Here is a 144,179-nt window from a genome sequence, read left to right as displayed (position 1 = left end):
AGAATAAAGCCTTAGCATATATTACGTAGTGTAAATTGTGTAATTCTTCAAATTGTACATAAATGTTTAAATTGTGTAATTCTTCAGATTGTACATAAATGTTAATATTATTGATGCATTTGTTTTATTTTATGCGGAGTACATTATTTTTCTCAATAAGTAATCAATATAAAGTGTACCCACAAAATAGTCTTTTTTCCCTAAATAATTGTAAATATTATATTTAAGTTTTTTTTGTTGGATAGCTTATTTGCACGCCTTCTCTATATGCGTTAGATTTGATTGACTATATAAACTTGTCCATCGTACAAAATCTCACGGATTAGGAAATTGAGGATTAAGGCGGTTTAACTTATTATACGGAGTAATTAAAAAGCTTGTCAATGCCTCAATGGTGATCTCTTGAATCATTGAAGAGTTGAGATTATGAGGCGAATATCTTATTATTTATATTGTAAATTGGGCTAACATGTATAAGATCGGGTGATTATGCACGGCACAACTTTTATTGTGTCACTCGCACATTAGTGTATGTGCCCGTGCCTAGCAGAATCCCAACGCCCCACCGGGGGTGTCTAAGTGTGTGCGCCTCTCAAGTTATGTTGCGTCTTGAGTTGGGTCTTGGTAGTCCTTGTGCTGATCCTGCCCATGCCCACCCAGCCTCCCAGGCCTTTAACGAATGGTAAATTGGCTGTTTAGATATACAACTGCCAATCCGCCTTAATCAATTCACCAAAAATGCATGAACACCATTTTTTATTTTTTGAGCATTATTTTACAACATTGAAAGAAAAACCCAAATCTCATCTTCACAATTTCTTCCTCATTACCCCTAAAAATTATCTGCAATTCCGAAGCTTACAACAATGGCTTCCAAGACTCTAAGCAACCAATTTCTCTCCAGAAATTCCTCTTCTTCTTCATTGGTGACCGCCATAACCAAAACCCTTCAATCCTTAAAACCCAATTTCGTCTGTTTTTATCCTAAAAACGGTCCTCTTAACATCCCAGATCTTTCCCAATTTTCCCCCTATTTAAACCCTAATTTAGTCATCCAAGTAATCAACAATCAATCAAACCCTTATCATGCTTTCGTCTTCTTCGATTGGGCGACTCGCCCAAATCCAAACCCCACAAATTACCGTCACAAATTCTATTGTTATGTCGCAATGTTCGATCTTCTTCTCTCTCATCGTCTCTTTCCTGGTGCTACCCAGTTTCTGGAATCCCATAAAAAGCTCTGCGACTTCATGATTGCGAAGATGATCAGAGCTTATGGTGTTGAGGGCAATCTTCGAGGCGCCATTGATTGGTTTTATCGAGCTAAAATGGTGGAAAAGGATGGTAATTGTGTAAAATCATGTAATAATTTGTTGGGTGTTTTGGTTAAAGCTAATCGGATTAAAATGGCTGCCGCCATTTTTGATCAGGTTATTGCTGAGGGTGTGATTCAGGTTGATGTTATTACTTACACGACGATGATTCGAGGTTATTGTAGAATTGGAAGAATTGAGGATGCACGTAAGGTGTTCGATGAAATGCCTTGTAGACCGAATAATGTTGCTTTTGGGACTATGTTAAGTGGGTTTTGTAAGAAGGGTATGATGGTTGAGGCGAGACAAATTGTTGATAAGATGCTTATGAGTCAGGATTGTTTGCCGAATTTGGTTTCTTATACTACATTGATTGATGGGTATTGTAAGAAGGGTGAGATGGAGCGGGCGATTTCGTGTTTAGATGAGATGGTTAGGCAAGGTATCGAGCCAAATTTGATCACTTATAACGCGATTGTTAATGGGTTTTGTTTGCTTGGTAAGGTTGATGAGGCTAAGAAAATGATGACTAAGATGAGGTTGGATGGTGTAAAGGATGATGTTGTCACGCATACGAGTTTGCTTAAGGGGTTTTGTGTTGCTGGGAGAATAGATGAGGCTGTTAAACATTTGAAGGATATGAGTTCCTTAGGTGTAAAACCTGATGTTGTAGCATATGGGGTACTTGTGAATGAGTATTGTAAGCTGGGAAAAGCAAATGACGCGATTGCTCTATTGAGGGAGATGGTAGCAAGAGGTACTCGTCCAAGTGTTAGTAGTTTCAATGCTGTGTTACAAGTTCTTGTAAACAGAGGAGAACTCAAGGAAGCTGTACTTTTCTTGAAATGGATGCCTGAAATCGGTCTTGTTCCTAACTTCCTGTCGTATTATACTGTTATATCTAGTCTAAGTAAAACGGGGAGAAGTGTACAACTAGTTGGGGAACTTGTAGATTGTATGCTTCGAGATGGTCATCAGCTTGATCATAAGACATACAGTTGCTTAATAACTATGTACTGTAAGAATGGTGAATTGGAGAAAGCAGCTCAAATTCTTAGTGATGCTATGAGGGATGGAAATGTGATTAATCTTGACACTTTTGCTGTGTTTGTGGAGGGATACCTTTTAAAGGGAAATAGCTCTGAAGCTGAGCAAGTTGCCCTAGAGTTGATCAAAAGATCTCCGGCCAATGTGGCAGACGATTATCAAACAGTCCTAAACGAGCTGAAATGTAAATACTTAGATGCACCCAGTCTGTAGCATTGTTTTGGTCTCAAATTGACTCATGATCACTTTGCGCATGACTACATAGGCAAGGAGAGTAAGGAAGGTTCTGTCTGTTATTGTTCGACTATGCTATAACTGGATGGTTGAGAGATACTGATGCCCTTAGCAGATTTAGCTTGAATGGAATGCAGGGGGAGAGTAAATTTCTGTTCAAGACTACAGAGCGTACTAAAGGAAAGGCTGGGAGAAGAAAGTAGCAGTTGCGCGGATTAAGAATGTCTTTGTTGTTTCACTAATTCTCAATCATAATTTAACTAACATTATGCTCTGAAGCAGTAGAGTTGAGGATCTTGCTATCTAACATTTCATCATTTGTTCAGACTTCCTAATAGTTTTATACAGAGTATGTGTTACCAGTTACCCCTGCCAATTATTGTGAAATCGAGGTAGTACGCACTGATTATTAAATACGAAGTAATCTGTATTTGCAAATTTGCACCAGATACACTTACTGCTAAAAGTGTGCAGCAGACACTGGATAGAGTGGCATAATATGACTACGAACTGCATTTTTGTTTCGCCTATTGGCAATGAACGTTTTAGGAATTGTATTAACCAAAAATCTATTGGTAATAGACTAATGTGACAGATGCTGTAAAATTAGGAAGTTTATATAGGATTTCAGTGCATGTGATGGGCCATAAAGGATGTGAGTCAATTTATATGTTTCCTTCTGTTAGAAAGCATTTCTACTGCAATAAGCTGCAGTTTGGAAGCTCTCTCTTATGATCTTTCCTGTGTATTTGGCTATGGCAAACAGTCCATACGTCTTATGCTACTTTATCTGCTATTTAATATCAACTTCCTTGTAGTCTCCAAAAGAAGAAGGAAATTCCCATCTCTGTGTTTAATGCTTTCTAATTTACTAGTATATTGGAGGTAATTTTTCTAAACGTTCCAAATTAGTAAACTTTGGTACAAGAGATAGGAATAAGAGGGATACGAAGTTGGGCAAACATTTTTGCCCTATATTGACATTATTCATAAAGGCTCTACATCCTAGGTCCAAACTAGGGATGGCAATTTTATCCGAGTTCGATGCGAATCCGATCCGATCCGAAGGAAAGAGTCCGATCCAAATCCGTTTAAAATTAGTCCGAATCCGAATCCGATAAAATAGATCCGAATCCGAATAGGAGGCGGATCGGACTTGGACCCTACGCAAAGTCCGATGGAGTCCGATCCAAGTCCGAATCCGAGAGTATGAGCATATGCTTTATAACTTGGGACAATTGTTTGCTTGTGTTTGTATCAAAATTTTGTTATGTAACTAAGTACATAATTTAAATATGTTATGCTTATACTTTACTTGGTATGACAATACAAACAATTATAGGTATATGACATTACAAAAAAAAAATAAAAAAATAAAATATTCGGATCATTTCGGAGGTCTGTATAGACGGAGCGGATTCGGATCCGAAAAATACGAGTCGGATCGGATTCGGACTCGGATTTTTCGGATTCGGACTCGGATCCGAGTTCAAGGTCCGTTTACTAAACGGATCGGATTCGGATTTAGCTACATCCGACCCGAATCCGATCCGTTGCCATTCCTAATCCAAACCCTATATCTATTGAGCTATCTTACCCAATATTCTATTTTAAGTGCATATTTGGAGATGACATTGATATAAACATGTACTTAGAGATAAAACCTATAAGTAGCATATTCTTGAAGAGTGTCTTTTGGATCCATATCATTCTTAATTCCTTCCATCAAGCTCTATATACTCCAATAAAATGTACTACCTCCATTTCATATTAATTGTAAAATAAAGAAGGATAATTTTACTATTGTGAAACAAATCTATTAACTATTACTAAAACAAAAGATGTTAATGTCAACATTGCACACGTGTCGCTCTCTTAACTATGATTAGATGACATTGACGGATACTATATTATAATTTTGATGAAAATAAAAAATTTTAAAAATTACAAAATGTACGTAATTCTTATTTATATTCATGTATAATAGCCATTTATTTTTAAAAATCTAAAAATTAATAATAAGTTTTATATAAGCTGTGTATCGCACCCAACTACAATAGTTGGGTAGCCATTATATTTCAAAGCCATAAGCGGTGTATCGCATGGGTTCTAACCTAGTGTAGTAATATATTTTTCATATCACTCTTATTTCCTTCTATCCAGGTAAGCCAAAATAATCAGTTTTCTCTGATTTTATCCTCACTAATCACTGTAGGTATTACAAGTTTTCACCTAATATCTTTATTTTGCTTGTTATCATCTATCGCTGTTAACTCATTTGTCTAATTGTCTTGACTCTATTCTTGGTACAGAACAAGTGGTTTTGGCTCATTTGGGGAAGGGCTATTCTTGTGGACACATCCTGAAACCACTTCTTGTATAAGTGTAATTATAGGTTGTTTATATTGTAATTATTAATCAAATATTCGTTGATCTAGATATGGGACAATGCATTTAGCACAAAGTACATAAAAATCTTGTACTATAAATAATAAATTTACAGAATGATCAACTTTTTTTTTTAGTGTTAAACTTCCTAATCTTAGAGAAAACATTATCACATGATACATATTATATTTGTCTAATTATATATTTCATTTATTTTAATTAACTTTTCAAAAAAATTAAAATATTAATGGTAAAAAAAAAAAAAAAAAAAAGTAAATTAGCATCTAGCTCAATTGTATTGATTTTTTTTTCTTCCCACCTACAAAAAATCTCATAATTATCTAAAATTTAAAATTAAATACTTCGTATATTGCATTACACTTTTTAAAGGACTAAGGAATGGGTTGGGCCCATGGTTGTTCAATTGTACAGCATACTTTGTTTTTTCCGTCGACCACTTTGTAAATTGTAAATTGCAACTTGCATAATTATGGGATGTAAAACTATGGTAGATGTCATTCTTTAAAAATGACACCATAAAGTGTTGACATGACAAAATCTAATTGGCTTATATTTAGTATTTTTATTTTTATTTTGAATTATTTTCTATGTTCATAATGTATTAAAATTGTATTTATATCATGTATTTTTTTTAATACATGTATTATTTTATATCACATTTATTTTTAAAAAAAAAATCCCAATTTTTCAAAAAAAAAAAAAAAAAAAAAAAAAAAAAAAATTGAAATTGTTCATCATCAATGTTCGTTCTTCATTCATCTTCATTTATCCACCCATTCCCGAACATTCACTGTTAATGTATTCTCATCATTTTTCTTCATTCATCCACCCATTCCCAAACATTATTGTTAATGTATTCTCAATTCTTGCACCAAACACATACGAAATAGCTGGGCAGCGAACAACCAGATGATAATCACGGATTTTCTACCGGAGAAGAAGAACAATTGCCGGAAACCTTGAGCTGCTGCCGTGAATGCCGAAAAGCCGCCGGGTTGCTGATCGGAATATTGGAAAACCCAATAAAAATATGAATTAAGAATAAGATTTGAAAACCCAATAAAAATTCGATCTTTGGAGGATTTGTTCGTTGGTCGGAATTTCGGTTTGAGTTCCGTCAATTAAGATCACAAATGAAGAATTATGATGAACAATTAAGAACGATGATGAATATTTGATTATCTAAATTTTGATTGTATAATTTAATTTTCTGGATGATTTTAAAAATTAAAAATAAATTTTCAAATACTTGATTATGTATTCTTTACAAAAATACATGTATTTTCAATTATATATATATGTATAGTACATTTTGATTTATAAAAATAAAGGAAAAATTGACCAACCATAACATGCCACATCAGCATGTTATGGTGTCCTTCTTTGAAGAATGACACAGTAGAATAATCCATCGGTAGAAGTATAATATACAAGTATAAAAGTATTGTACTTTGTATCATACTTCGTACTCCGTACAATTAACAGTACCAATAATCATCAATTCAGTGTACTCCCTCATTTCAAATAGTTCATATTTCTTGATCATGTCATTGACCATTAATTTACAAATTACTACAAATAAAATCATTGGTTGGTAAATGTGGGAGTAAAAGTTATTTAGACGACGTGTTTCTTTCTTCATCAAACTAATTAGTTATTATAGAATTTGTTATATACATCCGGGTGTACCGTATATCCAACTAATCTAAGGTTAGTTTTTGTTCTTCATATAATGATAAAATGAAAAACAATCATCAAAATAAGAACAAATATTCATGGGTGTACGGCACAACCGGGTAAATATAACTACCTCTCTAGTTATTTGGTTTAACTGAAATGCAAATTCAAGATCATTAAGATGGAAAAATGTCATATCATCATGTTTATCGTTAATTGGTAGAAGTTATACCCAATTGTAGGTATATTTACATACCACCGGGTAAACAAACAACCTATACTGCTTTTATTTGTTTTCGATAATTGTTGTTTATGTGTTTCTAACTTTCTATCTATTATCAATGTGCGTGCTTTTATATAACTATGTTTTTGCTTTAATTATAATGTCATCTTCTTTTATTCTACTTCGTATAAACATGTGCTTTTATTGCAAGAAAGTGTATGCGTGAGATTGATAAATCAATCAAGTTGCATCTAGAACTACATGCAATTGGGTGTATATTTCCGTATAATTGTTTTTTATTTTTTTGGAGGGAATAGTTTGTATGATTGTTACGTGTGTGAGATTGATCGATATCGAATGTTAATACTGTATATAACAAAAGATTATTTTAGGAGTACAAGTACAATTGAGTGTCAATAATAATACATAAAAGAGATCAAATGGATAAGCTACAATCAATGACATTTTGTAATTCCTCTATACATTTATTTAAATCTAAACATTGTAAAGATTGTTAAGTTTTTAATTTTCTCATTATGATAAATTAGGGAGAAGAGAGAATAGAATGGCTTTTTATTGCTTGTTTATTATTCATCAATAGGTTGAGTATTTATACAAAACCTAACCTCATAAGATAGGAACAATCTTCCTAAAAGATATACTAGCCTAATCATAAACCCTAAAGATATATTCTCAAAATAATATCTTAACATAAGATAATACTAAATATTATTCTCATAACAATATCTATACGGAAAATATATCACATATATTTTTCGATATATCATATCTCTAACACCCTCCCGCAATCGTAACGACATTAACACGAACGTTGCGATTGGAAATTCTTCAATTTGTTGAAGTCGAGATGCACACTCTTGTGATGTCACCTTCAAAAATTTTCTTCTTTTTTAACGATGAGAACGTTCATCTTTTCGAACTCATCAGTCATCAATCAATTCGCAGGAACGTCATTCTTTTCGAACTTGCAAATATAACAATTTTTGGTTTTTCCAGAGCAAAACCGAGCTCCAATCAAATTTCTTATTAGTTTTTCAGAGTAAACCACACTCAAATTTCTTATTGGTTTTTCAGAGTAAACCACACTCAAATTTCTTATTGGTTTTTCAGAGTAAACCACACTCAAAACTCTTTTTGATCTTTTAGAGTAAACCACACTCAAAACATTTAAAACCCTTGTCTCACGGCACAAGGAGAACCAACACATGTACCTTGTCTCACGGCACAAGGAAAACCAATATATCTTATCTCACGACACACGATAGCCTTTTTTTTTTTGGTGAAAACCTCATGTATGCCGCCCCCAATATTCGTCCTGGAGGATCCACACCATGACACACCCCAACAACTTAATCTCAATCTTTAAATTATTAACCACGCATGATGTAATGTATACATCAAGTCATCAACTAAAAGTCTAAAACGCACCAACACTAACTTGCAAAGCGGAATAAACTATGTGAAAAAAAAAATGGTAATTTTTGCTAAAGGTTCATCCCACCGGTGGGTTTAATTTCTAACCCACCCGTAGGGGGATTTTTTTTATTAATGGTCCCAAGATTTAACCTGCTTTATATATTTTCCGATATATCATATCTCTAACACATTAATTTGCACAGCAATAATATTGAATAAATTAATTATACAATCAATACAAAAAAAGAGATATAGGCTCAAATTGACTAAAGTAAATAAAGATCACTATCAATTATCAAACCATATATGTCAGTTTATTGGTATCAACATATATGTTGTATATATTGCGTGCATATAGAACTAGCCAGCTAGCTTAGTATTCATCATTTTTAAAATTTGTCACTAGGCACTCAAGGTACAAGTAGTCGTAACAATAAATGGTCACTTTTATACTCCCTCCGTCCCAAAAAGAACGACCCATTTGGTCAAAACTTTGTCCCAAAAAGAATGACCTATTTGCATTAAAACACCCACCAATTTGCTATAATATTTGTGCAAAATTAGCTTCCCTATATAAAAATTTGATTTTCCATGTTATTTTATTACTTTCTCTCTCTATTTTTTTACAAATCCCATGTAAATTTATCTTTCCAATATATATTACTTCTTTTTACTTAACTTCCTTAATACCCGCGTAATCAACCCAAATGGGTCGTTCTTTTTGGGACGGAGGGAGTAGCTACTTAAGATTCTAACCCAATATTAATTTACTAATTCTAATACAAAAAAAAATAAATCCTTCCTGATTAAATTTGATTTATTGGGATTAAATTGATTTTCACTAAAATTCACGGGTTAAGAATGACTTTTTTGAATATTATTTGTTGAGTGGATAAGGGTTTAGCAAATGATTCTTTGCACCTGAAAATGTAATCCATGTAGAACATGAATATAGCAAAAAAAAAAAAAAAACCCTCCTTTTCCGGTCATAAGTACATGATTTATATCAAATTGCAGAATGTGGGCAAAAGGTATTTTAATGTCTGCTATGGAGTACTTCCTAAGGATAAGGCAAATTTGTGAAATTTTCAGAAAATGCCCATTGTTTTTCTAGACAACGGATGATGTGCCAATGTATTTTATTTGGTGCCCCTAGATTTACACTTACTACATCTGCTCGATATAAAGTAAAATTTAATAATTTTTTTTAATGATAAGTTTAGATTAGATCAGATCAGATAAAATAAATAAAAATAAGTTGAATTAAACATAGACACACATCTAGATTATTAAAAACCGTTAATCTAATCAAAGATCGGTATGCTCTAAATCATACTTGTATGGTAATTATTTAAATATATTGACTGATTGCTTAACTTTAATTAATATTCATATCATACTTTAATATCTTCGCCTCAACAAAAGATAAACTAAAAAGTTTATTTAAAGCTAAGATTAATAGAGATCAGACAAGTAGGTTTAGATTAAGTTTATGATATTATGGTTACCAATTATCTCTATTAAAAGTCCTGTCATTTTTCATTAATATTTTGTACAGTACACTAGCTGCTGGCTAGCTGCCATGGTGTCCCTCCAAATTGTCAAGAGTTGGAATAAAGAGTTCGTGTCTCTTTTACATGACCCAAGAAATCCAACCATGTACACTTGACTCCTCGCTCATTCTCTCCAACCTTTTAGGCTTTAGAAAGTTCTGTATTTTCCTTCACAGAAATTTGAGAAAATAAGACAAAATTATTAGATTATGTAAATAATCTTGTATTTACGAAGTTCACACCTCTTCACCTCTTGTAGTTTCCTAGGTTCACTCCCCTTTTACATATTGTATTTATTATTAACCTAGCTTAGTGTTTTGTAATCTATGTATTTAAACACTTTCCAATAAGGAAAAACTCAAGGGATTATTTCCTATATGGTATCAGGCTAGGTCTCTCTCTCTCTAGCTTCTCTCCTCCTTCTTTCTTTCTACCCAAGCCGCATCCTGTTCACCATGGGAGACTCACCTAAAGCTCCAAAATCTTCCGCTTTCCATCCCGCTTTCACCGTCAATAACATCAAGAGTGTTATTCCTATTGTCCTTCAAATGGACCGTGCACAGTATATATCTTGGGTCGAGCTCTTTAAAATCAATGCTCGTGCACATCAAGTGTTAGAACACATTCTTCCTTCCCCTGATCAAGATGCTTCTTCTTCTCTCTCGACCACCGACCCTGACCTTTGGAGCCGCGTCGATGCTATTGTGCTCCAATGGATTTATAGCACCATATCGAACGACTTGCTTAATACAATCCTTGAACCCGATTCTACCGCCGCGGCTGCGTGGGCGAGATTAAAGGATGTATTTCAGGATAATCAAACAAACAGGGCTGTCCAACTTGAAACAGAATTCTCACAAGTCGATTTGAACAATTTCTCTAATATCTCTGCCTATTGTCAACACATCAAGATGATTGCGGATCAATTAGCTAATGTTGGGGCTAAGGTTTCCGATCATCGTATTGTCATAACCCTCATTCGTGGCCTGCCGAAAGCTTATGACAACGTGGCTGCCCTGCTTCAACAGTCCGACCCTCCGGTGTCTTTTCAAAAAGCTCGTTCTATGCTCCTCCTCGAAGAATCTCGTCAAGCAAATCAAGCCTCGAATGAGGCAAATGCTGTTGGTTCGGCTTTAATGGCTGCGGGAAACTCTTCTCATGTGGACGATGTTCATTCTTCTCACTCTCAAAATCAGCGCATCAATCACAAGAACAATGGCCGTGGTGGTGGCCGCGGTGGGAATTCCAAGAGCCGTGGCAACGGTGGCCGGAATGGAAAAGGTCGCGGTGGTGGCCGCGGGTTCCAACAGCAACAGCAGCAGCCGCATCCTGCGTGGCAATGGGGCAACTCCCCTGCTTGGCAGTACCCTCCTTGGCACGGTTGGGCTTCTCCACCGTGGGCCATGCCCCCCTGCCCTTACCCAACCACACCTTGGGCTCGTCCTGCTGCCGGTTCAAGGCCCACACAAAATGGCATCCTCGGTCCACGACCACAACAACAGCAGCCACAAGCTTTCAACGCTCAAGCTCCCTCCTCGGTTGGCTATGCTCCAACGGATATAGAAGCTGCTCTTCACACTCTCTCTCTTGCTCCTCCCGACGAAAATTGGTACATGGATACCGGGGCTACCTCACACATGACATCGAATCACGGTAACCTCTCGTCTTATTTTAATTTGAGCAAAAATCATCAAAATATTATTGTTGGCAATGGTAGTGGCATTCCAATTCGTGGCTATGGGCATGTTTCCCTTCCTCCCTTCACCTTAAATAATGTTATTCATGCCCCTAATCTCATAAAAAATCTGATTTCTGTCCGAAAATTCACTAGTGATAATAATGTTTCCATAGAATTTGATCCGTTTGGTTTTACTGTGAAGGACCTTCGGACGGGGACCACTCGTATGAGATGTGACAGCTCGGGGGAGCTTTACCCTCTCTACAACACCGCCAACCTCCTTTCCTCTCCTACTGCCCTTGCTGCCCTCTCCTCTTCTTTGTGGCATGATCGTCTTGGCCATCCCGGGTCACAAGTTTTGAGTTCCCTCAGGAAGAAACATTTTATTCAATGTAACAGGATTTCACAATCTAATGTGTGTTCTTCTTGTATTTTTGGAAAACATGTCAAACTTCCCTTTTATCCCTCTACTACATGTACTACTTTGCCATTTGACATTTTGCATAGTGACATTTGGACCTCCCCTAAGCTTAGTAGTGCCGGACATCATTATTATGTGCTATTCTTGGATGATTTCACTAATTTTCTATGGACATTCCCAATTGCTCGAAAATCTCAAGTTCATGATCTATTTTTGCAATTAAATGCCTTTGCTCATACTCAATTTGAACGTAATGTGAAATGCTTTCAATGTGATAATGGTGGTGAATATGATAATGATGCTTTCCGTAATTTTTGTATCACTAATGGGATGGTGTTCCGTTTCTCATGCCCTCACACTTCCCCCCAAAATGGGAAGGCCGAAAGAAAAATCCGTACTCTCAATAATATGATACGTACCCTCCTTGCTCATTCTTCCGTTCCTCCCTCCTTTTGGCACCATGCACTCCAAATGGCCACATATCTCCATAACATTCTACCCACCAAACTCCTAGCTTATGACTCACCGACAAAAATACTCTACCAACAAAACCCCTCATATTCTCATCTTCGGGTTTTTGGGTGTCTTTGCTACCCTCTTCTTCCCTCCACCACCATCAACAAACTTCAACCACGGTCCACACCTTGTGTTTTCTTAGGATATCCTCCTAACCATCGTGGTTATAAGTGCTATGATATGTCTACCCGGAAAATCTTTATCTCCCGTCATGTGGTTTTTGATGAAACCCAATTTCCGTTTGCAAAAATCCATACTCCTACTCCCACTGATTATGATTTTCTAAATGATGCTTTTTCCCCAAATCTCTCTCATCACTTCTACAATCATCCCACATCACAAGCTACTGCAAATTTGCAAACTCCAATCTCAACTCCTACGGCCCAACCTACTGTGGCCCATCACTCCCCCATATTTGGATCACCAGAAAGGCCCACCCCTTCTCCTACTTCTCCCTTAACGGGCTCCCCTCAAATACGGCCCACACGCCTACACCAAACCCCAATTCAATTTGGGACTTTACCAGCCACATCACCAAACGGCCCACCCAGCCAGGCCCACTCCAACTCTCCTCCCTCTACTCACGGCTCCAATTCGGCCCAACAAATCAGCAGGCCCCCTCCTCCTCCTTTGAAGGTCCAAACTCGAAGCTCTCATGGTATATTTAAGCCAAAAATTATTTTTGATTTAAATTGCCAAACCACTCCATCACCTCTACCCCGTAATCCCATAGCTGCCCTTTCCGACCCGAATTGGAAAAATGCCATGATGGATGAATTTAACGCTCTTATTCAAACTAAGACGTGGGAGTTGGTGCCCCGTCCTCATAATGTCAATGTGATTCCTTGTATGTGGTTGTTTAAACATAAAAAGAATGCTAACGGTGCTTTTGAGAGGCACAAAGCCCGTCTTGTGGTTAATGGCAGGAATCAACAGGTTGGTGTCGATTGTGATGAGACTTTCAGCCCGGTGGTCAAACCGACGACTATTCGCACCGTTCTTAGCATTGCTCTCTCCAAGTCTTGGTCCATCCACCAAATGGACGTCAAAAATGCCTTTTTAAATGGTGACATTGCAGAAACTGTTTACATGCACCAACCACCCGGGCTTCGTGATAAAGATAATCCGGGTCATGTCTGCCTTCTCAAAAAGGCTCTTTATGGTCTCAAACAGGCTCCTCGGGCTTGGTATCATCGCTTTGCTTCTTTTGTGGCTACCATCGGATTTTCTCATAGCAAGTCCGACAACTCCTTATTCATCTACTCTCAGGGCAACGACTTGGCATACATTCTTCTCTATGTCGACGACATTGTGCTCACCACCTCATCCGACACTCTTCGGAAGTCCATCATGGCTCAGCTTTGTACCGAATTTGCCATGACCGACCTTGGTCCATTAAGTTCATTTCTTGGTATATCGGTCACTCGGCATTCTAATGGGCTCTTCCTCTCTCAGAAATCATATGCTGCAGATATTATTGCTCGTGCTAACATGTCCTCATGCAAATCCTCCGCCACTCCTGTTGATACTAAGGCAAAATTGAGCTCCACCTCCGGTCCCCCTGTTGATGATCCATCTTTATATCGGAGTCTTGCAGGAGCTCTCCAATATCTCACTTTCACCCGCCCGGATATCTCATACGCCGTACAACAAATTTGCTTATATATGCACGACCCAAGGCAAGAACACATGCATGCCCTACGCCGCATTTTGAGGTACCTCCAAGGTACTCTTTCTTTCGGTCTGCACCTATACGCCTCCCACATTTCCGGCCTCATTTCATACTCCGACGCCGACTGGGGTGGCTGCCCCGACACACGCCGCTCAACCTCGGGATATTGCATTTTCCTCGGTGACAACTTGATCTCATGGTCCGCCAAACGACAGCCCACTCTCTCCAAGTCAAGTGCGGAGGCCGAGTATCGGGGTGTTGCAAATGTCGTTGCCGAATCATGCTGGCTTCGAAACCTTCTTCTCGAACTCCACTGTCCCATCAAGAAAGCCACGGTTGTGTATTGTGATAATGTTAGTGCCGTTTACCTCTCCGGCAACCCGGTTCAACACCAACGGACCAAACACATAGAAATGGACATCCATTTTGTTCGTGAGAAGGTTGCTCTTGGTCAAGTCCGTGTGCTTCATGTTCCTTCTCGATATCAAATTGCGGACATCTTTACCAAAGGCCTTCCGCAACTCCTCTTTGATGACTTTAGAAACAGTCTTAGCGTTCACAAACCTCCCGCTTCGACTGAGGGGGTGTATTAGATTATGTAAATAATCTTGTATTTACGAAGTTCACACCTCTTCACCTCTTGTAGTTTCCTAGGTTCACTCCCCTTTTACATATTGTATTTATTATTAACCTAGCTTAGTGTTTTGTAATCTATGTATTTAAACACTTTCCAATAAGGAAAAACTCAAGGGATTATTTCCTATAAAAATAAATTAAGATTATGATATTTTTTTGTGCTCATTGTAACATAATAATACATAGGTGAGATTTGGGGTTGATTGTCCTACATTGAAGTGATGAATTACTTACAATTGTTAAAACATTAATTTTCAGGTCATTTCGTATACTGAAATAATTATAGGATGCTTGCTAGGCTTACACGAAGTACGTATATATTTAAACATGTATTTAACGAAAGTTGATCCCAAATCTTGAAAATTGCCTTTAAAACTTTTAACTTATTCACTTGACATCCAAATTTCTTGATTTCTTATACTATGTACAAGTATTATATATTACAAATTCTAACTTAATTTGTCGTCTCTCTCAAGTTTTAGTAACTTTCAAATTCTGATATTTTGAAAGTGTTGATATGACAAACAATAATACGAGTAGTAGTCTATATTATTATTGCTCCATAAATTTTGTACGGAGTATTAATTGTCTATTTGTCTTTGTGGATAATGCTAATTGATGCACTTATACTTTTAAAGTAATACGTCAAAGGATGATCATGATAAAATTAGGTGTAAATAGAAATTCAAATTACTCTTCAATGAGATTTGGATTATTTTTTGAAACAACAATACATACATTGATAATACTTTGAATGATGAAAAGTATGAAATGAAATTAGCTAGTTATTAAGTGGTGAGATAATTTAGGGCATGTTGACATTTACTGAACTAAGCTGAATTGAACTGATTGGAGCTGAACTGAACTAATTGGAGCTGAACTGAACTGAACTGAGCTGAAATGAATATTTTATGAGGGAGGGAAATTAGGTGCTGAACTGAACTGATTAGAGCTGAACTGAACTGAAATTAAGTAAATGTGAACATTCACTTAAAATAAAAGTAAACCTAATTCTTCGAGAAATGTTACTTACTCATATCCAAAGTGATTAATGTATAGCAAAAACAAAATATTCAAAGTATTAATTAAGTCAAAAGCTTCTATATAAAGCTTAAAATATCTGTTCTTGGATCTTCTTGATAAAGAAGTTGGAAACCAATACATGGTGATCATATGATACTTCCAAGTTCTCAGAAGTGCGCTGTTTAAGCTAATTATATATATTAAGAAAGCAACTAGAAAGATCATGTCTTATTAGTTTAACAATGTATCAATCTCAAAGCTCAAGTTGATGTTATTCATATTATTAATTAAGTATCCAATTAAGTAATTAAAGATCAAAACAATGACAACATTGTCTTCTCCAATGCAATGTAAATGACATTAGAAATATCAACTTGAATAACATATTAGTAGAAAACCTTATCCATATCTAATGTGCAAGAAAGTGCTAAGATAGTGAGGAATAAATTTAAACAACAAAGATTATTACTTCAATTAACCAAAAGATGGATCACCTAATATGTACATTACACTAGAATATATACAATATTCCAAGCTTTGAGGTACACTTTTATTCATTTCCTCTATTATAAGAAAAAGGAAAGCTTGGAAAATCCTAATCTAATCAAACTAAAGTTAATTAGCTTGGTGTTTTGTAGACAATCTCTTAAGCAACTCATAAGTAGTGACCATAGTAGCAGCAGACATAGACATTGAAGCCCATCTTGGACCCAACCCTCTATAACAAGCTGCAAACCCTCCTTCCTTGACCAAATCCCTAACCGTCTGCGCCACCGTAGGCGGCCGGCCTCGGGTGTTTCGGTCCGCCTCCAAGACTTGCAACCTAGTCTTGATGGTGTCAAGGGGCATGGTAAACAATGCTGAAAACCCACTAGCTAATGCAGCACTTACACCTTGAACACCAACCATACACAAAGGATTTGGGTTTAAAATCTTGCCATTTTCACAATTTTTCTCATCATTTTTCCACTTACATTTGTAACAACTAATTCCATCCCATATTAATCTGTAAGAAACAGAGTAAGAACCCCACCATACTGCACTAGAAGGTGCATATGTTAGAGTAGAAATACCAAATCCTCTGTATAACCCTCTAAATCCATCAACACTCAAAATCTTCCTAAATGCATCAAACCCATTTGTGTAATTTGAAGTAGGTGAACTTGAAAACCCATTTTTAGGAAAGTTTCCTTGAACCATGAGTCTTTGGCTCACAACATCAACTGGGGTCCAAACTAGTTGAGCAGCCATTGATGCACTTAAACCAGCTGCAGCATTAGCAATAGTAGCTGATGAAGTTTCAGAGAATCCAACTCTAATACTTGCTTTCCCAATATTACTCTTGGTCACTTCAAGGGCAGCCATGTATAAAGCTCGAGCCGGGATCGTACCCATTAGAGAGGTTCCAAACCCTCTATAGAATGATCGAGGGCCTTCCTGTCTAAACATCAGGAAGGCCATCTTTGAACATGGTATCGGAGCCAGATTGACCTGCTGTCGGGTTTTTAACACGACAGCAAGGTACAGAGCCGCCGATACCCCTGAAAAAAGGGCGGCTCCTAAAACGAAGAACCTAGATTTGTCAAGCATGTGCCAATCTACATCAGCTGGCAAGCGGATTTCCCTAGATTCCTCTTCAACTGCTCCTAAACTCATCTTTGAAAATACCCCACTTAGCTCACTTCAATCACACGAAGAATAAATCAAATCTCAATCTCACGATGATTTAATTGAATTTTTTTTGAATAAATCTAAACTGGGTATTGAAAAATTTTGTTTCTTTGAGGAAATTTATCAAACAATTGGTAGGCAATAAGATTAAACACTAAAAACACCCCAGAAAATCAAGAATTAAACGAAAAAAAGAAACTGGGTTCAAATTAATCTCATTTTTTTAGATGAATGATATGCTAATTTGGGGATCTGAGTATTGAATGTTGAATCTGAGGAGAGAGAAAGTGATGATTGAAGAAAGAAAGATGATAAGGAATTGGCGTCAGCTGAGACTAGAGCATGAAAGTGAGCAGAAAAAAGGTGCTTTCTAAAGAAGGATTTTATAGAAAGTGGATAAATACGTGTAGGTTGATGTTTGGAAATACTTCACTCTGTAATAAAAAATTTAAATTAAAATTAATTTTAAAATTAAAACTAAAATAAATCCAAAATTTGCCTGTGGAATGGGAAGACCTGTGGTACCAAGTTTTAGTGGTTTTTTTAGCCCTCAATTATGAACCATTGGGCAGAGCAATTGGGTTTTTTTTATTCATTAATGTTTTGGATTTTAACTATCACCATTATGCATTTTTTTTTAAAAAACAATACTCCGTAATAAATAGAGTGCTTCGTATAAGGAGTAAATTATACAGTACGTAAAATTCTCTGTCTTAATTTACTTGCAATTTTTTTTAGAGTTGGCACTCGCTAACACGACACGACAACACAATTAAATATCAGGACCATACGCACACGAAATTATTGAAAGAAAACATGAATTCGACACGATACAAAATCAACTTGAACAAGACCCATTTTGATAAATTATTCAAATTATGCAATTATCTTACTTTTTTTACAACGAAATTTTAGACTAAATTTGTTTAGGAGAAAAATCTATTTTTTTTTTGGATTTTTTTTCAATCCATTTAGTATAAATAAATATTTTTACAATGGTTTTTATTTATTTTTTATTTTTTTATACGCGCGCATCTAGACGATCACATACATGTCCAGATGTCCTCATTTCCTCCCTTATGTTCCTCTCATTTTAACAATGCTCATCTTTCATTTCACTCTGGTTAACAATGATAGTAGTTCCTGTTGACAAGCTGGTTAATAATAGAACACTTAATTTCTTAAGTCCTGTGAAACATTAAAAATGGACACATTAATAAGGGATGGAAGGTGAACCCATAATGAAATGGTGTCATATTGGGTTGTTGTGTTGAATTTGCCATATCAGAGTTTTGTTGGGCCAAAGGCATGCCTCAAGTTTTGCTTGTGCTTTCTTAATCTAATAAAAAATTGGAACAAGCACAACCTTTTAGCCTCAAGGCCCTCAACACATGCAATGTACTAGTGTCATGCCAAGCCAAATTCATATTCATCTTAATGCCTTGTTTCACTTTAAAAAAACTGTATAGAAGAAAATGAAGTTTGAAACTTGATTTTCTCTTACTCTGTAAATCATATCATGTTTGAAACAACAAACATTCTAAGCTTAATTTTTTTTAGCTTAAAATTAAGCTTAGAATGTTTTCACTTAAATCAAGTAGAAGCTTACATTTAATACGAAAACTTCACCATGTCCTTTAATATGACCAAAAAAAAAAAAAAAAAAAAATCCTTAAAATTGCAATCAAAATTGGAGGAAGTCCTAGTTTATCTTCTTGATAAACAAATTTGTTTATCTAGTGGTAAAAGCGTAAATAAATCAACAATTTTGTCTAGTAATCATGGTATTTTTGTAAATAAATAAAAAACAGTGGGACCCATATATGACCAAAGAATTGTTGAATTATTTACATTTTTTGCCATTTTTTCTAGTCATATTCATCATGACATTTTGGTAAATAAATCAAAAACTATAATTTTGCCATTTAATAAACATATTTTGTTTATCAAGGAGATAAACTTGTATTTTCTCTTAAAATTGAACCTTTATACAATTGTATTATATAGTTAGCAACCATGTGTTGGACATGTATTTATCATTTTTTTGCCATGAAGCATCGGGTATGACTCGTATGAGGGATGTAATTGACCCTCCAATTTGGCTGCTTAAAATGAAATCCAGCATCTTTTGGAGACAGTGATTGTTTAAATTTAAGCACCACACTTTTTTTTTTTTTTTTTTTTTTTTTTTTTTTTTTTTTTTTTTTTTTTTTTTTACAAAAATAAAATATAAAATAACCAAAAATTTGAATAAAAATAAGGAAAAGAAAGTAATTAACCAAATTGAAAAAAATAATCTAAGGGCCTGTTCTCTTCCGTTGAAATTCAGTTCAGTTCAGTTCAGTTCAGTTCAGCTCTTATCTCTAATGATATTGCTAAAGATATAAAGCCAAATTTCATTCTTTTAAGCTCTTATTACAACGACGACAACAACAACAAATAATAATAATAATAATAATAATAATAATAATAATAATAATTATTATTATTATTATTATTATTATCAATAAATAATAATAATAATAATCATGAATAAATAATAATAATAATAATAATAATAATAATAATAATAATAACAATAATACTAATAATAATAATCAATAATTAATTATAATAATAATAATAATCATGAATAAATAATAATAATAATAATAATAACAATAATACTAATAATAATAATCAATAATTAATTATAATAATAATAATATATATAATCAAAGAGCACTAATCCGTAGTTAAATATCACTAATTAATAAGTTCAGTTCAGTTCAGTCAATCAGAACAGACCCTAAATATATAGAAGCAAAGAGGGAATTTCCACCCCAAAGTATATGTACTTCCTCCGTTAATGGTTATTTGCAACAAAGGAATATTTTATATCTCACAAATAATACCCCTTTGTTGCAAATAACCATTAACGGAGGAAGTATAATATATTAAAATTTGATTCCACAAGTGCACAACCAGAATGAGATAACAAATCAATCTGCTAGACCACAAAGTGCTTGATAAATTAAATAGATTACTCGTACTTTCATATAAAGTACTCCCTTCGTCTTAGAGTGACACTGTCAAACTCGACACATAATTTAATGTTAAATATATAATTAAATATTACCAAAAAGTATATAGAAGTTGATATTATGAAATCTTTGTTTATTTTGAATATACCCTTGGTTTACTTTGGGACAAGGTAACAAACACATACACTTTCCTGCGTTCGGAATATATAATTTAGGTAGTAAGGAAGTACTTCCTCCGTTTTATTAGTTGCATAACTTTTGTTTTCATGGACTTTTAGACAATTTTTGGAGTAGATAGAAGTAGAAAGAAAAAATAAACAGGGCTCATGTGGTAGGAATTGGAGTAATTTAAGAAAGTAATGCAACAAAAAAAAGGAGGTATATAATTTGAAAAAAAAAATTAATATAAAAAAAAATAATTATAAATATGGTTGGAATATTTCTCGAGGTACTTTTTTCGATGGCCGGCGTACTATTTTGAACATGTAATACAAAAAGTGGTACTGTTGATGATAAAAACCGAGATCGTACGAAGTATTATTTACACACCAGTACATCATTAATAGTCGGATGATTTTAAACCAAATTTTCTATCTTAATTGTGATTTTTTTTCTTTCTTTTTTTGAAACCATCTTAATTGTGAATGTAATTGTTATTACATTGAATATAGGATTATTAATTGAAATTATTGTTAAGAATTTTGCGAACATCTTATTGTAATTGATACGAATAAATTGGTTTGAATAGCCCTTTGTGGCCTTTGATGTCATAAAGAATTCTACTCCACCATTCTATTTTAATTGCAAAATTGAATTAAAATATGTGAATACAGGCAATATAGGGGTTTTATTCAAATGAAAATTTTGAGACAAAAGTGTCAAAACAGTTAGTTCAAGTGAATTTATGTTTGGTACGGAGTACATTGAAATTGAACTAGCTTTCCATAATTCCATACCAAGTGATTTGAAAGTACAATACACTTTCAAGTTTCAAGTGTGTTTTTCAAAGTACAAGGAAAGTAAAATACTAAAACCCAATGCGGCAACTCTTGATTTTTGGAATATTTTTATTTCTGAGTAAAAAAAAAAGAAAATAGTAGTAGATATTTTAGGAAAATTCTCATTATTTTTTAGGAAAATTTGTAAATTAAAACCCCAAAAGGGGTCCTGTTTTGAAATTACCACCCATTGAAACTTTTATTTTAAATAACCACCCATTAAATTAAAAAACATTTCAGATTACCACCTTTTTTGGAATTCCGATGAAAAATCCGGTTGAGTTTGGGTATATGGTTAAAAAAGTTTATTAAGTTTGGGTATGTGGTGAATAATCTGAATATGGTAAAAAAAAAAACACTAACGGGGAGTTAACGTCAGTTAGGTTAAAGGGCATTTAATGATAATGTACTATTACTGTTTGGTATTTGGTGAATTTGAAAGTTTTCATGGGTATTTGGTGAATAAAAAAATAACTTAGGTACATTTGGTGAAATTTTCGTAGTTAATAAGATATGAAAAACTTATGATGTGAAATTATTTCTAAATTAACAAATTACGTGAAATTCGAATATATTATATTTCGCATACTATCTCCGTTAACCCTCATCTACAACTTTGGAGACTTTCACGGACTCCTAGGCATAATTTAGGATGACTTTTCTACTTATAAAAGTTGTTTTCTAATCACTTTTGGTTTAGATGAGAAAGAGTAGTCTTTTTTTTTTCTATTGTATGTGAACTTGACAATACTTGTATGCAGGATCACAATAAAACTGATGTAGGTTGAAAATATATATATATATATATATATATATATATATATATATATGCTTAATGGGTCTAAAGTATTAAATTTGCTTATTGCATGACCTTGTATATAACTTATTTTTTTTCTGATGCATTTGTGGCCCTCTGAATGATGTTATGGTTTATTATCAATGTGTACGTTACATGACAGCAAGTTAGTTTATGTATTCAATTTGTTAACTAATGTGTTAACCATTTTATGTCTAAAATTGTTGATTAGTAGTCTATTTATGTATTTAATATCTTATATTCGTATTGAAAATTTAGGATGAAGGTTGTAGACTATAGGCTTCCTTTTGTTTACGACATCTGCTTCAAGCCTTTGGAAAAACGTTATGATTTGAAGACTTATGTTCAGGGGTTTTTATTCTGATTGAAGACTTATGTTCAGGTTTTTCAGTATAATTTTAAATCGTAAAAATTGTACACCAGGTGGTATAGCCGATTCAATCTTTGATTTTGAGGCTGATTACCAGGTACGTGTCTCCCCTTATACTACATACTCTATTTACTCTATGGAATTTCAAAAACTGCATACATACAACCAAGACATTAGTATTAAACTATTAATGTAAAGCAGCGCAAATAAGTATTGACACCACCATTTAAAGTTAGTGTTAATCGATAATATTGAGTTTTTAGTCAAAACTAGTTATATGTGAAAAAAATTGATGAAGGTATCGAAAAAATCAAATGGAATGAACATAACTTCATTCATTCATTCTGCTCTTTATGGATTACATAGTACTGCAAAGATGGCATCTGCAGCTGTTATTGTGATAAAAAAAAAATACTATATCTGCAGGATGTTGTGACAGCATTCAGAAAGATGGCTTCAAAAGGTGGGGGTGTAAATAAACGCATACCATCACTATAGCAGCACATGATTGATATTGAGGCACAGAAAAGGGACATTCTGGAATTTAATTTGCATAAAGCAGCTGGAACTCATATGGTGGTTGCCGCTCTAATAGCAACAGTGTCATTTACAGCAGGTCTGACGGTACCTGGTGGATTTAATCCAGAGAATGATAAAGGGAAAGGAGGCACTGCAATGTTAAGCCACAACAATGCATTTAAAGTGTTCCTCATGGCAGACTGTTTAGCTTTAACATCTTTTCTTGCTGCCATTCTTTGCTACTTTTTTATTGCAGTTACGAAAGGGAAACGTTTAACACGAAAACTCTTCCTTTGGGCCGGTAAAGCTACTTATGTTTCTATGTTTATGCTGATGGCTGCATTTTTGGCAGGCATATATTCTTTTTATGACTCTGCTGACAAAAATTTAGCTTATTTCACCATTGCTATCTCGCCAATTATTATTGTTATTAGATTCATGTTTTTTTGAGGATGCCCCAGTTTCTGATGGTGAGAAATTGTTTCTCACATGGCATTTTCATAAATGAACCAACAACTTTATTCAACTGTGGAGCCCACAATAATGAAAAAGTTGTTGATTTATTCACAAAAATGCCTCCATGAGAAACAAATTTTTGTTCTCACCACGAGAAATAGGGAATTTCCCGTTTAATTCAAGCCAATGAATAGATCGAAGAATCAGACATTAAGAGGTGAGTGTTGCAAGGACTTGTATGTAAGAGGCCGAACTTACTTAATGTCACAATAACATTTCTACTTCAGGTTACTAGCATCCAAAAAGCATCTCTGTTTTTTCCCCTGGTGGGACCCCTCGTAAGGTTATTCTTTTCAGTCGTAAATTTACTCTGCGCTTTTACGAAATACCAGTACCAATCCCTAAGCGCGATGCGTGCGGTCCAATTTGTAAAACATAGTGTAAGATATATTTGCTTACAACAAGGATTGGGTTGCAAATTTGCAATGTTATTTTCTTTGGCATATCGAAATTGTTAAGACTATATAATTTTAATTTATGCAACAATAATTTGTGTGGTTATATGAAATTATAGATGATCTTGAGTATTGGCAAAAACTGTGTGCATAGGTTCATCATTTTAAGCGAGTCTGTTCTATAAACTCGGGTGTACGGTATGCCCGGATAATTTACTCATTCAATAAATGAGCAGGAGTTCGTCATTTTAAAAGAGCATGTTCTATAAACTCGAGTGTATAGTTTGCCTGGATAATTTACTCATTAATTTTTGCTCATTCAATAAATGAGCAGTATTATTTTTTCTCATTTAAAAATTAATGAGCAAATTACCCGAGTGTACCACACACTCGGGTGTGCCATACACCCGGGTGTATATATAACATAATCTATCATTTTAAAGATGCCTCGAATTGATGATGTTGATGAGTTTGTTACAGTGGCAGAGCCAGGATTTTCAACCAAGGGACGGACTACAAATGTCCCATAATTTAACAGTTAAAAAAAACTCAAACACCTGTTTATTATTTGAAATTTAACTTAAGAATTCAAAATGTGTAGTCATACAATCGAAGAAAGATGAAAAATAATTACATATTTTTTTTTATGAAATTTCATTCTTTTTAACATAAATTGTTAGAGAACGGGTTGATTTTTCATTGGTTAAACAAGTTCAAATCAGGTGAACTATTTTAGGCATAGAAATAATGCAATAATTCGGGGCATTCTCCGGCCTAACACTAGTTATATTCATTAAAAAGTAAGTCTAGATTGTCATGGGCATCCTATTTTTGTCATCCTTCTCTAACATATTATTTTCTTTTTCACACATTAACTGATTAATAAGAACTCTGTATTTTGTTATCAACAAGAAATAGGAAATTTTGATTTATACCAAAAAAAAACACAAAATTGTTTTTGACCACTATTTCTAAAAGTTTTATTTTACTACCAAATAGTATTACTTCACCACATGCCGTCAAAATGATCATTAAATCTAATAAGATTAATTAAATTTTTCGATTTTTGTATTAAAAACATGCTCTTTAAAGATATTTGGCTTATTTTAGCCTTTGAGTCCAGTTTCGAGGTCAGAATAAATACAAAATTATCACAAATGTTTTAAAACCCTAAATCAAAATTCGAAATCAATTTGTGAGCCAAGATTAAGTCCAAGTGGAGATCTAAATCATCTAATCATAATGGATATCAAATTGGATAATGTGGCCAGTATTTCCTTAAAATAAAATTGATGACCTGATATGTCAAGCCAGCCCAACAACACAGGTCGACGCTTAAGAGAAGGCCAGGGGAAGTGGTTTAAAGAAATCCATCTACTCCATAGCAAATGTAATAGATGTTAATAGGTGAATTCTCTACCTACTCCACCTTATTTGCTTGGTTAAGATACAAATTTTACATGCATTACTCAAATTGCAACATTTTTTTGTTGTAATATAATTTTTAGCTTAAACATCAAGTATTCGATCAATTTATGTGACATTTGATTATATTCTCCTTATAGTTTAAGAATACTATTTTACGGAAAGAATATCTTATTGGAAAAGTTGCCACCATTAATCCCAACTTTGCTCCATCCGCCATTATTAATCCCAACTTCAGTTTATTCACTATCACTTTCAACTTTGTATATTATTAATTTTTATCACCCCCAAGTGACTTGCAACCGATTAAACAAGTTAACATCTATGAGTAGGATTTTTTTTCCACACGTGTCACCACGTGACTAGTCAAATATATAAAAAAAATTAAAAGAACCAATTTTTTTGTTTTAAAGAAAGCAGCCACCCATAATGGCAGCCAACCGTAGCCGGAATCGGAGAGGGGAAGGGAAGGGAAGGGGTGGCCGGAATTCAACGGAGAATGCAGCACGGTGGTCGAAATTGAATGGGGAAAGGAAGGAATTCGTGTAACGCCCCGACTTTTAATTGGATTTACCGGACCGTACTTAATCAGTCATTCGCAGCGAAAATTAATTTGTCATAGCTAAACCATTCTTTACTCATCATACACAGTGGAATCAATCATATAGATAATCTCATAATCACCTGTGGGTTATGGCCCACAAATAAACATACTCCTTAATAAGAAAATTCAATAAATTATACAACTCCAGTCTTCCTTACAGTAATAAAATAACAGATCTGTCTCAGCTCTCGATGATTCATAATACATAAGCCTTGATTCCATAATCCCTCAACTATGTAAACTCCTTTAATCCTTTTGCCTTTGATATTAGCTTCGTCATTATTATCCCTGTAATTATCCATAAAAATAGAAAACATAGAAAACACAGGAAAAATCCAAAAAAAATGAGTGGAAAACTCAGTAACATTACTCTAGCTTGTAAAAACAGTTTTTCTTTCAAAATCATTTGAGTATATATCATACATACATAGTTGTTCAGAAATAATCTAACATCATTATTTTTAAAAGTTGTATCGGCAAGGATCATTCCCTTCACGTAAGATCATAGGTAAGTACAGGTTTTGAACATAACATAACTTTCATTCATGTGGGATTAATTCCCCATTTTATCAACATACTTTCCTCCACCTATAACTCACTTATTTTCTATGTTCAGTTCATTTTCCATTGTCGACAAATGTAACCTCGTATCATATTAAATAATTTCTGAACAACTTTATACCTCATATAAATTCATAGCACATTGGCACAATTCATAATCATTCATTCGTAACACTTAATTAAATAAAATATTCATTAGCGTTAAACATTTAACAGGGGCATAACATAACAGATCACGTCCACATATCTTATAGATTAATAAAATAACTAGAAATACCTGTTATTCATAGCATTCTTATCACCTTGTATGATGGTAAGACATCTTTATGAACGATCGTACATATCAGTATATCGTAAAACTCATTAATAGAGTATCCTGATGAGTTCTCATAAGTCCTTTAATAGAATTCAGGAATTCGTAATCTTTTTGGTGGACATGCTAGTCGCTGGACAGTATGACATGGCGGAACGTCTTCCGCGATGGGCCGGTGCCCATAACATAGAGCTGGTGCTCGACATAGTTGGGCAGGTGCCCCATGGGTACATGCATTGCATGACCGAAACATAACATATACTGCCAGACGGACTAGGTCTTTCACTTTCATTTATTAAGTTATGTATCTTTTAATAAGTTATTCGTAGTTTATTAACTTACTTTCGAGAGTTCCACAAATTGAGAAAACATTGTATACATGTAAAATCATTCATATAAATCATAAGACTGAAATACATCAATGAACATGTTGATCATCTCGCAAGTCATTTATACCAGAATATAAAAGATCATGTCATGTCATTTGCACATACCACGCTTTTAAATCATAACATGCCAAATATACCATACATGCATACGTGTGATACAATAACATGTCATTAAAATTACACACGTGCACTCATAATAACTACATATAATTGTCACACATACAGGCCTAAACACATGCAGTAGCTAAATATAATAGTTACAGATACGGAACTGAACACAATTGCTAAACATAATGGTGACACACATTGGGCTAGACATAATTGCTAGACATAATGATTACCTCATTTGATCATCTTTAATCATCTCACTTAGCTTATTCTCCCATAATTTTCATCCGAGCTCTTAACCTCCATCATTAGATTCTCATTGCTATGACACATTCGATCATACCCAGTAATAATAAATATTCATTAGTAACCTCTCAATTCAAAACCTTTGATAGAACAAGTATAAGCTTATTTTTAGAAACAAAACAAGTATTACCTCATTTTGAGTAAAATGAGCATTACTTTAAAAATAGATACTACCATTATTCATATTAGTAGAAAAAGAGTTTAAATCTACAAATACTTTAATTACTTAATATGAAAACAACACAAATAGTCAAAAATACTCGTTTTATTAGAAATGGGTATAAATTTTAGTAGTAAGTACATATATGATACTAAACAAGCAAATACTACTATTATTCATCATCATTAAGAAAATTAAATTAAAACAAAGCTAGTAATATATAATCATTAACTAAGACAAGCAAGAGTTGCTTTCCAAACATAGAAGTCAACTTATACCCATAATTAAGAGCAAATAAAAGATGTAATAAGCTCACTTTAGTTTCACGTGTACAGAGTAGCCTCAAAGACCATTTTTAGTTTCACCAAGCATACCATGATTGGAGGAAGAAGAAGAGTACGTGGCTGGGATGCGTGAACTTGGTGGCAAGGAAAGAGATGGCAGCAACCATTTCAAGCAAAGGAAGGAGCGGTGATAGCCGCGGTAGTGAAGGACGGTGATAATATATGGAGTATTATTGTTCCAAGAACTTGAAAGAAATGAAGGTTATGAATCATAAGATGAAGTTTGCTAAAGTGATAAGCTTGAGTATTAGACAACCAATTATAAGGAAGTAAAAAGTAACTTTTAATCATCAATTCTTAGCCGTGAAGGAGTGAGATAAGCTCAAGATTGAGATAAGCATAATCAATCAACTTTGATCGGTTAGGCCAAATTAAGCAACAAGTAAAAAGAACAAGCAAAAATTAACTTTGATCTTTATAACTTCACCGTGAAGAAAAATGGGTGAAGGGAAAAGGTGGGTTTTGTTTTCTTTGGATGCATAAGGGTATTTTGGTAATTTCACTCTCTCAATCTTTGACATTTTACAGAACATAAAAATATCATTTGACCCGAAATAAATTTTGAAATAAATAATTTTCGTTGTAAAATTAGCTTTTGAAATAATATAATCTTAAAATAAGATTAAAACTAAACACAGTCGTTCTTCGTAAAATAGAGATTAAAATTATATTAAGCTTATAATAAAGATTGGAGTACAATAAACCATGTTTAAAAATCCCGGGTATTACAATTCGAAGGGCGGAATCCGCCATGAAAGGGAATGGAAGGGGCGGAAATGGTGGGGGAAGGATTGGGGGATGTCGGAATCAGAAAGGGATGAAAGAGATTTGGTCGAAATTCGACGGGGAAGTTAGGGAGGGCGGAAACCGACTGGGAAGGCGATGGAAACGGATAGGGAAGTGAGATGGAGGGGGGGGTTGATGGATTGGATGTGGATAAGGTGTTGGCGGAAACAGAGGGGGAAAAGAGATCGAGGGTGGTACACGACTACATCAGCAGCAGCAATCGCAGCAACCATTGCAATAACACCATCACCGAAGGCAGTAGCATTAGTAGTCGCCGTAGCAACTGCGTCAACGAGACGTAGATCCAGCAGCAATGGCCACATCACCAATAAAGGTAGCAGCATGAGTGGGTTCGTTAGTGCCAGAGATGGACATGGGAAGGTAAGGTGGCCGAAGGAGGCAGGGGTTGCCACCTGCCGGTGGTGGCAGAGGCTGCCACCTGCTGGGATAAGGGTTAAGGTTTTAATTTTTGGGGTTTTTTTCTTTGTTCTTTTGTTTTTTTTTTAAATTTTTTTTATGCCAATCATATAGTGACACATGTCTTGTAACCTGTAATATTAGGTTGGATGATCGGTTCGGGGTAATAAAAATTAATAAGGTATAAAGTTGGGAGTGATAGTGAATAAACTGAAGTTGTGATTAATTTTGACGAATGAGACAAAGTTAAGATTAATAGTGCCAGCCAAAAAAAAGATTAATGGTGGCAATTTTTCATATCCTATAATGTTTCGTTTCAAGAGCACCTACATTTAGCACTGTCAAAACGGTTTGACAGTTCGGTTTCGGTTCGGTTTGAAATCGGTTCGGTAGTTAATCGGGTCGGTTTGGAATCGGTTTAATTGTCTCGCGGGTCGGTTTTGGTTCGGATTAAATAGTTATCGGTTCGATTCGGTTTCGGTTTATTCTTAAGCGGTTTTAATTCGGTTCGGGTTGTAAACAGTCCGGGTAGTAAACGGTTCGGTGCAGGCGGGTTACGGTTTGTTAACGGTGCGGTGTAAACGGTTTTTATCCCAGTTCAAACAGTTTCGGGTTGGAAACGGTTTCGGGTTAGAAACAGTTCGGTTCTTTTTTGGTTCGGTTTATAACTGGTTCGGATCTTTTTCGGTTCGGTTTTTTACTGGTTCGGTTCTTTTTCGGTTCAATTTATAATTGGTTCGGTTCTTCGATGGTTTAACCACTTTAACGTTATTCATATCGGTTCCATTTCAAGTTTACTAAATTACGGTTCGGGTCGGTTTTCGGTTTCAAAAAATAAATTGTTTATCGAGTTGTTTGGATTCGGGCAGTTAAATGGCTTTGGTTTGAAATTTGATAGTACTTGACTACTTGCTAATCTTTTGCGTTCACAAGTTTTAAATAAAGTCGGCAAGTCGCGAATCATTTCATATTTAGGCAACATATTATAAACAAATTCTCATTTATTTTATAAATACATATTATGTTCTGTTTCAAGTTTAGTTATACAGATTTTACTAGTTTATTACGAAGTAGATTATAAGAGTTAGTGTATTAATGTATTATTGTTATACAATTAGGTTATTATATGCTTCGTATTTAATCATTTATATACTACGCATACAATCATAATCATGACTTGATGAGTTCTTGACTTCTTGTGAAATGGAAATTTGCAATTTGGTAATTCGATACTTGATTAGTCAACAAGACTGATAATTATGACTCGTTTATCATTATATATTTTCATGAAATTATGAAGATATTACAAAGTGCTTTGATTTGTATAATGAAAGAAAACACTAATGACTAATTAACAAGGTCATACTGATTAGTTCAATCGATCATATGTACTACACATTATTAACACGTGGTATCTAACCATCTCAATATCTCATAGATAAATATTCGTATCATCGTTATTCGTATGAATTAGTACAAACTACAAAGTTATGCGAAGTAGCTCATTAGTGATCTTTTTAAATTAATCTATTTATACATTTTATTAATATAACGTTTTTATAATTTTTACGTGTATGAAAATAAAGATATACTAGTAGATGTTTTAATACGTGTCTTGGGCACTGATCCCTATCAAATAGGGCAAAAAAATACTAAAGAATTGAGGGAATAATATTTTTGTAGATGAATGTACAACACACAAACACACACGGATCACCACTCTCAACCATAGATTAAAAAATCAATGGTTAGATTCTTTCTCCCACAACACACATGGATCACCATTCTCAACCATAGATTAAAAAAATCAATGGTTAGATTCTTTCTCCCACAACACACATGGATCACCAATCTGAACCATAGATTAAAAAATCAATGGTTAGATTTACATGAAACCACTCTTACCCTTTTGAAACCCTTTCACTCTCACTCTCACTTTACCACTCTCACCTTACCACTCATCCTCACGGCGCCTCCCTTCTCACGGCTAAGCGCCTCTTCGTCTCATCGCCTCTCCGTCTCATCGCCTCTCCGTCTCACGGCGCCTCTCATTCACGGTGTTTGCTGTCCTTATTCTGAAGCTGTCCTGGCGCCTCTCATTCACGGAGTCATTGGTGTTTGCTGCCCTAATTGCTCCAAATTCAGGTAACCACTCTCTCTATCTCTAGATTTTAATTGATATGTTTTGTTGGTATCATGGTATGAATTGGTTTTTTTTTTTTTTTTTTTTTTTTTTTTATTATTTATATTTTGTATATGTATTTCTTGTAAATTACAAGTTGTAATGCATGGCAATTGAAAATGTAAATTTGGGGATGAATGGATGAATTGACTGAAAGTGTTGAAGAATGGGGTTTTGTTTATAAGGAATTAAGGATATATTGGTTTTGTACTCTCCTATTTTGGTTTTGTTTACACGAGCATATGTATTTATAGTGTTTGATGATGTAGTGGTTTGTTATATGGAAGTGTTTACAGTGTATTGATGTCTATTAGGAGACATATTGATGAAGCATGATGATATCTTCTGTTTATCTGTTAATTCACTTTAGAAGTATATGTAATTGTGAAGCTGTGGTATATCTTTGACAAACTTGAAGTATATTGTCTGTCTGCATCTGTATGTCCAAATATGCAATTGAAATTCAGAAAGCGCAAAGATTGAACAAAGATTTCACCTAATGCACGACTGTTATGGTTCGACATATACAAAATATATCATAATACTACATACTAACAAAGAATTCATGCAAGTACACAACACACATAATCCTACTATCTAAATGCAGCTCAAATTAAGCCAAAATGATACAAGGGGCTTAAGAGTTGTCAAGCAGCAGCCTTGATATGTGACTTCTTAGCAATATGAACATGCAGCACATAATTTATTGCATCAGTAAGCTCGAAAACACATACATCTCCTACCTCCAAGTTGTAACTGTAAGAATACCCTGCAATAAGAATAGCTTTGATATCTTTACTATGCAGAAACTGAGAAACCTGTTAAAATCAGTAATTTTTCTAGTAAATTACCAAAAGTAGTAATTGAACCAAAGGTTGTTTGGATGAAGATTGCTGAGTATATCCTGCATTTTAATCTTGCTATGTGCCTGCATTTTATTGTTGCTGAATATATGCTGCATTTTATTGTTGCGGAATATATGCTGCATTTTAACTCTAACATGTGCTTCATTTTCATCAAGATAGATTGCTGAATGTGTTGTAAATTTGTAATTTTTGTTAAGATTGCTGAATATGTGGCCTAGTATTGATTTTGTTTCAAATATGGTTTTGTTTCTATTTTTTTAGTAATGGAGCAAGAGTTTGGAAATTATGATGAGCACACTATAGATTCTCAAGACACTGTTGATAATTATTTGACTACTACTCGTGTACCATATATTGAAGGGGAGAATTATGATGTTCTCAAGTATTGGGAATCTCAAGTTAGGGTGTACCCTATATTAGCTGCTATGGCTAGGGATGTTTTGGCCATTCCTATAACATCAGTAGCCTTTGAGTCTTCTTTTAGCATGGGTGGTCGTATTTTAAACAAGTATAGGAGTGCGCTTTTGCCTAAGAATGTTGAGGCGTTGGTTACCACACAAAATTGGTTACGTGGTTATGATTGTGATATTGAAGAAGACGTCCTTGAAATTGGTAAAGAAGTGATAGATGAAAGTTTTGCATCTAATTCGGAAGGTATTGATGTCCTTTAATCTTTTTTTTTTTAAATAGCTTTTTTCTCTCCTGCCTCCCTCCTGAATTCTGCTCACATATAGCTTTTCTTTTTCCTCAAGCCTAGGTGATGCTACATTGGGGTGAATTCTGCCATGTTTGCTGCTCTTCTGTTCTGCTGCTGCTGTTCTGCTTATCTGCTGTTCTGCTGTGTCTGCTGTTCTGCCATGTCTGCTGCTGGCCCTGCTGCTGTGTCTCTGCTGTTCTGTTGTGTTCTGCTGTGTCTCTGCTGTTCTGCTGTTCTGCTTGTATGTTGTTCTGCTGTTCTGCTGCTGCCATGTCTACAGTTTTAGGACTTTGTTAGACTTCATATATGCTTGTAGCAAAATAGCACAGTGCAATTCAATGAGTTTCATGTGAGTAATTAACCATTATTTTCCACCTCCTCCCCTGGGAACAATATGTTATGAACTTGAGTAACTTGACTATCTTTGGTTAATTTTATCAAATCTGGTGTTATGGATGTGCCCTTAATATGTATTTTTTTATTTTTTTTTACCCCCTTCTGTTTGAAGCATTTGAAATTTGCTTAATGTGAATTTGTGTTTCTCAATATGGCATTTGCAATTGGTCTTTATGTAGTCCTTTTACCCTTTGGAAGTGTGTACCTGCTGAGTCTCCTTTTGCGGATGTGAAGGAAGTTTGGTCTGTAAATCTATGTTGGCAACTTCTCAGGTACTGTGTGGTGCTGAATTAGGTAATTTGTACTTGTTTTCTTATCCTTTCCTACTTAGGATTACTTTTATTATAAATATGGACGAGATAAAGGAAGATTAGAGGTTTAGACCAGTGTTTAATTTATGTGAAGGAGGGAGGGTAAATGTTAAAACTTTTATGTCAAACTTAACTGTGAACCAATGGAAACTATTCGAATGAGGGAGGTTTTGTGCTACTATTATACTTGAATACGGTTTGTAAGTGAAGTTTTGATTACTAACGGTTTGTAAACGGTTCGATTTAGAAGCGGTTTGGTTCATAAACGGTTCGGTTTATAACCAGTTCGGTTTACAATCAGTTCGGTTTTTAAATGGTTCGGTGCAAATGGGTAACAGTTTGCTAACGGTTCGGTGTAATCGGTTTTTTTGCCAGTTTAAACGGTTTCGGGTTGGAACCGGTTTCGGTTTAGATACGGTTCGGTTCTCTTTCGGTTCGGTTTTCATTCAGCTCGGTTTATATTCGGTTTGGTTTGTTAACGGGTTCGGTTCTTAAACGGTTTACCATTACTCGGGTCGATTCGGTTTCGGGTTTACTAAAATACGGTTCGGGTCGGTTTTCGGTTCCAAAAAATTCGGTTTTTAATCGGTTCGGTTCTCATTTGGGTCGGTCGGTTTCGGACAGTTAAACGATTTCGGTTTGAAATTTGACAGCACTACCTACATTTGTTATTTGCGGATTCCGTATAGTATCCAACGTGACTGAAATGAGAGATTTCACATATTATATTGGTGAGTGATAGGACAGACCAAAATTTGGGTTGGTGGGAAGTAAGAGGAAGACTGAAGAAGACCAATAAAGTATAATTTGTTACCCTTAAAAAAATCCAAAACCGTGTCATCCTCACTCCTGAAGCATAAACATGTTGTTAAGGAAGCTTTTAATAGTGAAAAAAATATATTTCATGTTGTATTATTTAACCTACTTATTTCTGAAATTGATTAGAAATGAAAGAGGATAGAGAGATGAAAGCCTTGTAAACATGAGAGAAAGGATGGGTGCATTGAGAGCAATGGGGAAAGTGGAGTAGCACACTAGCACATAATGTAAACACACTTTTCAGACGCTACCCTTAACCACACTTTTCTTTTTAGTACTAGATTGTTATTATTGTTATCATTAAAAATTTTACTATTACTATTAAATAATTTGAAAGAATTATTAGTATGATTAATTATTTTTAAATTTGAAGACCGTAGTAAACGCAGGCTTGTTTTTCAAACTTAGCTGGCCGGTGGACTCCTCGTATTAGTCTTATGATATTGCTAGACCGCAGTCACCTTTATCACGTTAAATCCGTATGTCTGCCCAATTTAAATTGTCATATAAATTCTTAAATGAACCTAGTTCATACTAATTTACCGTGGATCATTAATATTAGAGAAACTATGGTTGTTTTATTAATAAAAAAAAAGTTCATTATAATAAAATAAGGTCACTATGTTGAAATAAAAGTCATTTTGGTAATATATAGGCCATAAGAGGTCAATTTTTTTGATGAAATATTTTATATACTGTTGAATATGAATAATAAAGGTCACTATGTTACAATTAGGGTCATAATGTCGTATTCAAGTTCACAATAATATTAAACGTTATACAAGTTTTAATAAAGGTTACTAAGTTATAAATAAGGTTACCATACTAAAAATAAGGGTCACTATGTTTAATATAATGTCATCAGTTGCGTGTGTATAAATTTCAGGTCCACAATAATATTATTGTGGACCAGGTCCACAATAATATTATTGTGGACCAGGTCCACGTAAGTCTTTCGGTGCTTTTGGTTGTCAAGCTCACGATGACTTAGTTTTTTAAGACCAATTAATCTACTACAGTACGGCCCACATCATTATTGCATGGTAGTTGATCCTCATCTAACCTACGAAGTACGGAGTAGTATTTATTGGATTGCTTCAATCTCTCAAGTATGTTCACCATATCCCCTTTCTCAAATTCCTATACATCATTTATTAAACAAATCATAAAAGGCAGGCTAAGCTACTGGAATCAGCCAACCCAAAGTATGAATAATCCTGCTCTCATTGCTACTATTGCTAATACTGCTCCCACTGCTACTATTGCTAATACTGCCTATGTTGCTAATCCTGCCCATGTTGATAGTGCCAATCCTGTCCATGTTGATAATGCTAATAATGCTGATGCTCTTGCTCCTGCTAATCCTGCTCCTGATGAGAGGCACATCCCAGCAAAATTGTACAAGGCTGCATTGCAAGGAGAGTTAGACCGTGCAGCTGCTTGTATGAAAAAAGAGCTGCGGATGTACTACTTCAGATTAACAACTAACGTAATAACACCCAAAGGAAATTCTATACTCCATATCCATGTGGCTGTCCCAGTTCATGTGAGATCTGTTGATGTCAGCTTCTTGAATCATTTCCTTGAAAAGAATATTAGACTTCTGACATTCAAGAATGATAGGCAAGAGACTGCACTTCATCTTGCTGCTAGTTCCGGTCAGCTAAAAGCTGTCAAATTATTCCTCAAAAGAGATTCTTCTCTGTTGTCTTTAGTTAATGTGGATGGAGACACCGCCTTGCATATGGCGGCCCAGAACAAGCACACTAGCGTGGTGAGATACATGTTGACTCTAGAAGAGTGTTTGGGCATTATCAATTCTACTAACCATGCGGATGAAACTCCATTTTACCTTGGGGTGCAGAATGGATCCAAAGATCTGGTAGAAGCTATAGTTAATAAAATCGATATTCATAATGGAATTCCGGCGACAAAGTCAATATTGCATGCGGCAGTTATATGGGGAAATAAAGGTCAGTACTGTGCTTTAAACTTCAATCTCCTTTAGATTTTGACTTACTTGACTCCTACAGTCCTACCTTAAGATTTTACATGTTTATACTTCTTCCATTCTTTTTTACTTGATCCACTTTGACTTTACATTATTCATCATCCTTTATTTGACCGTCTTTTATGAATAATATCTAAGGAAAAAAGTACATATTCATGTTGGATTTTTTTGAATTCATCTCAATAAGTACTATCATAATATATAGTTTTTATAAGTTTTACTTTTATAAAATTAAAGTTATTGATCATTAAAGTTTTACATTGGCAAGCGTGATAAAAGAAATAGGTCAAATAAAAAAGAATAGAGGAAATATACGATAGACATTAAGCAACACAATAAATTGAAGTGTACGCCGCAAGTCATACTCTCTTTATTTTATTTTTCATTTTTAAAGATAGTGGGCCTCGCTAACATTTTTCCCTCTCTTTTCCATCGATTTTCACCTTTGTTCTTCCCTCTTCCCCCGCTCTCTTCTTCTTTAATTTGTCTAATCTAAGAATCATTTTGCAAATCAATTAGGCATTAATTAGGTTTTAAATTCGCCAATTTGTTCTTGAAACAAAATGACAATGCAAAACCAAAGGCAGAATCATATTACAGAAAGGTAAGTTAGATTAGGGTTTATAAAATTAATTTGAGGGTTTTCCAATTGAAATAAGGGTTTACAAAATAAATTTTGGGGATTTGATTCTATAATTAGTTAGTTGCAAAATTGGTTCTTATATTTATTTTGCAATTTATTGCTAATTAAAGCTGCAATTTGATTTATTTTTTTTCAAGGATTTGAGGAGATGGAGAATAGTGATGAATGTATCATTTGACATTCATTTGGGGTGGGTGATTAATCAGTGATGAGAGTTAGCAAAGAAAGAGGATGAAGAGGGATGAACAAAGGTGATAATTTAAGAAGAGAAAAAGGAAAATTGTTAAGAGGAGCCCGACATGACATCACTTTAGAGGGTTTGGAGAAAGATGCGGTGTTATTGATGTTTTGAAGAATTGATGGGGATTTTTTTTTTTAAAAAACATAATCTGTAGTTATTACTAAAACAAGTATGATAGTAGGTGGTATTTTTTAAATTTTTTATCTCGTTCCTCTACTAAAATATTGTGTATTATTTTGTTTAGTGGGATATTCTTTTTGAACTATTTTCGTAAAAGTTGCTTAATTATAAATTTATTCCCTATATCAATCGGTTTAAAAAACTTATTCCCACAATGTTGTACACGTAGGATTGGTTAGAGCTTAGTAATTTTTTTTTTTAAATTTCTAGTTCAACATAGATCCGCTAATGATGATAACGGTTCTATACATTAAAACCGTTAACACAATTAGCAGTTCTAATAATTAAATAACATCACACAACAATATTTTTTCCACTTCCTTCTGTCTATTAAATCCGCTAACACACTTAGCGATTTTAATTTATAGCACCACTATCACCGTTAGCGGTTCAATGTTGAAACCCAAAAAAAAATAAAAAAATTATGAAGCTCTATCCAATTTTACATGGACAACATCTTGGGAATAAGTTTTTAAATTGATGCATATAACTAGGGAATAAATTTACCTTTAAGCAGTTTGTAGGAAAATCACCCTATTTTTTTTCCCTAAAGTACAAATACCAATAATGGTCAACATCCATTGGTAAAAGTATAAAAACCATCAGTATTTCGTTTACCGATATCTGTCATTGGTATTTGGCCATCGGATAAAAATTCGTCGGAAAAATCAAAATGAACGATGGAAAAGCCATCGGTAAACTTGATACCAATGGTTAGACAAAGTGCAGTGGCGGGGTGGGGGCTTTGGTTTTTTTTTTTTTTTTTTTTTTTTTTTTTTTTTATAATTTTATTATTAGATTTGTTCTTTTAATTATTAAAAATTATACTAAACCTATTAAAATCCGACACGTGTCTTATAACCTAAGATAACAGTTACCAAAACAATCCAACCGGTCAGGGATTGTTAATGGAATATGGGGTCAAAGGTGGGGTTGTTTCTATAATTTCAAAGGTGGGATTGTTAATGGAAGATTAACTAAAGGTGGGTTTATTAAATTCCATTTTTCCTTTAAAAAAATAAAAAAGAACATTCATCAAAATATGAAGAACATCATCTTAACCTTAGAAAATAATACGAAAACTCAAAAATAGATATAAAAAAAAATGACAATGACTTCTCTCAACAACGAATTTATCATCACCGTTTTCAATTAAAAGATTTATTGAATGATGAAATCGACTCTGTAATAACATTAAATCACTTCAAAATCTAAAATTTATCATGGTTTCTCTTTATAAAATCTCAATTTCTCTCTCAACAAAAAAAAAAAAAATGAAATTTTGTTTACCAAAAGTAATATAAAAAGAAATTTTGTTTACCAATAGTAATTAAAATGTAAATAATAAATCAATTCCATAAATCAAGGAATATAAATAATGAAACAATCTCTTAAATAGATAGAGAATCATTTTTTTCTTCAAAAGAAATAATTAAAAAAAAAAAATTAATAAATCATTTCGATTTTTTTTCCCACTTGTGTACTTTGTATTTGCACACAATAATGTTCTTTCTATGTTTATATACTCTTGAATTTTAAGCGGGTGTACCATGCATGCGAGTATGATGAAAATTTTAGTAAGGAGCATTTGAAGAAGATTATTCGAGACTTAAAACAAAATGAGCTCTTAATTTAGTATGTAAATGTACAAACAAAGTAAAAGTCCGTACTAATTATGAGTTTAAGATAGAATTTGTAGTATTATGATTATTAACGAACTTTTTTTGTGCTGATTTGTGGGACATAATTTGAACGGGTTAGATATGGTTAAGAAGATAAACGACAAGTATCCTGAGCTCCTAAAGTTAAAAGATGAGCATGGACAAACTCCAATTCATTATGCAGCAGGCATGGACAACGCAATATTGGAGGCTCTTTTACAACCCGAGTCTTCTACTGCAGTATACATTCAAGACAAAGAAGGGCGAACGGCAGCTCATATAGCAGCGCAACAGAACAATGTGTATGGTTTGAAGCTTCTAATGAAACACTTTCCAGACATTTGCGAAATAACAGATCATCAAGGCCGGAACATTGTCCATTATTCGGCCTTTCTGGGCAAGATTGAAGCACTTGACTATTTTCTGGGTGATGATGAGATTCAATTTTCTCAACTCGTCAATAAAAAAGACAATGACAAAGATACGCCACTTCACCTGCTTGTCAAATCACTCGAGAATCTTACTATTTCTCTTCCTTCTTTAGAACGCTTAAAGAGCCTGAGTCCTATGTTATCTAACCTGCAAGTAATGAGTTATAATTGTGAAAATAATACACCAGGTGATATAGCCAGTTCAATCGATTTCTTCAATTTAAAGCCTGATGAAAACAAGGTACGTGACTCCCCTTATACTACGTACTGTGTACTCAAGCTAGCTAATTACTCTATGGAACTTCAAAAACTGCATACAACCAGTATTAATGTTAAGCAACTCAAATAACCTGTCAAAGTTACCGAGAAGTGTTAATTGATAATAATCCTTTATTTTTTAATTTTTTGAAACAGATAATAATCTGTTTTTGATCACGGTAAAACTAGTTTAAATTGAAAAAATATTGAAAAATACAGAAAAAAATATCGTGACATCATTCTGCTTTTTACGAATTACCATATGGATTACTTTATGGATTACATAGTAATGCAAAGATGTCAATTATTATTATAAGACCCTCTCCAATGATAAGACTTGAGTGAGTTTTTTTAGGAGAGAAAGAGTATATTTTGCAAAGGATACCAATAAGTTGGTATTTAAACTTAACAACTAGAAAGTTTAGATACTCAACTTTAAGTTTCATTTGATAAAAAGTGTAGACCCTTATCAATATTATAATATGTTTTGTAATTTATTTAAGTTTTAAATTTATTTTAATTTTTCTAAAAAAAACTTAAAATATGATTAGTTGAGCCATAAATTGAAAGTGACATTAGTATACTTTAGAAACTCTCACCACTGGGAAATTAGACTTTACGGAGTATATGATTTGCTAAATTGAGAAGTGGGTTGGGTATCACCATTGGAGATAAAAAAACAACTCATTTTGTATTTCAATACTCAAAGTTGAGTCTCACCATTGGAAATGGTCTAATGAAAAGAAAAAAAAAAAAATTTGTATCGCAGGATGCTGTGAGACATATCAGAAAGATGGCCCCAAAAGGTGGGCGTGTAAAGCAATGGATACCACCTCTACAAGAATACAAGAATGATATTGTGGCTCAGCAAGGGGGCTATGTTACGAATGATATGGATAAAGTAGCTGGAACTCATATGGTGGTTGCCACTCTTATAGCAACGGTATCATTTACAGCAGGTCTTACGGTACCTGGTGGATTTAATCCAGAGACTAAAAATGGGGAAGGAGGCACTGCCATGTTAAGCGCCAGCACAACATTTCAGGCGTTCCTCTTCACAGATTGTTTCGCTTTAGCCTCTTCTCTTACGGCCATTCTTTGCTACTTTTTGGTTGCTGTTTTTGGCAGTGGGAAAAGAATCACACATAAGCTCTTTATTTGGGCTTTCAGAGCTACTTTCATATCTATTATCATGCTGATGGCTGCATTTCTGTTTGGCACATATTCCTTTTTCCAGCCGTCCCAAAAAAATGGTGTTGTTTTCGCCGTTTTGGCCATGCCAGTGATTATCGCTATTTGCATCATGTTTGCCCCATGTACTGAAAATGAATCAAGCCCACGACATGGATCGCAAAATAACAAATTAAAGTGGCAAGTGTTGCATGGACATGTATGTGTTATTCTATTTTCTTTCCTGTTTATTATATTCACTATTTCATTCAGATCGATCACAATGTTTTCTTCACTTCTTTCAGGTTACTTCCACCCCATCAGTAATAAATACGGAGTCTACACTTATAATATGGTTATTGGATGCAGGGATAATTTTAGGTTTTTTATTCATCGGTTACTATATCAAAGTAATTTTCAATGGCGAGAACCCTTGAGTGATGTGATTCCAAGGAATCAATATTATCATTTTACTATTTTATTTTGATTTTGTTGAGTCATCTATTAATCATGTGGGTAGTTGGCGTTTATCCAAAAATTACGCGTGATTAATCGAATTATTATTATTATTATTATTATTTACAATAAGTAATCGAATTAGGGTTGTAATAGAATAAGAAGATTGATAAGAAATTTTCTAATACTAGTAGCATATTTATTTTAATATATTAGAAGCATATATTTTGTTATGTACAATTAGTTATTTACTTATATCTTATATATTTTATTTTATTTAATCATCTAGTTATCCTAATAACATGGAATGTTTGCTACTACATAATCTTTATTTTCATTAATGAAGGTAGAGAAATTGTGATTTACGTACATTTGATCAATTTGAATAGTTTTAGTAAGAGATCGAATTACATATGATATTTGCTGATAAAGCTACCAATTTAATTAGTCATTATTTAGTCTTAGTCGTTATAACTTTATATCCCCAAAATTCTTGAAATTCACTATTTCATTCAGATCGATCGCAATGATTTTTCACTTCATTCTAGTTACTGGCAGTTAGGAATTGCATCAGATCGAATTCCGGTTTGAATCATTCTAGCAACTGAACTGTAAAGGATATATCAGGCCTGGTAATGGTTAAGTAGATCAGTTTCCCTAACAATTGCTGATATCTAGCAGGATCTGGGAGAGGTGTTCCTTTATCAGCAGAGAGTTTTAAATGAGAATCAATGGGAAGCTTCAAAGGTTTCACATTCAACAACCCCTCTTCTCTTAGCAAGTCAGTTGTGTACTTCTTTTGGGATATAAAAATGCCCTGATTAGTATGATCAATTTCAAGGCCTAGAAAATACCTAAGAGATCCCAGATCTTTCATATGAAAATGAGAGGCCAGCATTTTCTTGATTCTAGCAATTTCTTCCTGGTTGTTGCCTGTAATCAGCAAGTCATCAACATACACCAACACCACAGTTACAGAATTTCCCTGCATTCTGGTGAACAAGCTGTAATCTGCCTTTGACTGAGTGTATCCAAAAGATACTAAAGAGGTAGACAACTTTTTGAACCATTGTCTGGGTGCTTGTTTGAGCCCATACAATGATTTTGTCAGCTTGCACACAAGAGTTATATTCTTGCTTGGATTATTTCCTTGAGAATCAACTGTTATTCTGCTGCCTATTCCAGAATATCCTGCAGGCATGGACATATACACATCTTCTTCGAGGTCACCATGCAAAAATGCATTTGTGACATCCATCTGAGCTGTGAACCACCCATTCATAGCTGCAACTGCTAACAAAGCTCTAACAGTTGTCATTTTTGCCACTGGGGCAAAAGTTTCACCATAATCTAGGCCATATTGTTGCCTGCAACCAAGAATTACTACCCTTGCCTTGTGTTTCTCTATCTCACCATTGGATTTATACTTAGTTTTATATATCCATTTGCAACCAATCACCTTCTTTCCTTTTGGCAGAGTTGTCACTATCCAGGTCCCATTTCTTTCACATTGATCTATTTCATGGTTCATTGCATCAACCCAATGTTGTTGGGTAACAGCATCTCTATACAGAACTAGATCACTATTTCCTTCAAGAGTGGACATAAAACAGTAAAACTCAGGTTTTACAATTGTGTCAGCCATATTTGCTATTGGCTATCTTGACCTTTTTCCCACCTGAACATAGTCTTTCATCCAGATTGGTTCTTTTGTTGGTCTTCCACTCTGTCTTATTTGAGGTTCTTGACCAATTTCTTCATTATTTTCTGCAGTTTCTGCATTTTCAGAATGCTGCTGAGAGATTGTGAACTGTTCTTCCTCAGCATCATTCTCTTCATTCTCACACATTTCAGTTTGTTCATCAACAACACAAGTTTCTGAATTTTTCAGTCTGATTCAGAACACCAGGGACAGGTTTCATATATTTGTCAAGAGAATCCTTTTGAAAAGGAAAGATTGTTTCCTCAAATTTCACATCCCTGTAAACAAATATTTTCTTTGTTTCCAATTCCATCAATCTATATCCTTTTTGTGTTGCAGGATATCCTAGGAACAAACAAGCTACTCCTCTAGGTTTGAACTTGTCAGCTACAATACTTGGATTTGCTGCAAATGCCAAGCAACCAAATACTCTGAGATGTGAATAGTTAGGGCACCTTTTGAACAGCATCTCATATGGAGTTTTGTTGTTTAAGACAGAAGAAGGAAGCCTGTTTATAAGATGAACAGCTGTCATAGCACAATCACCCCAATATTCCAAGAATAACCCAGCTTAAAACCTCAAAGCCCTAGCAATTTCAAGTATGTGTCTGTGTTTTCTCTCCACTCTAGCATTCTGCTGTGGTCTATCAACACAAGAGGTTTGGTGAATGATCCCCAACTTGTCAAAGAAAGCCTGACAATGTTGATCATGAAACTCAAGAGCATTATCAGATCTCAGAAACTTGATTTTGCAGTTGAAATGATTTTGGACATAGTTCTGAAAAATCTCAAGCTTAGACAAAGACTCAGATTTTTGTTGCAGCAAATAAATCCATGTGGTTCTAGAGTAATCATCCACAATAGTGAGAAAATATCTATATTTTCCTCTGGTGCACACTCTATATGGACCCCAGATGTCCATGTGAATTAGTTCAAAGGGAGCAGAAGCATGAGATTCACTCAATTCATATGGCAATTTTGTAAACTTAGCCATGGGACAAGTTACACACACTTGAGTATTGTCCTTGATTGTCTTTTTCACACACTCAATATGCTTGAGCTTCCCAGGGAAGCATGCCCTAGTCTATGGTGCCATATAGAAAATGGTACCAATTTTGTCTCAGATGTTGCAGACAGACTTGTGTGATGTGAGTGTTTCTCTGATTCAGAATCACTTGACAGCAGATTCATATCATTTTCAACAAGGTAATAGAGACCATTTCTAGCCTTCCCTATTCCTTTAATTTTCTTTGTGACCATATCTCTAATCACACAGTGTGATTTGTGAAATGTCACTTCACATTGAGAATCCTTCAGCAACTTCTGAACTGACAGAAGATTGTGTTTAAAATTTGGCACAATTAGAACATTTTTCAGAAACAAAGAATTGGAAAGCTCAACTGTCCCTAAGTGAGTTACTCTTGCTGTAACACCTGTAGGCAAATTGATCTCAAGGCATTCTTTGCACATTCTTGGATCAATAGCCATGTTCAAGTTAGCTGTCATGTGATCAGAGGCTCCTGAGTCTATTATCCACTCATCTGTGGAAGAGACAGCAGCATTGCAAGACACCATACCAGAGAAAGCATTATCCAACTTTTCATCAGTTTCACTGTCTTTAGATCCACTACCTCCTGGCAGAGCCTTAAGAAGCTGTTCAAATTGTTGCTGGGTGAGAGTTACAGTTCCTGAGTTGCTGTTTGAGGTTTGAACTGCAGCAGCAATCTTTGGTGCAACCCTGTTATTCCATTTCTGATCCTGAAATCTGGATCCAGGCTTCACATTTCCACTCTTATGTTTGTGATGCCATTTAGGATACCCAACAACAGTCCAACACTTGTAATGAGAATCACCTTTTCCACCACAAGCACCACACTCAATCACTCTTTCACCACCATTCATCTGACTGACTCTAGTATTCTCAAAATTGGTGTGCACTACAACACCACCACAACTGTACATAGCTGACAAAGTGGGTTCTGAGCTAGACAAGTTCAGCACTTCTCTTTGGCTCTCCTCTTGTTGCAGCATAGAGCATGCTGATTCAACAGTTGGTAGAGGTGTCAACATGAGAAGTTGTGTTCTCATAGCACTAAAAATATCATCCAAGCCATTCAAAAACTGAAATAGCCTATTTTCTTCTTGATATTTTGATATTGTGTTCAACAAAGATCTAATCTCAGCAGAAGTTTCAGTCACAGCAGGCAAGGCATTCATTGAGTCTATTTCTTCCCACAAACTAGTCATACTAGTATAATAGACATTTATAGGATTGTTATTTTGCCTTAAATTATAGAGATCTCTATTCAACTTATACTTCCTAGACCCATTTGACATAGAAAAACGTTTTTCAAGCTGCACCCAAGTTTCTCTAGCACTATTAACATACAAGGCAGATTTTTTGATAGTGTCAGATAAGCAAGCATGGATCCAGGTAATTACCATTGAGTTACAGATATCCCACTGATCTTCTTTCACAGTGTCTTGAGCATAAGTAGATCTCAGAACGGTTCCTAGAACAAAACCAATCTTGTTCTTTGCTGTGAGTGCTATCTCCATAGATCTTCTCCAAGATCTGTAGTCTGCTGCTCCAGTGAGTTTATCAACACTTATTGTGTATGACCCATCATTCGGATGCAGATAGAGAGGACTATTTGTATCAGCTGCCATAACAGATTATAGAAAAGAAAAGAAAAGAAGAGAAGAGAAAGAAGAAGCTGAAAAATTTTTGCAGCAAAGATACAGAGGATTCAAATGAGAATGCTATTCCAAGTCTGCTATTCTTAGTCCCGATTTTGCACAACCTGGCTCTGATACCATAAAGAGTAAAATATGACCAATTGTGCAAGAGGACAGAGAGAAAAATATGAGCAGAATATCAGCAGAGGGAATGTTCAGTCATTTCTCATTGATTAGCGGAAGAGCAGAGCAGTGAGCATATGTACAGCAAAAACAAAGAGGCAAGAATACCCTTGCACTAAAACAAAATAACAGCTACAAGGAACCTTCCTAGCAATTACATGACAACACAAAAAGACACAAATATCTAGCTAATCATTGCTGTAAAATAACGGCTTTGATACTCTAGAGAAAATGACTGTAATATCCTTTATTATATTACAAACAATTTATAGGAAATCTAAAATTCCAACATATGCCAGTACAAATCAGCTTAGAACTAGTTACACCGCAGATTCGTTCAACGATCGCCCATACCTGATAATGGTCTGAATCTACACATGAGACATGAGAAGTTCCTTGAACGTACTCCAACAAATCTAATAAAGTAAACATTTTGTGCATTGTAAGAATTTTAGGATAAATGTGAGTGGTGGCTGGTGGTAGCCTTCTCCTGGTTCCTTTTTAATATTAGCATGTAAATGATTTTAGCAAACTAATCATATCATAGAAATTACGGAGTATTTAAAGTCTTGACACAAAAGAAAACTTTGTTACAAAACTACTAAATCGGATATAATCTATACTATATATTAAAAGGCGTTCCTTTTAAAGGAACAGTGCCACGTGGCACTCTTCAACGTATATAACATCATGTCACTATGCCACATCACTATTCAAAGTACATGCGACACGTAAGCTTGCAACTTTATTTAACAAAATAAATAAATTATGTTTTGGTCTAGATCTAACCTGCAACCTCCAACAAATAAAATAGGTACACTTACCATCTCAACCGCCTTTTATTAATGTTTTAACTTTCACATAATTAACATTATATATTCCTTTCAAATTAGAGGTTATTTAATTTATTTATTTTTTCACAAGATTAGAAAATAAATACATATGTGATAAAAAAAAAGTCGTAACATCCAAGGCAACGCCAGAATCTCACACTAGCTATACCAACAGTTGAACATAATTATCAAATTAAAGAAGTATAAAGTACAAATTAGCAATTCGGGACATCGCCCGGGACACACACTAGTTATTAATTAAAAAGTAACCTTCATAAAATGTAAATGTAACCTTCAACCTTGATAAATCGGATATGATTATTGTGATATGGAGAAAACATGATAAATGTAACCTTCAACCTTCCTCCTTTATGGCCAAGCTTTATTTACCTATTCCCTGCGACGTGTTGAAATATGCAGTTATTGGTCTGAATCTACACATGAGACATGAGAAGTTCCTTGAACGTACTCCAACAAATCTAATAAAGTAAACATTTTGTGCATTGTAAGAATTTTAGGATAAATGTGAGTGGTGGCTGGTGGTAGCCTTCTCCTGGTTCCTTTTTAATATTAGCATGTAAATGATTTTAGCAAACTAATCATATCATAGAAATTACGGAGTATTTAAAGTCTTGACACAAAAGAAAACTTTGTTACAAAACTACTAAATCGGATATAATCTATACTATATATTAAAAGGCGTTCCTTTTAAAGGAACAGTGCCACGTGGCACTCTTCAACGTATATAACATCATGTCACTATGCCACATCACTATTCAAAGTACATGCGACACGTAAGCTTGCAACTTTATTTAACAAAATAAATAAATTATGTTTTGGTCTAGATCTAACCTGCAACCTCCAACAAATAAAATAGGTACACTTACCATCTCAACCGCCTTTTATTAATGTTTTAACTTTCACATAATTAACATTATATATTCCTTTCAAATTAGAGGTTATTTAATTTATTTATTTTTTCACAAGATTAGAAAATAAATACATATGTGATAAAAAAAAGTCGTAACATCCAAGGCAACGCCAGAATCTCACACTAGCTATACCAACAGTTGAACATAATTATCAAATTAAAGAAGTATAAAGTACAAATTAGCAATTCGGGACATCGCCCGGGACACACACTAGTTATTAATTAAAAAGTAACCTTCATAAAATGTAAATGTAACCTTCAACCTTGATAAATCGGATATGATTATTGTGATATGGAGAAAACATGATAAATGTAACCTTCAACCTTCCTCCTTTATGGCCAAGCTTTATTTACCTATTCCCTGCGACGTGTTGAAATATGCAGTTATTGGGATGGGAGAAATGTATATGGTAAATTGGTAATGTATGGTTGGTGCACCCAAGTGCACCATGCCGGTGCACCACCCGAAAAGAACATTAGGTATATTTAAAAGAACATATATTTATTAAGAATTTGAGCATTTAAGTTTGATTATTATATTCTTTGAGTTTAAACTATATGTTCTTTACATTATACAATATGTTCTTTAATGTATGTACATTAAAAAAAATAAAAAATAAAAATCAATCACCCGAATAACTAGGAAAAAGAACATGTTTTTTAATGTACTATCATGTTCTTTGGCTATAGGTGATCAAAGTTAGAGCGGCCCGGCCCGATCGATTTTGGACGGGTTTTGAGCAGAATTTTTTCACCTCCCAGCATGGCCGGACCATTTTGGGCAGGTTTGGGCACAAAAACTTCGGCCCAAAACTTGGCCCGACTCGAGAAGTGAGCTGATTTTTTACCTTGGCCCGGCCCGCCCAGTGATCACCTCTATATTTGTCAAACACAAACATATTATTTTTTGTAAAATATAATGTTATTTTTTGTAAAATATAATGTTTTTTTTTTCAAATACGTTTAATTACCCAAGTAACCATGAAAAATAACATGTTCTTTTTGTAAAAACTTTATGTTCTTGTCAAACGCAAACATGTTCTTTTGTCAAGCACATGTATGTTCTTTTTCAAACACTAGCATGTTCTTTTTTTCGCCTATATTCTTTAAAATATGTCTAATGTTACCCGGGTGCACCATACTATTTTCAGGTGTTTGATGGTCATTTGCACGTAGTCTGTCGAATGAAGAGAGGAAATGAGGATTATGGGCGTCCGGGCTACCATACTTGTGGTTTTCTAGTCCACAAACTTGACATTGATAAAAAAAAAAATGTGGGAGGAAGTTAAGGATTTGGGAGATTTTTCGTTATTTGTCGGTAAAAACACATCAATTGTTGTTAATATATCAAAGGCTACTAATTGTAAATGAAATGCTATCTACTTTACTGATGATGAAGAAGATTATTGGAATGCAAATGAATGTATCAAATTTCGTGGACATGATATGGGTGTACATGATATGGCATTTCCAAATAATAGTGGTGACCCATTATGTGATAGAAAGCCCTACAACGGTAACGGTGACCCATTAATATGATGGGCGTGGATATGAGAAGACGTTTTCACGATACAATAAATTTTATGAAGGTGATGATGCGCTTAGTGAGAATTCTTCTCCTACTTGGTTTATACCCAAGTTTTAGATATTTTATTTTTGTAAGAATTCATTATCATAATTATTTACTCTTTCTGAGTTTTCGTTTTTCTAAATACATCACTTTTTTTCAATAGATGTTTATATTTAATGCATTACTTTTATGTAGGTAATTTTATAGTATATTTTATCATTCTCTTTTTTACTTTAAACTTCATTTAAATTATTTTATTATTTCTCTCGTACAACCAAATAATGCATTAAAAAAAAAAAAAAAAAAAAAAAACAAAACCGGAGGGAGTAGTATTTTTTGTTGAGTGTTGATGACCATCCATAGTCCATCGCTAAATATGGGCCAACTCAATATACCTTGTGTCCATATCTTAAGGCTAGATGTTAGACAATGATACGAATATGAAGACCATAAAAGGCAATTGCAATTTAAACACCATGGACAGCGCTAATAGGCTTATTCCATGGCCTACCCATTGAGTAGTGTATGTATTCACTATCCCTTGAAAAAATACGACTACTTCACGAAATACTCTTTCCGTCTAAGATAAACAATTTGTATGTTTTTTCTACTTTTTTTTTCACTACCTTTTTATGTATATGTACCAATTGTACGTAGTATTTAAAAAAGCACTATGTATAGTACTAAAGTACATATTATAATGTTTATGTTGTATGTATGAATGTTATATGAACGAATAAGGGCTTGTTCTCTTCAACTTGTTTCACATACTTATTACTTAAAGAATTCAAATCAGATCAGACGAAGGGTGCATTCTATTCATCTGATTTTTACTTATATGAATTTACGTGAACAACTGAACTTATGTGACCTTATTAGAACTTATTTTAGTTGTAATTTGAACTTAATCAACCCTTACCAAAACTTATTTTTTCTTAACTAAACTTATCTGAACTTAGTTGGATTTATTAGACCTAAAATAAGTAAAAATAAGATGAACTTAACTAAACTTATCTGAACTTAGTTGGATTTATTAGACCTAAAATAAGTAAAAATAAGATGAACAGAATAGACCCTAAACCATAAACATCCAGATCAGAACTTTTAATCATTTGATTGTTGTTAAATATCGTTAATTGCGTACTAAAAAATTATAAAAATTATATATTTGAAAAATTCATATAAAGACAAATCTAAGAAGATCCAATTTGATAATGTTTTTCCTTTATAGATTGGTATTATAATACGGTCAAAGTTTAGTTGTATTATTAAATCATGTCAGATCAGACCAGATAATAAAATTCAAAACCAGATCAAACTTTATTAAAATCAAATCCTTATTGTTTTAGGCGAAGAGAACAAGTTATTATATGAAGATTCTCCAAAACCAAAAAACCTCTACTACAAATGGTACTCTAATGCAAATTTCATAAAAAGCTTCATCTATTGGTTAGGGTTTGACTTTATGACATAAAAGTCATGTAATTAATTTTAGTAGCGACTCTTTAAGGGTATCACTGCCCTGAATGGTATGAAAGTTGAATTTGACAAATTTTGAACTATGTGAGATATGCTGATTTAGTAGGATTTTTCTTCTTATCTACTTCCTCCGTTTTTTTAGATGCAACACACCATTTAGCGCGGTAATTAAGAAAGGTGGGGTTTACATGATATAATAAAATTTAAAATAGGATGAGTGGTTGTTAGGAGTGTAATTTAGTGGGTCATGTGCTTTAAATAAGGGATATAGTATAGTTTTTCCCTAAAGTAACTTTCTTTTTATAGTGTGTTGCAAGTATTGTGACATTTCCTTTTTAGGGAAGTGTTGTAAGTAAAAGAAAACGGAGGAAGTGTTAAATAGTATATAAGATAAAATACAAAGAATTAAAATTTATATCAATTGTTTGCTAAGGGTTGGACACATGTAAATGATGAGATTCTATCTCAAGAATCAATTTTCAATCGCATAATATTTACTTGTACTTAGGATATGTTTGGCAAAACTAGCGCTAGCGGGTAACTGTCAATTAGTTATTATTAATGGGTAGAGGTTGGCGGCAAATGTAGCGGCTAATAGTATGAGTGTTTGGCAAAAAAAAAAAATTGTTAAATTGTTATAAAAAAAAACAATAAAAATACATAAATGACATTTCAAAGGAAAAATTGGTAAAAATAATCCCAGTTTTTGTCTGTTCGCTCAAAATAATCCCAACTTTGGAATATTTTTAAATAATCCGAATTTTGGGGGTTATTCGCCCAAAATGGTCTTAAGTGATCAGGAACCTATTAAAGAGGTAATTATTTTTTTAGATTTAAGTGACACGTATCACCACATGATTGGTTGAAAATAATAAAAAAAAGCAGTAAACCCAACCCACTAAAACCCTTCCACCACCAACGTCTGGCGTTCCTTCTTCCAACGACCCAACCCAAGTCTTTGGTCCCCACAACTATTGCCCCAGACCTTCTCTCCCGAGCCCGCACCGCCTTCACAGGCGCCTCTTCCCCCACCGCATATAAACCCCCAACCACATCTCCTCCTTTCTCTCAACTATCTTTTCCTCCCTCCTCCTTACTGATTCTCTCTCTCCTCCTCCATTGATTTCCTAATCGATCTTTCCCTCCCCCTTGCTTGCTCCTGAAGGAATTATGTCTTAGATAAGTGCAATTACTAGATATATCAAGGATCACGATTATGGAGAAATTAGTTCATTCTATAGGGTCGTCAATGTTTGTTGCTAGATATGACAATTGATCTTTGGGATAATTAAATTGCCCAAAGCCTTATAGAATAGATCCTACAAGGTTACACACAAGAGTATTGGGGTAAACAAGTTAGAGGCCCATTACTGGGCCTCTTGAGTTTATGACATACCATATTGATAGTTGGGCTTTGGGTAGTTAGAAGAGTCTAATAGGTTTAGGGCTTGACATGGATTTATTTCTAGATATGATCTTTAAATACAATCCATGCCTAGGGTTGCTGTATAGAACAATTAACAGTTAATTGTGAATCAAGTAAACTCCAAAACCCTAATTCTCTCTCTCTCTCTCCACTCGGCCCTCTCTCTCTCCTCCCTGTCCGTACGGCCTTCCCCCTTGAGTGGTGCGTGTGGTGGTTTTGTGGGTAATTTGTGGTGTGCTTGTGACTCACATCTCCGTAAAAGGTTGATTAAAGTGTTTGGTCACAACTAACTAGCATTAGTGGAGGTTTAATTCGTGCTCGTGGACTTAGTAGAGGAATCACACGTGGGGTTCTTTGTCTCCCTTGTTCTTGCTCAATAACTAGTGGAATCATGCTTCAAAAGTATAAATTCTTGCTCTTTATGTGTTATGCATGAGATCCTTGGTTTGGTGCTTTATGAATGTGATTCATGTTTATTCCGCAATTAGTACCTATAATTCCCTAAAGTGGTATCAGTTAGCCTCTTGCATGTACATTTATTGAGTATTAATTCTTTGATAATCCCCAATTTAATTCAATTAGGAGGGAGAATAATTTAATTATCGGTCAATTATTAAAATTAAATGTGATTTAACAATATAGAATCATTAAAGGTTGTTTAATTTGCTCCAAATTAGCCTTGCATAGATCCGAATTTGCCCCGAAATCACTCGAAAAATTCGAAAACCCCAACCCTAATTTCAAAATTTTCAAAACCCTAAACCCTAATTTGAGAAATTTGTGTTTTGGTTTTGATTTAATTCAATAGTTTATGTTTAAAGAATTTAATTTATTTGATTTCATGTTAAATTATGAGTTTTCATGATCAAATTATTTAATTTAAGATTTAAATTAAATTGGGGATTAATTTCATGAAAAACCCTAATTTCAAGATTGAATGTGATTTAATTTTGAAATTAATTGGACCACATTAACATTAATTTATTTTTAACAAAATGTGTTTTGTTTTATTTAAATTAAAATCAACAACAAAAAAAATATTTTATTTTTTGGATAAAAAAATTCAGATTTCAAAATTTAAAATTAGTTTTGATTTTGAAAAGATAATTACCAAGATTAAGTTGTTAAAAGGTCATTTTTTTCACAAATTTCTCTTCTTCAAAATTCCATACAAAAAAAATTATAAAAATAAAAGGAGAAGAAGTTGATGATTTTAAATAAATAAAAAATAAAAAAAATGACAACCTAAGAGACCTGTATTCTATCAACCGGTCTCTTTAAGAGACACACGAGACTGCAGTACTAATTTACCATGGCACACCTTAGAGGCCGGTTATATAAAAATCGATAAAATATAATATATTCGAGTTTCACGTAATTTGTTAACTTTTAAATAATTTCACATAATTAGTTTTTCATATCTTATTAACTAGTTCATTTAAACTACAATACCGATGCATTACACAAGCTTAAATTTGTATACACATTATACAATTTAATTTAATCTGTTCTTTTGTTGGTATTATAACACAATTTCATAATAATTTTATTCGGTTTTATTTGGAAAATACGGCTGCCATCATGGTGGGGAGAGGAGCGATGTCAAGGGGAAGGGAAAAAAAGGTGAAGGTTGTCTTTGTGTGACACCTCTAAATGTTCCTGTATTTACTTCTCTACTGCTGCCCACTCCTGTGTTGTTCGGTATGAGCATGCCGATGGTGTTTGGGTTCGTCTGCTACATGTACCAGAGGCTTCTTGATTTTCCTGCATGTTGATCTTGTTGCTTTATGATGTTGATCTGGTAGTTTTATGATGTTGATCTTGTAGCTTTATGGATTGATTTGTTGCATTATTGTTATGATGTTGATTTTGTTTGATACCATATATATCGACTAATATGGATTTCATGTTTTGGATAGAGTATACTGGTATCTTTTATTCTTGAGTTATGTTTTTTGCTTTTCATATGTGGTAAGTGATGTAGTGTCAACTTTATACTGTTATTATTGCAGTTTTTGATGATATAATAATGAAACAATTTATTTAGCTAAAATAACATGAGTTCTAATTATAATATCAAAAGCATAATACATATTTTGATAATATTTTTGTTAATATTTTATTAGTGTAATATCATCATATATACTAGTATGAAACAATAAGAAAAATGATAATGCCAATTGTTAGTAAAGTTCATTCTAAATTTCTAATATTTGTGATACCTCTTTTTTTTTTTTTTTTTTTTTTTTTTTTTTTTTTTTTTTTAAAAAAAAAAAAAGAAGTAATATAGATGAAATATAAAGGTAAGCGTGTGGACATAAAGAAAGATAAATAGAATTTATTTTTTAAAAAGTAGTTGAGTATTTTAATTGTATTTTGTAAGCCTTTTAGTGAGGAAGTGTAGAACTTATAAATAGATACTCTCTTTGTTTTTAATAAATGTTACATTTACCAAATCCGGTTGTATTTTAATAAGTGTTACACTTCCTTTTTGGCAAAAACTTTATTAAAAAAGCTTCATTAAAATATTATCTCTCTCTCCTCTAATGGTCTGGTCCTCACCTAAACCCACTACTACTATTTTTATTATAGATTTCCTCTTACATTCATTATTTTTCAATAAATTATTAATCCCCACTATCTTTCTTTTATAATTTTTAATACTCCAACTACCCCTCTTATTTTATTTAAGTCAATTAAATTGCCTAAAACTATGTGCCGGTCAAACTGTAACACTTAAAAAAACACAGAGGGAGTAGCTACTTGAATGCTTGAGATTCTTTACCCTTTAATAATAAACTAGTGTGTGGCCCGGGCAATGCCCCGGGTCATTATATGTATATTATAAATGAGGTTTTATAATAAAAATTATGTGATAAAATAAAATAAAAGTATTAAATTAGTTACATTTGTTGTAAATAAAGGAGTAGTCTAATACTCCATCCGTCCCTTATTTACATTCCTACTTTCCTTTTTTAGTATTTCAAAATTACATTATTACTTTCCTTTTTTAATAAATAAATTTTTATCAAATAACCCAAATTATCCATGTGCATCACTTTAGATGAATATGATTGGTCCTATAATTTTTCACCAAAATATGTAATTGGTCCTTTTTCTTTTCAAAGAATTGATGACATGTGCATCATTAAATATTATTCAATCTTTGTTTTATTCAAAGACATCAAATAATGTCTTGTAGTTCCTATTGTACTTTGTTTTATTGTTCTTTGTTTTATTCCAAGTTCCTTAATTTCCGTGTAATTTTAGAAATAGGAATGTAAAAAAGGGATGGAGGGAGTACAAATAATACAGAAATATTTAAGTAAGACCAAATAGATAATCTCACAAACCATGGAATAATATCGGTGTGCCGTGATGCAAATTACTAACTTGAAAATGAATTTCGGCGCAACCAATGTGCTCAAGTGTATTCTCCAGCACATTTCTTAAGGTTAAGACACCACTTCCACACAAAGACACTTTAGGATGGATGGTTTGAGTCAAATAACTTATGCATGCCCAATAGAAAATGTGTTTAAACTATTGTGCTTGATGTATTTTTCAAGTGTAAAAAACAGAAAATAGGCTTCTTCTATTTATAGAGAAACATGAAAGAACACAGAAGAAGAATCCCAAGCATCAAAGGGGAGGTGAATAATCACCTTAAACATCATCTTAAATGAAGGATTATGAGAGTTACTTATTAAGAGAATAATGGTTGTGATTAATCACCAAAAATATCCTCTTAAATTAGGGGCTATAAGAATTACTCAAGAAATTAAGTGAGGGAAACCAAAGACCAAAACGTTGGAGTCGAACTATGACATGGCGTCAAATCATCTGCCTAGTCATGAAGTCACGTGGCAGGCTCATGTTTTCCCATTGAGTTATACATATATGTATATACATATGTGTATACATATACATATGTATATGTATATATGTATATATATATATATATATATATATATATATATATAAGCCTCCTTGTTGCATCTTCTTAAGGGTATGGCCGGCTTAGGTCAGTTCAACTCTGCTATGTTAGCTCGCTAGTGTTGGCACCTTCGATAACATCCCCAACTTCTTGTTTTTGAGCTTTTGTCTGTAAAGTATCCTTCCCTCTTAGCTTTGCCTCCAGCTAGGACTGTTTGTAGATCTTGGGGAAGTAAGGGTTTGGCTTTAGGGACGCAAACGGTAGTCTAGGGTGTCACTTGGAAAGTTGGCACAGTATATCTAAGGTGCGTTTTTTGGAGGATGACTGGGCCTCGGGGGGCAAGTTCGGTTTAATTCTGGTGTTGATGGGTCGGATGTCCCGACTCAAATGTCTTCTATCATCAATCTGCGTTCGTACGCGTGGGAACCTTCATTAGTTTACAAGTTTTTTGATTCACCTACGGCGTTCCGTATTTTGTCAGCGGAACGCCCTCAACGGCTCATGATTGATTTTGAGTATTGGAAGTTTACTCGGAATGAAAGCTTCTCCACTAAGTCTTCCTACTCTTTGGTCGTCCGTCTCTCGATGGAGAATATTATCATTCAGCCTACTTCAGACGCTTGGTGGAAAAAGTTGAGGGGAATGCCTATTCTTCCTAAACTGAAGGTGTTTTTTTGCAAGATTCTCCATAACACCCTGCCTCTTTTAGCCTCCCTATGTCTGAGAGGTGTTCTGGTCAACCCATTGGTGTTTTCTATAAGAAGGCTCCTGAATCGACTTCTCATCTTTTTCGGGATTGTTCCTTTATTCAACACCTTCTTACTTGTAGATTTCTATCATAGGAGGGCCCTTCCTTATCTAGGCAGCCTTTTGAGTTATGGTTCTCAGATTTGATTACGGAATTCAGTCTTCTTAAGCAATGGAGGGGTTTACGCTCTTTTTATGCCACTTATGGGCTATTTGGCTGTCGCAAAATCAATTCATTTCATGCATGCACTTTATTCTCCTACCACCATCTTTGCCATAGCGGATGAGTAGGTTTCTCATGGCGATCAGGCTGGTCTATTTTCAATTCAGTTCTTTTCTAATCAGGAGGGCCGAGTTAATCCTACTGTGCCTCATTCTATTACTTGTCTTCGAAGTATTTCGATTGATCCTATGCAGGTTTGTTTGATTTTTAAAATGAGCTTGGACTGCTGCAGATTGTTCAACGGGAACGGGATGGATTTTTTGCAGGTTTGAATTGAATGAAATTTTAGGAGGTGGTTCTAGAGCTTGTCGTGTTTCGTCCTCTTTCCAAGCTGAGCTTCAAGCTTGTTTATGGGACCTTCAAGAAGCTATTCATAAAGGGTTTCATAGTCTTTTTATTTACACCGATAGCGTTACTCTGGTTTCGCTTCTTCATCATGATTGCCCAGCAGATGTTTCTTGCTTATGGTTGTTGAGTGATGTTCGCCAACTTCTTGAGGGTTTCTCGGTTTGCAAAATATCTAAAGTGCCTCGAGACTGGGTTACACCAGCCCATTGGCTAGCCAGACGAGCTTGTGAGTGTAGGATTCTGTTTTGGTCCTTTTGATCTTTGTGATTTGTTGTTTTATGTTTGCATTGGTAGTTACTATTGTAAAAAAAAACATATTATTTTCTTTTTCACACATTAATGTTCCTCATGTGTCCAATGTTTTTTATTTTTTTGGGTACAAAAGGGGGCTAAAAGGCTCAAAATTTACAAAATAACTAAGTAATTAAACGAGGGGTAGTAACTCCTAAGACGTCCTCCTTGAGTAGCTGCTTTATTTTGATCGGAGGTACATCGAAATAAAGGGGGGCCCTCCTCTTGAATGACACCTATATTAGCTAGTCTATCGGCCTAGGGCTGTACACAGTTTGGTCTGGACCGTAACCAAACCAGACCAAACCTTTAGCGGTTTGGTTTGGTTTACGGTTTGGAAAAATATGGTTTGGTTTCGATTTTGGGGAAATATGGTTTGCGGTTTGGTTTGGTTTTTCGAAAAATATAAACCAAACCAAACCGTAAACCAGTAAACCGCATTTTAATATTTATATAATTTTTAATTAAATTAAAATAGTTATTATATATTATAAAAAAATAAAAAAAAAAAAAACACATGAAAAATCATTAGAAGACTATACTGTCAGTATACTACTATACTTTATACTCATTCTCAAATATCAATACTTAAAATTCAATAGGTCATATAACTCATATTGCTCTTATTGTGTTAGCACTTAGCACTTGATTAGTTGGTTGTTATTTTTATTGAAACTTTGTAGTAAAATTTAATCCCTTTAGGCTAATTATTTAAACTTTATTATAAATTTATTAATATTTGACAATTTTTAAGGAAAAAATGTCGTTTCATCATAAACCGCAAACCAAACCGCACCAAACCGCATTATTATGGTTTGGTGTGGTTTGGTTTCAATACTAATATGGTTTGGTTTGGTTTGGAAAATTGACCAAACCGTATTTTGCGGTTTGGTTTGGTTTAGACGCAAACCACACCAAACCAGACCATGTTCACCCCTATTAATCGGCCACCTTATTCCCCTCATGAAAACAATGAAAAATACGAAAATTACTGTAGAAATTATGACTAATAACAATTAATAATAGAGCAGACTTATCTGATATAATGTCGTGGCTTGACATAGCATCACTGCTTTAAAGTCAAATTTGCCCCGTACTTGTACATATAGACTCATAGCAATCGACCTCTAGGGTTACACGACTCTAACTCTTCATTCGGTGAATTACGGAGAGCTAGATTGAGAACACATTGATCAATGCCCAAAACAAGAAACTATTTTGTGTAACATTTTGGAATAAAGAAGAGAAGAATATTCTATTTTTGTGTGTGTATTTGTGAAGTAGAGGATACTTCAATTATAGTGGAGTAGTATATATATTTTGTGTGTCCAAAAAGAAGTGGAGGAACTTCATTTATATAGTAGTTTCACTAAGCTCAAATCAAAGGAAGGGAATTAATACGGCAATCATGCATAAGAAATAATAATAAAAAAAAAAAACCCTTTAATTATGCATGAATACTAATTAGTCTTCCATCTATGTATCAAACGGCTAGTGAGGGGGAAATATATGATGATCAAAGGCAAATAATTGCTATAATCATGGTATCAATCAAGCAACTTTGAATTTTGATCTTTTGAAGCAAAATCAATGAACCTAGACTTAGGGCCTGTTCTCTTACGTTGAAATTCAGTTCAGTTCAGCTGAGTTCAGTTCAGCTGAGTTCAGTTCAATTCAGCTCCTAATTTCCTTCTCTTATAAAATATTCATTTCAGTTCAGTTCAGTTCAGTTCAGTTTAGTTCAGTTCAGCTGAGTTCAGTTCAGTTCAGTTCAGTTCAGCTGAGTTCAGTTCAGTTCAGTTCAGTTCAGCTGAGTTCAGTCAATGAGAACAGACCCTTACGTTGAAATTCAGTTCAGTTCAGTTCAGTTCAGCTGAGTTCAGTTCAGTTCAGCTCAGTTCAGTTCAGTTCAATTCAGTTCAGCTCAATTCAGTTCAGTTCAGTTCAGTTCAGCTCAATTCAGTTCGGTTCAGTTCCTAATTTCCTTCTCTTATAAAATATTCATTTCAGTTCAGTTCAATTCAGTTGAGTTCAGTTCAGTTCAGTTCAGCTTAGCTGAGTTCAGTTCAATTCAGCTGAGTTCAGTCAATGAGAACAGGCCCTTAGAGTTGCACTATGGGAATAAGTGAATGACTCCAACAATTACAACCAAAAGAACTAATGATATCATGACATATTCGGAGCAAATTAGCACCCAAAAAAAAAAAAAAAAAAACAAATTCGGAGCATATGCACGCCTTCCCCTCCATGGAGTTAATAACTTTTTAGAGCCTCGTGCAAGCTTTGTTGTCCATTTGAACTTCAAGTTTTGAGATGCCCAAGTTCATTGCAATCTTGAGTGTTCCACAGCCATCAATTTGGCCCTGTAAGCCTAGCAAACACCAAAACTAGTTGCAAACCCTCGAAAAAAACTGGCTCCATCCCATATTAACAAGAAATAGTAAATTTTGATTTATACTAAAAAAAAAAAAAAAAAAAAAAAAGTTGTTTTTTACCACTATCTCTAAAAGTTTTACTTGACCACCAAATAGTATTCCTTAACCATATGCCGTAAAAATGACCATTAAATCTAATAGGATTAATTTTTTTTTTTTCGGTTTTCATGTTAAAAACATGCTATTTAAAGATTTTGTACTTATTTTGGCCTTTGGGTCCGGTTTTGAGGTCAGAATTGATTAAAAAAAAAAATCACAAATGCTTTACAACCCTAAATCATAATCAATTTGTGAGCCAAGATTAATTCCAAGCAAGTGGAGATCTAAATTATCTAATCAATGGATATCAAATTGAATAATGTGCCCAATATTTCCTTAAGATAAAATTGATGACCATGTCAAGCCAGCCCAACAACACAAGTCAACGCTTAAGAGAAGGAGGGGAAGGGTAAAGAAATCCATCTACTCCATAGTAAATGTAGTAGATGTTATTGCTCCAACTTGTAAGTACAAACTTAATAGATGAGTGTTGACATCGAAATTTTGTAATTATTAGGTGTTAGATATATGTAAATAAGGAGATAATATCAAAAAAATAAGATATTTATCTTCAGAATCTCATAGATTATTATCTTTTACTCTACGACACTCTATACAAAGAGGGTCGTATCTAGGGTTTAATTAGGCTTAGATGGAATAAGTCACAAAGACCCCATCTCCTCCCTACTACCAAACATTGTAGGTACATAGTATGGAATAAGCCAACAAGGCCCTGTACTATAAACAAATATCAAAACCCTAGCCCTTTGGAGAGAGGAATCAAGAGATCTACGAGAGTTTTTACCCACAAATTATCAATAAAAATAATTGTTCTCGTATATTTTTCTGCCTCTTTAATTATATATTGCAGGTTTGAATTTTTATGGTTTACAATGAGTTCTCTACCAACTTTACCTAATTGGTTAAGATACAAATTTTACATGCATTACTCAAATTGCAACATTAATTTTTTTTTTTCCTATTTTTTTAATTTTCTGTAATATAATTTTCAGCTTAAACATCGAGTATTCGATCAATTTATGTGACGTTTCAGTATATTCTTTATATAGTTTTAGGATACTATTTTAGGAAAAGAATATCTTTATAATGTTTTGTTTCAAGAGCACCTACATTTGTAATTTGTCGGATTCTATGTCCAAGGTGACCGAAATGAGAGATTTCACATTTACTCCGTATTAGATTGGTGATTGATAGGACAGACCAAAATTTGGGTTGGCGGGGACTGGGGAGCAAGAGGAAGACTAAATAAGACCAATAAAGTATAATTTGTACCCTTAAAAAATTCCAAAACCAAGGAAGTTTTTAATTGTGAAAAAAATATTACATGTTGTTTTATTTAACCTATTTATGAATTAAATTTGTTTAGGAAAAGCAGAGAGACTAGAGATGACAGCCTTGGGTGCATTCAGAGCAATGGGGAAAGTGGAGTAGCACACTAGCACATAATGGAAAGTTGAAAACACACTTTTTAGAAGCTTCCCACTAACCGCACTTTTCTTTTAAGTACGAGATTATTATTATTATTATTATTATTATTATTATTATTATTATTAGGATCTTGCTAATGAACATCCTTGGAGCGTTGGATAACAATTTAAAATATTACTTAAAATGGTACTTCATTAATTTGAAAAAGCATGACAAAATTATGCGTCGATCGGTGTAATTAATGTTAATTTTAATTTATTTTTCTACTTTTAGCTAGCTTATCTAAGGTGCCCGGAGTGTTCGCTAGCTTTTGCCTTATTATTATTATTAATCCGATCTTATACTTTGTAGTATGATTATTTTTTTTAAAACAATTATGTTATTATTACTGTATTATTATTATTATTATTATTATTATTATTATTATTATTATTATTATTATTATTATTATTATTATTATCGTTTGATTACTTATTTTAAAATGTGAAAGAACGTAGTAAACGCACGCTTCTTTTCCAAACTTTAGCTCTTGCTTTTTTCCCATTAAATCCGCATGTTTGCTCAATTTGCATAAAAAAGTAATGTTTTCATTGCTTTTTTGGTTGTAAAGCTTACAATGACAGTTTTTTAAACCAACTATGCTACTACAGTACAGCCCAAATCATTATTTCTTGTAACATAGTATTAATTGGATTAGTTCAATCTTTTAATTACCATTCATTTTATTCCCTTTCTCAAATTTCTATACATCATATTAACTCATTGAAAGGCAGGCTAAGCTACTTAAATCAAAGTATGGCTAATCCTAATCCTAATTTTGATGGCCACTATAATACTGTTAATCCTGCCTGTGTTAATATTACTTATTCTGCACCTAATCATGCTGCTGCTGCTGCTGCCGCCGCCGCTGCCGCCGATGTTATTGCTAATCCTGATACTTTTAATATTGTTAATCCTGCCTGTGTTGCAATTACTTTTGCTGCTCTTGTTCCTCCTCCTCCTCCTCCTCCTCCTCCTCCTCCTCCTCCTCCTCCCGATGCTCATGCCCTTGCTCCAAATAATAATATTATTCATCCTCATGTTCCTATTTTTCCTCCTACTCCTCCTCCTGTTGTTGTTGATCCTGTTAGTTCGAATCAAGGAGAAATCGACGGAACAAGGGGCTTAGCAGGAGTACCAGTAGAAACAGTGCAAGACACAACAATGTCCAATGAAGAACTGAGGCAAGCATCCAATGAAGATGCAGGTTTAGAAGGTGGACAAGTTTCACACGAAGAAAATGTTGGTAACAATCTTCAATCATCTGAAATTACTGACGCTCCTGGTAGTTCAACTCAAGGTGAAATCAACCGAACAAGGGGCTCAACAGGAACACCAGAAGAAACAGTGCGAGGCGGAACAATGTCCATCAGTGAAGAAACGAGGCAAGAAATAATAGAAGTATCTTCCAACACAGAGGAAAATGTGGTCAATGGTGTTTTTACTAGTAACTTGCCTGGAGATGATCCTCCTCCAGGATCATCGTCTAATGGCAATAATGAGCGGCACATCCCAGCAATATTATACAAGGCTGCATTGCAAGGAGAACTAGACCGTGCTACTGCTTGTATAGAAAACGAGCAGCAACTGAACTACGCCAGATTAACAACTAACGTGATAACACCCAAAGGAAATTCTATTCTCCATATCCATGTGGCAGTCCCAGTTCATGTACAACCTGTTAGTGTTAAGTTCTTGAATCACTTCCTTGAGAAGAATTGTAATCTTCTGACATTCAAGAATGATAGGCAAGAGACTGCACTTCATCTTGCTGCTAGTTTCGGGCAACTAAAATCTGTCAAATTATTCCTAGAAGAAGATGATACTCTGTTCACTTTAATTAACGATGATGGAGACACGGCCTTGCATATGGCGGCCCGGAACAAGCACACTAGCGTCGTGAGATACATGTGTACTCTACAACAGTCTTTGGGCGTTATCAATTCTAAAAATAAAGCGGGTGAAACTCCATTTTACCTTGGAGTGCAGAGTGGATCCGATGATCTGGTAAAAGTTATACGTGATGGCATTTATAAACAGAACGGAGATATTCCGGCGACAGAGTCAATTTTGCATATGGCAATTATATGGGGAAATAAAGGTCAGTAGTTTCTACTTCAATCACCTTTTCATGTTGACTCCTAAGTTCTCATTTTACCAAGCATATATACGTTAGACATTGAGCAACACATTCAATAGGGATGTATACTTAGGCATTGTTTGGTTGACACTGAAACTAAATTCCTATAGAAAATTGTATTTTATGGGAATCCCAAATGACAAAATTCTTAGGAATTTCTTTTAAGTTGGTTGGTTGTGCAATGAAAAGTTGAAATTCCCATGAATTTTGAATGATCAAGGGGGCTTAGGTAATTCACTTTCCACATTTTGTGGGAAGTGAAAATTCTCATGAATTTCAACTTTCTTCATTTTTGTTTTTTTGTGTCAACCAAACAACTACCTTTTCCTCAAAAAAAAAAAAAAAAAAAAAAAAAAAAAAAAAAAAAAAACCTACCTAAATTACAAAATTCCATGAATTTTCACTCCCCTCATTTTATTTTGTCAACCAAACAATCTCTTAGAGTCATATATTTATATTCCCTCCCTTTTTTTTTATAAGTGTTACACTTTAACCGACATATAATTTTAGTCAATTTAATTGACTTAAATAAAATAATAGGTAAGTGGGGTAGTAAGAGTATTAAAAAACTAATAGTGGGATTAATAGTTTATTGAAAAGTAATTATTGTGAGAGAAGAGAAATAATAATAAATAATAATAATAATCTAATATATAAAATAAAGTAGGCATTTTTGGAAAGCATTGGGAGCGCCACATAAGAAAAGGTATATTTTCGACCAATTAAAAATTAGATTTCTATTTTATTTTAGAATTAAAAAAATCACTCGCCACCTAAACAAAAGTGACGAATGAAATTTTAAATTTTTGCCACGCAGGTAAAAACGACGAATAGTAATTTATTAGGATTTTAATTATTTAAGAACACTAAATTTTATCATTTTTATTTGTTACAAAACTAAAAATTATCTTTAGATATTAGGATTTATATTATTTAAAAAACTAAAAATTATATTTTGATATTTAAAAAATTGAAATTATCATTTGATGTTAATGGTTTTATGTAAATATCTGATGATATGATATTTTCATACAAAATTAAAACTTATAATACAAGAAAACAATTAAGATATCACCAAAAAAATATTTATATACAAAATGTATATAAAAATTCGTGCATCGCACGCCACATAAGCAAAAGTAATATTTCGACCAATGAAAAATTAGATTTATATATTAATTTAGAATTTATATTTTCAGTCGCCATTTAAGAAAAAATTAACAAATGAAATTTGAGAATTGAAAAAAAAATAGTAATTTAAGATTTAAATAATGAAAAATAAAACAAAAATTATCTTTTATATTATCTTTTACATTAGGATTTATATTATTTTAACAAATATTTAGAAATTAAAAAATATATTTTGATTTAATGATTTTATCTAACTATCCGATGAATGAGATAATATTTATTTCAAATTATAAATTCAAGTTCTATATACGTGAAATTTGAATAAGAATAATTTAAAACTTAACAAAATATTTTATCTTAAATTAATGTTAAAATAATAGAATAGAAAATAAAAACAAAAAATATTAAGAAATTACAAAAAAAAAAAATAAATATACAAAAATAAAATATTTAAAAACCGTGCATCGCACGGGCTTACATCTAGTAATAATAAAAGTAGTTCTACAGTACACGACATACATTTCTATGTATTATAAACGATATGTACTGCTATGCACTACTGTACTAAATTATATATATAGATTTAAAATTAAAATTATTAAAATTTAATTTTCTGTAAAAAAATCAAAACAAAAAGTCAGATTCTTTGATCTCCTCGCATTCCAATTTCTCCTCATTTGCTTTCCTCTTTAATTATTCATGTATCTTGAAGCAAATTATAATCAGAAGGAATAAAATCACTCAATATCATTGAAGATTCAATTGAGGTAACTAATTTGATTTTTGTCAATTTTAAATCTCCTCACTTTCACCCTCATCTTCACTCAGCCATCACCACACCAGACCCTAACCCAAACCCCGACCACGGCGCGCCCAGGCCAGAACCATCTGACCTCGACCACCGCGCACTCGAAACCCCACAACCTCGATTACCGCTCTGTTTTAGGTGGAGGCGTTTAGGTTAGCGGTGAAGGGATAGGGGGGAGAGGAGAGAGAATATGGGAGAGAGAGGAAGAAGAGGAGGTTGAAGAAGTGTTGGTGAAGGAGAATCCAGTGAATTCCGCCATTGATGGGTTGCTCAAACTTTTCCAAAAAATAAAAAAATTGGATTAGAATAAAAAAATCGATCATGATACCTTGAAGTGAAAATAGGAAACACTACCAACTTAGCTAGATTTGAAATTTGTTTAAAATTACAAAAATAAAATATTTAATAAATAAAATTAGTGGTACATAGCGGTACATTATTTTAGTGGTACATAGCAGTACATGTCATTTACGGTAGGATTTTCGAATATTTAAATATAGTTTTTTACCAAAAATGAAAGTATAACACTTATTTAAACACAACCGCATTTGATAAATGTAATACGGAGGGAGTACCTTAAGTCATTTATAAGGGTGGCATAGCATAGGCCATAGGCGGGATAAGTCCAACTGTACTAGAAAAACCAAAGCTATATTCCCCCGTCTTATATTACATTCTCATTTTTTCTCATATAGTATGTACATACTTACAAGTTTAAAAATAGAATTTGCAGTATTATCATCATTAATGAACTTTGTGTGTGATTTTTAGACATGGTAACAAAGCTCAATTACGGTAATAAGCGGCTATTACAGACAATAGATAAACATGGACAAACACCAATTCATTATGCAGCTGGCATTGACAATGCAGTATTGAAGGCAATATTGGAGGCAGTATTCGAGGCGGCTCTTTCAGAACCCAAATCTCGTACTGTAGTATACATTCAAGACAACCAGGGGCGGACTGCAGCTCATGTAGCAGCGCAAATGAACAATGTAGATGGTCTGAAGCTTCTAATGAAACACTTTCCAGACATTTGCGAAATAAACGATAATCAAGGCCGGAACATTGTCCACTATTCGGCCTTTCTAGGCCATTTTGAAGCCCTCGATTATTTTCTGAGTGAGATTCAATTTTCTAATCTTGTCAACAAAATAGACGTTGATGGAAATACGCCACTTCACCTGCTCGTCAAATCACTCCAAGAGAAGCTTCCTGTTCGTCTTAGCTCTTTAAAACGCTTAAGGAGCCTGATTCCTAAGTTATCTAAACTGCAAGTCATGAGTTATAATGGTGAACATAAAACACCAGGTGATATAGCCAGCTCAATCAAATTCACTACTCAATCAGGGTCGGCTATAAGGAAGGTACATATATACGTGTCTCCCCTTATACTACGTTATTAACTTATTACCTTACCTAGTAGAGTTAATCATGGGGATGCCCCAGTTTGTCATAGTGAAAAATAAACAAAATTTGTTTCTCATATGGCATTTTCGTAAATAAACCAATAACTTTATTCAACTTATTCAATTGTGGAGCCCACAATAATCGCAGGATATCGTGAGAGAAATCAGAATGATAGCCCCAAAAGGCGGGCGTGTAAAGCAATGGATACCACCTCTACAGGAGTACAAAAAAGATATCGAGGCTCAACCAGAGGCCTATATCACGAGTGGCATGAGTACAGCAGCTGGAAGTCATATGGTGGTTGCCGCTCTAATAGCAACTGTATCATTTACAGCAGGCCTCGCAGTACCTGGTGGATTTGATGCAGACACGAAGATTAAAGGGGAAGAAGGTACTATTAGAGTTTGGTTGGGTTATTTATGTTAATAATGTATTTATGTTAAGTTAATCTTGTTAGGAGTTTTAGGCAAGTTGGGTTTCCTATTGTATTGTGTATATATATGTGATTATGATCAATGCAAAAGCTAAGCCGTTTTCTCCACAATATTCTTGAGTTTAACAGGTACTGCCATGTTAAGCCACAGTAAAGCATTTCAAGCGTTCCTCTTCACAGACTGTTTCGCTTTAGTCTCTTCTCTTACGGCCATTTTATGTTACTTTTTTTTCGTTATTGTTCCCGCTGGGAAAAGAATCAGACAACACCTCTTCACTTGGGGCTTCAGAGCTACTTCCATTTCTATTATCATGCTGATGGCTGCATTTTTAACCGGCACCTATTCTTATTTCAAGCCTTCCCAAAAAATTGGTGTTGTTATCCTCTTTTTGGTTGCACCAGTGGTTGCCTCAATTTTCGTCACGTTTGCCCTCTCATTGATTGTCCGCTCAATCCCAGGAAATCAACCAAGATGGCAGAATAACAAATTAAAGTGGCAACTGTTGCATGGACATGTATGTGTTATTCCATTTTCGTCTTTTCTGTTTTTTATATTCACCCTTTCATTCAGACTGATCTGATCACAATGTTTTTTTTCACTTCATTCAGGTTAGTGACACCACAACTATATTAGATGCATCGTCTACTATTCGCTCATGGATAATCGCTGCAATCATAACTTTACTAATTATTGTTGGGGTATATATAATCTGTTGAGTAATGGTCAAAATTCGTTCCTATTAATTAGGAAAGTTGGTAGGCTTAGGATTCTTGATTAAAATAATGTAGTTGTTGTTAGTGATTTAGTGAATTAGTGGTAAGTTATTCTAGCCGTTAGTGAAAGTATTGGTCACTAATTTTTAGGAGCTCAGTTTGGAGTTTGTTATTTTCATTTCTTATTTAAAGCCTTGTAGTATTTTGCTTTTGTGTGAAATGAATCAATCAGCTTTCTTTGGTTTTCTCTCTTTAATTATTTTGCCTTACTAAATATAATTAGGGCCTGTTCATACTTACTTAATTTTAGTTCAGTTCAGTTCAGCTCCAATCAGTTCAATTCAGTTCAGTTCAGCTCCAATCAGTTCAGTTCAGTTCAGTTCAGTTCAGCTCTTAATTTTTCTCTCACATAAAATATTCATTTCAGCTCAATTCAGTTCAGTTCAGTTCAGTTCAGTTCCAATCAGTTCAGTTCAGCTCCAATCAGTTCAGTTCAGTTCAGTTTAGCTCAGTTCAGTAAATATGAACAGGCCCTTAGTTGACTTGTGTTTTCATAATCCTTTACCATTACAAATTAAAGTACTTGTCTGGGTCGAGAAGTCTTGAGTAGTGATGCGATTTCAAGGCATCAATATTATCATTTTATTTTTTGTATTTATTTTTGTTGAGTCATCTATTAATTATGAGGTTGAGGGCGTCAATCCAAAGTTAGGCGTGATTAATCAAATTAGGACCGTTGTAATAGAATTCTTAGAATTCTTAGATTGATAAGATAGTGTTTTCTAATATTACTATTAGAACATATATTTTGTTATAATCAATATTTTCATTAATGAAGGTAGAGAAATTTTGAGTTACATTTGATCAATTCGTATGAATTGTTTTAGCAAGAGAATTGCATACTCCCTCCGTGTTTTTTTTAATTGTTACAATTCCCATTTTCGGCCGTGTTTTTTTAAGTGTTACACTTCCTTTTTTGGCAAAAAGTTACATTAAAATATTATATCTCTCTCTTCTCATGGTCCCCACCCAAACCCACTACTATTTTTTTTATTATATCTTTCCTCTCACATTCATTACTTTTTAATAAGCTATTAACCCCACTATCTTTCTTTTACAATTTTTTAATACTCCTACCCCACTTACCTCTTATTTTATTTAAGTCGATCAATTAAATTGCCTAAAATTTGCCGGTCAAAGTGTAACACTTAAAAAAACACGGAGGGAGTATGATAGTTGCTAGGAAAAAAAAAACCAATTTAATCGTTATTTAGGGCTTTTCACATTTACTGAATTGAACTGAACTAAACTGATTGGAACTCAACTGAACTGATTGGAGCTGAACTGAACTGAACTTAGCTGAAATGAATATTTTATGAAAGAGGGAAATTAGGAGCTGAACTGAATTGATTGGAGCTAAAGTGAATTGAACTGATTGGAGCTAACTAAACTTAACTAAAATTAAGTAAATGTGAACAGGCCCTTAGTCCTAGTTAGATTAAATGGCTTTATATCCTTGAAATTCACTATTTTATTCAGATCAATAGCAATGCTTATTCCACTTCATTCAGATTACCGACAAGTAGGAATGACAATAGATTGGATTCAGGTCGAACACTACTAAAATCCAAGCATATACCGATAGTTTTTCTACTACATCAGTTAGCAAAACCCGCCACCCACTCAATCCATCTGCTCCACTCGATACACTCGCCACCCACAAAACTCATCACCCGAATTCGATCCATCTGTCATCTCCTGGTGATGAAACGGGTGGATCAGATTTATGTTTAGCAGGTGATGATCATAATTTCTTATTTTATGAATGCATAAAATTATTGATGCTAATATTACAAGTGATGGCTATATTTTCAACAAATACATTAAATTATCGATGTTACCCTTATAAAAATAATAACAACATCAAATCTACTTCCTCCGTTCTTTATTACTTGACCCACTTTAACTTTTACACTATTCATCACCCCTCCTTTGACCGTCTTTTGTAAATAATATGTAAGGAAAAATATATTCATGTAGGATCTTTTTAGATTCGTCTCAATAAGTACTATCATAATATCTAACTTTAATAATTTTTATTTATGGAGAATTGAAGTTATTGATCGTTAAAGTTTTGCATTGGCAATCGTGATAAAAGAAACAGGTCAAGTAAAAAAGAACAGAGGAAGTAATAATTTTAAGACATTAATTTTTTTACAAATATTATTAAGTAGGTTTGTATGTCTGTACTATAAATATAGGGTCACAAAAAATTTTGGAAAAAAATAAGAAGTACTTATAAGGAGTATAATTTAGGACATTTTGTCATAAACAACCTATTAAAAAGCTTTTTTTTTTTTTTTTTTTTTTTTTTTTTGAGAGAAACTAACTAATAAAAAAAAATTTGTAATCTATATCTATACTCTATACTTTAGTATTTAAAAACACAAACCACAACTTTTCATATGACACATGTCATCACAAGTCACTCACTACCACATATGACACATGTCACCCCTTTTAATCTTTTTGTTTAATATTAAGTCTTTATGCATTTTATAACTTGCAAATTCAATTAAGAAAAGGACATTTTGTGAGAAACTACCTAATAAAGCCTAAATTTTGTGAGAAACTACCTAATAAAAAAAATGTTGTAAGAAACTACCTAATAAAAGATAAAATGTTGTAATATACTACCTTTGACCGAAATTCCACCGTTGACTTAATTTTAGGATGTTGATCCACCTTAGAACACCCCCCAAAACCATTGTTAGGGTTGGTTTTCAAGGTGGTAACGTTATTTTCAGGATGGTTGGAGGATATTTTGAGTTGGTGAGGGTAGATTAGTGCTTCGGGATGGTGGTTTTTAGGGTTAGAGGTGGTGGTTTTGGGATTGGAAGGTGCTTTAGATGTGGTGGAGACGATTTCAAGCAAGTTGTCTTAGTTTTGGGAATGAAAGCGGTGGTTTTGGAGTGTTTTGAGGTCGATCAACGGTGAAAATTCGGTATAGACAGTATTTTACAACATTTTACCTTTTCTTAGGTAGTTTTTGCCATCATTTTACCTTTATTAGGTAGTTTATTACAACATTTTTTTTAATAGGTAGTTTCTCGCAAAATATTGGTTTTATTAGGTAGTTTTTGACAAAAAACCCTTAAGAAAATGAAGTATCTTATTTCCATCATAATACAAATAAAGTTGAACCAATTAATATATATCACATAAACATATGAATTGAATTATATAAAAATTGTCTTTTCAATTCCTAGACTTAAAATATAACTTAAACCAATATGTCATTTCATATCCTACAATCTTCGTGTATATATATGTAACTAATTCCATTAGTTTTTTCCACAATTCTACCCTCATTCTTTTTTTTTTTTCCTTTAAAGTTTTAGCAATGAAACAATTAGTTCGTATTTCATATCAAAAGTTTCAACTATTGAAAAACATACCTACATATGAAATAACCTAGGTAAGAACCCGTGCGTCAAACTGGCCAAAAGGCTAGTTAATTATTAAAATTATAATGTTGTAAAAGACTACCCTTCACCGAATTTCACCGTTGACTAATTTCTCAAGCGTTGACTACCGTACCCAAGTGTCGATCACGTGACCTTTTAAACCTTTTTTTTCATGCCCACCAGCAGTGCCACCTTCCTTACCACCGTCCCACCACCTTAACATCTTGATCCACCACCACAACATCCTCAACCTGCCTCAAAACACCCCCAAAACTGCCCTCACATATCCCTAAAACCAACAAAGTACAAGTCTTCACTCCTTCGCAATTTCTCAATGCACTTTCGACCCAAAATCATCTCTCACCTCACCTAATACCAGCCACCACCAAAGTCGACATTCCAACAACGCTACACCTAAAAACAATAGCTAGCATAGCTTGGAAGCAACCCACGATGACATTAATTCTAGCAGTTTCAGTCCAAAAAATTAGCCCAAACTAAGAAACCCAAAATGCATATTGTCAAATAGCTGGGTTGGAATCTCTTTCTCTACCTGGAGCTTTGGACCTGTCTGTCATGAGTTCCTTGAGGTATCTTTTCTTCAACAGGTAAGCGACTTCCTTTTTGAGTGTCATGCATTCATTTGTAGTGTGCCCGATATTTGAGTGGAAATCACATTATCTTGAGGGATCATTTTTCTCCCCTTGTTTGTCACTCTTTCTGGACTGCCCTAATCACACTTGCAAGCGGGTTAACATTGAAACAATATTCATGTAATTTAGGGAGGAGTTCAGGATCTTCCCTCCAACACGTGAATTCTCTTTCGACAACATTGACAATATATAAATAAGTGCTTAGCGTTGTAGTGGTGGGAGGCATTGTAATTCTTGTCAAAGATCATGGGTTTGATACCCAAGGGGGCAGTTTCATTAGTGACTTGTCATTATTCGTTACAAATCCTTCTCCTCCCCCTTAAAATATTTAATATCTTTGAAATGCTTTTTTTTTTTTTTTTTTGACAGAGCCTTTTTTTTTAACTAACTTTTAGAATATTTATTGGTATGCGGTCGATGGGTAATGGTGACCTAGCACTCGTAAAATCATGGTCTCATGGATCTGCCACTGGGTAAGGGAATTCCACCCCCTAATTATCTCTTGTGACTTTGTTAGGATTGAATCTCCAATCTCATGATTAAAAGACGCTCTTCTTTCCAATAAACTAAATTTAGCTTGATGATCTAATTAAAAATAATGAATAGAGTACATATTTTGGAATCAATACTAAACCGTACATATATATTAGGGGCATACTAGGCCAGCCCATAGAAGTGATATGAATAATTATTATTAGACTGTGACACCCCATTGATATCAATCAAAGATTGATTACATTAAGAATCCTTGACAAAATTATCATATCACATTGACTAATTATATCCCGTGTATCATTTTTATCTTTTACAACTTTAATTAGAATCTCATGACATACATTAATCTCTATATATAAGCTCACCACATTCATTCATAAAATTAATAGGTTTTAAACTTAAACTTACGGCTTATTACCCATAATTAAGCCTAAACAAGCAATGGAGTCAATCCTGTGTTCAAGTAACACAATGAAAATGTGTCTCTTGTTCATCCTCTTTTCATTTTTTAATAATTCCGCTCTTGCGGCTAAACAGGCACGTAAAGTTGTTACATTTTAATTTTTGATATGGATACGAATATGATATTATACGAGTATTATTGTTATTGATATTGGTTTATTTTTTTCAATTGTTGAATTTAGTCTTATATCGTGTATATGGGAGCACATAATCATGGTCCAGACGTTACACAACAAGATATGGAACTAGTAGAGAATTCTCATCATAATTTTCTGGCTTCATTTGTTGGAAGGTAACTAAGCTATAATAATTAATAAGATGTTGCTAACGAACGTCTCCGGGGCGTTGGATAAGCATTTAAAATAATACTTAAAGTGGTATTAATTTGGGAAAACAAGACAAAAACACACGTCGATTGGTGTAATTAATGTTCATTTTAATTTAATCTTTCTACTTTTAGCTAGCTTATTCAACGCCTCCGTGCGTTCGTTAGCTTTGATTTTATGTATTGTTTTGTCATCGGATTACCAAAATATTGTCTTTTTTTTTAATTGAAAAAAATGTGCCTATATAGTCAAGACAAGGCAAAGGAAGCAATATTTTACTCATACCAAATGCATATTAATGGTTTTGCGGCAATTCTTGATGATGAGCAAGCAGCAGAGATTGCAAGTAATAATTTGATTTTTTATGCTTCAATCTACTTTTTATTTCATTTTTAATAAATAGCCTAAATTACAATTGATCCATGCTAGGTTCATGCATCTCACATTGATAATTCCTAATGCTCAAAATGTGTACTGAATAGTGATGAATACGGCGCAATCAAAAGTATAGTATGGAACGGATGAAGTATATATTTCTATTACTGTAGAGATCAAGTTAATATTGATTATCATATTTAATTCATCTATATATAATTACAAAACATAATCATACATATACAATGTTTACAAAACCTTGAAACTTGACAAGTTTAGGGTAAAATGGAGCATTGTGAAATGTTTACAACATAGCATGACTATATTTATACAATAACAACATAGCATCTTGAAATAGAAATATGCGTAGGATAGAATAATAGACTTTCTAAACATTATCTTAAACTTCTTAAGAGTACTTCGTATTATTCAACTACTAAGGGCCTGTTCATATTTACTGAACTGAGCTGAACTGAACTGATTGGAGCTGAACTGAACTGATTGGAACTGAACTGAACTGAATTGAGCTGAAATGAATATTTTATGTGAGAGGGAAATTAAGAGCTGAACTGAACTGAACTGATTGGAACTGAACTGAACTGAACTGATTGGAGCTGAACTGAACTGAACTGAACTAAAATTAAGTAAATGTGAACAGGCCCTAATACTTTACTCCCTCAAAAAAAAAAAAAAAAAAAAAAAAAAAAAAAAAAAAAAAAACAAGAGAGAGAAAAAAAAAACCTAATACTTTACATATTATGAATGCGTACTTAATTATGATTTTTTTTTTTTTTTTTTTTTTTTGAAAACCTACTTAATTATGATTTAATTTCATTAAGGTGAACAATAATTAATGATTTCCTTTATTTTCCTAAACACGATCATAAAATTAAAATGGTTTGAAATATATCACAAATTCACAATAATGTATTTTATTTCCTACCTTTCTAGTAAAACTTAAACATACATATACAAGTATACAACATTTTATATTGAGCTTCATTTTATTACGTGGTAACAAAGAATAAATAATTTTGACAAGCAAATTAAAAAGTAATTAAGGTTATAATATGTTTAGTTTGTAAGATTAAGATTGGTTTAATTAATTTGGTTGTTTTGAAAATGAATCAGAACACCCAGAAGTTGTTTCTGTGTTCCCGAATAGAGCGAGGGAATTACAAACAACAAGGTCTTGGGATTTTATGTTGCTTGAAAACAATGGTGTAATCCAAGCGGATTCAGCGTGGAAAAAGGCTAGATTTGGGGAAGATACTATCATTGCTAACCTTGACACTGGTATTTGCTTAAACTCATTTGTGTTTTATCATTCATTTCGTCTTTCTACTGTTATACTTGAAATATTATTTGATTCGTCTCAGTGTGTAGTTTTAAACATTTTATAATTTGTTAAGATATGTATGTGCATATATCAGTGTTAGTGTTAATGTTAATGTAAGGAACTGTAACAAAGCAATAAAAAAAATGATAGGTGCTTATAAAAATAATTTAAGATAGTTATAGTCAAAATTGTTATTGACAAAGGTGAAAATCGACAATGTGCATTTACGTACTTGTATAGTTGTATATCTAATCGAAAGAAGTAATTAATTGTATGGTTTACCTATGATCAAAATTTGAAATTAGAGGATTAATAGATTGTTATAAATTAATTTTCACTTCCTTAATCCTTCTAAAATATGATCCCTATCTCAAAATAAGTAGTCCCTATAAGTAGTGGTAAATTATTGTTGGATTAGTTTCATGATATACTTTCAATATGTCAAACAATTTATTATTTATATTTAAAATATGGTATTAAATATACCAATAGTCAATAACTCAAAATTATGCGTTGACAAAAAATAATAAAAAATTGTATAGTAACGCATGAACGTTGAGACATGAAGCCTCAATAGTTACATGTATCGTTTATAATCATATCATTAAATTGGAAAAACATTGTAACATAAAAGTGTTACAAACTTACTTAATTCCCTCTTCTAAATGATGAATAGGGGTTTGGCCTGAATCAAAGAGCTTTAGTGATGAAGGATATGGACCTGTTCCTTCCAGATGGAAAGGTGGTTGTGACAGTCAGAATGACGGTGTCCGTTGCAATAGGTTCGTTACATTTCTATGACTGTACACATTTTGATAAAGAATACACGCAAAATATTCTCCTCTAAGGGTTAGGACATACGAAAGACTAATTGTGTATCGATCATCTTACAGGAAGCTTATTGGAGCAAGGTACTTCAACAGAGGATTCATTGCAGCTGGTGGAAATGTCACGGAATCAATAGTCTCTCCACGTGATGTCGCTGGCCACGGAACTCACACACTGTCAACGGCTGGTGGCAACTTTGTTCCAGGAGCATCTGTCTTAGGCATAGTCAATGGAACAGCTAAAGGTGGATCACCAAAGGCGCGAGTAGCTGCTTACAAGATCTGCTGGGGTAACTGCTTCGATGCAGATTTACTAGCAGGCTTTGATATGGCTATTCATGATGGGGTTGATGTCCTATCTGTCTCGATTGGTGGAGGTCCTAGAGATTATTTCAGTGATGCAATAGCAATTGGATCCTTTCATGCTATTCAAAATGGTATCGTTGTGGTTTGTTCTGCTGGCAATTCTGGACCTCAAGTGGCGTCTGTTGTGAATGTTGCACCATGGATTGTTACTGTTGGAGCCGGTACTATGGATAGGGAGTTTCAAGCTTTTGCTGAGCTTCGAAATGGTCAGAGATTTAAGGTATCAGTCTGCATCTCTTGTAACATATACTAGCTAATCAGTCTTATGATCTTAGTAGACATTTTTGAAGACTGTCTGTTTTTCTGAAAGTTTTTTGCTGTGTTCAGGGTTCGAGCTTATCAAAACCTTTGCCAGATGACAAGCTTTATCCACTCATATCTGGTGCTCAAGCGAAAACTGCCAATGCATCTGCTGCAGACGCGTAATTTTATCCCTTTCTTTACCATCAGAGCTTGCTCTAACTGTGATATGTTGCAAACCTGATATTAATCTGTTTCTGCAGTATGCTCTGCCTGGTAGGCACATTGGATAAAACTAAAGCACAGGGGAAAATCGTGGCATGTCTTCGTGGTGTTAATGGAAGAGTGGAGAAAGGTGTGCAAGCATTACTTGCTGGAGGTGCAGGGATGATCCTTTGCAACGACAAAGATAGTGGCAATGAGATTTTAGCCGATCTTCATGTCCTTCCAGCAACACAACTAACCTATACAGATGGGGCTGCTGTTCTGGCCTATATCAATTCCACGGCGTATGTATATAACTGTTGTTCAATTTGTTCATACATTTCTTGTAGCCTATATATTTCACAAAATTGTTGAATTTGTTTGTTTTGTTAATCTGAAAAGAAAATTTTTGTTGACAGTGAGCCTTATGGTTACATCACTCATCCAGAAGTTGTAATAGGTACCAAGCCAGCTCCTTATATGGCCGCCTTTTCATCCAGAGGTCCAAATCCTGTTACACCTGAAATATTAAAAGTAAGTTGTGGCACTTTAAAATCTTCAGTCTGCTTGAAATTGGACCTATGCATAAATGGTTGATATGTTACTTGGACTCGGGAATTGATGTCTAGTACTGACCTGAGTTTTTAGTGTCATACTACATTTGATATGAAGATTCAATGTTTTTTAAATAAATTGAAGTGTCAAGTGAAGTAATGATGTTCTTGTGGTCTGCAGCCTGATATCATAGCACCAGGAGTGAATGTCATAGCTGCATACTCTGGAGCAGTAAGTCCAACAGAAGAACCATGGGATAAGCGTATACTTTCCTATATGTTAGACTCGGGTACTTCTATGTCTTGCCCTCATATCTCTGGGGTTGCTGGCCTTCTCAAAACTCTTCACCCCACTTGGAGCCCCGCTGCAATCAGATCTGCAATAATGACCACCGGTAACCCTACAACTCATTTTTTGATCCACTGTTATTCGTAGTTGTTTATAATAGAAACATCTCTAGACAAAAGAACTCGATTCTGAGCTGTTAATTTTTATGTTGTTACAGCGAGAGTCAAAGATAACACAGAGAAGCCAATACTGGATGCATCTTTCACTACAGCCGACCCATTTGCCTATGGAGCAGGACATGTTAGACCAAACCGTGCCATGGATCCAGGGCTAGTCTATGACTTAACCACACGCGATTATTTGGAGTTCCTTTGCTCTCTAGGCTATAACCAAACCATGCTCCAGTCCTTTGATCCTTCCTACAAATGTAAAACAGCAAACACTAGTGGCCTATTGAACTTCAACTACCCTTCAATCACAGTGCCTAAACTTTCTGGCTCAGTCACTGTCACTCGAACAGTTAAGAATGTGGCAGAGGCCTCGACTTATGAAGCTCGTGTGAACCCACCAAACGCGTTGAAGTCACTGTGGAACCGAAGTCTTTAAAGTTTATGAAAGCTGGAGAAGAGAAGAGTTTTAAGGTGACCTTAAAAGCTCAAGCTGGTGGCTTGCCTGCAGGGTACGTTTTCGGAGAGTTGATATGGTCAGATGGAAATCACTTTGTTAGGAGCCCCATTGCAGTTTCTGCAACAGCAGCTGATGTTCCTCCTGCTACTTATAAATCAAACTTTGTAAACTAGTTCATTCAAATCCTCTAGGATATTATGCATAATTTCATTGTTAAATATATTTGGTGTTCATTTGTTTTAGACAATTACATCAATTTAATTGTAAAATCTTAGAAGAAATGATGCAATTGATCAAATAATGCTAAACAGTTGCAGAACTAGCAGGTTCTAATCAGTTTATTATCATGAGGGGGAATTACTCATAATTTCTAATCATTTATATTACTAATGAATGTTCGGAAAAATTTGTCACCTTTTACTATTTCATATAAGACATTGTAACAACTAATTATGTTCGAAGGGAAACCCGTTTGTTTTGTAAGGCTAATATCAATTGTGCCTTAATTCTTTTACTTTATTGATCGATTGATCCTCATTTACAATAAACAATCACTAGACTCGAGACTTTCCTTCCTTTTTAAAGTAAACAATCAAATAAAAATTTGTACAACTTTTGCTTGATCATTCGAGAATTTCTTCCTTTTTTAAAAAACAAATTAAATCTAGAACTTGAATAAATAAATCATTTTCTCGAACATTACTTCCATTTTACTCACCAAACATCACTAGAACTCTCTAAATTTTTTTCTCTTTTCCCTCTTATAAAACCAAAACCCAAAACTCCATTCAAAACAACCAAAAAAACACAACAAACAACAAAACTCTCCTACAAAAATAGTTACATTCATCTTTGTTTAGTCTAATTCTTTTGTGACAACAACAAAAAGAAGCAAAATGGACGTGAGATTTCCTGGATTCGTCGACAACATCTTCCTTAACAACATCCAAGACATGCTAGACCAGTTCACTGAAGAAGTATCCGACACCAAGCAACAACCCAACAACCCTTCTCGAGTCTATGTACGTGACACCAAGGCCATGGCACGTACACCAGCCGACATCAAAGACCTACCTAATGCATACCAGTACATTGTTGACATGCCCGGGGTTAAGCCCTCTGAAGTAAAGGTGCAGCTAGAGGATGACAACGTGCTCGTGGTGAGCGGCGAGAGGAGGAGGGACAAAGAGAAGGATGAGAAGGAAGGAGTGAAGTATGTGAAGATGGAAAGAAGAATAGGGAAGTCTATGAGGAAATTTGAGTTGCCTGAAAATGCAAATTTGGAGAAAATTAGTGCAGTTTGTCAAGATGGAGTGTTGACTGTTACTGTTGAGAAGGTGCCTCCTCCTAAGCCTAAGTTTCCCAAGACTATTGAGGTTAAGGGTGCTTAATTAATTAAGTTGTATTAATTAAAAATATGTTTGATGAATGTTTTTTTTATGGAAGATGAGGGGTTTGTTGTAACTTTAAAGTCACAAATAATGTATGTATGTGGTTCTTGTGCTCATTTGGATTTGAGTTTTTGTCGACTTAATTGTGTACAATGTTGCACTAATCAAGTTTCAACCATGATTTGATGGTATATACACCCTGTATTTTCTCAAAGTTAATTCATGACTTTTGCATTTTCAACACACTAATTTGACAATTACTCTACAATATATGAATAGAAGTATATTTCACTAGTTTCTTTAACATTGCAACGTTTACACTTTAAATAGTACATCACCCTATTGCAAAAAAAAAAAAAAAAAAAAAAAAAAAAAGGAAGTACAAGTAAAAATTGTCAAAATAAAATATTTTCAAAGTAAACAATGCATTAATTTTAACAAAAATTCTTCAAATTTATTGAAAATATTAGGTATTTCTAATGTGTAAGAAAATACGGAGTATGGTGTAATAAAAGCTTCCTTAAAAAATTAAATAATACACTATATAAGGAATAGAAGAATAAGATATATGCATAAACTTGTACATTGAAAATTATGGAAAATACAAAACAAGGGTCACTCTTTTTTTTTCAGGGGAAAAAGGATAACTTAGTATAGGACTATTTCTTTACCATAAAAAAATAAAAAAAAATAAAAAAATTAAAAATCACATCCACCTATGCAAAAAAGAATTTGAAAGAAAAAGAATAAAGGTATTAAACATTCAAATTATCATTTCTACATGAAGGGCTGAGGAGTACAACTATTTTTTTTAAGGGCCGAGGAGTACAACTTTTTTTTTTTGTTTCAAAGGTGGGCAAAACCCGAACACACAAAAGACAAATTACCGAACAAACCGAGGTGAGGTAATCCCAACTAAGTCCTCCCAAAGCAAGTTTTAAGGGCTGAGGAGTACGACTATGCAAGTAATAGTTAAAACATATTCTCTCAGCTACACTAAGATTGAAATGCCAAGTCTGGCCTTTTATTGTAATGGAAGCTAATAGCATCAATCAATAATCAATTTGGTATAGAAAATTAGACTCGATCAACCTACTAGTCCACTGTCTGAGTCAAAAATATAGTTTACTGTATCTTGTTTTAGATCCAAAATCCTAGAAAAATTGGTCTTTAACAAAATCAATTTTTTAGTTAAATATATTGCATAAAAACTCTATAATGATTCTTTCTCCTCTAATAATGTTGGGAGTATTTATATACATTTGTAATATAATTTATTTATTGAACAACTAGATTTTATTAACCAAGGTTGGCATTGGTAGTAATCTAGCTTAACCAAAGTCTCGGGTTCAAGATTTGGGAAATGAATCAACATTAGTTGGAAGAGTTTTTACTCCAAATGAAGCAGTTTGAATTTAGATTAGTTGGAGTCCAATAGGCTTTGAATTATCAGGAATTGCATTTTTTTTTAAAAAAAAGATAATGTTAAAGAACTACATATAAGCATTAAATACACTTTATAAAATTGTACAAACTCATGACTAAAAATACGTATAAATGAATGTAATTTTTTTTTTTTTTTAAATAAGAAATTTTGGGCTTGATACTTTCAATTCAGTCCATGGTCCATGGACTATGGGTCAGTATATTATCTATCTTTTTCTCCATTGTACTAGTAACTTCTAAAACTATCTCAAAACTCCATAATTAGTAAACCCCAACTTTAAATTTCGACACCATATCCATAATATTCTACCACCTTCTCGACACTTTTTCAAAAATCAATGCCACGTGAAACTCACACAACAACCAACATTCAAGAATACCCCAGAAAATATCCTTCTCTTCCATTCTCTCTCTAGAAACTTCTCTCAACACCTTATATAAACTCCCCCCTTCAAACTCCCATATCATCAACAAAAAAAATTCACTCAAGCATTTTCACAAACACTTTGCAATCACATCAAAAATCAACCAAAAACAAAAAAAACCCACTTCAAAATCAACCAAAATTCAGCTCCCAAGAAAAAGAAAGATGGATTTCCGCTTCACAGGCTTAGACACACCCATCATCCACGCCCTCTCACACTTCCTGGACGCAGACGACTTCACAACCCCCTCGGCAACCGACAAATCAAACACAGGATCAACCGCCCCATCAAACGCCTACGTCCGTGACGCGCGTGCGATGGCGCGAACCCCAGCTGACGTCAAGGAGTACCCGAACTCGTACCAGTTCATCATCGACATGCCGGGGTTGAAGAGCGGGGACATTAAAGTTCAGGTGGAAGACGACAACGTGCTGGTGATCAGTGGAGAACGAAAGAGGGAAGAGGAAAAAGATGGGGTGAAGTATTTGAGAATGGAGAGGAGAATTGGTAAGTTTATGAGGAAGTTTGTGTTGCCGGAAAATGCGAATATGGAGAAGATTAGTGCTGTTTGTCAAGATGGTGTGTTGACTGTTTCTGTTGAGAAGTTGCCTCCTCCTGAACCTAAGAAGCCTAAGACTATTGAGGTTAAGGTTGCTTAATTCTGGGTTTTCTTCATCATCTATCAATAATAATCTTGATTAGTGGTGGTATTTAGATTTTTTTTTTTTTTTTTTGGGGTGAGGTTGAGAGTTGTGGTGTGGGGTAACAATGTGAGATTTTCTATGTGTGATGTAATGGATGGGAATGATGATGATGTAATATTGGAATGAGATTATGAGTAAAATGAAATGATCTTGTTTTTTTCTTAGTACATTGTCTAATTTTGGTCGAGTAAAATGGAATGATCTTGTCTAATTTCTCATAATAATCATGTTTAATAATCAAAATTTGTCCCAGTTTGTGTACTTTTATAAAACCAATTTATATGATATAGTTAATACATATTTAAAGATATTGATTATGAAAGTGACAATTAAAAGTACTCCGTATGTTTTAATATTATACGAAATACAAAGTATTACCAAATGGAGGAAAACTAAACTTAATTGTCAATATTGGAAGAAAAATAATGGCATTATATATTTTACTTTACAGAAGTAAAAATTGTCTTGTAAAATTTTCTGTACTATTAACCTTTCAATCCAATATTAGGGGGTTTTAACTTTTAAGCTTGCTCAAAAGTCAAAATGATATTTCATGATAAAAAAAAGGAAAAAAAAAAAAAAAAAGAAGAGATCTTAATTAATAAGCTACTAATCATGAACCTCTAGAAAAATAATCCACTATGTAAGAGACAGCAAGAGACTAATGAGCCTTCCGTTCAAAAAAAAAAAAAAAAGACTAATAGGCCTTAAATGTCTAAATTAAGAAACATGGAATAAAATTAGAGGGAATGGTTCTATTAAAAACAAAATTTTCAAGTTGCTTAACTTTTAGGGTGACAAACAGATTCTTCTCCGGGACAACAGCCACCACCAGCGCAACAGCCACCTCCATGTGGCGGAGACAACATCAGAGAGAGAAGCCACATCTTTGAAAGCCTGGTGAAAGGCACTGGCATTTCAGGTTTTCGTTTCTTTAGATTTCTTGATTGGTTTGGTCTGCATTCTTCTTGTTTCCTCACAAACAAAGCAATGAAAAAGCCTTCTTTGTCCTTAACAGGATCCATCCGAAGCACGTGTTCAGCTGCCATACAAGATAGAGGCATTCATCAAACATAAGCCTTGAGGCAATTTATCAAGTTACTTAATGACAAGATCCAATGGGGAAGTGCTTCACAGAATCACAGTAAAGCCTCACGTATAGACAGATATGTATCATCACGAGGCAAAAATGAATGGGTATTAGAAGCAAACATTACTAATAGTCTACTGGCACATGAACAATTCCTACTCCTACACAAAACATCGCCATATAATGATATAGATGGTTCCGCAGCATATAATAGGACATTGGTTCCGCAGCATATGATAGGACATGCTACGGTGCTACCATTCTAGCAGTGAGCTACTCCAGCACTGCCACAGTTCTGAGCAGAAAATGAAGCCAAGTGAAAATTACTTATTGTGTATATTTGAAAAGGTACCTCCAACATTCCCTATGGGATATATGAAAAAGTATCTCCAATATTCTCTAACGGGATATCCATCTTCATTTTCTAAGTTCAAGTTTAAGACCATAATTATACACTGACATGTAAACATAATCATTGGATCTTGTTATATGCATTTATGTGTATTTTCAAAAAATCAACATTTCACACTTCTACCATCCCCAAATAAGCCACAAGTGACTGTCACTTTTACAAAATTTTGGGTACTGAAGTCTGAAGGAAAATAAATGGGTCTTGGAGATTGGGGGGGTCAACTTTTTGAGGGTTGAGGCAGTAGCTGTTAATCCGGACTGCATCAGGGATTAGAAGCATCGCATATCAAACAATAAAATCATGGTGCTTATATCTCCCTCCCAACCAATTTATTTGTGTACAAGGAAAAGGAAGTATTTTTTTTTATTTGACCCCAAAAGGTACGTAGTGCATAACAATACATGTGTGACCTATGCAGTTTGTGAATTATATAGCCATAAACAGCATCAGTCTTTATGGATCCCCACGAGATCTTAAGGCCAGCCTCCCAAGTCCCAACAGTCTCTCTAAATTGTTAATCTTACCAACTTATACTCATCTCAAGCATTAAGCATATCCCCAAGTCCACCATAATTTCACATCTCATTTGGGTAAAATAACACGAAATTACAGAGCTACAAGTTCTATTCCCATAAGAAAATAAAATTTAGAAGTTTTTAGTTAACAGCAAGTCAACAGGTGATATATTCATGAGATAGGAAGTATGTCTTATTAGCACTTACATCCTTCAAAGACTGGCAAACCTCGACGAGGCCATTGGGGGAAGGGTGTTGCCAGTTCAAAACCATTCTTTAAAGCCGTGGGTAAGACTGATTTTATAACATCTTCATTTTCAAGTTGATGGATAGAGCATGTACTGTAAACAATCCTCTCAACTGTAGGGACTGCAAAATTAGAGCAAGAATGATTATAAGGATAAGGCGGATAATATCTTCTCACTATACACAAACTGCTTCTGAAAAACCAAGTTACAGGAATCCATTAAAATAGTATATCCAAGTAGTGAGAAACCAAAATGAAGTGATACGGTATTCTTACAGGATAATGCATGCTTTAGAGCCTTCTTCTGAAAAGCTGAAAGGTTCGTCAGCCGGATTACATCAGACACACCTGCTTTATCTGCCCAGCAACAATTTCAGTAGATGAGTCAAAACAGAAATTGTCCTAAGCTCATTAAATGCCATGCATACACGCTTCCTGGTTTAGTCATGCTGTTATTAACATTTTGGTATATATTTCAATTACCAGAATAAATTAACCACAAATTAACATGATTAATGTCAGTCTGGAATCTGACTGTCAAGCTAGAACAATGCTCATGCAGATGTTAAGTATGAACTGGCACAGTAACAATGAAATATGAAGTAATAAAATTCTACACTGTTTTCTGGCAAGTTAATTTGGATCCAGTATATATAACCACATACATGATGCCTTAATCATTATTAATTTCATATAAACTATTTACAAAAAGACAAGGAGCTGAGAGATCCGGAATTTAGACAATATACAATCATTGGTTTATCCTAGAGACGGAAATTTATCACACTACTTACAGAGAGACAGATTGATATTCATAACCTAAGGAGACAACTGCCAAGAATCAGATTGATCCTTAGCATTGCTCACTTGGTACATTAAAAGTAAAAAGAAGAAATTAAACAGAAATAAGAAGATAAGGAAATAAAACGAGATTAAATTGGTAGAAAAGCAAAGGATAAGACTGTAGTGATGAAACCAGGGTGAATTACCATTTAAAGCCTAATCAACATTTGAGTGGTTGGTGCTCTGACTGCTATCTCTAGTGACACTTTCTCTTTCCACGTATCTGAATGAATCTAACATTGACCCTCTATTTCTTTACATGACCATTCCCTGATTGCACATCACATCATTATTTAACCCAACATTGTACGATTTTCCCCAACCCCATTCTCTAATCCAGCAATCTTTGATTTATCTCTACACCCAACATAATCCATAATTGACTCAAGTGACATTTACGATGTTAGTTATGTTACCCTTCAACTAAGCACAGAGATGGGGGTAAAGAAAAAAGGATCCAGCAATATAATGATACCTATTGGACCCTTGACACTTTAAAAGTAAAGCAGTAGCTTATCCCAGCTAAATTCAACTAGCATTTCTTCTCTAATGAAAAACTATCTATATTTCTAAAGGATAGGGGAATGGGGTAAATCACTTAAATAATAAAAAAGGAATATCAGAATCTAGTCACTTACTATTCGTATGTGAAGGGAGTAAATGATCCAATCTTTCGGCTGCAGTCCCTGATCCAGAGCAGGAAGGATCCAAGAGTATAGCACGAAGCTGTTACAAAGCGTTTTAATATACATTAGGGCAGAAACAAAGGAGAGTACTTAGGCCTCTAGGTAATGAGAGTACTTAAATTACATAGCATAACCAGCATAACTGCATAAGTACCCTTCTGTATGCAACAGAAAATACAAAGAGATGTTTATAAGTAATAGTGTGAATATAGGTTCACAGCAAGTTATCCAGTTCCTTGGTCGTATGAGCAAAGATTAATAAGCTTGAAAAAAAAGAAGGCTTTCATGATCATGGGAACTGTAGTAGCAATTTACAAATCATATTTGACAGAAAAATAAAAGGTGGGAAAACAAAAACAAGCACAGTTTTACATTGGCAGCATCATTCCAGATTAAGAAATGCCAATAAATAAATTTGAGCTTTCGCCACTACATAATAAAACCACTATTGCAGTAACTACTACAAAGTATCTAACATCCAAAAAATTTCACCTTTGAGTAGGCTGGATCCTCCGGGTCTATGTTCAGAAAGTTCCCATGATGAACTTCCACATCTGTTGTCTAGGTCAAGGTTACAATTTTTACAAATAACCATAAATGTAAAATTAAAGAGAGCAGTGCAATGAATTATTGGTTTTATCTTTTATAACACAATTTAGATATTTAAATCAAACAACAATAATCACATACCAGCACAAATGTGAGAGAGCTAAACAAAAGAACAGCAGCCAATTGTAAGAACAGAGAAACGAAGGATACTATTTGCCCCAGCTACATTGACAGTATTCTGAAGAAGTTCAACCCGATCCGCATTCAACTCACATGCTACAATCTTTCCCTTGCCTTTCATGAGAGCAGCAAGATGCACAGTTTTGTTCCCTGGAGCAGAACAAGCATCAAGGACCTTCAAAAAAGCAACCAGTTACTACAGAAGAAAGAAGGAAAAAAAAAAAAAAAAGAGAACAAGTGTGCATCCCTCCAACATTTTCATTTATTATTACACCCTGCAACAAAAATTTCCATTTGGAATTTTCAAATACATTTGCTACACGCATTTTAAGTCAAAATATAAACCAAGATAACATGAATTATGGTATAAGTTACAATGTCACTACTGATAAGCATTTATCATATCTTTTATTTAAATAATTATTAATTTAAAAATAGCAAATTATAATAGAAAAAGAAACCTTAAGAGTATTTCTTCCTATCCAATGCCTTTTCATCTTCCCTCTTCCCACCATTGCCTCTTTCATTTCACACCACAATTATTAACCCTATGCCCCTCTACTTTCTCTACACACATCAATAACTGCATCTATCTTCTTAATTAGTCAGCTCTGCAGAAACACTTGTATTGTGGGATTGGTGGGCTACAACATCTATATGAAGGAAAGGAGCAAAAGATGAAAGAATATATAAGAGAGAGAGAGAGGAGATGTCAAAAGGAAAGGAATGACGGTGTTGGAGGAGGTGACATTGGCAAAGAGGGTCTTATCTACAGGGTGAATGGTAGAAGTGGTCAATACCTGTGGCAGGGGGCAGTGTGCTTGAAGAAGGCAGCTAAGAAGGAAGAGGGGGAGGGGGGTGGGGGTGTTTCCCATCACTGAATTTTAACTCCACTCCTCCCTAGATAATAATCACAAATAAATCAATTCACACTAAAACGTCCACAAAAAACTTCATGTTATTTTTTGTAGATAACTTTCTTACTCAATCAATGTGCAGAGGACCTCTCCACTAAATCTCTTTCTCTGATACTCTCACCCCACTCTACTAAATTCCTCAATATGTGAGCCAAACTGCCAAAGCCTAACACAAAGATTTCTCTTTCAAGTTTCATCCCATATGAATTGGACTTCTTCATTGACTCTCTTTCACTCACACTGTCATCCCACCCTACAAATATCCTTAAATGCATGCCCAAGTCTAACCAGAAGATTTGTCATGGACAAAGGAAAAGGAGTATAAATTACGCACATATATCCAACCCTTATTCTAAACCCATTTTCTTTCAAAAAAAAATTACAACAGCTTTAACCTTATTTCTCGAGAACTCCATGCCAGATACTTTCATAAAATTCATTGACAAAGGCAATACACAAACTTGAGGTAAAATACATAACACTTGAAAGATCACCTCTACTTCTAACCTCAAAGACAATCTGGATATAAAATTAGTTTGATTATTCCTTCCCCTTAACGTATTCTAACTGTCTAAATATAACTCAGTTGTTTATCTTATTGCTACCATTTCTTGCTTCTTTTTCATTGTTTTGGGCTATTGCCCCAAGAGCACATCAGATAAAGAATTAAGGAATAGTACACATTTACACATCAAAACTAGTAAACATAAATGTTGCAACAGGTAAAGATACCCACAAATTTAGCTTATTCTCATCTCTAAAACCTCAACTGGGAGCAATTAAGGCTCTATATACAGCTACTTGTATGCTTGGTAAAAAAAATTAGAAACTACGATGGAGGAAGAAGATTTTTGTCGATGACTACACGAAATAATCACTTTTGGTTCATGTAGCCGACCCCACTTATGGGATTAAGGCTTTGATTGATTGAGAAAACACTGTGAATTAGAATAAAGATATAAACATATCATCCCAAAATACCAATAAAATTTATAATTAGTTTGGTTACACAATTCAAAGAACCTAGGAAGCATTGAAAACAGAGAAGTGTACAAGAGCCACAGACTTAACAACAAGGGTTTCTAAGATTTAAAGCCTTGCAAACTCAACACATTGACACTCTAATGTCACAGAGGATGTTGTTAGAAACTCTAATGTAAGCATTCATTCTCTGTCTTACAGTATTACATCTTATTGAGAACAATAGTATGCAGACATAAGACTGCCTCCTTTTCCACAAATTAATTATTACAGCACCAGCTCAGCTCATAAGCAGGACTATTGATAGCTAATTAAATCATTAACTAACCTGCCAACCTGGTTGAGGCCCAAGGGCAGCTGCTACCATAGAACTTGCCTTACCCTAGCAGATTTCAAAATCAAATAGAAGTTTGTTACTGTCAATTTACTAATGGTCTTATCAACATATTAAAAGCAACAATTAGAGACAAGAATGCATACTTGTAGAAAGACACTTCCACTTGTCACTAGTGGGTGATCATGCAAATCAACACCAGGTGGAAGAATCAACAGATCAGGAACTAAGTCATCCTTCTGAACCTGTAAAATGAACAATTTGGAAGCCACTATCATAAACGTAAAACATAATTATCAAGAATTTGAGGAACAACCATTATCATGTCTTAAAACTTCAAAGGATTGCTTATGCTCAACCCCCCCCCCCCCTCCTGCCCCAGCCAAAGGAGAGGTGAAAGGATGAAAACAATCTAGCAAACTTACTTTGTATTTCTTTCCAAGTTCTTTGATAGCAGAGTCAACATCCAGTTTCAAAGTATTTACACGGACATATCGAGGTTTTGGAACATCTGAAAAGAAATTTGGTAAGCCTGGTATTCTAATTAGCGGACACTGTAAGAACAGATGAGTAATTACAATACTAAAACTAAAGACTCCACACGTGATATACTAATATCACATAGAATATCTCAAACAAAAAGTATTAATATGATGAAGTGTTCCTTCTATTGATACATGCAACATCTCAGAGCCTAAAATCTTCCTTTAGCTATGAGAACTTTAGTTCATGTCCTAAAATATAGAGAAGAGTCTATCATTATTGCTAATATTTACATGGGAAAAGCAAACCTGGGGTCTTGTCTTGGGATAGCAGATCTTCAACTCGTTTAACCTTTTTTTTAGCTAGTATCTTTGCCAAAGTAGACTCAAGGACAGCTTTTCTTTGAAATAGAAATTTTTCTGCATCACCCCATGTCGAAATTTCCTGAACATTTACATTCCGCTTATCAAAACAAAAGTTTACATGAAATAGGCAAAACTAAAACACAATGGACTCAGCTTTGTCCAAGGTAAGTTCTCTATCCTATTAATTTCTCTCGGTCAGAGTTTTAAATAAGCATGAGACACAGTGAAGGCGCAACGGTTTTAAAGCCTGGAAATACGGTAAGATGCAAAGGTGTGCACCTCATAAAGATTAACCAAAAATTCACCAATAATTTTCACACATGTAAAATTTTTTGAATGATCAAGTACTATCACACAAAAATAATAAAAACATAAAAAATATCATAATAATATATAATTTGAGTTCTCGTATAAAACTTGAAAAGACAAAGACGTTACAAGATTCCAGAGGCAACAAATGTTTGAACCTCAGAACCTGAGTTCTCAGACGAACTTTTTTAAAAGGCACGGCTTTAAGTAGGAAGCATGCCAGATTTGAAATACTTAAGTCTATTATTGTCTTTAACCACTCTTTGGTTATAAGCTTACTTAGAAAAACCTACAGCATCTCACAGAATATACTACCAATAGATACCCGTAACACTACCACTAGGACCCAGCGGCATTCCTTCCATATTAAAGATTTGAAGTCTGAATCTAACTATATCAAGCCTTCACACTTTGACCTCCCCTCATCACTTATAAGCAAAAGGTCAATCTTGGTATAATTCGTGTCCAATTTGGTACAAGAAATAATATTTTAAGGAAATGAAAGAATGATATGATACCAAAACACAAAGTTATATATTACCTTGCCGAAGAGCAAGTCGTAGGTTGTTATATATATTAGCTCCTCCTGTCTCTACAACAGAGATAAAAGAACATAATTAATTCACTAATGACACATTCCAGACCACTATCATTAATTCATATTACAGAGCCTATAAATTCGAAATCGTACCAGTCAGGCTCATGTTAAAGTATCAAGTACGCAAATTGATCAAAAAACATGTAATTCAAAGTAACTATTTACCTTCCATTTGCTGTTTAATACAGCAGAAGTATCCAAGACTTCTTTGATAATAGGAAGATCTGAAAGCAATCAAAGCCAAAACGATGTCATAAAAATTTCATTCATCTACTGCTATTCTTTCGAACAACATAATGGCACAATGATCTAAAACTTGTCCATTCACCCATTTGTTGACTCTGTGTAATCGGAATAAAGCATACAACATGAGATAATCCTACAGCATCAAAACAATTGATAATATGATTTCAATATCTCCTAACAATAAGAAAGAAGTAAAACAAATATTGATATAATTCACCCAAACATAACATTTTTCAGGGTATACCCCTAAACTGTATCAAAATTCAGAAGTTCAGAGTATGCTTCAATGATTCCATTCATTCACAAACCATGCACCCTAGAACTACAAGATACGGAGTACAGAGAAATTCATAGCACGCGACATAAAAGTAATGTTTCATAGACTTATATTAGCTTCTTGCCTATAAAGCAGCATACCAAGTTAACAAACTATGATGCATGACTCTAAACTGGCATCCGCGGTGTCTATTAAACTGCCATTGATCAAAACACTCATACTTAGCTGCGCAATGGCGTGATAGCTAATAAAAACAACAGCAAATGGCATATCACTTGTCAGTAAGCTGTGAATTATATCCACCTAACTAAAGTTATGCATCACATAATTGAAATTACAAAACACATTGAAAATTATGTTAAATTTCATTAATATAAAATTTAGAAAATCCCCTCAAATATAAATCTCATACACTTATATCACGTTCAATTAGTATATAAAACAAAATTTCCATGCAACAATTGAAGTTCATATTAAACAACACCTCCAATTTCAATTTAGAACATAAATTGACAAAAACTAATTCAAAAAATTAACACTAAAACTCCAAAATCAGCATAAAAAACAATATAATCAACAAATTAATACTTAGAAGCACATACATTTAAGAGTTTGGCAAATGAGAGCAAAAGTAGCCTTCTTATTACGAACAGAAGGTTTGAAAACCAGGGTTTTGATGGAACCAACAGCACGACGATGAGCGTCGCCTTGAAGGATTACTCGTAGGATTTTGGCGGCCTCTCGTCGGCCGAAATGCGCCGACTTTTCAGCGTTGAGTTGCTTCCGGTCCTTCTTCTCCGGCGGCGTTTTCGTCGGCGGTGGCGTTTTCGGCGGCGGTTGGTTGTTGGTTTTGTCGGTGTTGGAGGGTTTAAGTTTTTTTAGAGTTTGCTTCTTCCGGCGTACCATTTTTGGTTTTTTCAAGTTTTAGGCTCTGTCACGGCGGGATGCTAGTAAAGTAGTGAGAATAATTTCAATTTGACAAATTTGCGGGTGTTGTGTGCGTAACTAGGGCCGGTTAGGGCTGGTCGCAATTTTGTTTGCGTTTGTGTTCGAGTTCGTGTTTGTATTTGGTCATAACTAGGCCTGTTTAGGGCTGGTCACGTTTGTGTTTGTGTTTGTGTTTGTGTGCGGGTTCGTGTTTGTACTTGGACTAGTAATTAAGAGGTAAGAGTAATAGTAATGCAGTATAGTTACACATCTATTGTTACATAACATGGCAAATTTGTGTTGTAAATAGTTACTGAGTTGTGAAATGTAAACTTGATAGTGGAATAATAATAAACGAAATAAATGGTAATAGTATACTTTTCAGTTAGATTGTAAAATTGTATCATTGGTAGTGTAATAGTATTATAAATGGTTGTAATGATATTATAAAAAGTTGTAATGGTACTAAAATGATTATAGTGGTATACTAAAATTAGTTACACAATGAATTCCGTCACCTTTTATTGATGTATAGTATTGAAGTACCATTATACCCTTGTTATGTACCAACAAATACATAACAATACTCCCTTAGAATTCCTCCAAGGGGTAACGGGTTGGAAAATTTTTAAACATTAACTCCAAGATTAGTCAATTCTGTCATTTTATTTGAATACGTTGAAATTTTTAACCATAACCTACTATTTTAGGGTTAGCATGATTGGATAATTTTTCTCAACTATTTACGAAAACTCAAAGGATTGTAATATATACTAGTAGGTGGGATTGAATATCGATCTTAGAGACCAAGATCCAAAAACTTGACAATTAGCAAAGATGATAATTACATGAAATTGATCCATATATTTCACGAAATATGCATGCATCCTTGCATGAACCATCCCCTTAAAAAGGGTACCATCATGCTAAGGTGATCCATTGCCTCTGCACATTTTTAAGAGCATATATAATTAGTGTGTGGTCTAAACGAAACATCGAATGTTATCTTCAATAACATATTGTCGTGTTCAAATGTTAGTAAAATTAATAAATAATGTATTGCCAATAATACGTAGTAAAAGTAAGCAATGCAAACTACATAAAAATCATTGTAGGAAATAATAAATTTGAACTTCTATATTATTCATACACCCGTTTAACCATTGTGATATGTAATAAAAGAAAAATATAGTCATTTGAGATTATATTATATTCAGCTTGATACATAAAAATATTAATCTTTTGTAACTTTCAGTATAGATGATTAATAATATAACAGGTCAAAACTGTACATTAACAAACAAAAATTCCATTTATACCACAAGGATCACTTCTAATTAAAATTTTGGAGGCATGTTGAAAAGTAAAAACCTATCTATAACAAGTAATTAAGAAGAAGCTAAGGTAAATTAACTTGTATGGCTAAAACCAATAGTTGAGTCTTGAGTGTAAGAAAGATCAAAGGAAAAGTATTACACCATGTGTGATAAAGTGAAGGCAATAGAAGAATAAAGGGTGAAGAAGTGAGTCAAATGGAGGGAGTGCTAATACTAATGATTAAGTAGCTTAGTTAAGTGGTAAAACAATTTGAAAGTTCTTCGTTAGGAAGGTACATACGGCATTCCTCTACTAGAATTTTAGTATGCTATCAATCAAGTACTTCCCACCACTAATTTATCATTTTGGTTTAACACCACTAAGCTGCCACATCACATTATAACAAATAATACTCGAAATATTATCTAGAAATTCTAACTTTCTTTCTTCCTTCCTTTGTTTTGTTCACGAATTGATTTGAGAACTATGTAATTAGATATATAACACTCCTTGTAATTTAGGTTGAAACGGACATATGCCTACAAGAAAATGTAAAGAGTCATCGAGATATGGGTTCAAATCTTATCTCCTCATGCGTAGTTCTTTGTGACTAACTGAAAGAAATCAGTATTTGTTAGCATGCTCGTGTAAAATGTCCTTAGTTTTTTTTTATTGTTCGACGGAAATTAGACATGTCTCTTACTTGTATATAAGAGTGCAATACATATAGTTATAAGCAAATGTAGAATATATTTGTTCTAAGGGTGAATCAGTTTTTCGAGAAAATATGGTGACTTTAATTTAATGATGAGTAATTAGATTAAGTCCCGTGCCACGTGCGGTTTTTACAAAAAAAATTTAATGAATTACGTAGTGTAATGTTAATTCAAAATCTATCAAAAAAAATATACTCAAATTTTTAAATGAAATTGAAAAAGTTTAAATTTTAATTTATAACCAGAATTGAGTTCCAAATCAAAAAGTAAAATATATAAAATAATATGTTATAAAATAAAAGATATGGGAAATATGTGAATATTTTTTAGGAAGTGAATACTACAATTATATTTTGGTGATATTTTTTTGAGGAAGTGAATCACAAAACAAAACAAAACAAAACAAAAAAAAAAAAAAAAAAAAAAAAAATTAAGGAAATTTTGCAAAAAACCACATTTTAAATCTTGTTTTTTGCAAATAACCACCTTTTAAAAAAAATGTTGCAAAAGACCACCAATTTCAAAAATTTTGTTGTAAATTACCACTTTTTCAGCCAAATTTATCAATTGTTTTATATTGAATTGGTGGTAAGTTGCAACAAAATTTTTAAAATTGGTGGTTTTTTGCAACATTTTTTTTAAAAGGTGGTTAAATGCAAAAAACAAGATTTAAAAGGTGGTTTTTTTGCAAAAATTAAAAAAATTTGGAGGGAAAAAACAACACCAAGAAGTGACACGTGTCATTCTTGGTGTCTGTTTTAGTATTATGTTATGTTATTTATTATTATGTCACCTCATAAGATTTTCTTTCAATAGATCTTATAATGAGAAATTAGTATTTTGACTCAATATCTCAAATTTTACTTAACTTTTTTATAAAAAAAAATTATATTTGAGTTTGAAAAATGAAAAAAATAAAAAATAAAAAAAAAAACTACGCCATGAAAATTAGCAAGCATTACGTCGAGAATTTTTTTTTTTGTTTTTTTTAAAAAAGGCAGAATATGAACACCGTACCCTTAATCCATGTTGGGTTATTTGAATCGAGTATGAAATAATGAAAGCATAATAAAAAGTATCAAATGGTAATATATATGTGTCATATACATTCTCTTTTCGGTATATTAGTATAGATATAGTTAATTAAATATAGTGACTTTAGCGGTCTTATTCAAAAATGACTTGATAAAATTTGTGTAACATATGCCACCCTTGATGATACGTTTTGGAAATCCTCTACTATTTATTCGATGATTCTGCTTGACTGCCTTTTGATGTCATGAAAATGAGTTAAGATTCAAATATGTACAGAATATTAAGCAAAGCTTTCAAAACATATAAGCATTCAGCTCATTTGGACACAATTTTTTTATTGTCTTTAGTCAATAGTCATTGGTCAGTACCAGTCAAAAAGTCTTTTACAGCCTAATGTTGCATCTTATATTAGCGACATCTTCTAACTTTTTATGGAGTTTTATCAAAGTCAAAAACTAACACATGCTCTATATAATATTACCACTAATAATTAAGTAATTATAATATAAATAAGATAAGCTCTTCTAGAAAGTAAAATGATAATAATGATATGATATATAAATATAATTAATGATATATGAAGTATGTTATCTTAAGAATGTATTTGAGTTTAAATTTATTTAATAAACTTATACAAGTATTTGTCAATCCATGTTTTTAGTACTCCCTCCGTCCCCGAAAGAATGATCCATTTGGGTTGATTACGCTGGTATTAAGAAAGTTAAATAAAAAGAAGTAAAAGTATGTTGGAAAGATAAATTTACATGGGGTTTGTAAAAAAATAGAGAGAAAAAGTAATAAAATTACATGGAAAATCAAATTTTTATATGGGAAAGCTAATTTTGCACAAATATTGTTGCAAATTGGTAGGTGTTTTAATACAAATGGGTCATTCTTTTTGGGATTAAAATTAAACCAAACGAGTCGTTCTTTCAGGGACGGAGGGAGTAGTTAAATAGAGACTTTAAGTTTGATTCACCTCATTTTATTTTATTTTTATTTAAGAAATGAACAAGTTTAGAAAAGAGGTATGGAGTAGTTAATTTAAATAAATTAAAATAAGCTTAGAGGGAAAAAAATATGCTAGTAAAAGTTGATAAGGGCAACTCATAAACATTTACTACTTAAACAAACTCAATAAGTTCAAATAAGCAAAATTTAGGTAAATAAAAAGCACTCTCCAATCCTCTAACTTTGTGTTATATTAGATTATTTTTTCGTTTAGATTACTCCATACTATTTATTTTTATTAAGGAATGACATGAAGTTTTAAAAAAATTTAAAGAATTGTATTGTATGTATTATGTAATAAGTGACAAAAAAATTCATGAAATTTGAAATCGAATGTTTTAAAAAATTTACGCATCATAAATTATTTTTTTTAATTGATCAATAAAATTTCAAACAAAAACTAACTTCACTTTACTTGTATTTGATTATTCAACAAGTTTTTTTAAAAAATAAAAAATTAGAATTACATCATTTTTAAAGTTCACACGATCACCAATGCATAACTTATGAATTTTTTTAATATAAAAAGTTGATATTTTAAAATTGTATATAAAGATTAATTTAACAATATCTCACATAAATGTTATACTGGTATGAAAAACTTTTGTATACACCCGGTTTACACTAATATTAGTGTACATCGAGTAGTATAAGGGTAATTTTTAGCTAATTTAGGGTAACTTTTAACCTGTTTTTGTTTAACTTTAAACCTAATACACTTTTATATAAATTGACAACGAGAAAATTTTATAAAGGTAAATTTATTACATTCAATCACTAATAATTGAATTTTAATCATTTAAAATGTGATTTTTTACTAATAAAGTATAGATAATTTTTATGTATTGGGTTACTTTTATGCATATTGGGGTAACTTTTATTCATTTCAAGGATAATTTTTTATCACTTTAGACTATATTTATAATGGATGTATAGTAAATTAGTAATTATTGTACACCCGATTTTTTAAAAAGTTTGTGATGTTATATATTCTATTTTATTACACATACTATATCTCAAAAGATTGTCACAGTTGTAAAAAGACGAATGGAGAAAGGAGGGGTTACTTAAAAGTTAAACCTTTGTGGTTACTATATCTAGACTTTAGAGAGAGGAAGGATAATATTATGTAAGCTGATTATCAGTTAATTGCAGCTTACTGCATATTTCAACAACTACAACTCTACAAGTGCAACGATAATCTTAAACCCAAAAAGGCATGCTGCTTTTTAATAAGTTATTATAGTCCTATATTTTATTATGCATAGTAGACTAGACCATATATTAATACATAATACGCATAAGCTAAGAAACTACCATAACTATAAATATAAATAAGATCTTCATATCGATCATATAATCATAATCAAAGAATTTGACTTGTATTCCTCCCTTGGTGGACGGGTTGGTCTAAGCACATCCACTCAAATAAAATTATAAATAAATAATTCATTACCTCGTTTTTAAATACTTGCAATAATTTGACCGACATACTTTCCATTGTATAAGTTTAACTTTATACATATGCAAATTAGTATTAGCAAAAGTTCTAATTTTTTTAAAAAAATGTACATTAAAACTAATTCAACGACATATTACACAGTAACATTTGATTTTTATAAACCAATAAAAAAAAAAGTCAAATTAAAAGCTAAGTAAAAGTATTAGGTAGAACGGACTCACGTGAGTCCAATCATAAAACAGAAAAATATCTAATTCCTGATAAAAATTAAGTTATTCCTGACTAAAAATATCCAATTCCTGATGAAAATTAACTTATTCCTGACTAGAATGATTTTTTTCCTGACTAAAAACATCTAATTCCTGATAAAAATTAACTTATTCCTGACTAGAATGATTTTATTCCTGACTAAAAATATCTAATTCCTGACGAAAATTAACGTATTCCTGACTAACAAAATCTTATTTCTGATTTAATAAAAAAAAATATATAAAAAATTACTTAATATTTTTTTACTAATCACTCAGAATGCCTGATTACCCACGAAACAAAGAAATATCTGATTACCCATCAAGTAAGATCTATGTCAGTGATTGAACAAGGACCAAATCAAGTACATAATTCCTGCAGTAAGAGCACCAAAAGCAGCACCGAAGAGAAGCAACGCAACAAAATATCCTTATAGATTGGAATTCGGGTCTTTCATTGATGGGTTGTTCGGGTTTGAATTCGGGTTGCTGGGTTTTGTTGATGACGGGGGCGAAGGTGGTGGTGGTGGCCTAGACAGCGGAGATCGGCGGAGACAACGATGAAATAGGTGGGGGATGGGTATGTGCATTTAAATCCGGACTCACGTGAAACGATCTCACGCAAAACCTTCTCAAAAGCTAATATTTCTTCATATTCGTATCTATATCATATACTAAAGTAAAGTTTTTTTGTTTGGAGGGAATTCCCTCCTAAATTTTTTATATCTACGAACTTCAATATATATTTATTTATAGTTGACTATTGAGTTACATTAAATAGAGACTTCTATAATTCAATTATTACTATGTAATTTTAAAAACGGAGCATGACTGGAGCATTATCTAGTATGAATATAAATATTGTAAAAATTCAACTGTTGTAGGATTTCGAAAATTGTGAGCGTACGTCACGAAATCAACCCCGAAAAATATTATTAAACCAAAGTCTACTCACAAGTCATCCATAGCAAATGGTATGTCCCATCTAGATCTATGATTCTCTGGCCTTCCCTTTCCATTTGATCAGTCCTTTTCCCTTTCAAATATAAAACTTTTACCATTGCACACTTCAACAGGCCCCCCTTAATTACTTTCCTATATAGCCATCACTTAATCCAGAGAACCAACCTATGAAACTTCCCTTGTAACTTAAATTTCAATGGAAGCTCCTAGGAAGGTTTCACTGATGTATTAAGCGCGAATATCTTGCACATTATATGTATGCTGCTACTTCTGTTATTTGACAATGGCAAGCAACGTATACGTTTCTTGTTTCGTTCCTTTTTCGACTCTCCCATCCTTTGCATACCTAAACAATAACAACAACCACCTTATGACAACTACTACTAACACTTTCAGTTCACTTGAGTCCTCAGGAAGTGATCATTTTTTCGAGCAGAGTACTGATTTCGAGGTTTCAGACTTTTTCTCCTTTGAAGACTGGGCGAACGAGCAGCAGTCCATGGATTTTGGCTCACAGGGTACTCAGAATTTCGGGTGTCAGGGAACTGAGCTGTATGATTTTGGAGGAAGCAGCAACATCCAAAATGAGGGAGAGAACAGCAGTAAGCGAGTTCAAATATACCGCCTTTTACCTCTTCTTTCTAAATTGTTTAGCTATACTTGGATAATATAGCATGCATAAATATATTCATTCTGAATCATATTTTCACTCTATTATTAGCAGGAGCGGTTAGAAATGGCAAAGAGAAGAAGGAAAGGGTTGCATTCAGAATGAAATCGGAGATTGATGTCGTTGATGATGGATACAAATGGAGAAAGTATGGCAAGAAGATGGTTAAAAACAGCCCAAACCCAAGGTAACTTAACTCCCACAAAGCCTATTTTCAACATAATAATATGAACAACACATAACCAAGTTAAATGTACTAGTTTACTGCTACTAGCCTACTACTGCAGCTGATCATTCTTCGAAACTTATATGCAGGAACTACTATAGGTGTGCTGTAGACAGTTGTCCTGTAAAGAAGAGAGTAGAGCGAGACAGGGATGACATGAAATACGTAATAACAACATACGAAGGCAATCATATCCATGACGCCCCAAAGTAGTTAACTTCAGGATGTTGTCAGAGCTCTATGCTCTGCAAGTACTTGTCAACTGCAAGGAATTTCAGTTTCCTCCTTCAGAGCTTGGTGGGTTGGTGGCAGAGCATAAGGGATCAGCAAAAGTTTTTTCTCCACATACTGTCATGTGTTTCACTTTTGTCCGGAGACCCGAGATCTGTAAATCAATACTGCAGTAACAAATTGAACACAATAAACAACACTAGTCATGTTAGGCTTGTTAGATGTAGTGTGCCACTTTCTGTTTTAACAGCAGTAGTAGTATATAAAGAGTATACTTAGTTTCATATTTATTTTTCAGTCACAAATATTATGGTGATGTCTCAATTGAAAAGAGAAAAATAAAGACAGTGAGGCAACCCCATTGAATTATGTAAATCAGAAACTACAGCTGAATCTGGCAGTCTGAAATCATATTTCTAGTCCGGAACAGCTTGTAAGATAGTTATCCATTTGAATGAAGTTGAATATTCAGATACATATCCATTGAATGTAGCAGATCAAGTACTTATAATTGGACTTATTTTGACAGAATAATTGCATGTTGTCAAGAATGTATACTCAATACGATTCTTTCTACGCTTAGGCTAATTTCCTAACAATACACGCAATTATTCCAGGGTGAGAAGCCTGTCATACCCTCCTTTACTTCAATTCATCAAAAGCTAAAGAAGTAGTTGGTAAATACATCCCTTGTTCATTACGTAAGTTGTTAGACAAACACGACGTACAAATCTTGTAAAAATCTTGTACATGATTCAGTTTTGGGAACAGAGAAAAACATTTGACTAGATGTACTCAGAAAGATGATCGGGAATCAGAAACCAAGAAATAAGTTAACTCTATACAAGCACCAGAATCAATTGTCTGACATATGTTTGAAGTTTGAATAACTGTTAGGATAAGCAATGAATTTGTAAAGAAGATGATAAGTTAGGAAGCCACAGAAAATAACAGCTTCTACCAAAGAAGGAAGTTTCTTTCCCACTGCAAATAAGATGGTCTTCAAAGTATGACATGATAAACATGACAGCAAAGTTCTATGACTTTTCTGCCAGAAAGAAAGGCATCTGAAGTCTAATATAAGCACATCAGCTTATACAGAATTACCTGTCAAACTTTCGTTTCTAAGCTACTACTGCCCAAAAATAATTCTGATACTGTAGCAACCAAGCCTCATACTAAGAACTTGCCATGATTTCACCAACATACCCATGAAAATAGTCGTGGACTAGTTGTCTCATTTCCATCCTCAGTCACTTGTCAGTTTTCGTAAAAATATGTTTGTAAAACCATGCATGATCTTTTCCTAATTTGAGGAAGTGCGACACAACCTACCCTAAAATTCTAATCTCTAAACAGCTAGCATAGTGTACATCACTATTATTTTCGAACCGAGGGAGTACTACTTTCATTAGTATAGCAACCCTGCCTTCAAATTTAGGTAAGCTGAAAGCTACTGTAGTAGACAGAACAACCAAAAAACAGAACCACCGGTGTAAGCACGAAAACTCACCTAGCCACCTAGGTGGCTGGGTCCCTTAAGAATGAGATTCTGAGAACCTTAACTTTTCTTTTTCCTTAAGTATGATTTAAGCTTAAGCAGTGAAACATTACAAAGCGTTGTTACATCATCAACAAAAAATGAGTGTACGTCATGTAGGGTAAAATAAGTTACATTTACATCCACAAAACAAAAAATCTAATCGCAATTAGAGTCACAAAAAAGCTATATAATTGGCCTAAAAAGAATTCAAAAGACACTCCAATATGTACCACTAAAGTTTCATTGACTAATTGACTAATTACAGATCATGACCCTGTTTAGAGCAAAAACAAGTCACCATCCTGAAGCAATATACAGCAAAAACAGTTGAACAAAACGTAATTCTAGTATCATATCATAGTTACAATACAACGGTGTAAGAGACGCAAAAATATGATTTGATATACGTACTTGCACTTCAAGTTCCTAAAGGAGGGAATAATAGTATCATCTGGGTAATATGTTTCTTACCATGGGAATCAAACAGTCACTTGAGGAAATATAACGTCAGGGTTACGAGTGAGTGGGTTCAGAGGGTCAGCTTCAACTTCATGAATGGGGTGTGAAAGGCTCCAAATGAAGTTTCGTGTCCATGGTTTTCTAAGCACTTTTGAGGAGATTCTTATTATTGACTTTGACTTTGAAAACCGAGAACTACAGATCTTGGTCAAACCACTAGCAAGCAACCACCGAGATCCTGATTGTTTCTGTCTCCTAGACGACCATGTTTCTAGATTGTCGGATTCAATATTGAATCCTGCAACATGGGCTTCGTCTAATCTGAACCTGGAAACCATGCCTTCTCCCACTTTGTCATCTTCCAGTGCTAGAGTCACAGGTTCAATTAGTCTCTTGACTTGAATTAGACAGAGCATTGGGCCACCAACTGGTTCATAGTTTCGGAATGGATCTCTGAGCTGCATCATCATAACTAGTGTAAGATTATCTCCCAAAATCCCGCAATTTTTCGATTCATTCTCTGTGTCATTTTCTCCTGCTGATTTATTGTTAAAATAGCTAGGCTTGGCATGATGAGCTCTTAGCACATTCATTGTACTCTTACCATCCTGATTTTCATCACCTGACATTCCAGCATCCAGCTTTAACCACTCAGCTAATGAAATAGAAAGATCCAACAATCCATTAACATAGTCGGAAGAGTCATCAAAGTAGTCAATCCCGGGTTGATATTTGACCTCTTTTACAGATTTTGCCCTGATGCTGGAAGGTGCATCATGATCAGGCATGCCTGACTGTACTTTCAACCCTTCAATCATGAGGGCTTCTATCCTGTCAAGTGCCAACAAGGCCAGATCTTTAGCGGCCACATATTCTGACCTGATATCACTGCCAGTTGACCTTGAACTAAAGTAATTACAACCCTGAACATATGGAGGACTCTCAACCTCAATCTTGACAATAGATTCATACTGAGAAGAGGCAGACCTATGGCAGCAACTGGAAACAAGTTAGCAATTAAAACAAGATAAGATAGCATTTCTAGGCCTTGTTTGGCTCAATCCCAGTAGTAAGAATAAATGTAAATCCATCAAAATTGTTTTTTCCATCCCCTACCAACAAGTTAAGCATACTGAAATAAAAAATCATGTATCATAGATGTGTAGCTTCATGAAAAGTCATGTCATAAAGTAGATTCGTTTGGTTCATAAAACAACTTCCACATTATAAATGTAAAAGACTAATTATTGGCAAAAAAAAAGGGTATCAATTTTGAGGGGAAAAACTTCTGTTAAGAGATATCATGGGAAGTCCAGCTTACCAACCCTCTCTTGGTAAGCAGCTTTCCATGTTCTAAAGCAACTAACTTCAGAAACACAAGAATTATTAAGTTCCATGGAAGCTAACCAAATAAATGAACTTGAAGTTTTATGAGAATTTCACAAGCCTCCCAAACCAAACAAGGCCTAGATACATGTAATGAGCAAGCAAAGCATCAACCAGCATTTCACAAACCTTTCGGACACCTCGGCATAGCAAGAAGCCTCCCATGCTATTTGCTGCATACTTTTTCCAGAGAGATCCTCCATAGGCAGTAAATTATGCATTTTCTTGGACAGTCTCTCATAGCCAACCGATGCCAGATACTGCAATATCTCCATGATATCAGAACCCAATTCTGTGGGTAGCACGAGAGTCTTTGAGGTTTGCATGATCAAGCTCCCACAATTATTAGCATTTTTGAAAAGCAAAGGGCTCATAGACCGCAAATAACCCCCATCCTTTAAGTGAAGCAATGATTCCAAGCCTTCGGCAAGAGGAGGCAATCCTATTGGTTCTTCAGGTGGTACAAAAACAGGACTCCCAAATCCGCCAGTGCTATAATAAGGGGAGCTCTGGAAGGCTTCCTCATTCAAACCCCATCTTTGCATCAAGGTCTGAGTTTCCAAGCGTTCAAGGCTTTTTGCTTTCAGTTTATTTCTCAATGACTGTTGAAAACTTTCATTCGCTTCAAGTCCCGCAGTATCAATTGAAGGCGAGAGATCTACACTCTCAACATTATATTCTGAAGAGGATACACCAGAAGCTGCAAAGTCATAATCAGACACATCATCTTGTACATCAGCATCCAAGAAGAGGCTACCTGAAGTCATCATATCTTCTTCAAACTGTCTTAAAAGGCGTTCTCGAGGAGATTCAAGCCCGCCATTGAAACTCCGGTTTGAGGGCGTACGCAAGTCTTGCAACAGATTACAGAAATCATCTGCCACAGTTCTTTCAAAGTCATTTAAGCTCAATGATTTGACCAGATTACTTCCTTTATGCTTGGCCTTAATCTCAACAGACATATCATCCTCTGACATTTCTAATTCATCAGACTGTGAAATAAACATCTTAAGCAAATCTAAAGCCTCTTCTTCAAGATCTGACTCTTTAATATCAACACTGTATTTATCTATAGGAGCCTCTTCTGAAACACAATTCAAGGCTTCATCCCAATGATCAACCTTTGTCTCCTCCTCTGAGCATATCTCTTCACCCTTGAAAATCTCAGCCACATCAATTATTTCTACAGCTGAGGCTTCCAAGTCTGCAGGGATACATTCATCCAACTTTTTCGCTTCCTTGGGGGAGCACTCTGATTCTACTCCCTTTTCTATCACTGTAAACTCTGCATCATCATGTTTGGTTCCACAAAAATCTTTTACAGAACTAGATAATGAGTTTGGACTCAACTGAATCGACTCCAACTGTTCAATAACCTTGTCAAACTTTGTCAGACTATCACCCCTCCCTTCCTCAAGCTTACCATATAGCATATCAATGGAATTTGAGAAATCATATTCATCCTTCGGCCCACCAATCTTCGCATCCAGGCATTGAGATGAATAGCAAGAAGCATTATTTAAGCTACTCGGAACACTCCCCACCCGCCTAAGTGAGGTATTGCCTCTGACAGAACCAGAATCAACAGAGCTCATCCTGTTCAATTCATTTCCCTCCAAGCTAAGAGCAAGAGGTGGTTTTATGCAACTACCTGATTCTACTAATCCATCCTTTGAAACCAAAAACCCAAAACTAACATGCAAAGTAGCACCATTCGCCTTGCCTGCAAGCTTAAAGCTCGTCGACCATTTTCCTGAGCATCTATCTTCCTCCAACTCCTCCAAAGTAAGAGGAAGCAATCTTGTAAGATCAACCCAATGCTTCCCAATTTCTAACCCTTCTGCCCCAACTATTGACACATATAGCAAAAAATGCTTAGGCTCATACTTCACAAAACCCCCATGCCCATTTTTAGAACCACTAACAGTACATTTACTCATCAATGTCTCCTCAAACTCAACCATTCCATTCGAAACCCTCGACGGATGGGTCTTAAGCACAACATCCCTCCTCTTCCAATGCACACTCATACAACTATCTTTGAAATCCAACATCAAATTCTCAATACAATGAACATGACAAAAGAAATAACAAGTAAATTTCCTCTGCCTAATAATGTGGGACAATGCCTTAAAGGGTTTCCAACCCCAAATTGATGAATTTTGCTTATGCTCCTCTTTCAACCATTCATTCTCTCTATCAAACCCCGGTTTTGGGTTCGATTTTGGAACACTAAATTGCGATTTAGGTCCATAATTAGAGTAAGAAATCACAGAATTTTCATGGGTTTTGTTCATTGAATAAAGGGCATTACTAATCTCTTCAATATCACGCAACAATTCACCATCACTTGAATCATTATGTACTGAAAACCCAGATTCAAACATGTTTTCTCCCATGAAACAAAATCTTTAAACTACCCAGAAAAGCATACATGTAATTATCAATCAAATCTTCAAAAAAATGTACAAAAACTTTGGATTATACAGTGGAAAAGAGAGAAAAAGATGCTTACTTGAAATGGGTCCAAATTTGAGAGCAAATTTAGAATGAGAGAGACTTTTTTGGAGTAAGGTAGGTAGGAACTAGGAAGGTTCGGATTCTTCTAGCTTTGGGGGCTTTAATCTAGGTGGATGATTAATTTATTTATTTTTTTGCTGCTCGGATGATTAATTTATTAAAGAAGCTTTAATGTCATGTTTTATGTGATTAAATCCAGGAATTAGTGCTTAAATCCACTGAATTAATAAGATCAGTAATTCAGTATACTGCTAGAGAATAGAAGTTTTGTCTTTGCTTTTATTTCTTTCTTAATTATGAATCTATGATTATTATTGTATCTTTTTAAAAGTGTTTTGATTAATTAATTAGGAGTAATTTGATAATTTGGTTAAGGTAAGTGGATGGTCGGCAATCAATACCTACTTTTTTTTTTTCTTTTCCTTTTTATTTGGGACATGAAAATGTCAATAGTCGATATTAATTTACTTAATCAAGCTTTAAAACATCCAAATTAAACTAACATCATACCTAATACCTTATGGCACGTATTTAATCCAAATTCTCACTCAATCAATAATGAATTACGAGTACTAAATGGTTCTCTTATTATCGTTTAAAGAAATGTCAAGTTCATAACAATAACAATTAGTACTCCGTATAAAAGTTTTAAGAATTGTTTGGTATGTAAGAATTTGGTGGGGGTTGGGGGTTGGGGGTTGGAAATTATAATTATAATCCTTAATTCCTTATTAATTAAAAATTTACAATCATGGCACAATTCATGTTTAGTACTTGTACAAATTATGTAGTAGGGGTTTCAAATCTCATTTCAAACTTGACTGAAAGCAATTATTTATTATGGTATTTTATCAAAAACAAAAAATAAAAAATAAAAAAGTTATTATGGTATTTGGGTTTATAATAATTTTAACTTTATGATCTCCGGTCTAGTCTAATCCAAAACCTTTTAAAATCAAAATGCCCGTTAAAAAAAAAAAATCGAAATGATTTTTGGGCGGGCCCAAAGGAGGAGCGGGGTTTAGTACATTGACATGTACCAATAACGTGGCATGGTGCATCACCACACTTATCTATCCAAACACCACAATTCTAAATTTCAATTCAGGCAACAAAAGATAAGAGATACAGAGAATCAAAGCAGTGAAAATACAGAACACAAAAAAAATGGAGGAAATGAAGCAAATGGCATACAAAGCAACTGCCAAGCTAATGCTAGGCGCACATGAAAGGAACTTGTTGCCTGATGCTCTTATTAGACGCCTTACTCGCCTTCTCTTAGCCAGTCGCCTTCGTTCTTCCTACAAATCTTCTGCTCAACTTCAACTCTCTGATCTTCTACACTTTGTTCATTGTAATGTTTTCTTGTCTCTTTTTGGTATTTATAATTTTGTAATCGCGGTTTAAATTACACTGTCAACGTGACTATTAATGATAGACGAAAAGAAAAAAAAATGGAAAATGGTTGTCTAGCACTCTAGCATATGTTTTTTGTATGGTATGAGTTGTTGTTTGAATGATTCTAGTAATCATGTTGTGGTATACTGGTACATTTTCTAAATGATGGATCATTTGGTTATCTAACTGTAATTTAAAATGTGGGTGTTATGGACATTTGGACGTTTAATCATGTAATAGAGGTAGTTAACAATTTTTGGATGATTGAATGTCTAACTATGAAATAATGTCTCTATTCTTTATTTCTTGTAGAGATAAGGCTATTGAATTTGTTTGATTTTAATAGTCACGTATACTATCCCTAGTGTTTTCTAATATGTTGTTAATTACGTGTTAAGGAGATGATATCTAACACAGATTATGCTTGTCTAAGGTTGTTAGGAATCTGATTAAATGACAATGAAGTTCAAATTATCTTTGTAACACAATGTGCCAATTTCGAAGGCAGGGTGTAGCTTCTAAACAAGACTGCCCTAACCTTCTTGTAGTTCTGCTTCCACCAATTTCGCAAAGTAGGTGTCGGATTGCTGATCAATTAGGCAGTAATTAATTAACTATATCTTCTCTTGCAGCTTTAAGAGAAATGCCAATAGCAATTCAGACTGACAAGGCGAAATCTCAACACTATGAGCTCCCTACTTCCTTCTTCAAGCTTGTTCTAGGAAAGCATCTTAAATACAGGTGAATATAAAAAAAGTTGTATTCTTTTTGACAATGTAGTATGGTAGTAGCACTATAAAGATGTGCATCTTTGAATTGATGATTGTCGGTATTAATCTTTTCTGTTCCATATTTATTTGTTCTGCCTCTTGGTTGCAGTTGCTGTTATTTTTCTGACAAGCAGACAAACCTAGATGATGCAGAGAAAGCAATGTTAGAATTATATTGTGAGAGGTCAGGTATACAAGATGGTCATACTGTTCTTGATGTTGGATGTGGCTGGGGGTCGCTCACTTTGTACATTGCACAAAAGTACAGTAACTGCAGGGTTACCGGAATTTGCAATTCAGTAACGCAGAAAGCACACATTGAGGATAGGTGCAGGTGCGTCTTTCACTCCTCTTCATCTTACACATTTTCCTTGAAAAAATTTTTGTCCTGCAATTAAGTTAACATTTCTAAACAGTACAGATTGAAAGTTAGCATGATGTAGGAGGGTATATAACTAGATCAAGTTCTAAGGTGTGCATATTCTTATGTTTCAGGGATCTTCAGCTGAAAAATGTTGAGATCATAGTAGCAGATATAAGTACATTCGACATGGAGGGATCTTATGATCGGATACTGTCTATTGAAATGTTTGAGGTAAGACTTGTAATATTCATCAGGAAGTTGGATATTTCAGAATAGCAGTGTTTAGGATTTGATATGATTTTTTGATGATTACTTCTACAGCACATGAAGAATTACAAAGATCTTCTAAAGAAAATATCCAATTGGATGAAACCTGATGGTCTTCTGTTTGTTCATTATTTCTGTCATAAAGCTTTTGCATACCACTTTGAGGTACTTTCATCTTGTCTAGACATACTGTTCTTTCTTGTATATTTTACTTGCTGAGTTTCAACGAGCTACTGCATATTTGAGTCGGCTATGAAGTATTGAGAACTTCGTTCACACACTTGTATGCAGGATATTAATGACGATGACTGGATTACTAGGTATTTCTTCACCGGAGGCACAATGCCTGCTGCAAATCTGCTCTTGTACTTTCAGGTTAGCCTGTGGAAACCACAACTTACAGTTACTGCAACACAAAGTCTTATTTGCAACATTTCTTTCGTTTGCTAATGAATGATCATTAGATTCATTACTGCTCGTATCATACTAGTGATACTACTTCCAGATTGTATTGTCAAATTGCTCTAACTTATAATATATACATTGCTATAATGCGGGAACAATGATTTCGGGTAAAGAGAGTATTAAGCATGAACTGATCTATCTGATTAATGCCAATCCCCTGTCACTCAGTTGGAAATTGTAATCAAATCACTTTTCTGTCATTCAAACACCTTGATTTGTCTGGTTTCTGCCTGAAATTGCGATTCACCATAATTTTAGCAACAGAAACCACCTAATACAAATCCCCTTATACAATCCCATTGTTTGCTAAGTCCAATATTAAGGTTTAAATCTGTAAAGTCTTGAGACTTTGCAAACAACCCATTATGAATCCCATAGTCTCATCCTTATAACACATCAATTATATCTAGTTGCTTATGGGTGATCTCATTGCAGGATGATGTCGCTATCGTCAACCACTGGCTTGTAAATGGGAAGCATTACGCGCAAACAAGGTGAGAAAGCAAGATTGACAATGTTTTAACCACAGCTTAAGCCTACCAAGAAATTTAACTTGCCAAATTCACAAGTTGGCTTAGATTTATAAATTAAGTAGAGAAAAGCATGTTAATAGACCTTTTTATCATTTTTATCAGCGAGGAGTGGCTTAAAAGAATGGACCGTAACTTGGCTTACATAAGGCCAATAATGGAGTCGACTTATGGCAAAGACTCAGCTCTAAAGTGGATAGTATATTGGAGAACCTTCTTCATAGCAGTGGCTGAGTTATTTGGGTACAATAATGGAGAGGAATGGATGGTTGCTCATTTCCTATTTAAGAAGAAATGAGGTTGATCTTGCAGCTTATTCATTCTCATCCCAGCAGCATCAATGAGCAATCATCGGAAAGGGAACGAAGATGAAGCTGGTTTTTTTAACATTGTAGTAAGATTTAACTTTCCTAAGAGTTCACACAGTGATGAGTCGCAGTGTATGGGGTTCGGAAAAAGAGCGGGGGCAAAAGCAAGCGACCGGGGATGCATCCAACCAATTTTATTAAGTATGGGGCTGCAAGTTTGCAACAAGTGTTTGTAATGCTGCTCACTGTCAATGATTACCTCTTGATTAGTGAATATTTTTTTTCAGATTTTTCTAGAGAGCATTCTTCATATAATCTGTTAATGTTTTAATTTGTTGTTTTCAAATAAAAAGAATGTAGACAATTGGTAGACGTCAATTGAGTTATTTGGAAAGATTAATGCCACAGATTTGAACTGTGGCAGCCCATGTTTTCGAATAATGATTGAATCGACTCAAAGTTGAAAGAAGCGATGGCAGGTAGGAACCGGAAATGCCATGGTAGCTTTTAGCTTAACTCAGCTCCTGTAAATGCAATTTAGTTTTAGAATGGTGTACAGAGAATATAGAGCGACGTATGACCCTAGCATATGAATGTAGAACAAATATGGACAAATGGCTTTAAATTAGGCTGTGTTTTGGTCCTGTAAAGTACATCTTTGCTACAGTTTCAGTATGTTGAATATAATTTTTCAGAATCCAGTGAAAAATATATGGAACAAAATCAGATCCTAGCTAATGAAATACTATAAGACATCTATTTCCAGAATTCCATAATGAATAACCAAATTAACTGAAGTAAACCTCTTCAGAAATCCCCTTAACATCTAATCTACTACCATCTGCAGATCTGAATAGCTGATTATGCTCCTCCGTAGACAATCAAACAGTAAAATATAGTTGATATCCCAGTGATAAAAACCCTCAGTATAGAGCAGCAGCAAATAATTCTGATCAAGGAACAGATTCTTTTTACTGCACCCTATCTGCAAGTCATTCATCTCACATTCATCAGTCTTTTGTGTCTTACCAAAAATGTACAGGCCACTTGTGCCAAACTAAAGGAATCAGTAATCTGTCAAAAAAATACTTTGCACCTTCAATCCTTCACAAAGATGAACTCTGTTTGATTGCAGCTTCACAATACCCATGAATTTTAAGAAAGCATTTGTTCATATTGCAACGGTGCACATGCCAAATCATACATGGCCTCTAAACACCCAAATCACAGACAGACATTCAGACCCTGTGTATAGATTCTGCTTAACTAGCTGGTGAGTCTAGCCATCAACATAGAATCGCATCGTCTTTTGGTACAGCTTCTTAGAATTATTTCAGCCCAAGATTTCTCATCAAAAAGCACATGCATAATTGACAAACAATGGAAATTAAGCTCGAGAAGATTATCAATGGGAAAAGAGAATTGTTGACACATACTTTTCTCTTTTGAATGCAAGACAATGCATTACAATATAGAATACTGTTGTGATTCACATCCTTATGCCAAATCCTATTACCATGATTGAGCCAACCTCAAACTCCTAGACCAAAACACTGCTAAAGTGCCTAAGAAACACAGAAAAGAAAGTATGATTTCTGCCTACCTCAAACTGCTCGAATATAAAGCCCAGAACCCAAATCTATGTAGAAGACTTGCTTCACCAAGGCTACACTCTAAAATGACATAAGGTGGTTAGAAAATGCAATTGCTTCTCTATCCACACATTAGACTTTTACAAGCTCTGGATGAAAAATGAGCTTAAGAACATTTAGAGGTTGGAGAAAGTGGACAAAGAATTTTCTAATCCCAAATCCACTGGTAATTACAGGATTGAGGATTCCATAAACAGAAATATAGATGAAAAGGAATTAATACGCTTCTCCAAATGTATGAGTTGATAGTGCAAGCTTTCAAACTCAAAAGTTACATTATTACCATCATTTTGCTCTTTCAAGATCATGAATTTGTCCATCAGAATTTTTCTAAACTACTTCATTCAAGTGTAGTATCTTCCTCAACATGTGCGACTGTTCTGCTGAAGTTATTTTTTAACAAGTCTAATCACTTATACAAACAATGCAGCCACATCAATAAAGGTTATCCTGTTGTAGCATCCTCTAAATAGCAATATAACAAGAGCAAGATTCCATAATTGCAAAATTAGAAGCGTATCACATATATTTTCTCGAAAAACAACAGGTAATCCAATCAATGTATAACCAAAACTTGACTATCAAAGTTGTTAGCAACTGCATCAGTATATACAACAAGAAATTACTACATTACTTGGTGCTGGCACCACCCATTGAAGCACCATCAACTGAACTCTTTCTATCGATTCGATCCACCGAAAACGGATTTTTATTAGCTTCAACTTCCAGAAACCTACTTAACTGCTTATCTTCCAAATGTTGCTGTCAATTAAAAATACAAACATCAAACCCCTAGACTATTTATCACATTTCATGAGCAAAAATATTTAAAAATCCACATAAATTTGAACAATATCTCCAAAAACAATATCATAAACTCATTCATATGATAAAGATAGTAAGATTAAAAGAACATACAGAAAGGCATTCCCTGTATTTCTCCCACTCAACAACACATTCCTCCTTTTGCCATTGACCCTTGACAAATTTCTCTGCATACCACCTGAAAATTTCACATACCCACATCATAAAATTTGACCCCAATTATGAAATCAAGCAAATTTTATCATTCATTTACATAAATATGTAAAGGGGTTCTACATTTGACCCCAATTTGATTAGCTTATATACAGTTATACACTTATATTGTTCTATATTAGGTAATTAGAAGAAATAGATGAGCAAGAAAATCACCTGTTGAAGCAATTATTGTAGGCGTTTCTGAGATCAGCACAAGGAGAAGTTGAAGTGGGAGAAGAAGATGGGGAAGTTCGCTTGTCTCTCAGAATCCCCATTTTTTTTTTACAAGTTCTAAGCTCCAAAATTCCAACCAAAACTTAGCAAAAACCCAAATGACTTGAAATCCAATGGCATTGGTCCAATAATTGGTCTGGATCTTCCCAGGTTTGGGCATAGGAACTAATTTGGGTTTTTTTTTTTTTTTTTTGTTCATTTGATATTTTTCTACTGTGGTACATTTTTGCGTACTACTCCGTATTATACATGTATAATGTATCACTAAAGTATAAGTTGTTTTAATAATATTTTTTGTGTGCTATTATACATGTAGTGATACTTTTTGGCATCCTATGTCGACTATTTTCTCTTAAAATACCTACTACCTATCACCTATTATACTGTAGTGGTACATTTTGTCATCTTATTTTTTCTAAAGCATATAGGCTCTATGCGCCAATACTTAACCCATATTTTTCACCCTATATTATTCTTGTATAGTGTCACACTGTCACACACAGTTTCTAAAACATTTTTTTTAATAGTTATTCTATACTTCTTTTTTTTTTTTTTTGACGGGTAGTTATTCTATACTTCTTATTTACACTAACATACATCCTCTATTGAGAGTGAGAGATAGCTCGGTAGCCTAAGTTGGTTAGAACTTCTCTCTTGAACTCTAACTAACACATTGACCAATGAGGTAGTTTTACTATCATTATTTTTAATTATCGATATGTATAACCCATAAAAAGCTGACATTCGATAAATATACATTGTGAAGATATCTAATGAGTATTTACATGACTATGTTTAATCGTATATATAAAGGACAAACCGTGATTAAGATGTTATATATGAATAGTGTAAAAGTCAAAACGGGACACTTCAAAAGGCGGAAGGAGTACAAAAACTAAATGTTACTTAGTAATCAATTTTATATAAAAAATACTTTTGATTATTCAAATGTTTATTTCAATCTATAAAATTTTATTTAATTTTTATTGAAGACAATTAAAGATATTAATGGCCAAAGTGATTGAAAAACTTAAAAGTCAAAGTGGTGCAACTATATCTAAACGGAGAATGTATAAAAATTGATGAGCAACTTTTCTTTTTATTTTTTAATTTAACCACAACTCTTTAAAGCTCAATTGTGAATTTCAACATTGAATTTTTTTTAGAGTAGTGATTTAAAGCTATAAAATCAACTCCTCTATTTATGTTAGGGTAATATACTAATATAAAGCATATGATTTCTAAGCATGACTTTTTTGAAATAAATTTTTATTTTAGTTGGTAAATTGGTTTGGATTAACCTTACGTGGCCAATTTTTTTATTTATCTATTTTTTTGTTATTTTTTTTTAGCAATAATTGATGCAATTAATGTTTGGTCCAGTCCAATTTATAATTCAAGCCCACTTTTCAAAGTCCGATTCGACCCATAAGTCCATGATAATCTCTCCTCGTGTGGGCTTACTCGACATAATAGGGAGTTGTCTAATTATTGAAGAGCCTAACAACATGTACATTGATACTTTTAGAATAGCCCTTTTAGGAATGAAAACTCCAAGAGTCTAACTCTTGCCTAACAATTATTGCTTTTAAAGTTGAAAGTTTCTATTCACCAAAAGCCACTAAATTTGTTTTGGAAAGCTACCTCTAGCTTAAAATTATATGTGATGGTTTATATTAGAAAATAAAAGTTTATTTTCTTGATTGCTAAACAAAATTAATTTATCAAGTAGCAAAATAATATATCAACAATTTTTGATTAGATATGGACATCATAACTATTGATTTATTCATGAATATGTCATGCTAATTGAACATTTTTGTTAATTGATTAGCAACTTTTAAATTTGTTATTTGATAAGAAAAATATATTAGTGTGTTTTATAATACTACATATTACTTATTGTTAAAAAAGAATATTCAAGATATTCTAGATCCATGGCATAAAATTGAGACTATTGACTGAAAATGAAAAAAGTCTAACATTCCAAAAAGAAATTGAGTGGTTTGATCAATTATACTTCGTAATAAATAAAGAAAGAAATGAATAAAATAGAATGAACACTTTAGTACACTTTACTTTGGGCGTGGCCCAGTATGGTAAGCATGGAAAGGGCGGTTTGGTCGGTCCAAATAGGCCGGCATTTTTGAGACTCATAAAACGAATCTTCATGCCTTGGCCCCACCTTTTATTGTCAATACTCCATTTTTTATTTTCTTTTTGGCTGACGGCTCCTATATTTTCTCCTTTTCATTGGACACCAATTTTTTAGAAAATGTTTCTTTATTTTTCCGTACTATACTTGTATAATAATACGAAATACGGAGTAGTATGTATTTTGTTTTTTTAAGTGTCTCATTTTGATCGGCATATGTGGTCAATGTGAATTTTTGACCATATCTTTAATTGTCAGTAAGCATAAATAATATAAAGTTGATATCTAAAATTTATACTTGTATATTGAGAGTTTGAGACGATTTTAACAAAAACTTTTACTATTATGTTGAATCTTATGTATAAAATTCAAATACTGGTCAAAGATATAGTGTAAAAGTCAACTAAAATATTTGTAAATAAACGAAGAGAGTACTTGGTTATAAGCTTGAAATTGGTTTACAATAGCTGACCCGATAACCCAACACATAATGAATTCGAAGTTGTTGAGAGAAACTCAAACCTGGACAATCAAATTTGACCCGATCTTCTATTTTTTCACCATAGTTATCATATTGGGTTGGGTTGGGTTTGGATGGGTTAAATTTGATTTGGGCCAACATAGCAGGTTGAAATGAAGAGTCAAGTTAGGTTTGTTTGGACTTTTATCCTTTTGAGTCTAATCGGTACATGTAAAAACATCTCAAGTACTAAATTTTAAGGACTAGCTAGTAATTTCCGTAAATGTTCAAACAACTAGCTAACCATTAGAGCAAAGATTTGGGAATCAAACATTTTCAAGAAATTATGTCGAAAACCTAAAATTATCTTTTTATGCAACCCAATCAAATAAAATTGATAGATTATGTAAAATTGTAAATCGGGTCTACTCCAAGTTCGTATTTCTTCATGTAGAAAAATCAATATTCACATGAGAACACCACTCCCCTTTTCTGAGTTGAAAAATATTTTCAAACAAAATTGGAAAAGAAAATGATGTGTTTTGAGAAAGGTAGCATTAACTAGTCCTATATTATATGATCCACCTAACATCTAAGCATAGTATTTTAACACACCTACTACCTAAATTCCTACCCCTCATAGAGTATTAAAATGTTTTTAATAAAGTTAATCCCATCATATGATATTTTCTTTTATACCATCTCATTCAATGATCCAAATATTAACATATAGTCATATATCCTTACCTATATTAAAAAAATATAACCGATAATGAAATGTTTATTTGAACTACAACATTAATAACATAATATCTATCCACTAATCTATGTTATACGAGTATTAAACTATTATATTTCAGTCCTAAAAAAAAAGTAAATAAAAAAAACTACTCGTATTTCAAAAATTGGATAATAATTATTATACTAATAAAATCGATATGATATTATGATAGGATGAAGGAGAGGAGATGTAATAAGAGAAATTATACTCCATAATAAATGTAAGAGATTTTTTTTTGAGACAATAAATGTAAGAGATTTGTGATATAAGCAATATATGGAGTAGAAAAATATATTTGTATAATATATTTTCCATATACGGAATAGAAATTTAAAATAAACTTTAGAATAAGGTGTCACCATATTAGAATTATTTAGAATTATTTCTTATGAGTATCTCTTGTATAAATTGTTAATGATCAATTCAAATAAAAACACATTTGTCCATCCCTATAATTAGGATACCCTCTCTTAGAATCCACCTAAGCAATGGCTTACACTTTAAAACCTCACTCTCTTTAGCTATCAATCATGCTCTCGTGTGTATAATCTAATGATCGACAAAATAAAAGAAGAAATAACATGAACAATAAATCGGTGGGAGGAAACGCTAAGAAAAGGAGAAAAAAAGACAGCTAAGAAAACGGCAGGCGAATATGCACATATCAGCAAAAAGTGGGTCCCAATCCCATTCTCTTAAGTCCCCACTTTCCACTCTGTTTTGCTCTTATATTTGACCTTCTTTCCTTTCTCTCTCCTCAATCTCTCTCTCTCTCTCTCTCTCTCTCTCTCCTCTTCATCAAATTTCATCACCATTTCTGATTCCCAATATTATTCCCACTCTCAGGCAAGAATTCTCCCCTCTTTTATTTTACAAATTGTGATTCTGTTTATTACTGTTTGTTCTATTCTCACTCCGTCTCTAAAAGTTCTTGGGTTTTTATTATCAAACAGGAATAACTTTTAGAGACGGAGGGAATAAAAAAAAAAACTACTGTTGTTATATCATGATCATGTTTTACTAGTAATTTTTTTTTTTTTTAATCTGTCTGTTTACTGTGAAATCATGATCATGTGCTTATTTATTTTAATCTGTCTGCTTAACACTTGTAATTTATCGATTAGTACAATATGAAATAGTTGTTAGTTTTTTTTTTTTTTTTTTAGAATCTCTGAATTTTTGAAATTTTCGTCTATTAACATTGATTATCTTAAATGAGCTCTTAATTATCTAAAACGCTAAGAAATGTGAAAAAAGTTGAGTTTAATTAGGTGGAAAAAGAGAAAAAAAAAAAAAAGTTATTATGTTGGAATGCTTTTTATAAAGATTGAAATATGAATTTATAATGTTTAAAGCAAATTATGTGTTTGATTATGATGATAAAAAGAGGAGAAAAACAAATATTAGTGTATGAAAAAGAAAGATCACGCGTTTTAAAGATATTGATGATGAAGATTTATGAATTGCTCGTATGTCGAGAGATTGGACCCTCTTACCAAACCTATCGTTTTCTTTTTCCTATTTTGTATGGTTCTGTTCTTTTCATGTTTTTTTATGTAATTATGTATGTATCACTGTTCCGATATCTGTTTTTATTTAATTGTCGCGTTTGATAGGACTAGTAATGTGATAACTAAGTTCGAACGAATGGGAGTAATTAAGGTTCTTTTGGTGGTAAGGGGTTTAAATAGTTTGTACTTTTGATGTTAGTTTAGAGTACCTTGTTTTGAAATTGATTGTTGTAGGTGTCACGTAAGTTTTATCCACAAATAAAGTTGGGATTTTTATTATGAAGTATTATAAGGATTAATCGAGTTTGGAAACAACCTCTATTGTGCTCTAGTAGTCGAGTGTACTTAAACAAAGATACACATACGTACTCGTCCACAGTCAAGGTTTAGTGTATACATTCCTATTGCACGAGTATGATTAGACTAGTTTAGTATTGGATATCTCATTGCTTAAACATTACTAGTATCGTAGCTAACATAAGAAGCTCTATGTTAAAGTGTTGCCAAATCTCTATAATACATAAGTTGCTACCATAAAGTGATTTTGATTTTTGAGGTTTTTTTAAAGAAGGTTTAATTCTGCTCTTGTTACCCTTGTGTCTATTATTTTTTTCCACTTCTTAGTAGTGTAGCTGAATTAACTCAGTTGGGAGGTTGTTCTATCAATGTGTATGTTATTTCCCTTGTGCTTTATGAGTCAGACCTTCGATTTTGGCTTTTACTCTTACATGTACGAAGTATAAGTTATGATATAGAGTCATTTTCATATACGGATTACTTTTGTTCTTAGAGCTTACTGACAGTCGGTGGTCACAACTAACAAGCAGTTGCGTTTTTTAGATTTTACTGTCTTTTCTTGTCTAGCTACTGCTTTTTGTGGTCACTATTTTCGCGTTTTTCACATTGTAAAATGCAAATAGATTTAGATTATGCTTGTTTTAACTTTATAGCAGGGGTAAAGTTGAGCATTAATTCGTAGGTAAGACAAATCTGTTAAATTTTGGCCTAAGATTTAGGAATTTACCAGGGTAGGTAATGTTGATTAATTTAATGAGAAACTATGATATTGAGATTTAGATCTAATACACTGAAGACAGGTATAGATTCAGCATTACTTGCTGCCATTTTTAAATACCGGTGCTTTCAAATAAGACACTCTTGAGTTGCCCTTCTTGATTACCTGTTTCCTATGTCTTTTGTGCATTCACCAAACAAGAGTACGCAACACATAATAGTTTATGCATAAATCTATTCTCATTATCAGAAAAACTCTGTTAAGCTTTTTAATGGACAGCTAGAAATCTTAAAAAATTATAGGCCTACTTTCCGGATTTATATAGTATGTGCATTGTACATATTTGATTGCCTAGATTAAAGTGTAATGTCCGTATTATTGTCTCAAATCGATTGTAAATCTGCTAATTGGACTTTTGTTGCAATGCATGTTGATCAGTTGATGCTTAAAACAGGCGTCTCATGTTGCACACATGTGATATGTTTAGATAATTAATCATTGCTTTGAATTTAAGATTTGTGTCTGAATCAATGTTACTGCCTCAGTGTACACGGTATTTTAACACAATAAGGAAAATAATCTGTTTTTAGTAAGTGTTTTCCGGCTCTATCAAGGGTCCATAGCAAGAGAGTGAAGACATTTCCTTTAGAATTGAAGCATGTCATTTGTCTAGTAATTTATCATAAAATGGGCAATCCATTGATAGTTTATAATCTTTATATCATATTATATGGAATAAGATTACATTAAAATAATGCTAATCCTAGAGAATTTTTTTGAAGTGCTTGTATTATTGACCATTTGACCCAAACCTGTACTAATTAGGAGGATATGTGGGAAGTATAACAATAATACAATAAACTTGCTGCAGAAATCAATTTTTCTTCATATGTGGAACTTAGATTTGATTTTTTTTACTCGTATAAAAGTGAGTGCACTGTGAAATCCGGTTGGAGGTATTTAAATTATAATAGCATGTAGCCTTAGATCTGTTGCACAAGTGCTCTGTTCAAACAACCTGTCTTTGTGCATATTTTAGTACCATGACAGGAAAAAAGATACCCCGTTAAAGTTTCTTAATTTCCAGAAGGTGGAAAAACACAATTTACAGCAATTTTATCCTTTTTTTACTTAAATTTTTGTAGCCTTTTCTTTACATATAGTGCAACACTGAAAGTGCTTGGGTCAACTTGTATGCAATAAGATAGAAGTAGTAGTCGATTTGTGGTTTTAAGTTCGTACATTTGTCTACCTCAGGTTTGAGGTCAAGTATTGTGATTATAAATGGAAGAAGAAACTCAAACGAATGTAGAGGTGCCAGTGGTGGAAGTGAAGGAGAAGCTTGCTAGTGTTACGGAGCCAATTCAGGTAGATTTGTGTTAAATATTGCTTAAGTATCTGCAATATCATTATATAGTGTTTTTTTTTATTTATTTTTAAAATTTATACATCTGAAACTTGAATTTTTGTTTGGAAACAGGAAAATGGGAATAAAGAAGAAAAAGAAAGCTCTTTGGATGATGGAGAGTTCATTAAGGTCGAGAGAGAACCTGTGGAAACGAAAGATAGCTCTCGGGATGTTGAAGTAAATGTGGAAGAAAGCAAATCATCTGTTAGTGAAACTAGCAGAGAAGTCCTTGAAGCAAAGGAGAAGATAACTGAACTTGAGACTGAATTAGAAAAAGTGGCTGCTGCATTAAGGGATTCTGAATCACAGAATGCAAGTTTGAAAAATGAGGCCTTATCGACTGAAGAAAAGCTGCAAGAAAGTGGGAAGAAGTATGAAACTCTTGAACTGAATCACAAGAAATTGCAGGAAGAGATGTTTAAGGCCGAAAATAACTTCAATGAAAAGCTGAAGTCTTTGCAAGATGCTTTGGAAGATCATGAAACTAAGCACAAGGAGTTTTCTGGCATTAAGGAATCATTTGAAAGTCTTAATCTTGAGTCCGAGAACTCAAAGAAGAAAATAGAGGAGTTGGAGCAAGAATTACAATCTCGTGCAGCAGAATTGGAAGATGTAGTAAAATCTTCTCACTCCAAAATTGAGGATGCTGAGAAAAAGATGGGTGACCTTGAATCACTGCTGGAAGAAAAGAAGCAGAAAATTGAAGAGCTTGAAGTGAATATAAGTTCACTGGAGTCAAAATGTGGGGATGCTGAAGCTGAATCAAAAAAATATTCAGGCATGGTATCTGAACTCACTGGAGAAATTGAGAAGTTCCGATCTTTAATGTTGAACCTTGAAAGTGCACTTCAAACAGCAAGTGAAAAGGAAGCAGGGCTGATGGAATCTTTGAATGTAATGAAAGAGGAGAAAAGAAGTTCAGAAGAAGCATTGGAAAATTCCACTAAAAAGCTTCAGGATGCTGAAAATTTGCTTGAATCATTGCGTGGTGAATTGTCTCTTACACAAGAGAAACTAGAAAGCATTGAAAATGATCTAAAGGGTTCTGGACTAAGGGAGGGTGAAATTATGGAAAAGCTGAAGGCTGCTGAGAGTCAATTAGAGGAGCAAGGGAGAGCGATAGAGGAAGCAACTGCGAGTAAAATGCATTTTGAATCTCTACACGAGTCTTCTACTAGGGACTTTGAGGTAAAAATGCAAGAGACAATGGCAAATTTCAGTGAAAAGGAGTCTGAGGCTAACTCATTGTCTGAAAAACTTAAGGTTCTTGAAGATAAGGTACAAAGTTATGAAGAACAGGTTGGTGAAGCAGCTCTGAAGGCTGCATCTCTAACAGAAGAATTGCATCAGAGTGCTGCTAAGGTAGATTCCTTAGAAAGCTCTAATGAAGAGCTTAAAAAGATGGTTGATGAAGCTGAGGGTAAAGTAGCACAATCTCTTTCAGAAAAGGAACTTTTGGTGGAAACAAACTCGCAGCTGAAGAACAAGGTTGATGAGCTTCAGGAATTGCTTAATTCGGCTGATGCAGAAAAAGAAGCCACTTCTCTTCAACTTGCCTCTCACATGAATACCATCACTGAGTTAACTGAGCAACACTCGAGATCTTTTGAGCAGCACTCTGCTGCTGAAGCTCGCCATTCACAGGCTGAGGAACAGTTGAAGGAAACAAGTGGTAGACTAGCTGAGAAAGAGAAGGAAGTCGAGGAGTTGGGTGCACGGTTGAGTGCTCTTGAAAGCCAAGTGAAAGCATACGAGGAGGAGGCTCGTGAAGCATCTGGGATAGCCGAGTCTAGAAAGGCAGAGATCGAACAGTTAAAGGAGACTGTTGCTACATTAGCTGATAAAGAGGCCGAAATCAAGGAACTTAGTGAAAAACTTGTAGCTCTTGAAGGCCAAGTAAAAAAGTACGAAGAGGAGGCTCATGAAGCAGAGGGAATTGCTGAATCAAGCAAAGTTGAAATTAGAGAGATGGCTGAAAAAATATCTCAGAAAGAGCTTGAAGTTACAGAATTGAAGGAGAAACTTGCTTCCCTTGAAGGCCAAGTAAAGGTTTATGAAGAAGAGGCCGGTCAAGTATCTGGGATCGCTGAATCTAGAAAAGTTCAAATTGAAGACCTGGTTGAAAAATTAAGTCAGAAGGAGATTGAAGTGAAGGAGTTGAATGAAGAGCTTGCTTCACTTGAAGAGCAGCTGACAGTACATAAAGGAGCAGCTCTTGAAGCTTCTGGGATCGCTGAATCAAGAAAATCTGAAATTGAACAGTTGCAAGGATCAGTTGAGGCATTGGCTCAAAAAGAGTTAGAAATCAAGGATTTGAACGAAAAGATAAGCTCTCTTGAAGACCAGCTGAAGAAACACCAGGAAGAGGCCCTAGAGGTTTCAGGGATTGTTGAGTCTAGGAAAGTTGAACTCGAAGGCTTGACTGAAAAATTAGGCCAAAAGGAAATGGAAGTAAAGGAGTTGAATGAAAAGCTTATTTCTCTTGAAGGGCAAATAACAGTACACCAGGATTCAGCTCGTGAAGCCTCTGGGATCGCTGAATCAAGAAAAGCTGAGATTGAACAGCTGCAGGTTACAGTTGAGACATTAGCTCAAAGGGAGTTGGAGATCAAGGAGTTAAATGAAAAGATAAGTTCCCTCGAAGACCAGCTGAAGAAGTACCAGGAAGAGGCCCTTGAGGTGTCAGGGATCGCTGAATCTCGAAAACTGGAAGTTGAAGCTATGCTTTTAAAATTACAGGAGCAGGAAAAATTGGCTGATGAACGGCAGGTTCAGTTGGGGCAAGTTGAGACACGTAATGAGGCCTTGGCTGAGGCCAATATGAAACTCACTCAGGATCTGGCTTTGGCTGAGACTGAACAAAGTGATCTCCAAGCTAAATTATCACATGCTCTTGATGAGAAGGAAGATATTGCTGCAAAATGTTTCTTATCAGAGAAGGCTAATGAGGAGTTACGCCAGGAGCTAACTTCTGAAAAGGAACGGCTTCAGTCTGAGGTTTGTACCTTAAAAAACTTCATGTTATGTTTTATTTTCTAATTCTTTTATTCAACATTATGTAATAATAAATTACCTCCTACAGATATCTGCAATTTTAAAGGAGAGCAGCCAGCTTCATGAAACCATTAAAGAACATCAAGCTATTGTGGTCCAACTAGAAGAGCAGCTGAAAGAATATAGAGGAAAAGAAGATGCTTCAAAGGCCGAGATTGATAATCTTAAGGTTGAAATAACTGAGAAATCTGCCCTGCAAGCAAGGTTGAAGGAACTTGAAGAGCAATATCAGGCAACCGAGGCTCAATTGAAAGAAGAGGTTGGTGTTAAATGAATTTTGAACCTGAATTAAATCTATTTGCTTATTTTAGAAAATACAAATAATTTCGTATTTTTTGTAGGTTAAAAGTCTCCAAACATCTGCTACCACAAGAGAGGTTGATTTGACTTCTCAGTTGGAAGATCATGTGCAAAAACTCCAAGATCGGGATATATTGAATGAAAAGGTTTTGAAACTAAACGAAGAGCTGCAGCTTGCAGAGGCCAATTTAATTAAGCTGGTTAGTTTTCAATCTCCTTCATTTCCTCTTATTATGATGCTGTTATGACAACCATTTCAGACTAAAATGTCATAAATTTGGCTTATATATGTTTATTTGCTTTGCTGGTCAAACAGAAAGAGGAGAGTTCTGCAAAGGTCTCTGAATTGGAAGCTGCCAAGAGTCGTACGTCTGAAGAGCTTGATGCCAAAAACAATGAAATCATGCTTCTTGGAAAGAAAATTGAGGAAGTCGAGCAAAAACTCCAGAAGATTGTAGAAGCATCTAAACCAAAGGTCAGTCTTCTTTCCCCTACTTTTTTAAGCTTTAAATACAAGCAACGTATCAAAGCCATCCTTAAGGGGACGACCCTGGTAAAAAGAGCCTGATGGTCATATCAGGTCACCTGGATCATATCCTTCTGGGGTGTTTACGTCGTACCTTTGTACCCTTCCTACTTCTCACACACATTGGCCTCATCATCTTACCTTTTACCCAAAAGAAGCTACTGCAAGCCTTTTTTGTCTTTGCTATAAGAAATCAAAGCTAACATTAGTCAGTTAATACTCTATTTGCCTTGACTATAATGTATGAAGATTGCAGTAAATGAGTACAAAGTAGCATATGATGAGTGATCTGCCTTTATTATTTACAGGTTGACGAAAGCAATGCTGATACCAAAGAGGGCGAAACAGAAGTGAGGTCCAGAGATATCGGATCAATGATTTCTAGCCCAACAAAGCGTAAGAGCAAGAAATCAGAAAAATTGTCTGCACAAACCTCACCATCATCCTCAGTGGTTCAGACTCCAACAGCCGAAGCTTCTTCCAGCATGAACATCAAGTTTATCCTGGGAGTTGCATTGGTGTCCATAGTTCTTGGTGTGATCCTAGGGAAAAGATATTAACTTTAGTCTTATTATTGTCTGATTGAATTCTGGCTTTATTTATTCAAGATTGGTGAATTGATATTATTTTGCAGTAAGTTGTTTATATAACTCAAGTCTTCAAATTGGTGGCTGTTAAGTTTTAGTTTAATTTCACCAAGAAGCAGTTTTTGGTTATGTAATTATTACTTGGTTATTTAATGGTGGTGATTTTCTTTTTATGTTAGTATTTTGGGTTGTAAAATTGTGAATTTTGGAGTTGAGAGTGATTATCACTAATTTTCATTATTACAGATGTTTATATAAGAAGTCACAAAAAATCCCCTAAATAAAAAAAGGGAATTTAGAGTAACAAAAACTAATGAAAAAAGGCATTTTTCTAGATATATGGATACATGAACGACCTCTGAATCAATAACCTTATACGAAATACTATCAAATTAATCATGAAAATTAATATTGCAACCTTCCACTGATAAATTTAATCTCATTGGTTTAAAATTTGAATAAAGAAGTTTTTAGCTTTTAAAATTTGTTTTTGTTGTCCACACGATTTGCAATTTTGTCATTTATACACAAATAATAGAACCATATAATGGAGCCACACAAGTAACACAAGATTCAGTAAGGCAATAATCTCTTCAACACTCAGCACTTACAACTTCAAGACTACTGACTAGATGTGATGTAGCAGGATTTGCTTGTCATCTAAAATCTTATTGCATTATTTTCTCTTTTTCAGAAATTTAATTAAAATATGTCTTGATTTTCTTTGGCATGAAAAAAAAAAAATCGGCATGAATTAAGTTCAGTTCATATCCCCGTCAACAAAAAAAAAAAAAAAAAAAAAAGTTCAGTTCATATAACCTCATATGATTTCTATTAGAGGAAACACACTACACATCTTTTGAAAAGCTTTTGTTTTCTTAAATGAATTTGCATGAAATATGAAATTTTGGAAGAGATATGATACTCCAATAAAGTATTTAAAGAGTATTCATTTGAGAAATATAATAAAGTACCCCTCCTTAACTTAAGCTAAGGAATGTTGCTACTACGCTATCACCAACAAGCATCCAAATAGATGCATAGCAAAAGAAGCCAAGTAAGGCAAAAATGGTCCATATCAAAAGCATATACTTTGGTTGTGGTAGATAGAGAAGTTCCACCATTTTGAAAGCCACATCCGATCATACAAATGTACGATTTTCAAATAACATGTGAATTAGGTCAATTATCATATTAGCTGGATCAAATTCGGGTCACGTACTAATGATGATGCTTTTTATAAACAAACTTTGTTATTCCGCATTTGGACTTAACTATGATCCTTTAACATAGAAGATCATCAACATGCATGTGTACAACAATTTTGACACACCGAAAAGAATTTTATTGGGTCGATTTCAAGTTAGATCAAGATTCACCAGTTCTAGTCTAGATAAAATTAGCTAAAAGTAAAAACATGGAATACCCTTGAAACAAAAATCACTATATGTTGTAGACAGATTTGTAGTCTTCAATTTTCATTATTAGCTGACAGTACAAGTACACCCCCACATTCCCAGTTTCCCACAATGCATGTACACATTCAAACAATATAATTCATTCCTACAGATAATCATATCCAAATAAAAAGCATGCTTCATTTGAGTTTTCCTAGATTACAACTATTGTAAAGGAGAAAGAATCTCAAATAAGAACATCACAATAATGGCAGACAGCTAAATCAGAAATTGTTCACAAAATGTGTAATTTACACTATTTGGAAGAATCAATAATGTGGCCTTATTACAAACAAACAATGATTACTAGAATTAGTGTGAGTGTGTGACCATACCAGTTCTTCTAGAGTCGGCATGCATAGAACTATAGAAGTAGCCAAATTGGTCCCCTATTTTCGAGAAAAAGAAAAAAAAATTGACTCGGGTACATGGTGATTGTGGACAAAGGTCTAGTTAGCCCCAGTAATATAACTATTGAGCCGATGTATGAATGTATGATACATAAGTTACCGATAAAGAAAAAAACATGAATTTGTGAAATCACTATTTTGCCTTTGAATATATATCTCAAAGATGCTTCTCATATGAAGAAAATACAATTAAATTCAAATCAAGCTTGAAAAGTATTACACCTTTTGATCACAAACTTTTTTAATAGGAGTACAAAAAAAGAATCCAATTTCTCAAAAAGTAACATGTACCTTTCCTTACTTTATCCCCTCAATTATTGTCGAAACATTTACACAAACTTTTGATCATCTTTATGTACTTCTTCTCTATCACCCAATATTCACCCAATATTCATCCAATAACCAATAATTCATGCATTATTCCAATCAAACTTTGTAATATGAACCCTATAATCATACTTTAATTCCTCATGATATTACTATTATTAGTAACACAACTATAATTAGAAGGCTGCCAAGCTGAGGCAATAAGCAAAGACATACCCTTCCACCCTAACCTTAAACACCCATTTTCCTCCATCAATGTATACCCTTTCCACGGGAACATCTCTAACAACAAACTCGCCTGCGCAGCCGGGCTACCAGACAGCGACACTGGCTCAAACCCAAAACGACTAAGCTCGTCCCCCCACCGGCTTACATTCACCTTATCAACATCATCACACGCTAGAATGTTCCTTATCTCGCTCCCAAATAGTTGTTGCTCCACTTGATGACGTAGTACATTGTCTCTACTCAATCCCTCACCTAAGGCATCAAACATAGCCGAATAATAATGCAACGTTTCTATAAACCTCTCCAAAAACGACCCCATTTCGAAAATTTCAATGTTTTGAGTGACCATTGTAACTAACTTAGGCTTTAATGTACTCAAAACCCTCAACATTCCGAAATTAGACCCAATCACATTATACAAGTTATGATGCATACAATGCACCACGGTCGCCTCGTTCGCTCGCAAATCAATTCCACTCAACTCTAACTCAGACACGTCCCCGAACTTACCCTCAACAGGGTTAAACTTAAAGGGCAACCCGAGCGAGGCGGCAAACTCAGCGAGCCGGGACCCAGTCTGAGCTAGCAACTCTAAGGAAGGGCCGAACCCGGTTAGTCTAACCGAGCTAACCTTTTTAGTACGAGAAGCTAATATGTGGAATAATCCAGGCCATTGAAGGCCCTGCATAACATCAAGATCAATTATGTGCACTCGATCGAAGCCGTGAACGGCCTCGAAGATGGCTTGATTGGCGGTAAAATGGGAGAATTTCACAAAGGGTGCTAGAGAGTTAAACGTTTGTAAAGCGGAATGAAAGGACTTAAGCTGTGACGACAGAGTGATGGATTTGAGAAGAGGGTGAGGTGTAGGAGAGAGAAAATGGAGGAGGAGGCGAGAGTGGAGGGAGTGAGCGAAGAATGCCGCGATACGGTCGGCGGGGGAGGCGGCGAAAGGAGAGGAGAGGTGGAAGATTTCGGGGAGGAGATCGGTGGCGGAGGCGGTGTTGTTGGAGGAGATGAGATGTGCGCATTTGAGAAGGAGGGAGAGGAGGTGGAGGGAGGGGGTGGAGTTGTCTGGTGGGGTGAGTGTGAGCATGATGAGGGGAATTTTTTTTTTCGAGTGAGGAGTAATGGCATGATTGTTATAGATGAGAGTAGAGGAGTGATGTTTTTCTACACAAGGAAGATTTACGGCTGAAAATTCTACAGTGTTATTTTTTTAAAAAAAACTTCTACAATGTTATTTTTGTAAAAAAGACACTACGGTTTGTTGATATGGTAAAATTTGATTGGTCCATATTTAATATTTTTATTTTTATTTCGAATTATTTTTAATGTCAATAGTGTACTACGGAGTATTTTTTTGAGAAAAAAAAATAGTACGAGTATTGTTTTATGTACTCTTTTTTGTACATGTATTTTTTAAGAAGTACTACATAATTATAAAGGAAAAATTGATTTTAATAATCCAACCTTTCACCGATCTTATTCTATTAATCCCACCTTTTGATTATATATGATTAATCCCACCTTTACACCCCATTCTATTTCATTAGGCCAAACCGGTCACCTACCTCCAATAACAAGTTACCTTGCCATGTGTCATACTATGATTCGTCCAAATATTAGAATTTAATTTTTTTTTTCAAATTATTTTTAATCAATAATTTTTTTTTTAATTTTTTTTTAGTTTCCCCCCTTCCTTCCACCTCCATCATTTTCCTTCACCTTCATCAATGGCTGCCCTCTTCCCCTCTACCACCACCTCCCCCTTCCCTCCCTTTTTCCAGCAGCCACCACCTCCCTCTTCCCTCCCTTTTTCCAGCAGCCCCCCTCCCCTTACCACCCTTTCCCAACAGTCCCTCTCCCTTTCCCGGCACCCCCATTCTCCCCCCTTCCCGGCTGCCCGTCCTCCTCCCTCTCCCCCTCCCCCGTCCCCAACCATTTTCGACCACCTTTAATTTAGATCGAATTTCTGACCACCCCTCCCCCTTCTTATCCCTCTCCAACCACCTTCCCTCTTCTTTAATTCCCAACCCAAAAACCCCAACCCATAACCCAAAGAAAGCTCCAACCCGATCCCTAACCAAGAAACCCCCCAACCCCTCTCGAAATAAATTAAACCAAAATAGGAGGGGAAATGCGATTCTACCATTGGAGGGGAAGGGCGCGGGAAGAAGAGGGAGTGGTTGTAAACTGGATGAGTAAGGGTGGCATGGGGGAGGGACGGTTGAGGGTGGTCAGAGAAGGGGGTGGTAGGGGATGCTTTTTATTTCTTAGTTTTTTAATCCATTATTTTTGTTAAAAATTATAAAAGAAAAAAAAATTACCTAAAGAACAGGTTATCGGTCACCTTGGCCTAATAAAATAAAATGGGGTGTAAAGGTGGGATTATTCATGTATAATTAGAAGGTAGGATTAATAGAATAAAACCAGTGAAAGGTTGGATTATTAAAATCAAAATTTCCAATTATAAATTAATTCTCGAAATTATAATTATAGTTTTAAAAACCCCAAAATTAAAATTGTTCATCAATGTTTGTCATTCATGTCATAGATTAGCCACCCGTTCTCAAAATCATTGTTAATTGTTAATAAATTCTCAAATTCGACCTTAAATCGGTATTAAAATTCATATAACAATTGTGTTTTTGCGTTTTTTATTTTTTTTTTTTTATTTTTTTTTTTTTTGCAGTTTTTGATTTTAGGGTTTTGTTCATTAAAAAAATCTCATTTACAATCTTATTTTTAAGCATTTGTTAAGGAAGAATCGCATAGGTGTTTTGCAATATTCGTGATGGCCGGCGGCATAGGGATTTAGGTTGAATGATAGGAGTTCATTCGATTTTTTTTCTTTTCAAGCCCCTTCTGTTTAATCCTTAAAAATATAATGCTTAATTTGTTCGCGAACTTGTTTGTGTCTTAGGTAATGACCTTAATTACTTTTGGTCATTACATAAGAAAATCAGTGTTTTATATAATCTGTTTGTAATTAAAACTAAAATTTTTAGGTAATGACCTAAATAAATACAGGTAATTACCTAACTACAAATAGATTACAAAATCGCAGACCTCGAATCTGGTTCAATTAAACAGGTTAGCGAAAAAAATATATTTCGAACTCTAATTGGATAGCAAAGAAGGAAGGAAAGGAAGGGGAGGGAAAAAGGAGTAAGGGAAGGGAAGAGAAAGGGAGGGGGAGGTGAGCTCAATTTTCCCTCCAAATCTCTCCAACTCTGGAGAGATTATGCTTATTAAAGAGAGAGGGAAAATAGATCCCTCACTCTCCCTCCCCTTCCTTCTCCTAATTCTGTACCCAAACAAGAGAATTTGCCTCCTTCCCTTTCTCTTCTTTTCTTTTCCATCCATTTCTTTCTATCCAAACAAAGTGTAAATTGAAAAGCATACCCTTGTTATGCATTGATCGTTTAAAAAAATTAAACAGCTATGTTTTAGATCATCATAATACAAGCTCCTAAGGTTATTTTGATCCTCAAAACCATCAAACAACATGATTTTTACATAAATCAAAATCATCAATTGAATCCTAAACGAAATTTGTATAAGAATTATAGATTATATTCGAAACCTAATAAATCTGATCTTTGGATGGAATTTAAGGTCGGAATTTCAATCTGAGTTCCGAATAGATTATTCAAGATTTTGGGGTGATTAAATAGGATTATAAATGAAGAACAATGATGAATTTTTTATTTTTAAAAATTTAATTAGAATTTATTTTCGAAAATGATTTAAGTTTTGTAAAAATCACAATAACACGTGGGGATTAATGAAAAATCTAAAAATCCCACAGTCAAAACTTTGTTGATTTTCGTTTTTCAACATATTTATTTAAGTAAGCTAGAGAAAAAGACACCCATTTATATATTCTAGCTGATATTATTGATATATGTTTATACCAAATTATTTTATTAACGAGATACTCCAATCTTAACTAATGGGATGAAATTGTACAGTTATTTACCCCCCCCCCCCAAAAAAAATACAAGTACTTCATTTTTGTAGACGACATTGTCTTTTTAAAAAAAAAAAAAAAATTTAATGACAAATTTTATATGACAAAGTGCCTTACTATTATATTTTTTTGTTTTAGTTTTTGAATAAAATTAAATATAAAAAGAAAAACCAAATTAATTGTGTAAAAAAAAAAAACAAACTAAGAAACCGTTTTCTTTCGTCAAAAAAGAAAACCCTTTTTCTTTCGTCCAAAAATTTCGATCTTTCTCCTTCCACCACCTCAGTTCTTCCACTACCTCAGCCCTTTCATTGTTCCAGTCTCACTTCAATAATCTTCTCAGTCTTTACTTCCTCAAAGCTTCTCGAATCTGCTTGTGCTGCTAACAATTTGCTCGTGAGCTTCTCAATATTCTACCGTATGGCACCTAAACCTAGATTAGTTGATCTTTGTCAGAAAATCTTGAAACAGCTGATAAATCTGAACATAATAAAGAATTTGACCCTGATTCAGATTCTAATAATGATAGGATTTCAATTATTCTTGAAGTTGATGTTGATTTTTACAAGAGATATATGGATGTGGTTTATTTTTTGAGATATGTTGCGTTTAACGGAAGTTGAAAATGTTGTCTAGATAGAAATTATTCTAAGTTTAGGTGTGGAGAACCTCATGACTACTCTAAGGGTTGTTTTATGATTGTGAATGTTTTTACTGGGAAAAACACTGAGCTTAATCTTTTGATATATAAGCCCAAAATGTAATTACTTGCTGTATGTAGAAACCATTGGTAGTATACTGACGATTTCCATATTCATACCAAATTGAACTTTTCGAAAGGGAATTTGATTGGCTATGATAGTAGGTACAACGAAATTCCAGAACAGTTCAGTTTTAACATTCTAAATAGTTGTATAGAAGATTTGGTAAATAATAAAAGGTATATGAAAGAATCATAAAGATCCTTTAAAAACTATGCGTATTCTTCTGTGAACCTACAATGTTTGATGAATTTTTTATGAATTTGTTCCGATCATGAAGAATGAACCTAAGATGATTAAATTTAGTGATTTTATTTCAAAATGGGTTATTCCAAAATTGCACATAACATTTAACGGAGGTAGAATTAGTTAAAATATGATATGCAATATAATATACAATATATACACATAGTTTTATGTAATTTGTTAATTTATAATTTATTTTAATATAATTTGTTAGAATTTGAAAAGGAGAATTGATTATATTAGAGGTAGAGACAAGATCACTTTGTTACCATTTGGACTTTAAGTGATGGTTTTCTACACTAGGAAGATTCGCGGCTAGTTTTATTAGGATCAACTTTTTATTACTCACTTCTTTTTTTCACAATTAAAATTATACTCCCTGTAATAACTTGATTCACCATACCTAAACTTGGATAATTTTCTATCCCAACTACACTTCCAACCATTAAATGCAGCAGCATACCTTAAGAAATAAATAACACCAATTGCAAGCAAATATAACTTTGGCTTATAAATAAGCAGATTAACCTCATTAGTTTCCCCAATAAAGCATCTACAATCATAAACAACTCAGTATAATCATTCGATTCACTACACCTAAACTTGGATAATCTTCTATCCTTATTACACTTCCAACCATTAAAAGCAGCCCCATACCTTAAGAAATAGATAACATTAATATAATTTTTGAAAAAATCAACATCAATTTCAAGATTGATTGAAATTCTACTATTTTTACAAACTGAATTAGGATCAAATTCTTTCAATTGCTTATCCTTTTTACCCGATTTTTCTACAATTTTTGGACTAACCTGTCGTTTACTTGGTTTAGGAGCCATGTAGATGAAATTGATGACCCCAGTGGACCTCTTCAATGGAGAAATCAACTGGCAAAATGAAGAACCCTAAAATTTTTAGGAAACTTTTGTGAAATAAGAAGTGTCGATGTTCGCAATATCCAGTTTGGGGCGAGTTAAGCCGGTTTACTATCCATATTTTTTATTTATTAGGCTCTGTAGAGTTTTAGTATACATATAAATGATTTTGTAAAACATGTTAATGATATTCTGATAGCTTGGTGGTAAATGGGGCGTGTACATTTTAATGTTGTTTATAAAATGAAATACTTGTCCAATTTTTTTTTTTTAAAAAGGAAAATTACGTGTACATTTTAACATGTAAAAGGATCTGGAAAAAAAAGTGCTAATGTGGGATGTTTCTCCAAAGACATCGACAATCATAAACAATAAAGGAAGTATATTCTGTGAGTATTGCCTTCCTTGAGTAGCCAATATATACAATTATACAGCCTAAACATAAGGCACTAACTAAGCTACTAATTAGGAATTAGCTAACTATAAAAAGATCCTAGCTATAAACAAGGAAGCTAATATATTTACATTGACTAAGATATATTCAAATAATATATCTTAACACACCCCCTTAGTCTAAGCGGGAGGAGGACGAACACTTAGACTATCCTTAAAATCTTCAAAAAGCACTCGAGGAAGCCCCTTCGTAAAAATATCGGCAATTTGGTGTCGTGATGGTACATGAAGAACACGAACCTCACCCCGTGCTACCTTTTCTCGAACAAATAAAATATCCATCTTTATATGCTTTGTTCGTTGATGTTGCACCGGATTGCCAGAAAGATAATGTAATCCCCCGTATTTTTAAATATTTTATAAATGAAAATTTATTTTATTTATAATATTTATTTGTTATTTTTCATAATTTAATTTCAAAAGTTTCAATTATTAATCTGGGTCGAAAATTATTTCAACAAATTATTTTATGCACCTTTATTCTACAATTTATGTCCAATCATACAAGCCTAACCCATGCATTTGTTTACTTAATCGACCCATTATTTTTATGAGGCCCAATCTTTCTTTTTACCCTACAATAATTCTCTCCTATAAATATCCCATGAATCTCCAAAAATTTCCCACACAAAAAGGTTAGTCTTATTTTCATCCTCCTTTGTTTCATTATTTTGCTTAATGTTAATTTAATTGTTTTGGGTTTTGATTTTAGTATAAAGATTATATTTTTAGTATCAAATTATATTTTAATGGTATAAAGATTATAAATTTCAGATTATATTTATGTTATAAATTTCATATTTTATGAATTATAAACCTAGGGTTTCAATTTATTGAAAATCATGATTTTAGGGTTTTTATAAACAATTGATTTAGGGCATTTATAGTAATGATGTTTTGAAATTTTGGTGATTATAACTACTGATTAGTTTAACTTAATTCCAGATTATTTTGAACACATAGATTCGTGTTTTAATTTTTAGATTTCCGTTCGTTAATATTAATCCCGTTTTAATCCCGATCAGGTTCTAAACTCATCCGATTTTGACAAAAAAGTAGTGTTTTCCATGTGGAAACCACGTTTTAAGAAAGACTCACTACCTACCTATGGTATTGAGCACCACCCTCTCGAGGCCAAATTCAGCCTCTAAATATGATTTTCGGGCAGTTTTTGATTTTAACGAAGTTTTTACATACTTAAAATATTATCCTTGAGTTTGAATAATAAAATTAATTATGTTTAAAGTTAATTAAGCATAAATATATGTTTTTATTGAAGTTTCAAGTGTTGGAAATAGTTTCTAAGTACTACTTTTGATGTTTTATAAAGAGGGTTTAATCACACATTAAAAAGAGAGATTTTAAGGGTTTTTATATAATTTTCAGATTTTTATTAGACTTTGAACTTGCTGTAATTTCATGTATAAGAGTGTATTTTAAGGTTTTTATGAAGAAAAATTTAAAGAACTATATATAAGCCTTTAATTTTAACAAAAGGGAAGGTTTTAAAGTGTTGTTTGATTTGGATTTTGAAGGTTTTAAAGTAAGTTAGTACTGCTGTAAATTTAATTGATTGGGTATTGATTGAGATGTTATTATTTGGCTTAGGAGAGGAGTTTATTGAAGGTGATTTCTAGTTAGTAAAGTGGCATACCAATTCGTTTGCTCAAGGTACGTACAAGTTACAAAACCTTGCTTTTAGGTGCATGTTTAAGGACGGATCGAGAACTTAGTATCATGTCTAGGGATGACTGGGTTAAATTGTTTGGTTATACATTGTGAATTTCCTTTGACGTGCACTATTCCTTATTGTAATTATTGGTTATGTTCTAATTATGCAAGGTGCGCTTAGAGGCAAAGGTATGTGATTGGTTAAATGACTTAATTATTACTCATTCATGATTTAATGAAATAGGATGAGTAAAGGAATGGTTCATGTCTTATAAGACAAGGTTAAGAGTTTGGGGTGCCTTATGCACTCAAGGTGTTTATACACCGAGGTAGTAAAGGAATAAATAATAAATGTTGCTTGCCACTAATAAATCAAGAATTGAAATTGAAAAGTTGCTTTACTTGATTGAATTGATATTGGATTGATTGTATTGTTATGCATATGAGTCATCACCAAGTCTAAACCTGTAAATCACGTAAAGTGCAAGATGAATGAGCAATAAAACTCTGGATTGGTGCACTTCTGGAGTAATGACAATCAGGGGTTGGGGTACATGGGGTATTAGCCGTGTACTTTTCTCGAGGCCGTCTGATCTACGAGTCTCTTATTTCAAATATTTTTCAAAACTAGGAGTTAGGTGAGATCTCATACTAACTACGGTCACGGAGTCGCGCCCGTGGTCGTTGGATGTTTATTGATGTTTCCGAAAGGAGGCATGGGGTTTTTCTTTTATTGATGTTCCAAATGGAGCATGGGTTGGACAACCTTGTCTATTGCGTAATCCAATGAATAAAAATAATGATTTACCTATTATTAATTAATGGAGTCTTAGTAATATAAATAGTTGAGTCGTGTGTTGAGTCTATAATTTAATGATGCACGATGATTGATTATTAGTAGCATGTTATGGAATTCTTAATTTATTTTGCAGCTTGTATGTACTCAGCTTTGCTGATTGCGTGCTTTGTGTGTCTTTCTTTGGTCATGGCCTTCGCCTTTCAATGACCCTGTGACGATCCAATTTTTACACTTGTAATATTGGAGAGCAGAATTACCACAGGTTCATACACATGCAGCATTCATCAGGGTTGTGGGATCTTGAGTAGAGAGTTGGTTGTTTCATTTTATTTCTTTTGCAAGTTTGAATTTATTTTAATTCGATTTTATTCGACACTATTTATTTTGGGTTTGAATTTATTTGAACACTGAATTTAATCACTTACTACTTTTATTGGGTTTTGAATAAGGGCCTTAATGGTTCCAAGTTGTATGACTTAATTTGGTTTCATTCGTTGGTTTTGAAACTTATTTATAACTGATTTAGTTTTTCTGCTGCTATTTTTTTGATAAAGCCTTAACGTTTGAACACGTGGCGGTAGCACGCCAGTAATTCTCTTGAATATTGTTCAGGGTCCTCAGAGGTTAAAGAGAGAATTATTGGGGTGTTACGATAAATAGCACTTACATTGTCGCAATACACCAATGTTGCCTTCTTAATCGAACAATGTAGCTCCAAAAGTAAGTTTCGAAGCCAACATGACTCAGAAACCACATTCGCAACGCCCCGGTACTCTGCCTCGGCACTGGACTTAGATAGAGTAGCCTGTCGTTTTGAGGACCAAGAGATCAAATTATCACCCAAATACACACAATAGCCGGATGTGGAGCGTCTAGTGTCCGGACACCCAGCCCAATCGGCATCTGTATATGAAACAAGTGAAGAGGTAGATGACGAATACTGATGCAAACCATGATCAATAGTGCCCTGTACATACCGAACAACCCGTTTGAGAGAAGCCATATGACTCTCTTTCGGATCATGCATATGTAAGCAAACCTGTTGGACCGCATAAGCTATATCCGGTCTGGTAAAAGTGAGATATTGCAAAGCACCTGCAAGACTACGGTACAATGTAGGGTCGGCACATGGAGTACCTGCGGAACTATCCTTCGGTTTCACCTCAAAAGGTGTGGCCGAAGGCTTGCACGAAGCCATCCCTGCACGGTCAATAATTTCCTCCGCATATTTGCGTTGTGACAAAAATAATCCACCCTTATGCTTTGTCACTGCTATGCCAAGAAAATAATTCAGATGATCCAAGTCCTTCATAGCAAATTCTGAGCTAAGAAGAGAGATAATAGAGCACCGCAGTGTATCAGAAGAAGCAGTTAGAATAATTGTAGGAGTTTATAGGTACTACGCAGCGGAAATAACATGAATCACATTCATACAGTACCTAATTCAAGGATCTAATGCATAACACATAAAGAACAAATAATTGTACCTTTGAAGCGTGATTCCACGTGCGATCGAGCAAGAACAAAGGGAGATAAAGAACCCCAAGCGTGATTCCTCTACTTGGTCCACGGGCACAGATTAAACCTCCACTAATGCTAGTTAGTCGTGATTGAACGCTTCAATCAACCTTCAACGGAGAAGAGAGACACGAGCTAACCACAAACCACCACGACGAACACCACGAGCCACCATGAGGGGCGCCGCACGTACGGACGTGAAAGGGGGAGGGGAGGGCCGTGAGTGAGGAGAGTGTTTTAGGGTTTTGGGATTGGTTGCCTTGATGTCAAAATTCACAGTGTGTGAATTATGACTGCTTGCAACAAACCCTAGGCATGGATCTTATTTATAGATCACATCTCTAAATAAGAGCCCATGTCAAAAGCCCAAAACCCTTATCCAAAACACACTACTCTAGCCCAACACTCTACATGGTATGTCATAATCTCATGAGGCCCATTAATGGGCCTCTTACTTGTTTAACCCAATACCCTTGTGTGTGACCTCATAGGATCCATTCTATAAGGCTTTGGGCTATTTAACTAACCCAAAGATCAATTATCATATCTAGCACCAGATATTGACGACCCTATAGAATGAACTTATTATCTCCATAATAGTGATCCTTGATATATCTAGTAATTGCACTTATCGAAGACTGACAGGCTAAAGTCGTATCACCTAATCAAAAGTAATTACCTAAGTCCTCTAACTAAAGTAGATAGGGAAGTAGGGTCGAATCCACAGGGAAACTAGTCTTTCTATTTCTAACTAATTAATAGCAATCTAAATTATTAGTAACAATTTGTTGTGATTTAAAGATTATACTACGAAGAATATAAGTAGGGAAAATAAAATAAGAGGAATCAATGAATTAAGGACCTAGGGCATAGGTTCACCAATAAATAATATTCCAGGGTAAAACATAATAACCAATCATTAATGCATCAATTAACCAGATAATAAAGGGCTTTCGCTACGTATTACAATCACAGAATTAATCTACCGGTATTAAATCTCATCTCTCGAATCTCGACTTAACCATTTATAGATTAACCTGCCTATTGAAACTAGACCTAAACATCAATTCTCATATCTCGAATCTCGAATCAATATTGTCAAACTCATGCATAAAAGATCAGGCCTAATCTAGTCACAGAGCATTAAATCAATCAATAGGAAATTAATATAGCATTGATAATTAACAACAATAAATTACCCCTTCATATTATTTATGGATCCCCATAATCCCTAAAAAAAGAACTACTCACACATAATTAAATCTAAACTAATCAAAGCAACAAAAATAAAACATGATAGAAGGAATAAAATAAATAACTGAGATTAAGAGAAAAGAAATCGTTACTAAAGTAATCAGAATAAAGAGTTGAGTAAAGAACAAAGTATATAGTGTAGAGAGAGAAAATAAGCTTAAGTAGAGAGAGAAAATCTAAGAGAAAGAATTACAAAAGTAAAGGAAGAATAAGGAAGTGTAAAAAGGGATTCTAAACTTGCTTAACAAAAATATATTTATAATAAGCAAGAATCCTAAACTAAAACAAACTAAACGATGCTTAAAAGATCTATCGGAGACACGCGCCCGAACGGGCGCCACACCGCCCGACCGGGCGCGCCTTTTTGATCGGGCGAAGGGCTGTTGCGAAATAAGTCTTCTTTGCCCGATCGGGCGCGCCATCGGGCGGACCATCGGGCGGACCACCGGGCGGACCACCGGGCGGACCACCGGGCAGACCACCGGGCGGACCACCGGGCGGACACCCTTGGGCCGCTTGGACTCCTCGTTTAGGCTCGTAACTTGGCCCAAACCAAATATCCTCTTTGGGGCTTTAATCATTCGGTCCAAATGCCTCGTCTTCACACAAGTCGAGCCCTTATTCACCGGTTTGATTACTCTAACCGATCTTGGGCTACGAAAGATGGCCGTGCTCCTCCAATGCTCGTAGTTGCTCCATAAAATCCCGGGAAAGTACTCCAAAGGTGCAATTCCCTACAAAACTCAACCAAAACTACGAAAACACTAGAAAACACATATTAGTAATAAAAGTGGCTCTAAAGAGCCAAAAACACTACTAATAATGACCAAGGGACGGGGGTAAAATACTACATAAACTAGACATATCAAACTCCCCCAAGCCAAACCTTTGCTTGTCCCTAAGCAAAGAGCTCATCAATGAACATATAAAACATTCCTCACCCCAATAATCAAATCAAGCACATACGATTCAAGGCAAATCTAATGAGCATGCTTCAATATCAATCAATCTCATTCATCCAATCACTCTTCCTCCCCAACAATTGTCAAATAGAGCAAACCACACGAGCATATAGAATTCAAGACTAGTGCTCACACACTCAACTCTCATTTATGTGGCGAGTAAAAGATGTACTCGATCGCTCTCCAACCACCCTTTTATGTGAACAATGCCCTCCCAAACTCACACACTCGTGTGTTTAAAAAGATAAGCACTCAACCTAATAGTCGACTCGGAATATGTCAATTCATAATTTGCATTGATAAACAACACTTTCACATCTACACAATTCTATGCACAAGGTTGGAAGGTCTTTAAAGCTTGTAATGTAAGGCTAGGATAAAGGGTAAGAAATATTTGGGAACATGTGAGAGAAAAGCCATGCTTAAAGGGAGCCAAATCCTAATAAAACCAATGATCAACATCTCCAACATAACTAACTCCAACAAGAATCCACCAAATACTACTCCAAACAACATAAACAATCCCAACACTTACAATTTCACTCATAAAAATATGACAATGTAGAACTTGAGTGAATAAACAAACTTTGAACTCATTCTTTTTTCAAACTTGATACTTTTTTTCCTTTGAATTTTTCTTGGGCAACTTTCATATAGATAATTTGAACATATAACAATTTTTTTCTTTTGCTTTTTTTTTCTTTTTATTCCACATTGGAAATTTCAACTTTGAAACACAAATTCTTATTTTTTCCAATCACAAAAATCAAAGAACAAATTACTCTTCTTATACCTCCACATTGTGCAAATAATGTGCACACTACAAATCCCTCACCTCACTAACTATAGCTCCCCCAAGCCAAGCTTGGGACTAGTAACCAATGGGGCTAAAAAGGCTTGTAATGTGGCTAAATAAACAATAAAAGGGCACAAGCAACAACATGGGTAGCAAGAAGGGAACAAATGTATCTAATATCGTCTGAAGGCTACCTAAAAGAATGAACGCCTTCGTCCTCCTCATGTGCATAATATGTGAGTCATGAAATACTACTCATAGTTGCAAATCAATACTCAAATTCATTGACATACCAGGAACTAAACACACATTCCTAACCAAATCAACTAGTCAAGCACTATATTCACAAGTAGTTGGACAAAATTGACGCATGTTTAGGCATCCAAGCAATTAAACTTCAAATCATGACCAACAAGTCCACAATGCTTATCATCAATAACCAAGAATCAAAACAAATTTTCTCAAGTATGGGGGCATAGAGAAGCATGATTTACAATTCATTGGAACGTATTTTTGGATTTTTTTATTTTTTCAATTTTTTTGTATTTTTCTTATAGGAAAGCAATAAAACTACACTAGGAAAGCAGTAAAACTACACTAGGAAAGCAGTAAAACTACACTAAGCATACCAAGAGAGAGAGTGAAAGATATACCATATGAACACGAGAACCTCCCCCCAAGCTAAATCAGACAATGTCCTCATTGTCTTAAGGGGAAGCAAGTATTCAAGGTGACTACTCTTCATCATCACCACATCAATGTCACCAAAGCCTCAAGATTGCAATGCATCTTTTTGGAACAAAATTGGGCAAGAAAGAAACAAAGTGTTAGTGGAAAAAAGATAAAAATTGAACCAGGCGCACTATTCTGATCATAACTTTTGATGTATAATTGATAATTCAATGATTCCAATTGCATTGGAAAGTAGACTTGAAGAGCTTTCCAAAGATAGGTCACACGCCAAAAACGGATAAGAAACGCAAAAGTTATGGCCTGTCAAAGTGGAGCAGTTTTGCTGATCCGCTCTCGCGCCCGGTCGGGCACCACTCCGCCCGGTAGGGCGGTATAAACCCTCTAAATTCTCTTCGTTCTCGCGCCCGGTCGGGCGCCATACCGCCCGGTCGGGCGGTCGAAATGTCCGTACTCGTCAACTCTCGCGCCCGGTCGGGCGGTCCTTCGCCCGGTCGGGCAAAAATTGTCAATTTTTCACCCTTGCTCTCGCGCCCGGTCGGGCGGTCCTTCGCCCGGTCGGGCCCGAGGCAATGTTTGGTACGAGAGACTCCTTCTCTTTTTTCCAAATTTGACTAACTCTTTTCCTTCTAACCTGTACAACTCAATAAACTCATTAAACTCTCTCCTCTCTCCTCTCACAGGAAATAGAAAGAAGACTAAAAAAAACAAGAAAAATACGGGTTGCCTCCCGCAAAGCGCTGGTTTATTTAGGTCCCGCACGACCCTCTTTCCACATGTCAGGAAGTTAAGCCCCTTGGCCTATCGCCTGGTCGGGTGGTTCTTCACCCGGTTGAGCAATTTTTAAACCACGACTCGGCTTCCTAACACGCCCTGTAAGGCGCCAATTCACCTTATTGGGTGGATCCTCATTGGCTTGAACTGGTGGTTCTTTGCTCTTGTTCGATTGAGAACCCTTTTTGACCATTGGTTGCCTCGATTTATCACTTTGTTGAGCTATTACAACACGATCTGGTGGAACTCTCACTATAGGCTCAGTTTCCGCAACTTGTGTACTCATTTCCACCTTCTCATCTTCAAAACCAAGACCTTCACAGTATAAGGCTTTCTCTATTGCGTCCACTTCCTCTTTCCATTGGTTAGTTGTACCTGTAGAAGATGCAACACACGATACCGCCTCCAAGGGATCTTTAACAAAAGCTTGGGGCTTATTAGAACAATTACCAACCACATCAATTTTATAACACTTCTCCTCTAGCATGGGGCTTTTAGGGGTATTATTCAAATTAAAAACAATTTTATCATCCCCTACTGATAGTGTCAATTTACCACATTTCACATCTATAATTGCTCCAGCAGTATTAAGGAAGGGTCTACCCAAGATAATTGGGGTATGCAAATCCTCAGCCATATCAAGAACAACAAAATCCACAGGTATATAAAATTTACCTACTCTAACAGGGACGTCTTCTAGAATGCCTATGGGGTATTTAGAAGAACGATCAGCCATTTGCAGAGTAATATTAGTAGACTTTAATTTACCCATTTTTAGCTTTAAACACACAGATAATGGCATGACACTAACACTAGCGCCCAAATCACACAATGCATTATCAATCATTAAATTGCCAATATGACAAGGGATAGAAAAACTACCGGGATCTTTTAGTTTGGGTGGAGATTTATTTTGTAGTACGGCACTGCATTCAGCAGTAAAAGCGACAGTCTCTACCTCACTAATAGACCTTTTCCTAGTCAATATTTCTTTCATGAATTTTGCATATGAAGGTATTTGCGTGATTAATTCTGTAAAGGGAACTGTTACCTGCAAATCCTTCACCATGTCAAGGAACTTACCAAACTGCTTATCCACCTTGGTTTTCAAATTTCGATTTGGGAATGGTAGTTTGATAATTGGTTGTTGCACATCATTACTCCTGTCTTGAGTTACAACCTTCCCTGGAGTTTTACCTTGCAATATAACATCAGAAATATTAGTACTACCTTTTAGCCCTGCAGGGCTAGGATTAATATCCCTTGGTATAAAGGAATCAGGATTAGCAATTTCTGTTGAAACAGGTTCATCTTCTTTGGGCATAGGAGGCCCATCATAGTGTGAACCACTCCTGAGGGTAATTGCAAACGCCTGATCTGTGGGTTGTACTGGTTGCGATGGTAGGGC

At 34.2% G+C, this 144,179-nt stretch overlaps 12 protein-coding genes and 2 pseudogenes across 13 annotated transcripts; 8 read left to right on the top strand and 6 right to left on the bottom strand.

Annotated features, from left to right (window-relative positions):
- Positions 1–732: 732 nt before the first annotated feature.
- LOC145594956 (uncharacterized) lies at positions 733–3,380 on the top strand. The gene has a single exon (XM_081651304.1). It carries the CDS (start codon positions 867–869, stop codon positions 2,571–2,573), a length of 1,707 nt encoding a protein of 568 aa, XP_081507430.1. The 5' UTR covers positions 733–866; the 3' UTR covers positions 2,574–3,380.
- Positions 3,381–16,290: 12,910 nt separating this feature from the next.
- On the bottom strand, positions 16,291–17,876 carry LOC145594596 (uncharacterized). The gene has a single exon (XM_081650917.1). The coding sequence runs from the start codon at positions 17,493–17,495 to the stop codon at positions 16,455–16,457; it is 1,041 nt and encodes a 346-aa protein (XP_081507043.1). The 5' UTR covers positions 17,496–17,876; the 3' UTR covers positions 16,291–16,454.
- Positions 17,877–44,623: 26,747 nt separating this feature from the next.
- LOC145593984 (uncharacterized) lies at positions 44,624–46,255 on the bottom strand. Its single transcript, XM_081650336.1, has one exon. It carries the CDS (start codon positions 46,253–46,255, stop codon positions 44,624–44,626), a length of 1,632 nt encoding a protein of 543 aa, XP_081506462.1.
- A 16,684-nt stretch (positions 46,256–62,939) lies between these two features.
- On the top strand, positions 62,940–68,922 carry LOC145593983 (uncharacterized). The gene is made up of 5 exons (XM_081650335.1): positions 62,940–64,295; positions 67,045–67,643; positions 67,834–68,077; positions 68,249–68,634; positions 68,729–68,922. The coding sequence occupies exons 1-5, from the start codon at positions 62,951–62,953 to the stop codon at positions 68,834–68,836; spliced, it is 2,682 nt and encodes an 893-aa protein (XP_081506461.1). The 5' UTR covers positions 62,940–62,950; the 3' UTR covers positions 68,837–68,922.
- A 5,003-nt stretch (positions 68,923–73,925) lies between these two features.
- LOC145593981 (subtilisin-like protease SBT5.4) lies at positions 73,926–79,230 on the top strand (annotated as a pseudogene).
- A 658-nt stretch (positions 79,231–79,888) lies between these two features.
- Positions 79,889–80,505, top strand: LOC145595169 (17.1 kDa class II heat shock protein-like). Its single transcript, XM_081651544.1, has one exon. It carries the CDS (start codon positions 79,954–79,956, stop codon positions 80,446–80,448), a length of 495 nt encoding a protein of 164 aa, XP_081507670.1. The 5' UTR covers positions 79,889–79,953; the 3' UTR covers positions 80,449–80,505.
- Positions 80,506–82,401: 1,896 nt separating this feature from the next.
- Positions 82,402–83,180, top strand: LOC145594625 (17.3 kDa class II heat shock protein-like). Its single transcript, XM_081650953.1, has one exon. It carries the CDS (start codon positions 82,484–82,486, stop codon positions 82,976–82,978), a length of 495 nt encoding a protein of 164 aa, XP_081507079.1. The 5' UTR covers positions 82,402–82,483; the 3' UTR covers positions 82,979–83,180.
- A 319-nt stretch (positions 83,181–83,499) lies between these two features.
- LOC145595014 (25S rRNA (cytosine-C(5))-methyltransferase NSUN5-like) lies at positions 83,500–92,982 on the bottom strand. Its single transcript, XM_081651366.1, has 13 exons — positions 92,658–92,982; positions 91,698–91,756; positions 91,476–91,526; positions 90,569–90,704; positions 90,203–90,288; positions 89,924–90,022; positions 89,772–89,825; positions 87,576–87,720; positions 87,309–87,370; positions 86,769–86,856; positions 85,564–85,644; positions 85,248–85,409; positions 83,500–84,065 (listed from the first exon to the last, which is right to left on the bottom strand). Exons 1-13 carry the CDS (start codon positions 92,959–92,961, stop codon positions 83,806–83,808), a joined length of 1,587 nt encoding a protein of 528 aa, XP_081507492.1. The 5' UTR covers positions 92,962–92,982; the 3' UTR covers positions 83,500–83,805.
- Positions 92,983–99,855: 6,873 nt separating this feature from the next.
- LOC145595227 (putative WRKY transcription factor 75) lies at positions 99,856–101,330 on the top strand. 2 transcript variants are annotated; one of them, XM_081651607.1, is made up of 3 exons: positions 99,856–100,336; positions 100,459–100,591; positions 100,720–101,330. In XM_081651607.1, exons 1-3 carry the CDS (start codon positions 100,018–100,020, stop codon positions 100,841–100,843), a joined length of 576 nt encoding a protein of 191 aa, XP_081507733.1. In that variant the 5' UTR covers positions 99,856–100,017; the 3' UTR covers positions 100,844–101,330. The 2 variants fall into 2 exon arrangements, with proteins under 2 accessions (XP_081507733.1, XP_081507732.1); XM_081651606.1 differs by having other exon boundaries at positions 100,456–100,591.
- A 1,148-nt stretch (positions 101,331–102,478) lies between these two features.
- Positions 102,479–106,856, bottom strand: LOC145594907 (protein PLASTID MOVEMENT IMPAIRED 1-RELATED 1-like). Its single transcript, XM_081651257.1, has 2 exons — positions 104,379–106,856; positions 102,479–103,850 (listed from the first exon to the last, which is right to left on the bottom strand). The coding sequence occupies exons 1-2, from the start codon at positions 106,646–106,648 to the stop codon at positions 102,884–102,886; spliced, it is 3,237 nt and encodes a 1,078-aa protein (XP_081507383.1). The 5' UTR covers positions 106,649–106,856; the 3' UTR covers positions 102,479–102,883.
- A 995-nt stretch (positions 106,857–107,851) lies between these two features.
- On the top strand, positions 107,852–111,243 carry LOC145594592 ((S)-coclaurine N-methyltransferase-like). Its single transcript, XM_081650913.1, has 8 exons — positions 107,852–108,123; positions 108,800–108,908; positions 109,047–109,271; positions 109,433–109,532; positions 109,623–109,733; positions 109,860–109,943; positions 110,469–110,527; positions 110,669–111,243. The coding sequence occupies exons 1-8, from the start codon at positions 107,937–107,939 to the stop codon at positions 110,859–110,861; spliced, it is 1,068 nt and encodes a 355-aa protein (XP_081507039.1). The 5' UTR covers positions 107,852–107,936; the 3' UTR covers positions 110,862–111,243.
- Positions 111,244–113,051: 1,808 nt separating this feature from the next.
- On the bottom strand, positions 113,052–113,873 carry LOC145595736 (uncharacterized protein At4g33100-like). The gene is made up of 3 exons (XM_081652156.1): positions 113,718–113,873; positions 113,442–113,526; positions 113,052–113,285 (listed from the first exon to the last, which is right to left on the bottom strand). Exons 1-3 carry the CDS (start codon positions 113,816–113,818, stop codon positions 113,154–113,156), a joined length of 318 nt encoding a protein of 105 aa, XP_081508282.1. The 5' UTR covers positions 113,819–113,873; the 3' UTR covers positions 113,052–113,153.
- Positions 113,874–120,937: 7,064 nt separating this feature from the next.
- Positions 120,938–125,752, top strand: LOC145595916 (uncharacterized). Its single transcript, XM_081652349.1, has 6 exons — positions 120,938–121,067; positions 121,180–124,104; positions 124,190–124,420; positions 124,503–124,661; positions 124,778–124,936; positions 125,296–125,752. The coding sequence occupies exons 1-6, from the start codon at positions 120,984–120,986 to the stop codon at positions 125,545–125,547; spliced, it is 3,810 nt and encodes a 1,269-aa protein (XP_081508475.1). The 5' UTR covers positions 120,938–120,983; the 3' UTR covers positions 125,548–125,752.
- A 1,810-nt stretch (positions 125,753–127,562) lies between these two features.
- LOC145595221 (scarecrow-like protein 23 pseudogene) lies at positions 127,563–129,308 on the bottom strand (annotated as a pseudogene).
- Between the last annotated feature and the right edge of the window lie 14,871 nt (positions 129,309–144,179).

This window comes from Chenopodium album, chromosome 19 (assembly GCF_948465745.1).
Source record: "Chenopodium album chromosome 19, dcCheAlbu1.1, whole genome shotgun sequence".
Lineage (NCBI taxonomy): Eukaryota > Viridiplantae > Streptophyta > Magnoliopsida > Caryophyllales > Amaranthaceae > Chenopodium > Chenopodium album.
The sequence above is the reverse complement of the archived record's forward strand: the minus strand, read 5'-3'. Positions and strand labels throughout refer to the sequence as shown.

Excerpts from the sequence above, each read along its gene's own strand:
- LOC145595916 (XM_081652349.1), top strand. The coding sequence starts at position 120,984 with ATGGAAGAAGAAACTCAAACGAATGTAGAGGTGCCAGTGGTGGAAGTG. Across the intron at positions 124,421-124,502 it reads AGGCTCAATTGAAAGAAGAG|GTTAAAAGTCTCCAAACATC; the intron begins GTTGGTGTTAAA and ends TATTTTTTGTAG. Across the intron at positions 124,937-125,295 it reads TAGAAGCATCTAAACCAAAG|GTTGACGAAAGCAATGCTGA; the intron begins GTCAGTCTTCTT and ends TATTATTTACAG.
- LOC145594596 (XM_081650917.1), bottom strand. The coding sequence starts at position 17,495 with ATGAGTTTAGGAGCAGTTGAAGAGGAATCTAGGGAAATCCGCTTGCCA.
- LOC145594907 (XM_081651257.1), bottom strand. The coding sequence starts at position 106,648 with ATGGGAGAAAACATGTTTGAATCTGGGTTTTCAGTACATAATGATTCA. Across the intron at positions 103,851-104,378 it reads TATGCCGAGGTGTCCGAAAG|GTCTGCCTCTTCTCAGTATG; the intron begins GTTTGTGAAATG and ends TTGCTGCCATAG.
- LOC145593984 (XM_081650336.1), bottom strand. The coding sequence starts at position 46,255 with ATGGCAGCTGATACAAATAGTCCTCTCTATCTGCATCCGAATGATGGG.
- LOC145595736 (XM_081652156.1), bottom strand. The coding sequence starts at position 113,818 with ATGGGGATTCTGAGAGACAAGCGAACTTCCCCATCTTCTTCTCCCACT. Across the intron at positions 113,527-113,717 it reads TACAATAATTGCTTCAACAG|GTGGTATGCAGAGAAATTTG; the intron begins GTGATTTTCTTG and ends TGAAATTTTCAG. Across the intron at positions 113,286-113,441 it reads AATACAGGGAATGCCTTTCT|CAACATTTGGAAGATAAGCA; the intron begins GTATGTTCTTTT and ends TTTAATTGACAG.
- LOC145595169 (XM_081651544.1), top strand. The coding sequence starts at position 79,954 with ATGGACGTGAGATTTCCTGGATTCGTCGACAACATCTTCCTTAACAAC.
- LOC145594956 (XM_081651304.1), top strand. The coding sequence starts at position 867 with ATGGCTTCCAAGACTCTAAGCAACCAATTTCTCTCCAGAAATTCCTCT.
- LOC145594592 (XM_081650913.1), top strand. The coding sequence starts at position 107,937 with ATGGAGGAAATGAAGCAAATGGCATACAAAGCAACTGCCAAGCTAATG. Across the intron at positions 108,909-109,046 it reads GGAAAGCATCTTAAATACAG|TTGCTGTTATTTTTCTGACA; the intron begins GTGAATATAAAA and ends TCTTGGTTGCAG. Across the intron at positions 109,272-109,432 it reads CACATTGAGGATAGGTGCAG|GGATCTTCAGCTGAAAAATG; the intron begins GTGCGTCTTTCA and ends CTTATGTTTCAG.
- LOC145594625 (XM_081650953.1), top strand. The coding sequence starts at position 82,484 with ATGGATTTCCGCTTCACAGGCTTAGACACACCCATCATCCACGCCCTC.
- LOC145595227 (XM_081651606.1), top strand. The coding sequence starts at position 100,018 with ATGGCAAGCAACGTATACGTTTCTTGTTTCGTTCCTTTTTCGACTCTC. Across the intron at positions 100,337-100,455 it reads AAATGAGGGAGAGAACAGCA|CAGGAGCGGTTAGAAATGGC; the intron begins GTAAGCGAGTTC and ends CTCTATTATTAG. Across the intron at positions 100,592-100,719 it reads AAAAACAGCCCAAACCCAAG|GAACTACTATAGGTGTGCTG; the intron begins GTAACTTAACTC and ends ACTTATATGCAG.
- LOC145593983 (XM_081650335.1), top strand. The coding sequence starts at position 62,951 with ATGGCTAATCCTAATCCTAATTTTGATGGCCACTATAATACTGTTAAT. Across the intron at positions 68,078-68,248 it reads GAAGATTAAAGGGGAAGAAG|GTACTGCCATGTTAAGCCAC; the intron begins GTACTATTAGAG and ends TGAGTTTAACAG. Across the intron at positions 68,635-68,728 it reads GGCAACTGTTGCATGGACAT|GTTAGTGACACCACAACTAT; the intron begins GTATGTGTTATT and ends CACTTCATTCAG.
- LOC145595014 (XM_081651366.1), bottom strand. The coding sequence starts at position 92,961 with ATGGTACGCCGGAAGAAGCAAACTCTAAAAAAACTTAAACCCTCCAAC. Across the intron at positions 87,371-87,575 it reads CAATGTAGCTGGGGCAAATA|ATGTGGAAGTTCATCATGGG; the intron begins GTATCCTTCGTT and ends CCTAGACAACAG. Across the intron at positions 84,066-85,247 it reads TTTGCCAGTCTTTGAAGGAT|CTGAACACGTGCTTCGGATG; the intron begins GTAAGTGCTAAT and ends CTTGTATGGCAG.